The sequence below is a fragment of the Rutidosis leptorrhynchoides genome, chromosome 10 (assembly GCF_046630445.1).
Source record: "Rutidosis leptorrhynchoides isolate AG116_Rl617_1_P2 chromosome 10, CSIRO_AGI_Rlap_v1, whole genome shotgun sequence".
Lineage (NCBI taxonomy): Eukaryota > Viridiplantae > Streptophyta > Magnoliopsida > Asterales > Asteraceae > Rutidosis > Rutidosis leptorrhynchoides.
The window spans coordinates 223,300,969-223,445,147 of NC_092342.1; positions in this window are offsets into that span (position 1 = coordinate 223,300,969).

Below are 144,179 nucleotides of genomic sequence, written 5' to 3' on the forward strand. Positions count from 1 at the left end.
CACCATTCTCGATAGGAATTTGAATCGCTTTAAGATCACAAAGGATGTGAGATTTCATTTTGGCTAACCAATCCATACCAATTATTACATCAAAGCTCCCTAGTTCTATAGGTATCAAATCAATTTCAAACTCTTTACCCATTAAGTTTAACGTACACCCCCGATAAAATTTATCGGCACTCAATAGTTTCCCGTTGGACACTTCAATGGTATAAGTAGTATCTAGTAGGAGTGGTGGAGTGCTAAAAGAATGAGTCAAAGTCTTGGATACAAAACTCTTATTAGCACCCGAATCAAATAAGCAAGAGGCGTAAGAATTGTTGAGAAGAAACGTACCCGTGACTAGTTCATTGTCATCTCGGGCTTCCTCAGTGTTAATGTTGAAAGCTCGGTCACGTGCATTGGGTTTAGCTTTCTTCTTTGGGCATGCATTTCTAAAATGACCTGGTAGGCCACATTCAAAACAAACACTCGTCTTTGGTGCATTGAGCCCTTTTTAAGTGACGGGGGGCGGCACTTCTACAATCATTGGCCACATGACCACTTCTTTAACACCGGTGGAAAAATGGCTTGCCACATTCACCATAGTGATGCTTGTGGCATTTGGTGCAAAAAGGTTTAGTTGCGGCATAACTCTTCTTGCCGTCAGAGGTGAAAGGCTTTTTGGTGAAGGCGTTGTTGTTGTAGTTGCTTGATTGAGTGGCTTCCCATTTTCTTTTGTTGCCACCCGACTTATCCTTGGCCTTAGGTGCCAGCACTTCGATTTCATCCACCGTTTCTATCAATTGGTGGGCCATCTTTAAAGCTTCTTGTAGGTTAGCGGGTTTAGATGACATCACCCCGTGTTTAATGCTCTTAGGGACGCCATCCATGTAAAGTTTGACTCTTAGGGGCTCGGGAGTCACGAGGGACGGACACATTAGGGCTAGCTCGGCAAACCGTTGGTTATAAGCTTTGAGGTCATTTTCGACCACTTTTAAACTTCTTAGCTCGCTTTCGAGCTTTTGAGTCTCTTCGCGCGGGAAGTAATCGGTGATCATCTTTCCTCTTAAGTTGGCCCAATAGAGTGTGTGGGCTTCATCGGTACCCACCGATTGTACATACGTGTTCCACCAAGTGAGAGCAATACCGGTGAAGGTGTGAGTGGAAAACTTGACCTTATCTTGGTCCCGGTAATCGCTTATGCTAAAAACAGCTTCCGTTTGTTCGAACCATCGGGTGAGAGTAACCAGTCCTCCGGTCCCATCGAAAGTGTGAGGTTTGCACCCCATGAAAGCTTTGTAGGAGCATCCCTCGTTTGAATTACCGGCTCCATTGTTGTTGTTGTTGTTGTTGTTGTTGTTTTTGTTGTTGTGGTTGTTGTTATTGTTATTGTTGTTGGAAGAGTGACCGGCCATGGCCGCATCTACGGATGTGGCTATCATTCGTTGAAGAGCTTGTTCGGGAGTTTCATTGCGTGGAACTCAGCGAGGAGGCATTGTTCCTTCAAGACACAAGAATATCGTTGATTAGTATTCTCAAGAATACTAATCGTGATATGGAATAAAGATAGATAAAAATTTTCCTTGACTCACCCGAAATCCTTTATGATATAATGTCAAAACGTCCATATGAGTCACCGTAATATAATCCCAGAAATTATATTACCCTAATTCATATGTGCATTCGACATTATCTCATAAAGTCAAGATGGCGTGTCAATCAAATTAAACTACGTGAAATTAAGATGAAATAAGAGTTAGATATGAATAGAAGAGTTCAAGTATAAATGCACAAGTAGTCAAGCAAGTCCTACTTCAAGTCTATATGCCGGTTATAGTCTAGACTCACCAATGTACCCTATGACTCGGGGTTGACACCAATGAACTCTAAATCCCTACAACCAATGCTCTGATACCATCTGTAGCGACCCAACAAAATCGTCATTGACGGCGCCGTCTACTTAGGTCCCGTTACGTGGTCATAAGTCTTTAAAATAATGTTTGACCAAAAATATGTCGCATTCATTTCAAATGTAAGGATGTTTCAAAGTTTACAAAGTAGTTTACCGACTAAATAAGTCACAACGTTTTAAGTACAAATGAAACCTATGCGACACGATTTAAGTAAAGTTAAAAGACGCTCCAAGTATGCATGTATACTCGACATCCAAGCAAGTATCAAAATAGTGTGCGAAAGCATGTATCACTTAGCGTTCAAGGACCTGAGAAAACAAATAGAAAACTGTCAACGAAAAACGTTGGTGAAATCATAGGTGTATTAGTGTAACATCCCAACCCAAATTACAAACGACCACGCGGAAAATTGAAATAAAAAAAAAATTTCTTTGTGCAGCTGGTGGCGCGGCACGCAGAATGGGTCTGGCAGCCCGCTGTCCAAAAAGTCCCCAAATACGAAAATGTTCGGCCACTTCCCAACGTATTTAGACATAACGCTTTTCACAACACAATCATATAAGTAAAACTAACATGGTCCATTAATAAAATAAGTTTTACGAACTTGGGCCCACATATACCCAAATTGCCCCTTAAGTACAAAATACAAGTTCGACCACAAGAGTTTAAGTTCCAACAAGACCACGAGCATGATGTTGGGGATAAATTACCCAAATCCTAGGTCGAATCCAAAAATAATCCAAGTAAGCATCAAAAGGGGAAAATCATCTAAATCCCGAGCATACCCTTGCCAAATCCGCTTCCGTACCTAAAAATGTAAACAACGAGAGGGTAAGCTAATGCTTAGTGAATGCAATACTTATACATATACATATGTAATTTACCTACATGCATCTACTTACAATACCATGCAAACAAAATGCATAAACGAGCTAGCAACACCAAACATATGACTAGCAACAACGTTAGTATATAAACCATCACAAAAATATACTAAAATCACAACAATGCATAAATATAACAAACCGTTCCCCGCTATGGCACTACCGACTTGTAGACGACCAATAACATCGAGTCTCACTCGTAAGATGCCACCGACTTGTGACTCATCATAAGGTGTCACCGACTTGTGAATCACCAAAGGGTGTCTCCGACTTGTGAACTACCCACCAATATCTATGGGTCACCGACTTGTGAATGCCATGTGACATCACCAACTTGTGAAGCGCCACCAATAAATGTCACCGACTTGTGAAGCACTATAGGGTGTCACCGACTTTTGAATCACCCGCCAATACATACGAGGTCACCGACTTGTGAACCTCCAAGAGGTTCACCGACTTGTGAATCTCCTAACAAGACACTACCGACTCGTAGTTCTCTTCACCCATAGCCTCAATAAGTCACCAACTTGTGACATAACGCCCAATACTCACGATGTGGTGCCTAAGGCCCACATCGCATACGAGTAAATAAACCACATACATACATGTATAAATATTCCACTCACCTCGATTACTTGAAGAAGTGCAACTCGCAAACTTGAACTTCTTCCACCAACTTCAAGTATATCACCTACGCATATCATACATGCAAATAAGCTACAACTTAAGTCTATTCGACTTAACACATCACAAGTGTAATTTTGACTATTTACACTTGACTAACTTTGACTAAGTCAAATCTCACCCGAACCACTCATAATCACAATCGAATAGTGATTATGTCCCACTAATACATTTTGCACAAGGTTTGATCAACCAATCCCCCATTTGGACTCACGACCCGCCCAAATTGACATAAAGTGCAATCTACGCCTTTTGCACTTTTAACGATACTCGAAAGTCCAAGACTAACGAGACCACTTCCCGCGTTCCCGAAATACCTAAATACACCTCTTTTATGTTTTAGATGCATTTTAGATCAACATTTACACAAAAACCCATTTTGACCTAAAAACTAGTCAAAACACCAAATTGCAAGTTTACACCCCTAATCACTAACAATCTAAGTTAGCTAGTGATTTCATCAAAAAATTTAGTTTACAAACTAACAACATCATCATCCAACCCTAAACCCAACAATATTAGGGTTCTTACACCAAAACTTAACCCATTTACCCCAAACTTCCAAGAAATGGGGTTTACATCCACTTTAACACAAGCCCTAGCATCATAAACGAATTAACACAACTAAATCCGAATTAGGGTTTTACCTTTTGAAGAAAATGAAGCTAGCACAACCACAACACAAGAAATGAGCTTCAATTTGATGAACCCAAGCTTCCTCCTTCACAATCCAAGCTTTCTCTCACTTGTTTCTCACTCTAAAATTTGGGGATGAAGAAGAGAGGATATGGATAGGATTGTGGATGTGCATGAGTCCCCCAAACTGCATTTTGTAGCCTAAAACCATCCATATGCAAAAGGACTATAATACCCCTCATTTAAACACTTTGAAATGCTGAAAAAATGCATCAGACGCCTTCGGAGCACCGCTCCAAATGGTGGAGCGCCGCTCCAACCTACAGATCAGTTTTCAGAAACTTGTTTTGGCCATAAATTTTTGACCATAGCTCCGTTTTCGATGAATCAAATATCGTTGGAAATGTAATAAGATTTTCTTTCCAATGGTGAGGCTTTGAAACATCAAGTTAAACTTTATTTGGGGTTGAAAAGATACGTACACCCCTTGTCACTTCAGACAACGTCCAGTTTCCTTCGACGTTCAAGCAAGCTACATGTACATGCTTCGTACACTCCATACACGCATCGTACACCATAAATACATTATGTACAATAAATATTTGGGTCTTACAATTAGTAAACGTTGTTTTTGAACCACGAGATTTTGTATTTCCATAATGTTGATTATCTAAATCGTTTACATTCCAAAGTTGTTATTCGTTTGTGTAGCACCCAATTATCAAGACTTAACTGATTACGTACTCCGTCATCATCGTGTTAGAACCTACACTATATACTCGAAAATATATTTCATCCGCTAACGGTAGAGAACCGTCGAATGAGGGCTTGTCAAGCCTATGTGATCACATAACACAAGTTCACGTTTACACCCTGCAAGTGTAACTAATGATAATTGAATTGAGGTCTTTTTGTTCTAACTCACACGTGGAATGTTTGTTTTCGTACTTGTGTTCAAAGCATAAAAGTATAATACGTATATGTTTCTCATACCATAGTTTAAAGAGTAAAAGTTATTGAAAAGGTGGGACTATGATCTCACCTTGATTTCACGAAAGTAAAAGTACTTCACAAAGTAACGTATGTAAGAACGAATGCTAGTCTTGACCTAAACAAATAGGTTGTATCAATAACGGTAAACACGGTCGGTCAAAGTTGTTCAATTAGTCCTATGGCTCGTTACGACTCGATTAATATAGCATGTGAGTCAAATTGTCAAGTTTCATGCAAGATACAAGTATAAAAGCATGCTAGAACGATTGCATAAGTATTCGGTTACGTTTGAATAAAAGTCAACTTTGGTCAAGTCAAAGTCAACGAAAAAGTCAACACGTTCGGGTCGGGTCTCGGACAATTTTTCTGAGTTATATAATCATATATGAGTATGTTAGAACAAGTTACATGTTAATCGGAGGTGCATAGCATAGTTAGAATTAAACGGTGAATGACCAACTTGATCAGAATTCTGCAGTTCATTTGGACGGCGTCGAAATGGCCTGGACGATGTCCAGTATTGAAGGACTGGACGGCTTCCAATGATTTGGACGGCGTCTGAAAGGACCCGTTCATATACATTATAAACGATTAACAATAGTTGATTAAATCGCGAGGTATTTGACCTCTATATGATACATTTTACAAACATTGCATTCGTTTTTAAAAGACAAACTTTCTTTACAACGAAAGTTGACGGCATGCACACCATTTCATAATACATCCAACTATAATTTGGCTTAATAATAATCTTGATGAACTCAATGACTCGAATGCAACGTCTTTCAAAATATGCCATGAATGACTCCAAGTAATATCCTTAAAATGAGCTAATGCACAGCGGAAGATTTCTTTAATACCTGAGAATAAACATGCTTTAAAGTGTCAACCAAAAGGCTGGTGAGTTCATAGGTTTATCATAACAATCATTTCAATAAATTAATAGACCACAAGATTTCCGTTTATAAATATATGTACACTCGCAAGTGTATAAAAGTATTCTATAAGTTGTAGGCGCCCGATAACAAGCCTTAACGTTCATGTTTTACCCTCTGAAGTACACCAGATCAGGTGTGTTTAAAATAACCTCGAAGTACTAAAGCATCCCATAGTCAGGATGGGGTTTGTCAGGCCCAATAGATCTATCTTTAGGATTCACGCCTACCGTACATAGACAAGTAGTTTAATGTTACCAAGCTAAAGGTATATTTCTGGTTTAAACCCCACGTAGAATTAGTTTTAGTACTTGTGCCTATTTCGTAAAACATTTATAAAAATAGCGCATGTATTCTCAGTTCCAAAAATATATATAAAAGGGAGCAAATGAAACTCACAATACTGTATTTCTTAGTAAAAATACATATAACGTCATTTAACAAGTGCAAGGTTGGCCTCGGATTCACGAACGTATCAATATTGAGATTCAATATTGCAGGAAAGTACGTAGACGCAGCGGAGATGATAAACACTAGATTGACCTCACGAGCATACCCATGAACCATACCCATCACCTCCATAGCTATAACCCATAATTTCCTTAGCTTCGACTCATTCAAAAAAAACTATTTTGAAATCACTCGGACAGCACTCCATCGTAATATTTTATGTATACTAATAATATCTTGAAATAATACAGAGCACATATATATATATTTATATATATAAATCGATTGAGAGAGTTTAGAGAAATATATTTTCAAGTTTCTATGAAATAATGAAACCTACTGAATTCTATTTATAATAGATTTTTGAATTATTAAAGTGAATTATTAAAGTATAAATTATTAAAGTGAATTATTAAAATATGAATTATTAAAGTGAATTATTAAAGTATAAATTATTAAAGTGAATTATTAAAGTGAATAATTAAAGTATGAATTATTAAAGTATGAATTATTAAAGGAATTATTAAAGTATGAATTATTAAAGTATGAATTATTAAAGTGAATTATTAAAGTTAAAGTAAAGTAAAAGTAAAGTAAGGTAAAGTAAAAGTATAAAAACTATGTATGTATAATACGCGTATAAATATATATAATATTAAATTAAATCGTTATATATATTTATGAAATAAAATATAAATATCGTTATATTTATTATACTGGTTAAGTAATGAGTTGTCAAAAGTGATTCTAGATATTTATAAAAGTTATATACGTTTTAATAATAAAGTTCTTTTTAAACTGAAAACGTCTTTGTACGTTTGAAAATAGATTAATAGAATATTATGGAAACCAATTCTCCACTAACTTTTGTCTAACTTTCGTAAATGACACTTTTTGTTTTTATTTATAAATAGCTTTACAAATTATTCTGAATATCGTTAAGAGGAATAGATTTTCTCAAATCATAGTGGACCTCTCAACAGAGATTTGTAATCATAATTCAATGTTTCTGATAATTCAATCATTTAATATATTTTTTTTTTAATTTCGTCGAAAATCATATTGAAACAAATACGTTCGTGTAAAGTATTATACATTTAATACTTTATTAATATTCTCAAGTTATAATATATATATATATACATATACATATCTATTTATATATAACGGTTCGTGAATCGTCGGAATTTGGTCGAGGTTATAATGAATGTATGAACACAGTTTAAAATTCTTGAGATTTAACTTAACAAACTTTGCTTATCGTGTCGGAATAATATAAAGATTAAAGTTTAAATTTGGTCAAAAAATTTCGGGTCGTCACAGTACCTACCCGTTAAAGAAATTTCGTCCCCGAAATTTGATAGAGGTCGTCATGACTAACAATGAGAATGTTATTATAACGATTATAGAGTTTTATCATGTTCAAGAAGAATGGATAAAATAATTCGATTACTCGAAGCGTGTTAGTGAAGTTATCGTAAATGAATGAAATAAGATAATAGTGATTCGTCGTATCTTTTGACGTCATCACGATTGATCTCCGAAAAGAAAATCTTTGTAATCTATATTGGATTTGATTATTCGGCGATTAAGGAAATTATGATCCTCTTCGAATTAATGCGATAATCCATTTTGATTTCTCTATCGGATATTTCACTATAAATCCACCTCATTTGTTTTCTTACAACTCACACCTTCTCAACTCATATTTTAAAGTATTTGTCAATATGCTTCATCCAGTGCTGATTCTTGATATACTCCTCACTTTCATATCTATCGCTCTTCTTTTTCATCTGCCTCCAGAAGAATCTATTTACTTCTACTATACTCTTGGTTTTATAGTGTTTTTAGTTCTCCTGTGTCTTTATATTGCTATATGCATTGATATATACGGTTTTTGATTTCTGGGTTGTTGTTGGGTTTTATATCTTCCCTTATATTTCAAAGTCCTTGCTTCTTCTATAATCATTGTCATCCACAGTTAATGCTCTCTTCTATTTGCTATAATTTATACTCCCATTTCTAGTTCAGAGCTTTGTCCTTTCGTTTCTTCTTCTTGCGATTAAGCACCGATTGTAATGGTCCAGAATTTGCAGATATAAATTTCGGAATGAACATTGTTAATGTTCTAGGAAGGAAATTGTAATGGCACGATCTTGACTTGTCAAATTACCAGAATACCTCGGAAAAGGCCGAATCATCAAGAAATATTTTCTTGATATTTAGATATCAAAGAGAATACAAGAGTCATGTAACATAGCACATGATGACGTTATGATCTGTGAATCATCATGTTCCATTTAGAAACTCAGCATGAATTACTGTAATATAATCACGTTGATCAAGTGTCATTATATTATACTAACTCATGCTTCAGCTCCCAACACTTCTTCAAGAATATTCCTATTTTAAACTCGAATGTTTCAGAATTTAGAAACTAAAATAGTTTCTTTTATGATATAATACAGATAGCGCGAAGAGGTAAATGATTTCAGATAAGAATAATTATAAAAATATTTTCAGAAGTATGGATGATATTTATAATGAAAGATACGATGATATCTTAGAATGTCTAATATCAGAGGATGATGAAGGATATTGTCCGTATGGGTTTAGAGTCAGGAGCAAGGTATTCGTTAATGACTTCAGCAAGTACTGAATCATTTGGATTCTTTGAAGGCAGGTTCAGCCTTTGTGATTTGTCCACAGCCTCCTTCATACTTTGCTCAATCCGTTTTCCAATTCCAAAGCTTCTCTTTTTCTGAGCTTTGCCAATATACTATCCTTTATCATCCAACTTTTTACTGTTAAGGTCGTTTACAGTTTTTGCTGCATCATCAGCATTTTTCAAAATTTCGAGAACTGGTTCGCAGTTTAAGGTGTTTTTCAGAAATTTCTCATTCAAAGAATGTAAGTCTTGGAGGTAGACGTTGTGTGTATATGTAATTGTTGATATAGACATGCTGTGAGGTTTTAAAATACTGATTATTGATTCTCAATAATTGGTATGGCAATTCTTGTTATAAGGTACGAATGAGTATATGATAGGGTTTCGATAATTATAATGATTTTTTTTTTGGAAAGTTAAAGATCAGTGTAGTTGGTTGTAAGTTTATTGCTAATGTGGTGAATATAAACGATTCCCCGGTTATGTTGGCGAAAGGGCAATGTATCTATCGAGGTTATAATAAGACTGTTTTGATTGAGAAGTCGAAGTTAACTTGCTGGAGCTGTGACAAAACTGTCTATTTTGAAACGGAATTAAAAAGTTATTTTAGCTAGTAAATGCCAAAGGGTCTAACACGGATACGTGTCGAACTATGACTTGGGTTTTGAGAGTTTTTCAGGTGTATAACTGTGGGTAACATGTGGTTAGATCATCATCTCGATTGTTCCTTAGTTGAAGTGTCTTCAGGAATTTCGAAGGGTTTGAGCACATATTGTAATCGTTAATACATATGATGTTCTAACACAGTTTTGAAGTCAAAGTATAGCTTTGAAAGATATAGGAATCTAAGAGTGATGATACTGGTTATATTTCGAATTGAATTATGCGATTTCAAAATCAGAATATGTAATTGAATTTGAATGAGTATGATTGTTTTGATTTATATGAAAGAATGGATATTGTTGTGAAAGTATGGAGTATAGTTGATGATTGCTGAATAAGTTTCGAAAAATGTAATCTATTAATTGTGAATTTATATATCTCTTGGGTATTACCTACCCGTTAAAAAAAATTTCACAATTAATATTTTGTACAAAAGAAGTTTATTACAGTCTTTATGAAAATATATGTGTATATTTTCTTTAGATGTAATATAGATTTAATGAGTTAATATTAAATTAAACTCATTTGTTTTATGGTTGGAACTAGAATTGAGTAATCCCTAAAACTTTATAAATTGCATAAGTATTTCTTCAATAATATTGAAATTATGAATCATTACTTTGTTATTTGTTGGTTTTCGTGAAATTCTTGTGAACTTCGCAAGGTACGAATGATGTTATTTGAAAAGTTTCGAGTACATCGATGATGAAAGTGTAAAATCAAACATATATTCGAATAATACACTTGATTTATTATGAATTGGATTTTTATTGAATTGAGACAGAGATTGAAATTAACGATGGTTAAGTTGCAGACGAAGGACGTACATCATTGCATATTTGTAATATGAATTAACTAAGTAGTTAAGATTCACACATAATAGCTTAGTACGGGAAGATTTATTATGGTTTAAAAATTTATACATATAAAATATACATATAAATCTTTCGATTGGAAATGAGTTAATACTTCATAACTCGTTGATACAATATATTTGTTGTTGATTCGTAATGATGTCCACAATGATTCTTGAACTGACAGAGTTTGTGATGTTACAGGTGCTATTGATTCTGACGATACTGACGGCACTGACTGTGTTGATGATGCTACAGTCCTGTTGATGTTGTTGGTAAAACAATTCTAACTTGTAAATCGTACACCATTTTCGATCAAAGTATCTACTCTACCATCTCCGTTCACTCATTCGATTTACGGTCAGAATTAAATAATCTCTAAGATTTTGGAGATTACATAACTGCCGCAGAGATATCTCTTCAATGAAGTTTATGAATTAATACTTCATCGTTTGTTGTTGTTGATATTCCTGGATATTTACAGGGCGTATGACATTGATGTTTGAGATACAGATTGTGATGTTGCGGTGTGGGATGTGGATGTTGTTGTTGGTGGTGGTGATGGTACTGTTGGTGTTGCTGATGGTGGTACTGTTTTTGCTGCTGGTGCTGCTGCTGGTATTTGTAACCTTTGCACCATATTCTCCAAAGCCACTACCCGAGCGCGAAGCTCGTTGACTTCTTCTATTACACCGGGGTGATTGTCGGTTCGGACGAGCGGATAAATAAAATCTAGAATTTGGTGTAGTATGTAATCGTGACGAGATACTCTAGAAATAAGAGAGAAAATGGTATTTCGGATAGGTTCGCCGGTAAGTGCTTCAGGTTCTTCGCCAAGAGGGCAATGTGGTGGATGGAAGGGATCACCTTCTTCTTGTCTCCAATGATTAAGGAGGCTACGAACCCATCCCCAATTCATCCAGAATAGATGATGAATAATTGTTGATCCATTCCGGTCACACTGCTTTCAGAACGTGAGTGGGATTCCATTTCGGAATCCGAGGGACTTGAACTAATGACGAATTCCATTTCGTACAATTGAATAAAGAATTTTTTGATATGAAATGATTTTCCGGCTATCGGGTGGTATTCTAATTATATAGAGCAAAAAGTTTCGTAGATTACGGAGGAATTTAAGGAATATGTCAGGCAAAGTTTACAGTAACAGATACGCTAAGATATGAATTAGCAGATACGCTATGATATGAATTTTATTTATACACTATTCATGCAATCAATGCAATAAGATGTTTCTAGACTAAGAATGATAAGCTGGTAATTTCCGACAAAAATGATGAGCAAAACTTTTGACATGGAGACACGGTCGAAGTCCAGACTCACTAATGCATCCTAACGACTATCAGTTAGACACACTAATGCAGACCTGGTTCGCTAAGACCACCGCTCTGATACCAACTGAAAGGACCCGTTCATATACATTATAAACGATTCACAATAGTTGATTAAATCGCGAGGTATTTGACCTCTATATGATACATTTTACAAACATTGCATTCGTTTTTAAAAGACAAACTTTCTTTACAATGAAAGTTGACGGCATGCACACCATTTCATAATACATCCAATTATAATTTGGCTTACTAATAATCTTGATGAACTCAATGACTCGAATGCAATGTATTTCAAAATATGCCATGAATGACTCCAAGTAATATCCTTAAAATGAGCTAATGCACAGTGGAAGATTTCTTTAATACCTGAGAATAAACATGCTTTAAAGTGTCAACCAAAAGGTTGGTGAGTTCATAGGTTTATCATAACAATCATTTCAATAAATTAATAGACCACAAGATTTCCGTTTATAAATATATGTACACTCGCAAGTGTATAAAAGTATTCTATAAGTTGTAGACACCCGGTAACAAGCCTTAACGTTCATGTTTTACCCTTTGAAGTACACCAGATCAGGTGTGTTTAAAATAACCTCGAAGTACTAAAGCATCCCATAGTCAGGATGGGGTTTGTCAGGCCCAATAGATCTATCTTTAGGATTCGCGCCTACCGTACATAGACAAGTAGTTTAATGTTACCAAGCTAAAGGTATATTTCTGGTTTAAACCCGCGTAGAATTAGTTTTAGTACTTGTGCCTATTTCGTAAAACATTTATAAGAATAGCGCATGTATTCTCAGTCCCAAAAATATATATAAAAGGGAGCAAATGAAACTCATAATACTGTATTTCGTAGTAAAAATACATATAACGTCATTTAACAAGTGCAAGGTTGGCCTCGGATTCACGAACTTATCAATATTGAGATTCAATATTGCAGGAAAGTACGTAGACGCAACAGAGATGATAAACACTAGATTGACCTCACGAGCATACCCATGAACCATACCCATCACCTCTATAGCTATAACCCATAATTTCCTTAGCTTCGACTCATTCAAAAAAAACTATTTTGAAATCACTCGGACAGCACTCCATCGTAATATTTTATGTATACTAATAATATCTTGAAATAATACAGAGCACATATATATATATTTATATATATAAATCGATTGAGAGAGTTTAGAAAAATATATTTTCAAGTTTCTATGAAATAATGAAACCTACTGAATTCTATTTATAATAGATTTTTGAATTATTAAAGTGAATTATTAAAGTATGAATTATTAAAGTGAATTATTAAAGTATGAATTATTAAAGTAAATTATTAAAGTATGAATTATTAAAATGAATTATTAAAGTATAAATTATTAAAGTGAATAATTAAAGTATGAATTATTAAAGTATAAATTATTAGAGTGAATTATTAAAGTATGAATTATTAAAGTGAATTATTAAAGTATGAATTATTAAAGTGAATTATTAAAGTTAAAGTAAAGTAAAAGTAAAGTAAGGTAAAGTTAAAGTATAGTAAAAGTATAAAAACTATGTACGTATAATACGCGTATAAATATATATAATATTAAATTAAATCATTATATATATTTAATGAAATAAAATATAAATATCGTTATATTTATTATACTGGTTATGTAATGAGTTGACAAAACTGATTCTAGATATTTATAAAAGTTATATACGTTTTAATAATAAAGTTCTTTTTAAACTAAAAACATCTTTGTACATTTGAAAATAGATTAATAGAATATTATGGAAACCAATTCTCCACTAACTTTTGTCTAACTTTCGTAAATGACACTTTTTGTTTTTATTTATAAATAGCTTTACAAATTATTCTGAATATCGTTAAGAGGAATAGATTTTCTCAAATCATAGTGGACCTCTCAACAGAGATTTGTAATCATAATTCAATGTTTCTGATAATTCAATCATTTAATAATTTTTTTTTTAATTTCGTCGAAAATCATATTGAAACAAATATGTTCGTGTAAAGTATTATACGTTTAATACTTTATTAATATTCTCAAGTTATAATATATACATATACATATACATATCTATTTATATGTAACGGTTCGTGAATCGTCAGAATTTGGTCGAGGTTATAATGAATGTATGAACACAGTTTAAAATTCTTGAGATTTAACTTAACAAACTTTGCTTATCGTGTCGGAATAATATAAAGATTAAAGTTTAAATTTGGTCGAAAATTTCCGGGTCGTCACAGCGTCCAAAATGGCATCCAGATCCTGCTTGCTGAAAACTCACAAATGCACGAACCAAACTTCAAACAATCACAATTTATGACCCGCAAACAATCAAAACATGTATCTTATATCATCGGAAAGGTATTTTGACGAGGAAACAACTAAGAACATTTCATTAATCAATCCGACATTTACAACAACCAAAATTTGCAACAACAAAAACCGCATTAAATGTTCATCATTTATTACATTCAAGATCATAAATGCAAATTGATAATTCGGGAACTTACTACCTACATATAATACGCTGTTTCGTAGGTAATTATGAATACAATACAACTAAACACTTACCAACAACATTTCATAGCATTCAATGCATCAAAAGTTCATATTTAAGTCTATCAAACCCTAACCAAAATTACAAAATCAATAATCATGTTAGTGAAGTTTTCTTAATCAACCTACACATCAAATTGAAGCTAATGATGCTAGTAACACATTTAATACATGAACTTTAACATAACAATAACATTTAATCATCCAAAACTCAAGATTAAACACACACCTTTCAAGTTCAAGCTAGTTACACTAAAACAACAAGACCGAGCATGCAAATCATATATTCATATTAGACTTGAGCCATAGACACTAACTAACACTTTTATAAGTCAAAAACATCAAGAACATAAAATCTAGTGTTTTTAGAAAGTTATCCAAATGAGATGAAGTTGGTATGGATTCGAAGAGGAAGATGCAAGGATTCCAAGTATGTGATTTGTTTTGAAGAACGCTTGATAGATTCAAAATGGATGATGATTTTTTGATTTAGTGTTTGAGAGAATAAAGTGGAAGCAGTGGAAAAGTGGAAGATGAAATGAATGGAGGAGATGGGTGTTAACCCTTTGACCTAATCAAGACTTTGGTCACATGACAACATTGGTCCCTCAAGTTCAAAGGCGGGTGCGTGAATTACCTAAACGAGATATTTCAAAAATGCGTATTAACAGAAAATGTTATAATTATATAACAGACTTTAAGATAATTAAACGGAAAGTAAACAGAAAAAAACGGGATGTTACAAAACTGACTTAATCCGGTGGCTTCGGTTGCAAGCTGATTGCTTTACTGCAATTTCTCAATTTCTGGCATTTTCTACAAGATTCTGGAACTTTCTAATCTTTTGACAACAAGCTGGCAGCTTCCAGCCATCGTGTCGGCGGCTTCATCTCACATTCTGTAGTTTTTAACTGTTTTTGATCCTGTTTAATACATAACTGAAACCATAACGTTATAAATACCTTTTTTCTCATTTTACCCATTTTAGTGTGTTTTAGTATTAAAATGACTTTAAAATAATAAGATAACTCCTTAAAATGTTATCAAAATTCTGTATAATTTAGGAGTTATCACTAGACTTTGTATATGTAACGACCCATCCTAATCCATCCGGACGAAGTCCATATCGATTATAAATGATTCATAACAGTTGATTACATCGCGAGGTACTTGACCTCTATATGATACATTTTATAAACATTGCATTCGTTTTTGAAAAGACAATCTTTCATTACATCGAAAATTGACGGCATGCATACCATTTCATAATATATCTAACTATAATTGACTTAATAATAATCTTGATGAACTCAACGACTCGAATGCAACGTCTTTTGAAATATGTCATGAATGACTCCAAGTAATATCTTTAAAATGAGCAAATGCACAGCGGAAGCTTTCTTTCATACCTGAGAATAAACATGCTTTATAGTATCAACCAAAAGGTTAGTGAGTTCATTAGTTTAACATAAATAATCATTTCATAATTTTAATAGACCACAAGATTTCATATTTCCATTTCTCATAAACATACGTCCCATGCATAGAGACAAAAACATCATTCATATGGATTGAACACCTGGTAATCGACATTCACAATATACATATAAGAATATCCCCATCATTTCGGGATCCTCCTTCGAACATGATATAAATTTCGAAGTACTAAAGCATCCGGTACTTTGGATGGGGCTTGTTGGGCCCGATAGATCTATCTTTAGGATTCGCGTCAATTAGTAGATCGGTTTACTAATTCTTAGGTTACCAGACTTAATAAAAAGTTGCATATTCGATTTCAATAATTCAACCATAGAATGTAGTTTCACGTACTTGTGTCTATTTTGTAAAACATTTATAAATATTGCGCATGTATTCTCAGCCCAAAAATATAAAGGGTAAAAAGGCAAATGAAACTCACCTAATGTATATTGTAGTAAAAATACATATGACACAACTGAACAATGCAGGGTTGGCCTTGAATTCACGAACCTATATCATTTGTTTATATATTAAAACCTATAATCGTAATCGAACAATTATATATACTTTTTATTAGTGATTTTTATATCAATATCTTATATATTTTATTATATATTCATTTTGCATATTTTAGATAAATAACAGTATTAATAGTTTTAATCTATGTATATTAAATATATTATGTGTTTGCAAATTAATTGTTATAATAATATTAGAATAAGTATAATAATAGAAATAATACTTTTAATACTAATACTTAATAATTATAATAGCAACAATAATAGTTTTAATAAAAAGGGTAGAGGTAAAATAATGATACTTTTAGTAATTAGTAATCTATAATAGTAACAGTTTTACTAATAATAATAATAATAATAATAATAATAATAATAATAATAATAATAATAATAATAATAATAATAATAATAATAATAATAATAATAATAATAATAATAAGATTTATCGTAAACTTCGTTATAAATTTCTAAATTTATAACTGTTGTTCCTATTTTGTTAATTCATAAACATATTCATAATTGTACATATCTTCATATAATTATAAGTATTTTCCATAATTTTATCATATTAACTTATTGTTAACTTAGAAATATCAACGTTATTAACATGTTCATAATTATAATAATAATACTAATCTCCACAATAATACAATAATGATAATACTAATACTAATAATAATAATAATAATAATAATAATAATAATAATAATAATAATAATAATAATAATAATAATAATATCGGTAATGATAATACAAAAAAATATTCCTAATGATATTACTAGTGATAATAATATAAGTTTCTATAACAATAATAATATTTATGTTATTATTATTAGTAATAATAATAGCGAACAACATAATAAAAATAAATAATAATACAAGCAATAATAACAATAATGATAGTAATAATAATACAATTAATAAAAGTATTAGGAAGGCTACCTTGATGTAAACCCATAAAAAAAATAAACGCCCCAGACCAAGCTCGAACCTATGACCTCCCGCTCACACTAAAGCTCTCCTAACCATCCAGCCATTTTAATTTTTCTGATATGATATCCCTCAGTTTGTTTATAACCCGATTATTAACTAACTCCCTTTGTTCTTCTTCTTCCTTGTCTAACCAGTCGATTCAACCAAAGTTAAAAACCAAACACTAACGAATTACTAAATGGTTTTAGGCTTAAATATCCAACATAGTAGCATATGTTGAATTTAGGAAAAAATAAATAACAAAAAAAAAAAAAAAAAAAAAAACTTACCTGCTGTCGCGACAGTTTTTATAAAAAAAAAAAATTATTTTTTAAAATTTATCACATAAGGGGCTATGATTATAACATAAATTAGTTTGTAAATCGTTTATAGAAACTTTAGGAAACCTCAATTGAACCTGATACATCGAAACGAATTCAGATTGTGCTATGAACACATTAGTTGACTTTTTCGAAATCAAACTTTGACTCCAAAATTAAAGATCGTTAGGAAAGATTGGAGTTAGAAATTATGCAGATAGTTTAAATGAAAGGTTTACAACAGGACTGCATTTAAGGATTCGTAAATTAAACTTGGATTCGATGTTTTGAAAAAAAGAACGAAGAACAGGGGTGAACGAGTTCAATTTATTAATTTCTGTCTTGTCTTCACATATTGAATTGAATCATTGATTTTATAAAGTATAACTTGAGCTCAAATAATGTAATTAGATTCACTTAACCCTGTTTTGTAGATGAAATACATCGACAAGAAAATATTTAGTCAGGAAAAATATGTATAAAAAATAAAATCGACTTTTACTATTTTTGTTTGATAATGGATGATTTGGAATAAAATTGTACTAAGTTAGGGACATATAACAAATCCTAACTCAGCTTGATAACTGATTTGGAGTTGTGCGTGTGATTTTATATATGTATTATTAATCATTATAATTTTTTTATTAATAATCTAAATACAACTAATAATAATAATAATATTAATAATAATAATAATGATAATGATAATAAAAGTAATAATAATGATGATGACATAAATAACAATGATAACAATAATAATTATCAATAACAATCTTAATAATAATCGTAATAATAACAATAACATTAATGAAAATAATAATTTGTATAAAAATAACACTACTTATAATAATTTTGATAATTTCAATAATAATAATGATTTTAATACTTATAATAGTCATAATAACAAAAGTTATAATTTTTATTACTAGTTATAATAATATTGATATTAACATTGATAGTTACAATGTTAATAATAATAATAATAACATAATAAATCAAATGTGTCAATAATAACATAACAATTTTATTTAACTTGTAATTACATTTGATATTACAATCTATTAATTTTGTAATATCTAATAATTATATCATATATTATATGAATACAACTATTGAATATTTAACATTTATATGTAATATATATATAAATATATAAATATATATAAATATATATATATATATATATATATATATATATATATATATATATATATATATATATATATATATATATATATATATATATATATATATATATATATATATATATATATATATATATATATATATATATGTGTGTGTGTTTCAACATAATAATTGCTAATAGAATCATTTATATATATTTATCTTATATAGGTTCATAAGAATAGTATATATATATATATATATATATATATATTCATTTTAACAATAATCTAATTACTCTGTTCATTTTTTTTAACATTTTAATTTCAATTTGGTTAAGGTGTATTTTATTGATTCAAAATATTTCATATTTTCTTATATTTATAAATATATATATTTACATATTTATTTACACACAACTGTTCGTGAATCGTCGAGCATAGTCGAAGGTCAAATGAATATATGAAATAGTTCAAAATTTTGAGACTCAACATAACAGACTTTGCTTATCGTGTTGGAATCGTATAAAGATAAAGTTTAAATTTGTTCGGAAATCTCCGGGTCATCACAGTACCTACCTGTTAAAGAAATTTCGTCCCGAAATTTGAGTGGGGTGGTCATGGCTAACAATAAAATGTTTTCATGACGAATATAAGTTGATAAATAGAGTCTTATCATTATTGAGTAATATGGATAAAACAATTCGATTATTCGAAGAGCACGAATGAAGCTATTCTAAATAGTGAATTGAGAAACACAAGTTTCATCATAACTTTTGACTAGTCATGGTTGAATTTAGAACATAAGGTGCGTCTTAACCTTTGACGTGGTCATGTTTGAATTCCGGAATTCAAGAGATCTAAAGGAAATCTTCGAAATCTAAAAGATTTGATTCTTCGGCGAGTAAGGAAAATAAGATTTCTATAATTAAATGCGATGATCTGTATTGATTGCTTTGTCTGGTATCTGCACTATAAATGAACTTCTTCCGTTCCCTTATTTTTATCATTCTTATACTTTCATTCTTAATTCTTATTTCTAAAAATTGGGAAAATGCTTCATCCAGTTCTACTCCTTGATATTTTCTTAATTATCATTCCTATCACCCTTCTTTTTAATCTTCTACTGGAAGAATCTGGTTACTTCTACTATTACCTTGGAGTGATATTATTCTTAATTCTATCGTGTCTTTATATTGCTATTCGTATTAATATCCACGGTTTGTAATTTATGTGTTGTTATTGGGCTTTATGTTTTCTCTTATATTTTAAAGTTCCTGCTTCTCTCTCCTATAATCATTGTCATCCACAGTTAATGCTCCCTCCTTTTTGCTGCGATTTATACTCCAATTTCTATTTCAGAGCTTTGTCCCTTCGTTTCTTCTTCTGACGATTTGACATCTCTTGTAATGGTCTAGAATTCGCAGGTATAAGTTTCAGAATGAACATTGTTAATGTTCTAAATAAGAAGGAACGTAATAGCACGATTTGATTTGTCAAATTACTAGATTCACTGAGAATAGAACTATCAAGAATATACTTTCTTGATATGTTCAGATGTTAAGTAGAATGACAGAGTTATGTAACATGGCACATGATGACATTATGATCTGTGAATCATCACGTCCCATTAGAAATTCAGCATGACTTATTGTAATATAATCACGTTGATCAAGTGTCATTATATTATACTAACTCATGCATCAGTTCCCAACATTACTTCAATAACATTCATATTTTAAGCTCGAAAGTTTTACAGAATATAGAAACTAACCGTTTCTATACGATGTAAGACTGATAGCACGAAGAGATTAATGATTTCAGATAAGAATAGTTATAAAAATATCTTCAGAAATATATCTTCAGAAATATGGAGGATATTTATAATGAAAGATACGATGATATCTTGGAGTTTCTAATATCGATGGATAATGAAGAACATTTATCCGTAAGGGTTTAGATTCGGAAGCAAGGTATTCCCTAAAGATTTCATCAGAAACAGAATCATTTGGATTCTTTAAAGTCAAACTTATTCTTTGTGATTTATCCACGGCTTCCTTCATAGTTTCGCATAATCCGCTTTTCGGTACTAAATTTTCTATTGAGTGTTTCCAATACTCCATTCTTTATCATCAAACTTTTGACAGTTAAGGTCGTGTACAGTTTGTGCTGCTGTATTCAGCTTTTTCAGAATTTGTGGTATTGATTCGTAGACTGGGTGCTTTTCAGAATTTCAGAATGTAAGATCATAATTCTAAGAGATAAATGTTATATGTTTAAATATAACTGTTGATATAGACATGCTGCAAGATTTCAAAATACTGATTGCTGACTTCCGATAATTGGTATGGCAGTTCTCGTTACAAGATGCGGATGAGTATATGATAAGATTTCATTGAATAAGTATAATGATTTATCGGAGAGATTTAAACCAAGAAGCAATGAGGTTGCTGGTACATCTACTAGTAATATGGTAGAATATGAAAGTTTCCTTGGTAACAATAAAAGAGCACGCATATATATCGAGGTTATAATAAGGTTGTTTCGAACGAAAAGTCGAAGTTGTCTTGCTGGAGCTGTGACAAAATTCGCTACTTTGAAAAGGGATAATCAAGTTATTTTGGGTAATAATAACACTAAGGAATTAGCACAACTACGTGTTAAACGTTTACTCAAGTTTCGAATGTTTTCAGGTACATAATTATATGCATCGATATTTTCTTTCGTAGATGAAGTGCGGTTGGTTTATCCTCTCGATTTATGTGTTTTCAAGTATCATGAAAATTTTGAACGCGTATCGTAATTGTCAAGATATATTTTGAAGTTTAGGATGAAATTAAGTGGCAAACTTGAAGAATTATTTAGTTTCATATTTTATAATCAATATTTTAATTCATTTTAATTATCCAACATTATTAGTCCACAGTCGATAGTCCACAATTAACAATTCAATAATTCATATATATATATATATTCGAATTAATTAATACGTATCGTGACCCGTGTACATGTCTCAGACTCGATCACAACTCAAAATATATATATTATTGTAGAATTAACCTCAACCCTGTATAGAGAACTCGATCATTACTGCATATAGAGTGTCTATGGTTATTCCTAATAATATATATATATATATATATATATATATATATATATATATATATATATATATATATATATATATATATATATATATATATATATATATATATATATATATATATATATATATATATATATATATATATATATATATATATGTATATATATATATATATGCGTCGATATGATATGTCAAAACCTTGTATACGTGTCCTGATATTTAAAGTGCGTAAAATAAATACAGAAATTAAATGACAATAAAATAAAATTGCGAGAATGTAAATTGTGATAAATAAAATGTAACCAGTTAGCTAGGAACAGTTAGCGTGGATTCTTAACAAAATTCTTTTCATAGTTAAATTGTTTGTTTCTAACAAATTTTATTTTGTCAAATGTTTTCTTCATTATGCCACTTGTTGGATTCTGATAGGTCAAAATCTAAATATGAAATTGAATGAAAATGGTTATTCTGCGGTGAACAGATATGTATGTCGGTGGAAGTGAGTAAGATAGTAAAAGACTATTGAATCAGATTCGAAGAACGTGCAATGTAACTTATTAATGTGAAATCTAAATATTCCTCGGGTCTTACCTACCCGTTAAAATATTTTCACCATTAACAGTTTGTACAATAAAGCTTTTAATTACCATCTTTATGAAAACATATATTCATATATATTTTGTCATAACCCGTCCTTAACCATAAGAACGTGTTAGATAACGTATGATTTCATTGCGAGGTATTGACCTCTATATGCGACATTTTTAAAAAGGAAAACTGCATATATTATACATTACAAACCAAACCATTATTTTTGTTACAAGCTTTAGACAATAAAAAGATGATTATCGTTTAACGATAATCTTCGACTTACAAACTTTACAAATGATAATAACAACACGATTTCTAGCATATTTTACAACACACGTCCTCGGATATGCAGTTTTATTTTTGACACAAATATGAGTACGCATGATCCTGCTTAGATTCAACATAATGCAGCGGAAGCTTTAATTATCACCTGAGAATAAACATGTTTAAAAACGTCAACATAAAGTTGGTGAGATATAGGTTTAGTGCGCAGCAATATATATATATAGACCACAAGATTTCGTATATAAACATTTCAATAAAAATATTCTAAGTGGTTGAGCACTCGGTAACCATACTTAACATTTTCACGTCGCATATTCCCTTTAATATGAAATCTTACTACACCGTACCAAGTGTAGTCACAAAACGAAGTACTGTGCAACCGTTGAATACTGGTCGTCCAGTCCGGTTGGGGTTGTCAGGCCCGATAGATCTATCAACAGGATTCGCGTTTACAATACCGCTGTAAATATTAGTTACCAAGCTACAGGGAAATATGCCAGTGGTACAACTCAACGTAGAATATATTTTTCAGTTACTTGTGTCCATATTGTAAAACATAAAATACATGTATTCTCATCCCGAAATATTTAGAGTTTAAAAGTGGGACTATATACTCACGTTCGTCTTGAAGATATATATATTTTTGACTTGGTCTTCCGGTTGATATCACGAACCTATCCATATATAATATATCAATATGTTTTCATTTTTAAACAAACGTTATAAATATATACTTGTTATACTTTTAATACTTTGAATAACTCCTTAGTCCGTAGTTAGCAGTCCGATGTTAGTAATTCAATTTTAATGGTTCATTTTTAGATGTTTAATATACCCGCAATGAAATAAATAAAACCCCCAACGAAATCAATAAAACCCCATCGTATATGTGTTGGTCGAGATTAATCTTGACCCATGGTACCGGTGTTGTCAAATGACGTGTTGCGTACATAAAGTACCGGTGTTGTCAAATGACCTGTTGCGTACAATCATGGGATCTTATGATTAATCTTCTCGTGTTGTTTACGGGTGATCCTGAACCATATAAAATTGAATTATAAGTACATATATATAAAATATCATGTTATCTTAGAAATATGTGATTTATATCATTTTTTTCCAATTGATCCCGTAGTTGAAATGATCTAGGATAACCAATTTTGTTTCGGTCATAGTTTCTTCGTTACAAATCCGTTTTCGTTGATTCAAATTGCCATCTTCTTGGATCGAGTTCTTCTTTAAGACTATGAACTGTAAATACCTTGGTTTGTATTCAAAATCATACGGTATAAGTGAAACATTAGTGAAACATATGAAGTTAAACATTTTTGTTACAACAAAATCATTTAATGACCATTTTTCTAAAAATACTTATACTTTGAAAAACCAAGTTTTACCTTGTTAAATTAGCATATACATAAGTTATATTACAGGTCTTGAAGTATTTTAAAAGTTAAGTTAGAAGGATCTATTTAGTTTGCAAACAAGTTTGAAAACATTCAAACTATGTTCTTGTTGTTAAACTTTTGTACCACAAAATAAGATAGCTATATATATATGAATTGAATAAGGTTATGAACATAGATTCTACCTCAAGTTCCTTGGATAAGTTTGCTGTAAAAGAGGAGTAAGAAGCTAGAATCAAAAGGGTGATAGAAGTGGATGAAAGATTGGAAGTAAGTTGGTGTTCTTGGAAGGTTTTCTTGAAGTGTTTTTGTATGAGTTTTCTTATGGTGTTTTAGTATGGTTTTTATGGCTAGATCTTCTTGGTTATTTGCTGGATTGTTATGGAGTTTAGAGAGTAAGAAAGAGTGTGTGTTTTTGATAAGAAAATGGTAGTAAAAATGGATCAAAATGATGATACATATATACTCCTAAAAATGTGATCTTTAAGGATAACATGACAAAATTTTAGTTTGTATTTTTGTAATTAGTCTTGCAATGATTCAAAAGTAATTACCTTATACATAAGGCATGAATAAGGGCTGGTTAGGTGGTGATTTGATGTGTATATACCAATAGTAAATACGTATAGAAGCTTGGTATGATACGAGTACAAATACTCTAGGTATACGTATAGAAATTTTGTGAAAAATGGAATGAGGATTTAAATATAGCTATCTTTTGTGAATACACTTATATGATTTTATGTATTTAAGTTCTTAAAAGTGATTAAATACATTACTTATACGATATATGTATAAACATTATAAGTCTTAAGTATTTATGTCAAATAACGTTACGTATAGTTATCGTTTTGAAAACTTAAGTTAGTAGTTTCAAAATATACTTGTAACTTATTGTTATTAATATAAAATGAGGTATTAAAACATTCATTAATCATGTTAAATATGTATATATACATATATATATACACAAACGTATAATTATCATATATTGTATAGTTCGTGATATCATCGGTCAAACTAGACGGTCAAACGTTGTGTAAAACTCTTTTCGGAAATATAAGTCTCGACAATTTGGATTGCTTATCATGTTGGCAAGGTTTAATTTATGTAAATATTAATCTTATAAGTATAGTATGATCGAAAAAGTGCGGGTCGTTACATTACCTCCCCGTTAAATAAATTTCGTCCCGAAATTTTAAAATTGTACCTATTTTGCGTTATCGAGAAACAAGTGCGGATACTTTCGTTTCATCTGATCCTCGCGTTCCCAAGTAAACTCGGGACCTCTTCTAGCATTCCAACGAACCTTAACAATCGGTATATTACTCTGTTTGAGCTGTTTAACTTCACGGTCCATGATTTCGATTGGTTCTTCGACGAATTGTAGTTTCTCGTCGACATGGATTTCTTCAAGAGGAATGGTGAGGTCTTCCTTTGCAAGACACTTCTTAAGGTTTGAGACGTGAAAGGTATTATGTACTCCGGCGAGTTGTTGCGGTAACTCGAGTCGATAAGCTACCGGTCCAATGCGTTCGATGATCTTGAACGGGCCTACGTACCTTGGGTTCAGTTTACCCCTTTTGCCGAAACGTATTACACCTTTCCAAGGTGACACCTTTAGCATAACCATGTCCCCGACCTGAAACTCTAATGGTTTCCTTCGAACATCGGCGTAGCTCTTTTGGCGACTACGGGCTGTTTTCAATCTCTCCTTGATTTGCACTATCTTCTCAGTCGTTTCATGTATGATCTCGGGACCAGTTAAATGTCGATCTCCTACTTCATTCCAACAGATAGGAGATCTACACTTCCTTCCGTACAATGCTTCGAATGGCGCAGCTCCAATGCTCGCATGATAACTATTATTATACGAGAATTCTGCTAACGGTAGATATTTATCCCATCCGTTTCCAAAATCGATCACACATGCCCTGAGCATGTCTTCAAGAGTCTGAATTGTTCTTTCACTCTGCCCGTCGGTCTGCGGATGATATGCGGTACTCATATCCAAACGAGTTCCTAGTGCCTCCTGTAGTGATTGCCAAAACTTTGAGGTAAATCTACTATCACGATCGGATATAATGGAAATAGGTATTCCATGCCTTGAAACAACTTCCTTTATATACAATCGTAATAGTTTCTCCATTCTATCCGTTTCCTTTATAGGCAAGAAATGTGCAGACTTGGTGAGACGATCAACAATCACCCAAATGGTGTCGTATCCCCAGGCAGTCTTTGGTAACTTCGTGATGAAATCCATGGTAATACCGTCCCATTTCCATTCTGGAATTTCTGGTTGTTGAAGTAACCCTGACGGCTTCTGGTGTTCTGCTTTAACCTTGGAACAAGTTAAACACTCCCCAACATATGTTGCAACGTCTGTTTTTAAATTAGGCCACCAATAATGCGTCTTAAGATCTTGGTACATCTTTCCAACTCCAGGATGTATCGAATATCTTGTCTTATGTGCCTCGTTCAATATCAACTTCCTTAATCCACCCAACTTCGGTACCCAAATACGATTTGCAAAATATCGAATTCCATCTTCCCGCATAACGAGTTGCTTCGCATACTTCTTCATTATTTCATTTCCTATATTTTCTTTAGTAAGTGCTTCTCGTTGAACTTCTTTGATTTGTGAGTTGAGATTCATGCGAATTTTTATGTTCATCGCTCGTACTCGAATTGGTTCTCGTTCCTTTCTGCTTAGAGCGTCGGCCACCACGTTCGCTTTCCCGGGATGATAACGAATTTCACAATCATAGTCATTTATTAACTCAACCCACCTACGTTGCCTCATGTTCAGCTGTTTTTGATCGAAAATATGTTGAAGGCTTTTATGATCAGTAAACACAGTGAATTTAACCCCATACAAGTAATGTCTCCACATCTTCAATGCAAACACGACTGCTCCCAGTTCTAGATCATGCGTCGTATAATTCCGCTCGTGAATCTTCAATTGTCGGGATGCAAATGCAATTACTTTCTTTCGTTGCATAAGAACACAACCAAAACCTTGTCGCGAAGCGTCACAATATATTTCAAAATCATCGTTCCCTTCAGGTAACGATAAAATAGGCGCCGTAGTTAACTTCTTCTTCAATAATTGAAATGCGTTCTCCTGCTCCGAGGTCCATTCGTATTTCTTCCCTTTTTGCGTTAATGCTGTCAACGGCTTAGCTATTCGAGAAAAATCTTGAATAAACCTTCTATAATAACCGGCTAAACCCAAAAATTGGCGTATCTGCATTGGTGTCTTAGGAGTCTCCCATTTTTCAATGGCTTCAATTTTTGCTGGATCAACCTGAATTCCTTCGCTACTAACAACGTGGCCAAGAAATTGTACTTCTTTCAACCAGAAAGCACACTTAGAAAATTTAGCATATAGCTGTTCTTTTCTCAACAACTCTAATATCAACCTTAAATGCTGCTCATGCTCTTGCTCACTCTTGGAATAGATAAGAATATCATCAATGAAAACGATAACAAACTTATCTAAATACGGACTACAAACTCGATTCATGAGGTCCATGAATACAGCTGGCGCATTCGTCAATCCAAACGGCATAACCAAAAATTCGTAATGACCATAACGTGTCCGAAAAGCAGTTTTCGGAATATCCTCTTCTTTGACGCGTAATTGATGATAGCCCGATCTTAAGTCGATTTTCGAATAAACACATGATCCTTGCAATTGATCAAATAAGTCATCAATTCTCGGTAGTGGATACCGATTCTTGATAGTTAACTTATTTAATTCACGATAATCTATACACATTCGGAAAGATCCGTCTTTCTTCTTGACAAACAAAATTGGAGCTCCCCACGGTGAAGTACTCGGTCGTATGAATCCACGGTCCAGTAATTCTTTTAACTGACTTTGAAGTTCTTTTAACTCGGACGGTGCAAGTCTATATGGAGCACGAGCCACTGGTGCAGCTCCTGGTACTAAATCTATTTGAAATTCTACCGATCTAAATGGAGGTAATCCCGGCAATTCTTCCGGAAAAACTTCGGGAAAATCTCTTGCCACAGGCACGTCATTGATGCACTTCTCTTCCTTTTCGACTTTATTAACATGTGCTAAAATAGCGTAACATCCCTTTTCTAAACACTTTTTGGCTTTCAAACAGCTAATGAGTTTTAGCTTTGAATCACCCTTCTCTCCGTAAATCATCACCGGCATTTTATCCTTACCAGGAATACGAATTGCCTTCTTGGCACAAACAACTTCCGCTCCTACTTTGGACATCCAGTCCATGCCGACTATTACATCAAAACCTCCTAATTCTACGGGTATTAAGTCGATTTTAAACGTTTCTCCGGCTAGATTTATTTCACAATCACGACAAATTTTATCGGCTTTAATTAGCTTACCATTAGCTAACTCAATCAAGTACTTAGCATCTAGAGGTAATGATGAACAATTCAATTTAGTGTAAAAATTTATACACACGTAACTTCTATCGGCGCCAGTATCAAATAAAATAGATGCTGATAAGTTATTAATGGTAAACGTACCCGTAACAAGCTCCGGGTCTTCTCGTGCCTCTCTAGCATTAATAACAAACGCTCTTCCACGTGCAGGTCCGCCATTCTGATTCGGGCACTGACTCTTATAGTGACCTTGTTTTCCACAACCAAAACAAGTAATGGTAGCCAAAGCAGTTCTATTTGCGTTGGTGGCAGGAGTCTTGTTGCCATTTGTAACGAGAGCCTTACAATCTTCCGCAAGATGACCTTGTCGATTACACTTGGTGCATAACACACTACAGTAACCAAAGTGATGTTTGTGGCAACGGTTGCATAAAGGATTTTGTCCTTTATAACCAAAGCTTAAACCACTACCCGCACCTTGCGTGTTTTCTTGTTTCTTAAAAGATTGTTGTTGGTTACCTCGATCATAATTTCCATTCCACTTTCTTTTGTTACCTGATACCTTCACATCAGTATTGGATACTTTCTTATCCATGATGACCTGATCCATTAGCTCGTTTGCCATGGTTATAGCTTCATGAATTGTCTTAGGTTTCGATGCTGTAACATTTGCCTTGACCTTTTTGGGCAAACCAGCTTTGTACATTTCAATCTTCCGTTCTTCGGTTGGAACCAATTCAGGACATAGCAAAACTAATTCCATGAATCGCTGGTTGTAGTTGGTGATTTCAGTACCAACCACCTTCAAACTTCGTAACTCATCTTCTAACTTAATAACCTCATTCCTTGGACAATACTCGGTGATTATCATTGCTTTGAATTCTTCCCATGGAGTATCATAAGCTACATCTCCTCCTACCGCCTTCACATAATTCTTCCACCATGTGAGTGCACTATCTTGTAAAGTGCACGATGCAAACTTGGTCATGTCTTTTTCATCACAACCACTGATTTTGAACACCGTCTCCATCTTTTCTATCCATCGGGTTAAACCGATAGGTCCTTCCGTTCCACTGAATGATGATGGCTTGCAAGCTTGAAACGTCTTGTAGGAGCATCCTACACGAGGATTTGGATTAACTGCAGCAGCTCTTGCAGCCTCAACCCATAACATTCTGTCGTTCACTCGCTGGTTGATGAGTTCCTCGAGTTCTTGTTCCGTCATTCGATTCAATCGCGCCATTTCCTAATGAAAGAAAATAATTATTCACATGGATTATTATAGATGTAGTGTGTATTTATAGTACATTATAGCTTATTAATAATATGAACTAGGTATTATTATAAAAGCCTTTTCTTCTTATTAGCGTTTTATAATTATATCTTGGGTAGTACCTACCCGTTAATGTTCATACTTAATAGCTTAGTACAGAATCAATTACTACAATCTAAATAATACTTAACCATGGAAAATTATTGCATTTCATACTTCGCTATTTTACATATGCTTACATCAAACTTTGAACAAACCACACTAATAATATTATACAAAACATTATGTGATTCCATGGTTTAATACGGCAGCGCATCGTTTGATCTATTTTCTAGGACGTTTAGACACAAAGATTTGCTTAACGCTTATCCTAACTGTCTGCCTATATTTTGTCTGTGGGACTGAAGAACTGGATGCCGGGACAGAACGAATAGGAATAGCGGGGATAGGGGTGGTAGTGTTGAGTGGAATTGGTGCCACATCATTCTCATTAAACTCGGGATTTGGATTTTCTAATTCATTAGCCTTTCGTTTCTTTCCTAGTTCGAACTCGTCTTTTGTAATTTCCTGTATTTCTTCCTCGGGTTCACTTTCCTCCTCGGGTTCACTTTCCTCCTCGGGTTCACTTTCCTCCTCGGGTTCACTTTCCTCCTCGGGTTCACTTTCCTCCTCGGGTTCACTTTCCGATATTTCTATAGTTGGTTCATCCGGAATTTGTGAGTCTTCCCCAAGGATATCATTTTCGTCATCGGACAGGTTAATGACTGGAACGCCATCTGAAGATTCTGATTCGGAGTCGTTGATTGTGATAACAATTTTTGAGCTCGACATCTATCACACAACAACTAACCCATTAGTACTTATATAATATTTACATATAAATTTTAACCAACAGTGATAAGCAATGGTTTTTTTTTTTTTTTTTTTAAATCAGACCCGGTCAAAGTCCAGACTTTACTAATGTATCCTAACGACTTCTTGGTTAGACACACTAATGCAAACCTGGTTCGCTAAGACCAACGCTCTGATACCACATGTCATAACCCGTCCTTAACCATAAGAACGTGTTAGATAACGTATGATTTCATTGCGAGGTATTGACCTCTATATGCGACATTTTTAAAAAGGAAAACTGCATATATTATACATTACAAACCAAACCATTATTTTTGTTACAAGCTTTAGACAATAAAAAGATGATTATCGTTTAACGATAATCTTCGACTTACAAACTTTACAAATGATAATAACAACACGATTTCTAGCATATTTTACAACACACGTCCTCGGATATGCAGTTTTATTTTTGACACAAATATGAGTACGCATGATCCTGCTTAGATTCAACATAATGCAGCGGAAGCTTTAATTATCACCTGAGAATAAACATGTTTAAAAACGTCAACATAAAGTTGGTGAGATATAGGTTTAGTGCGCAGCAATATATATATATAGACCACAAGATTTCGTATATAAACATTTCAATAAAAATATTCTAAGTGGTTGAGCACTCGGTAACCATACTTAACATTTTCACGTCGCATATTCCCTTTAATATGAAATCTTACTACACCGTACCAAGTGTAGTCACAAAACGAAGTACTGTGCAACCGTTGAATACTGGTCGTCCAGTCCGGTTGGGGTTGTCAGGCCCGATAGATCTATCAACAGGATTCGCGTTTACAATACCGCTGTAAATATTAGTTACCAAGCTACAGGGAAATATGCCAGTGGTACAACTCAACGTAGAATATATTTTTCAGTTACTTGTGTCCATATTGTAAAACATAAAATACATGTATTCTCATCCCGAAATATTTAGAGTTTAAAAGTGGGACTATATACTCACGTTCGTCTTGAAGATATATATATTTTTGACTTGGTCTTCCGGTTGATATCACGAACCTATCCATATATAATATATCAATATGTTTTCATTTTTAAACAAACGTTATAAATATATACTTGTTATACTTTTAATACTTTGAATAACTCCTTAGTCCGTAGTTAGCAGTCCGATGTTAGTAATTCAATTTTAATGGTTCATTTTTAGATGTTTAATATACCCGCAATGAAATAAATAAAACCCCCAACGAAATCAATAAAACCCCATCGTATATGTGTTGGTCGAGATTAATCTTGACCCATGGTACCGGTGTTGTCAAATGACGTGTTGCGTACATAAAGTACCGGTGTTGTCAAATGACCTGTTGCGTACAATCATGGGATCTTATGATTAATCTTCTCGTGTTGTTTACGGGTGATCCTGAACCATATAAAATTGAATTATAAGTACATATATATAAAATATCATGTTATCTTAGAAATATGTGATTTATATCATTTTTTTCCAATTGATCCCGTAGTTGAAATGATCTAGGATAACCAATTTTGTTTCGGTCATAGTTTCTTCGTTACAAATCCGTTTTCGTTGATTCAAATTGCCATCTTCTTGGATCGAGTTCTTCTTTAAGACTATGAACTGTAAATACCTTGGTTTGTATTCAAAATCATACGGCATAAGTGAAACATTAGTGAAACATATGAAGTTAAACATTTTTGTTACAACAAAATCATTTAATGACCATTTTTCTAAAAATACTTATACTTTGAAAAACCAAGTTTTACCTTGTTAAATTAGCATATACATAAGTTATATTACAGGTCTTGAAGTATTTTAAAAGTTAAGTTAGAAGGATCTATTTAGTTTGCAAACAAGTTTGAAAACATTCAAACTATGTTCTTGTTGTTAAACTTTTGTACCACAAAATAAGATAGCTATATATATATGAATTGAATAAGGTTATGAACATAGATTCTACCTCAAGTTCCTTGGATAAGTTTGCTGTAAAAGAGGAGTAAGAAGCTAGAATCAAAAGGGTGATAGAAGTGGATGAAAGATTGGAAGTAAGTTGGTGTTCTTGGAAGGTTTTCTTGAAGTGTTTTTGTATGAGTTTTCTTATGGTGTTTTAGTATGGTTTTTATGGCTAGATCTTCTTGGTTATTTGCTGGATTGTTATGGAGTTTAGAGAGTAAGAAAGAGTGTGTGTTTTTGATAAGAAAATGGTAGTAAAAATGGATCAAAATGATGATACATATATACTCCTAAAAATGTGATCTTTAAGGATAACATGACAAAATTTTAGTTTGTATTTTTGTAATTAGTCTTGCAATGATTCAAAAGTAATTACCTTATACATAAGGCATGAATAAGGGCTGGTTAGGTGGTGATTTGATGTGTATATACCAATAGTAAATACGTATAGAAGCTTGGTATGATACGAGTACAAATACTCTAGGTATACGTATAGAAATTTTGTGAAAAATGGAATGAGGATTTAAATATAGCTATCTTTTGTGAATACACTTATATGATTTTATGTATTTAAGTTCTTAAAAGTGATTAAATACATTACTTATACGATATATGTATAAACGTTATAAGTCTTAAGTATTTATGTCAAATAACGTTACGTATAGTTATCGTTTTGAAAACTTAAGTTAGTAGTTTCAAAATATACTTGTAACTTATTGTTATTAATATAAAATGAGGTATTAAAACATTCATTAATCATGTTAAATATGTATATATACATATATATATACACAAACGTATAATTATCATATATTGTATAGTTCGTGATATCATCGGTCAAACTAGACGGTCAAACGTTGTGTAAAACTCTTTTCGGAAATATAAGTCTCGACAATTTGGATTGCTTATCATGTTGGCAAGGTTTAATTTATGTAAATATTAATCTTATAAGTATAGTATGATCGAAAAAGTGCGGGTCGTTACATATTTTCTTCAGATATAATCATGGATTTAATGAGTCAATGTGATATTAAACTCATCAGATCTACGGCTAGAACTAGAGTACATAATCTCTAAAACATTAGAGATTACATAATCATCACGAAGGACGAAAATAGTTTATGTAGAACGATTCTTAGAACGATGATTATGCTTGAGGTATAGATTGCGAGGTTGAGACGTGTGATGATGTTATTGTTGTTGATACTGGTTATGCTGTTGGTGCTGCTGCTGGTGGTACTGTTGATGTCGGTGCTACAAGTGTTGTTGGTGCTGAGGTTGGTGATGATGTTGGTGTAGTAAGCATAGCTTGTAGATAACGCACCATTCTTGTCAGGGTTTCTATCCTACCCTCTATCATTTCTATCCATCCACTCATCTGATTTGATAGATCTTGATTATCAATTATAAGTTCCCTAGCTTCTTCTACTATTCCTCTTCGATTGGTATTCGGAAGTAGAGGTTGAATATTTTATGAGATTGCAGTAATGCGACCTTCGAGGCGGAATATTTTAGCAAGAAGGGTGAATAAAGTGTTGTGCATAGGTTCACGGGTGAGTACATCGTTTTCTCCGATGTTAAGAGGTAAGTTTGGTTCGCGGTAGGGCTCGCCTTCTTCATTTCTCCATCGAGTGAGTAAGTCTCGGACCCACCCCCATCTCCTCCAGAAATAAAAATAACTAAATGGTTGAGGCTCTTCTGGTTCATTGACTTCGGAGTCTGCTTCAATATACATCTCGAAATCGCTTCCGAAACTAATGGAATCCAAGCTAGGTGTAAGATCCATCTCTCACGATCAGTTAAAGGGTTTTGATATGAAATGATTTTCGAATATCGAATCATATTCTAATTATATATAGAATATCTATACATACTTCCAAAGATCCCGTGAATTACGGAGAAAATTAAGGAAACGTGTCAGATCAGGTCTACAGTGATATATACACTAAGATATGTATTTTGTCTATACACTATTCATGTAATCATTGCAGTAAGATGTGTCTAGACTAAGAATGATAAGCAGGTAATTTCCTAAGGATGATAATCTGATGATTTCCGATAAAAATGATAAGTAAAATTCTCGACATGTAAACACGATCGAAGTCCAGACTCACTAATGCATCCTAACGACTTATCAGTTATACACACTAATGCAGACCTGGTTCGCTAAGACTACCGCTCTGATACCAACTGTAACGACCCATACTAATCCATCCGGACGAAGTCCATAATGATTATAAATGATTCACAACAGTTGATTACATCGCGAGGTACTTGACCTCTATATGATACATTTTACAAACATTGCATTCGTTTTTGAAAAGACAATCTTTCATTACATAAAAAATTGATGGCATGCATACCATTTCATAATATATCTAACAATAATTGACTTAATAATAATCTTGATGAACTCAACGACTCGAATGCAACGTCTTTTGAAATATGTCATGAATGACTCCAAGTAATATCTTTAAAATGAGCAAATACACAGCGGAAGCTTTCTTTCATACCTGAGAATAAACATGCTTTAAAGTGTCAACTAAAAGGTTGGTGAGTTCATTAGTTTAACATAAATAATCATTTCATAATTTTAATAGACCACAAGATTTCATATTTCCATTTCTCATAAACATACGTCCCATGCATAGAGACAAAAATATCATTCATATGGATTGAACACCTGGTAACCGACATTCACAATATACATATAAGAATATCCCCATCATTCCGAGATCCTCCTTCGGACATGATATAAATTTCGAAGTACTAAAGCATCTGGTACTTTGGATGGGGCTTGTTGGGCCCGATAGATCTATCTTTAGGATTCGCGTCAATTAGTAGATCGGTTTACTAATTCTTAGGTTACCAGACTTAATAAAAAGGGGCATATTCGATTTTGATAATTCAACCATAGAATGTAGTTTCACGTACTTGTGTCTATTTTGTAAAACATTTAAAATATTGCGCATGTATTCTCAACCCAAAAATATAAAGGGTAAAAAGGCAAATGAAACTCACCTAATGTATTTTGTAGTAAAAATACATATGACACAACTGAACAATGCAGGGTTGGCCTTGAATTCACGAACCTATATCATTTGTTTATATATTAAAACCTATAATCGCAATCGAACAATTATATATACTTTTTATTAGTGATTTTTATATCAATATCTTATATATTTTATTATATATTCATTTTGCATATTTTAGATAAATAACAGTATTAATAGTTTTAATCTATGTATATTAAATATATTATGTGTTTGCAAATTAATTGTTATAATAATATTAGAATAAGTATAATAATAGAAATAATACTTTTAATACTAATACTTAATAATTATAATAGCAACAATAATAGTTTTAATAAAAAAGGGTAGAGGTAAAATAATGATACTTTTAGTAATTAGTAATCTATAATAGTAACAGTTTTACTACTAATAATAATAATAATAATAATAAGATTTATCGTAAACTTAATTTTAAATTTATAACTGTTGTTCCTATTTTGTTAATTCATAAACATATTCATAATTGTACATATCTTCATATAATTATAAGTATCTTCCATAATTTTATCATATTAACTTATTGTTAACTTAGAAATATCAACGTTATTAACATGTTCATAATTATAATAATAATAATAATCACCACAATAATACAATAATGATAATACTAATAATAATAATAATATCGGTTATGATAATACAAAAAAATATTCCTAATGATATTACTAGTGATAATAATATAAGTTTCTATAGCAATAATAATATTTATGTTATTATTATTAGTAATAATAATAGCTAACAACATAATATCAATAAATAATAATACAAGCAATAATAACAATAATGATAGTAATAATAATACAATTAATAAAAGTATTAGGAAGGCTACCTTGATGTAAACCCTTAAAAAAAATAAACGCCCCAGACCAAGCTCGAAACCATGACCTCCCGCTCACACCAAAGCTCTCCTAACCATCCGACCATTTTAATTTTTCTGATATGATATCCCTCAGTTTGTTTATAACCCGATTATTAACTAACTCCCTTTGTTCTTCTTCTTCCTTGTCTAACCAGTCGATTCAACCAAAGTTTAAAACCAAACACTAACAAATTACTAAATGGTTTTAGGCTTAAATATCCAACATAGTAGCATATGTTGGATTGAGGAAAAAATAAATAACAGAAAAAAATAAAAAAAAAACCTTACCTGCTGTCGCGACAGTTTTTATAAAAAAATTGATTTTCGAAATTTATCACATAAGGGGCTATGATTATAACATAAATTAGTTTTTAAATCGTTTATAGAAACTTTAGGAAACCTCAATTGAACCTGATACATCGAAACGAATTCAGATTGTGCTATGAACACATTAGTTGACTTTTTTGAAATCAAACTTTGACTCCAAAATTAAAACTCGTTAGGAAAGATTGGAGTTAGAAATTGTGCAGATAGTTTAAATGAAAGGTTTACAACAGGACTGCATTTAAGGATTCGTAAATTAAACTTAGATTCGATGTTTTGAAAAAAAGAACGAAGAACAGGGGTGAACGGGTTTAATTTATTAATTTCTGTCTTGTCTTCACATATTGAATTGAATCATTGATTTTATAAAGTATAACTTGAGCTCAAATAATGTAATTAGATTTACTTAACCCTGTTTTGTAGCTGAAATACATCGACAAGAAAATATTCAGTCAGGAAAAATATGTATAAAAAATAAAATCGACTTTTACTGTTTTTGTTTGATAATGGATGATTTGGAATCAAATTGTACTAAGTTGGTGACATATAACAAATCCTAACTCAGCTTGATAACTGATTTGGAGTTGTGCGTGTGATTTTATATATGTATTATTAATCATTATAATTTTTTTATTAATAATCTAAATACAACTAATAATAATAATAATAATAATAATAATAATAATAATAATAATAATAATAATAATAATAATAATAATAATAATAATAATGATAATGATAATAAAAGTAATAATAATAATGATGACATAAATAACAATGATAACAATAATAATTATCAATAACAATCTTAATAATAATCGTAATAATAACAATAACATTAATGAAAATAATAATTTGTATAAAAATAACACTACTTATAATAATTTTGATAATTTCAATAATAATAATGATTTTAATACTTATAATAGTCATAATAACAAAAGTTATAATTTTTATTACTAGTTATAATAATATTGATATTAACATTGATAATTACAATGTTAATAATAATAATAACAACATAATAAATCAAATGTGTCAATAATAACATAACAATTTTATTTAACTTGTAATTACATTTGATATTACAATTTATTAATTTTGTAATATCTAATAATTATATCATATATTATATGAATACAACTATTGAATATTTAACATTTAAGTTATTCTTTTATTGATATAATCTCAAAGAATCATATATATATATATATATATATATATATATATATATATATATATATATATATATATATATATATATATATATATATATATATATATATATGTTTCAACATAATAATTGCTAATAGAATCATTTATATATATTTATCTTATATAGGTTCATAAAAATATTATACATATATATATATTTCTATATTCATTTTAACAATAATCTAATTACTCTGTTCATTTTTTTTAACATTTTAATTTCAATTTGGTTAAGGTGTATTTTATTGATTCAAAATATTTTATATTTTCTTATATTTATAAATATATATATTTACATATTTATTTACACACAACTGTTCGTGAATCGTCGAGCATAGTCGAAGGTCAAATGAATATATGAAATAGTTCAAAATTTTGAGACTCAACATAACAGACTTTGCTTATCGTGTCGGAATCGTATAAAGATAAAGTTTAAATTTGGTCGGAAATCTCTGGGTCATCACAGTATAAATAGACAACTGCACACTAACCACATGAATGCTAGAGAGAAATAGTCAACTAGTCAAAGTATATTCTACGGCTCTCTTGAATACATTACATGACGGTGGCTAATGTTAGTGAGTAAGGGAGGCTCGGTGTTCTATATATAGCTCTCATCTATTGAACACCTCCCTCACAATCCTTGATACATAAGAGGCTCTTTCTAGGGTTTTATCTTCTTCCTGCCATCTAGATAGAGGAAGGGTTACATCTCTAGCTTCAGTACTAGGATTATCTTATGTTGTAGCTACAGCAGGCAGTGTTTAAGTGGGAATGTAAGGGCCATTTTTTACAATACCAGGCATAAGAGGGTCAGTTGAATCAAAATAGAACATCATTCTATCTCTCCATGTCAAATACTAATCCTCATCAAACTTTGGAGGTCTATTTGTATAGTCATTCTCAATATTGGATGCATTTAGAAAATTGCCCATTGTTAGAGTTTGGATCCAAGCTATGAAATAATTAAGAATTCAACTCTGATACCAGTTGTTGGTCCCGAATTCACAATGGATGTATTGTATGGGGGTGAATATATTTTTTTTTACTTATTTAAATGTTTTCAGCAGTTAATTATATAATGAAGCAAGTAATATAAATCAGAGTCAAGATAATTTCTAACTTATTCTTTTATTGATATAATCTCAAAGAATCATAGTTATCTTATAGCGAAAGGGATAATCGGTTTATACAGATTAATACCTTGATAGCTAAAAAAAACTCTTAATCATATACAAGTTATAGACTCTATTGATTTATAATCCCACACCACTAAAAAATAAAACGTTAGTGCAGTTGTCTATTTATACTGTGATGACCCGGAGATTTCCGACCAAATTTAAACTTTATCTTTATACGATTCCGACACGATAAGCAAAGTCTGTTATGTTGAGTCTCAAAATTTTGAACTATTTCATATATTCATTTGACCTTCGACTATGCTCGACGATTCACGAACAGTTGTGTGTAAATAAATATGTAAATATATATATTTATAAATATAAGAAAATATAAAATATTTTGAATCAATAAAATACACCTTAACCAAATTGAAATTAAAATGTTAAAAAAAAATGAACAGAGTAATTAGATTATTGTTAAAATGAATATAGAAATATATATATATATATGTATAATATTTTTATGAACCTATATAAGATAAATATATATAAATGATTCTATTAGCAATTATTATGTTGAAACATATATATATATATATATATATATATATATATATATATATATATATATATATATATATATATATATATATATATATATATATATATATATATATATATATATATATATATATATATATATATATATATATATATATATATATGATTCTTTGAAATTATATCAATAAAAGAATAAGTTAAAAATTATCTTGACTCTGATTTATATTACTTGCTTCATTATATAATTAACTGCTGAAAACATTTAAATAAGTAAAAAAAAATATATTCACCCCCATACAATACATCCATTGTGAATTCGGGACCAACAACTGGTATCAGAGTTGAATTCTTAATTATTTCATTGCTTGGATCCAAACTCTAACAATGGGCAATTTTCTAAATGCATCCAATATTGAGAATGACTATACAAATAGACCTCCAAAGTTTGATGAGGATTAGTATTTGACATGGAGAGATAGAATGATGTTCTATTTTGATTCAACTGACCCTCTTATGCCTGGTATTGTAAAAAATGGCCCTTACATCCCCACTTAAACACTGCCTGCTGTAGCTACAACATAAGATAATCCTAGTACTGAAGCTAGAGATGTAACCCTTCCTCTATCTAGATGGCAGGAAGAAGATAAAACCCTAGAAAGAGCCTCTTATGTATCAAGGATTGTGAGGGAGGTGTTCAATAGATGAGAGCTATATATAGAACACCGAGCCTCCCTTACTCACTAACATTAGCCACCGTCATGTAATGTATTCAAGAGAGCCGTAGAATATACTTTGACTAGTTGACTATTTCTCTCTAGCATTCATGTGGTTAGTGTTCAAAATTCATCATAATTATACATCATACTTCCTAACAATTGCTATCAAGAGACATGGCCTTCAACATACCGAAGGAGATCCTATGAATATCGATGATTGTTTACCTTACACTTTCAAACAAAAATACATACATTTTCAAACCTTCAATACCAAACCTTCACATCGTTATCAAAAATTTTCGTCCGAACACCTCCGTCTGAATAACAAATGTCCGAATAACAGGTCCATCATTCGGACATCACCTATATCAATCAAATTCAAACAAAAATCACAAGCAAATCCGATTCCTATTTCATTATATCATTCAGATTACACAATCACAATTCACATATTCATATTAAAAGTTTTTACAGCACTCTTACGTTCAAATTCATCATGTTCAAAATCAAACTTCATCATTTGATGTTCTACAACACGAATTGATATCATAACATTGTTCTTCAACAGAAACTTAAACTTCCTTATCAATTAACTGTAACAGACAGAAACCTGGCTAGAAGTAAGAAGAGTATTTTGCTCTTATGTTTATGTGTGCATTATTATATGCTTTTATTTTAATAATATGTTTATTTTTAATTGTATATGTGATTAAGACCAGTTTGTGACAAGGGTCATGAAACAGGTTCGTTTGTTGAATTTGGACTCCGTTAGGGTCACCTAACGAAGTATGAAAATTTGATTTGTTGGTGTAAATGGCTTTTGTCCTTTAACTAGCTTGAATCTTGTTGTTTTTGTGATATTTGTGTTTTTTAATGCTTGCTAAGTGATCTAATATGTCTAAACTAGACAGTTTAATTATGCGATGTCGTTAGGTCGCAAGGTGGTAGTATGAACTTATCAACATTGTTTCCTTTGTTATTATTATTTATATTTTTGCGGGGCCTAAATCTAATTTTTAACTTTGTAGGGTAGAAAGTGTAAGTTAACCTAGGGTCGTGTTTTTGAATGGTTTAACGAATTTAAGATCAAGTGGACAACTGTCTTTGGGTAAATTATCCAGGTAAAGATAGTAGTTGAGTTTAAGCTAAAAGTCCTAATTACGTAAAGGTAAGAGTGATGGAGGGATAACCGAAGTGTACAGATCAAGGAAATGTTGACCATGATATAAGTTTGGGCTAGGGAAAGATAATTATGTTTTTGTTAAATCTATGATTAGAGCAGTGCAAATCTGGTTGGATGAGCCAATTACACAGGCCTACTTATCGCTAGACTCTCAGAGTTCTCGTTGAGCAGTGAAAAGTATGTCACTGTGGTTCTGTAAATGAAGGGTATCTAAACCTCGGAGGTTATCCTTAGTGAAGCACTAGATTTTTTAGTGAGTTGAGCTCTAATCATAACCCTCGTTATCAGTTACAAAACTGAATAACAATGTGTCGTGTTGGGTGAACACTGATCGCAAATGGAAGGGGTCCGTCGGGTTAAGTTGACAAAACATTAATGTGAACTAACAACCATTCCATCATACTAATGAGATTATACTATTCTAAACATTATATAGTATTACAGCTGATAAACTTAAAGTAAAGCAGATAGAAATTTAATAGATACCTAGAACAGTTGATATGACTTAACCCTAAGGAAACAATCAAACAAGAACAAGCAATATGAGTGGGTCACACAATTAAGGCACTAACTAGATCTTAGTGGCTCCTATGAGATCTCCTTGGAATAACTAATAGGCATACTAGGTCATTCATGTCTCAATTCCTAAGTTCTGTGTCCTAAAAGTGCATTATATGCTTCTCGGGAACACCGGCCATGCAGAGTTCATAGAATCTTCAGACATAGTATAATCAGGGGTCTTAGTCCTACGAAGTAGCTAAGTTCATATAGATGGATAAGTCCTGATCACAACCTAGGTTGGTCAGTCCTCAAGATACTAGCATACAAACCTATCGGGGTTACACATTCAGTATAACAATAGTAACCATTCTAATTTAACTTAACTACGCTAACCCACACTTCTATCATGGAAACATACAGATTAACTAAGCCAACATGGTAATATCAAAACACATATTTAAATATAAATGATAACGGTACATGTTTAAATAAAAAGACAAGCGTTTCGGATAAAAACCTGAAAAGGCCGAAGAAATCTGCCCGAGATCGTAGTGATTCGCCGGAATATCCTCCGAAAAATAAAAGTTAAGCTAACTACTACTGAAAACTAACTAATAATATTGAAAACTAAATTCTGTTCAAAAAAAAATTGAAAACTAAATTGAAAATGAAAATTAAGTTTGTGTTGAAAATGAGCCCAAATGACCCAATTTATAGAAAATCCTTGGCTGGAAACAGATGGCAAAGCGGCGTGGCAAGCCGGCGCCCATGCTCGGCGTGGGTGCCCGGTTTCTGGCAATGCCGGTGCTTGGGCCCGTTTCTAGTGCCCGGTACTGGTTGATCTTACAAGCCGGCGCCCAAATGGAAAGCCGGTGTGGCAAGCCGTTTTGGTGCCGGTCTACTGTTTTGCTTGGATCATCTTGTTTGTTCCTGGGAACGTAACTTGGTTTCCGGGGTCGTAACTTGTCTTTCACCGTTTTCACTCTAGAATCTTCATTTTAGCTCCGTTTTATTTGATTTTTTTTGCATCGCCTTTGTAATTACTTAATCTAAAAAATTAACCGACAAATCGATTATTTTGGTGATAAAGTTTGGAACTTTGTTGATTTGGGGCTTAATATCAGGGGTAAAAGCATTACTTTTTGGCTTCTAATAGATTCTCCCTCGCCCACCCTTTAATTCTTTTATTATGCCTTGACCAGAAGTCATCACATTTTTCAAAAGTAGTAGAAAAAGTTTCAAACTTCGATGGTTCTGTCGCCAGATTTTAATCGCGTCCATAGTGAAAAATGCGTACTTTCCAACTCTCAGAGGTAGAGTATACATGACCAGACTCCTCACTAGCGGGTCACTCATATCACTTAAGTGTTTAGGGTGTCCTAATCTAATTTTATTGCTGCTCGGAAGTCAGTCGTGTAACAGTTGTCATCATAAGCTTGGTAAAGCATCAATATCTGTGACGACCCGGAAATTTTCGACCAAATTTAAACTTAATCATTATATGATTGCGACACGATAAGTAAAGTCTGTAATGTTGAGTCTCGAAAATTTTAGAACTATGTTCATATATTCAATTACCTTTGATTATTCCCGACGATTCACGAACCACTATATGTAAACAAATACATATATATTTAAATATATATATTTGAAATAGAAACTTATATGATTTAATTCATTTGGGTAAATAAAATAAAATATGATATTACTATAAATCTATATATATATATATATATATATATATATATATATATATATATATATATATATATATATATATATATATGAAAAGTGTATTGAATATATATGATTTAGAATTTATTTAATAAACGCTCGTAGCATCCGTTTGCCATCTTGATAGTTATTAATCAAGTTAAAAACGAACTTATGTGATTTTAAAATAAACGGCGATCCGAAAATGAGTTATATGAATTTTAGGCTTATTAAAAATATATTTAGAAGCTAAATAATATATTTCAACACTTTTTATATTTTACCCAGGATCGGGCGTGGACAGTGAGTTAATTTTTGTTTAATAATTAATGATCGAATTTTATACCACAACGACTAAAATAAATAATGATACTTAATATAAATTTTTGGAATTTTTCTAAAGAACTTTTATCCGTCACTAATTATTAATAGAGCACGATATACTACCCGAATTAAAAATGTCGGCACAATAATCCATTTAGAAGGCGGCTACATTGTTTTCACACATTTAATTGATAAAAGTTATTATAATACTTTGCACCACTTGTCCATGTGCATATACATAACTTATGCATACTAATTATAAAGCAAACAACACCCGTGATTAAGATAATTAGTGGAATTGCACTGTCTTTGTTTATCAACTAGCTTATCAACCTTTCTGTATATATATATATATATATATATATATATATATATATATATATATATATATATATATATATATATATATATATATATATATATATATATATACATCATATATAGATTGAGAAAAGCATACACCACTTGCTTTTAGTTATTTGTTCTTTGACTTGCATTACCACTTCAACACCATGCCAACCCAACCCATCTGAAATGTCCCGTTCTTATTGATTAAAAACGTTCCATATTAATTGATTTCGTTGCGAGGTTTTGACCTCTATATGAGACGTTTTTCAAAGACTGCATTCATTTTTAAAACAAACCATAACCTTTATTTCATAAATAAAGGTTTAAAAAGCTTTACGTAGATTATCAAATAATGATAATCTTAAATATCCTGTTTACACACGACCATTACACAATGGTTTACAATACAAATATGTTACATCGAAATCAGTTTCTTGAATGCAGTTTTTACACAATATCATACAAACATGGACTCCAAATCTTGTCCTTATTTTAGTATGCAACAGCGGAAGCTCTTAGTATTCACCTGAGAATAAACATGCTTTAAACGTCAACAAAAATGTTGGTGAGTTATAGGTTTAACCTATATGTATCAAATCGTAACAATAGACCACAAGATTTCATATTTCAATACACATCCCATACATAGAGATAAAAATTATTCATATGGTGAACACCTAGTAACCGACATTAACAAAATGCATATATAAGAATATCCCCATCATTCCGGGACACCCTTCGGATATGATATAAATTTCGAAGTACTAAAGCATCCGGTACTTTGGATGGGGTTTGTTAGGCCCAATAGATCTATCTTTATGATTCGCATCAATTAGGGTGTCTGTTCCCTAATTCTTAGATTACCAGACTTAATAAAAAGGGGCATATTCGATTTCGATAATTCAACCATAGAATGTAGTTTTACGTACTTGTGTCTATTTTTTAAATCATTTATAAAACCTGCATGTATTCTCATCCCAAAAATATTAGATTTTAAAAGTGGGACTATAACTCACTTTCACAGATTTTTACTTCGTCGGGAAGTAAGACTTGGCCACTGGTTGATTCACGAACCTATAACAATATATACATATATATCAAAGTATGTTTAAAATATATTTACAACACTTTTAATATATTTTGATGTTTTAAGTTTATTAAGTCAGCTGTCCTCGTTAGTAAACTACAACTAGTTGTCCACAGTTAGATGTACAGAAATAAATCGATAAATATTATCTTGAATCAATCCACTACCCAGTGTATACGTATCTCAGTATTGATCACAACTCAAACTATATATATTTTGGAATCAACCTCAACCCTGTATAGCTAACTCCAACATTCACATATAGAGTGTCTATGGTTGTTCCGAAATATATATAGATGTGTCGACATGATAGGTCGAAACATTGTATACGTGTCTATGGTATCTCAAGATTACATAATATACAATACAAGTTGATTAAGTTATGGTTGGAATAGATTTGTTACCAATTTTCACGTAGCTAAAATGAGAAAAATTATCCAATCTTGTTTTACCCATAACTTCTTCATTTTAAATCCGTTTTGAGTGAATCAAATTGCTATGGTTTCATATTGAACTCTATTTTATGAATATAAACAGAAAAAGTATAGGTTTATAGTCGGAAAAATAAGTTACAAGTCATTTTTTTAAAGGTAGTCATTTCAGTCGAAAGAAGGACGTCTAGATGACCATTTTAGAAAACATACTTCCACTTTGAGTTTAACCATAATTTTTGGATATAGTTTCATGTTCATAATAAAAATCATTTTCTCAGAATAACATCTTTTAAATCAAAGTTTATCATAGTTTTTAATTAACTAACCCAAAACAGCCCGCGGTGTTACTACGACGGCGTAAATCCGATTTTATGGTGTTTTTCGTGTTTCCAGGTTTTAAATCATTAAGTTAGCATATCATATAGATATAGAACATGTGTTTAGTTGATTTTAAAAGTCAAGTTAGAAGGATTAACTTTTATTTGCGAACAAGTTTAGAATTTACTAAACTATGTTCTTGTGATTACAAGTTTAAACCTTCGAATAAGATAGCTTTATATGTATGAATCGAATGATGTTATGAACATCATTACTGCCTTAAGTTCCTTGGATAAACCTACTGGAAAAGAGAAAAATGGATCTAGCTTCAACGGATCCTTGGATGGCTCGAAGTTCTTAAAGCAGAATCATGACACGAAAACAAGTTCAAGTAAGATCATCACTTGAAATAAGATTGTTATAGTTATAGAAATTGAACCAAAGTTTTAATATGATTATTACCTTGTATTAGGATGATAGCCTACTGTAAGAAACAAAGATTTCTTGAGGTTGGATGATCACCTTACAAGATTGGAAGTGAGCTAGCAAACTTGAAAGTATTCTTGCTTTTATGTAACTAGAACTTGTAGAATATATGAAGAACACTTAGAACTTGAAGATAGAACTTGAGAGAGATCAATTAGATGAATAAAATTGAAGAATGAAAGTGTTTGTAGGTGTTTTTGGTCGTTGGTGTATGGATTAGATATAAAGGATATGTAATTTTGTTTTCATGTAAATAAGTCATGAATGATTACTCATATTTTTGTAATTTTATGAGATATTTCATGCTAGTTGCCAAATGATGGTTCCCACATGTGTTAGGTGACTCACATGGGCTGCTAAGAGCTGATCATTGGAGTGTATATACCAATAGTACATACATCTAAAAGCTGTGTATTGTACGAGTACTAATACGGGTGCATACGAGTAGAATTGTTAATGAAACTGAACGAGGATGTAATTGTAAGCATTTTTGTTAAGTAGAAGTATTTTGATAAGTGTATTGAAGTCTTTCAAAAGTGTATAAATACATATTAAAACACTACATGTATATACATTTTAACTGAGTCGTTAAGTCATCGTTAGTCGTTACATGTAAGTGTTGTTTTGAAACCTTTAGGTTAACGATCTTGTTAAATGTTATTAAACCAATGTTTATAATATCAAATGAGATTTTAAATTATTATATTATCATGATATTATCATGTATGAATATCTCTTAATATGATATATATACATTAAATGTCTTTACAACGATAATCGTTACATATATGTCTCGTTTAAAAATCATTAAGTTAGTAGTCTTGTTTTTACATATGTAGTTCATTGTTAATATACTTAATGATATGTTTACTTATCATAGTATCATGTTAACTATATATATATCCATATATATGTCATCATATAGTTTTTACAAGTTTTAACGTTCGTGAATCACCGGTCAACTTGGGTGGTCAATTGTCTATATGAAACATATTTCAATTAATCAAGTCTTAACAAGTTTGATTGCTTAACATGTTGGAAACATTTAATCATGTAAATATCAATCTCAATTAATATATATAAACATGGGAAAGTTCGGGTCACTACAGTACCTACCCGTTAAATAAATTTCGTCCCGAAATTTTAAGCTGTTGAAGGTGTTGACGAATCTTCAGGAAATAGATGCGGGTATTTCTTCTTCATCTGATCTTCACGCTCCCAGGTGAACTCGGGTCCTCTACGAGCATTCCATCGAACCTTAACAATTGGTATCTTGTTTTGCTTAAGTCTTTTAACCTCACGATCCATTATCTCGACGGGTTCTTCGATGAATTGAAGTTTTTCGTTGATTTGGATTTCATCTAACGGAATAGTGAGATCTTCTTTAGCAAAACATTTCTTCAAATTCGAGACGTGGAAAGTGTTATGTACAGCCGCGAGTTGTTGAGGTAACTCAAGTCGGTAAGCTACTGGTCCGACACGATCAATAATCTTGAATGGTCCAATATACCTTGGATTTAATTTCCCTCGTTTACCAAATCGAACAACGCCTTTCCAAGGTGCAACTTTAAGCATGACCATCTCTCCAATTTCAAATTCTATATCTTTTCTTTTAATGTCAGCGTAGCTCTTTTGTCGACTTTGGGCAGTTTTCAACCGTTGTTGAATTTGGATGATCTTCTCGGTAGTTTCTTGTATAATCTCCGGACCCGTAATCTGTCTATCCCCCACTTCACTCCAACAAATCGGAGACCTGCACTTTCTACCATAAAGTGCTTCAAACGGCGCCATCTCAATGCTTGAATGGTAGCTGTTGTTGTAGGAAAATTCTGCTAACGGTAGATGTCGATCCCAACTGTTTCCGAAATCAATAACACATGTTCGTAGCATGTCTTCAAGTGTTTGTATCGTCCTTTCGCTCTGCCCATCAGTTTGTGGATGATAGGCAGTACTCATGTCTAGACGAGTTCCTAATGCTTGCTGTAATGTCTGCCAGAATCTTGAAATAAATCTGCCATCCCTATCAGAGATAATAGAGATTGGTATTCCATGTCTGGAGACGACTTCCTTCAAATACAGTCGTGCTAACTTCTCCATCTTGTCATCTTCTCTTATTGGCAGGAAGTGTGCTGATTTGGTGAGACGATCAACTATTACCCAAATAGTATCAAAACCACTTGCAGTCCTTGGCAATTTAGTGATGAAATCCATGGTAATGTTTTCCCATTTCCATTCCAGGATTTCGGGTTGTTGAAGTAGACCTGATGGTTTCTGATGCTCAGCTTTGACCTTAGAACACGTCAAACATTCTCCTACGTATTTAGCAACATCGGCTTTCATACTCGGCCACCAAAAATGTTTCTTGAGATCCTTGTACATCTTCCCTGTTCCAGGATGTATTGAGTATCTGGTTTTATGAGCTTCTCTAAGTACCATTTCTCTCATATCTCCAAATTTTGGTACCCAAATCCTTTCAGCCCTATACCGGGTTCCGTCTTCCCGAATATTAAGATGCTTCTCCGATCCTTTGGGTATTTCATCCTTTAAATTTCCCTTTTTTAAAACTCCTTGTTGCGCCTCCTTTATTTGAGTAGTAAGGTTATTATAAATCATTATATTCATAGATTTTACTCGAATGGGTTCTCTGTCCTTCCTGCTCAAGGCATCGGCTACCACATTTGCCTTCCCCGGGTGGTAACGAATCTCAAAGTCGTAATCATTCAATAATTCAATCCACCTACGCTGCCTCATATTCAGTTGTTTTGGATTAAATATGTGTTGAAGACTTTTGTGGTCGGTATATATAATACTTTTGACCCCATATAAGTAGTGCCTCCAAGTCTTTAATGCAAAAACAACCGCGCCTAATTCCAAATCATGCGTCGTATAATTTTGTTCGTGAATCTTCAATTGTCTAGACGCATAAGCAATCACCTTCGTTCGTTGCATTAATACACAACCGAGACCTTGCTTTGATGCGTCACAATAAATCACAAAATTATCATTCCCTTCAGGCAATGACAATATAGGTGCCGTAGTTAGCTTTTTCTTCAATAACTGAAACGCTTTCTCTTGTTCATCATTCCATTCAAATTTCTTCCCTTTATGCGTTAATGCAGTCAAGGGTTTTGCTATTCTGGAAAAGTCTTGGATGAACCTTCTGTAGTAACCAGCTAGTCCTAAAAACTGGCGTATGTGTTTCGGAGTTTTCGGGGTTTCCCACTTTTCAACAGTTTCTATCTTTGCCGGATCCACCTTAATACCTTCTTTGTTCACTATGTGGCCGAGGAATTGAACTTCTTCCAACCAAAATGCACACTTTGAAAACTTAGCGTACAATTCTTCCTTCCTCAGTACTTCTAACACCTTTCTCAAATGTTCACCGTGTTCTTGGTTATTCTTTGAGTAAATAAGTATGTCATCAATGAAAACAATGACAAACTTGTCAAGGTATGGTCCACACACTCGGTTCATAAGGTCCATGAACACAGCTGGTGCATTAGTTAAACCAAACGGCATGACCATAAACTCGTAATGACCGTAACGTGTTCTGAAAGCAGTCTTTGGAATATCATCTTCTTTCACCCGCATTTGATGATACCCGGAACGTAAGTCAATCTTTGAATAAACAGACGAGCCTTGTAGTTGATCAAATAAGTCGTCGATTCTCGGTAGTGGGTAGCGGTTCTTGATGGTAAGTTTATTCAACTCTCGGTAGTCGATACACAACCTAAATGTACCATCTTTCTTCTTGACAAACAAAACAGGAGCTCCCCACGGTGATGTGCTTGGTCGAATGAAACCACGCTCTAAAAGTTCTTGTAATTGGCTTTGCAGTTCTTTCATCTCACTGGGTGCGAGTCTGTAAGGAGCACGAGCTATTGGTGCAGCTCCTGGTACAAGATCTATTTGAAATTCAACGGATCGATGTGGGGGTAATCCCGGTAATTCTTTCGGAAATACATCGGGAAATTCTTTTACAATGGGAACATCATTGATGCTCTTTTCTTCAGTTTGTACTTTCTCGACGTGTGCTAGAACAGCATAGCAACCTTTTCTTATTAGTTTTTGTGCCTTCAAATTACTAATAAGATGTAGCTTCGTGTTGCCCTTTTCTCCGTACACCATTAAGGGTTTTCCTTTTTCTCGTATAATGCGAATTGCATTTTTGTAACAAACGATCTCTGCTTTCACTTCTTTCAACCAGTCCATACCGATTATCAAATCAAAACTCCCTAACTCTACTGGTATCAAATCAATCTTAAATGTTTCGCTAACCAGTTTAATTTCTCGATTCCGACATATATTATCTGCTGAAATTAATTTACCATTTGCTAATTCGAGTAAAAATTTACTATCCAAAGGCGTCAATGGACAACTTAATTTAGCACAAAAATCTCTACTCATATAGCTTCTATCCGCACCCGAATCAAATAAAACGTAAGCAGATTTATTGTCAATAAGAAACGTACCCGTAACAAGCTCCGGGTCTTCCTGTGCCTCTGCCGCATTAATATTGAAAACTCTTCCGCGGCCTTGTCCATTCGTGTTCTCCTGGTTCGGGCAATTTTTAATAATGTGGCCCGGTTTTCCACATTTATAACAAACTACATTGGCATAACTTGCTCCGACACTACTTGCTCCGCCATTACTCGTTCCGACACCATTTGTTCCTTTCGTTCTATTAACCCCTGGTCCGTAGACCTCACACTTCGCCGCGCTATGACCATTTCTTTTACACTTGTTGCAAAATTTGGTGCAGAACCCCGAGTGATACTTTTTACACCTTTGGCATAGCTGCTTCTGATTGTTGTTGTTGTTGCGGTTATTATTGTTGTTGGGATGATTGTTGTAGTTGCTGCTGCTGTTGTTGTTGTTATTGGGCCGTTTGTTGTAGTTGCGATTGATGTTGCGATTGTTGGGATAATTGTTGCGATTATTGTTGTAATTGCTGTTGTTGTTGTATTGGTGATTCTTATCACCATTTTCCTCCCACTTTCTTTTGACTTGCTTCACATTGGCCTCTTCAGCAGTATGTTCTTTAATTCTTTCTTCAATCTGGTTCACTAGTTTGTGAGCCATTCTACATGCCTGTTGTATGGAGGCGGGCTCGTGTGAACTTATATCTTCTTGGATTCTTTCCGGTAATCCTTTCACAAATGCGTCGATCTTCTCTTCCTCATCTTCGAATGCTCCCGGACACAATAGGCACAATTCTGTGAATCGTCTTTCGTACGTGGTAATATCAAATCCTTGGGTTCGTAACCCTCTAAGTTCTGTCTTGAGCTTATTGACCTCGGTTCTGGGACGGTACTTCTCGTTCATCAAGTGCTTGAATGCTGACCACGGTAGTGCGTACGCATCGTCTTATCCCACTTGCTCTAGATAGGTATTCCACCATGTTAACGCAGAACCTGTGAAGGTATGCGTAGCGTACTTCACTTTGTCCTCTTCAGTACACTTACTTATGGCAAACACCGATTTGACCTTCTCGGTCCACCGTTTCAATCCGATCGGTCCTTCGCTTCCATCAAATTCCAAAGGTTTGCAGGCAGTGAATTCTTTGTAGGTGCATCCTACACGATTTCCTGTACTGCTAGATCCAAGGTTATTGTTGGTATGTAGCTCAGCCTGTACTGCGGCTATGTTTGAAGCTAGAAAAGTACGGAATTCCTCTTCATTCATATTCACGGTGTGTCGAGTAGTCGGTGCCATTTCCTTCAAAATAATCAAATGGAACAAGTTAATCATACAAAATATTAAGAGTAGTTAATAGTATTTCGTAGCATAATATGAACTCATTTATAAAAGCTTTTTCTTCATATTAGCGTTTTATAAGTTTAAATTCGGGTAGTACCTACCCGTTAAGTTCATACTTAGTAGCTAATATACAATTCAACTACTACAATTCTATATGAAAAACTGATTATAATAATATTTCGCGTTCAAACTTTTACACAATATTTTATAAACTTACAATACCGCTTATTTTACATATTGCATGAAATATAGCACACAATAAATTTGATACAAGATGGTTGTGAAGATAATTCTAGCTAGTACACAAGTCGTTCAGCAAAGGCAATAAAGACACGTAATTCATACGTCCAGAAACAAGTCATGCATTCTGGTTTTACTAGGATTACTTCCCATCCTTGGTCTTGTGGAACATAACCGTTATGGCCGTTGATAAGACAGCGTGTTGTAACGTTGTCAAAGGGACGAGGGTTACGTAATGTCCAACAGTCCCGTAACAATCTAAAAACCTCATTTCTTACCCCAATTACCGACTCCGTCACTTGTGGGAACGTTTTGTTTAATAGTTGTAGCCCGATGTTCTTGTTCTCACTTTGGTGAGAAGCGAACATTACTAATCCATAAGCATAACATGCTTCTTTATGTTGCATGTTAGCCGCTTTTTCTAAATCACGAAGTCCAATATTCGGATATATTGAGTCAAAATAATTTCTTAACCCGTTGCGTAAAATAGCATTTGGGTTCCCTGCAATATATGCGTCAAAGTAAACACATCGTAACTTATGGGTTTCCCAATGTGATATCCCCCATCTTTCGAACGAAAGCCTTTTATAAACCAAGGCATTCTTGGAACGTTCTTCGAATGTCTTACAAACTGATCTCGCTTTAAATAGTTGTGCCGAAGAATTCTGACCGACTCTAGACAAGATTTCATCAATCATGTATCCGGGTAGGTCTCTTAAAATATTGGGTTGTCTATCCATTTTGTGTTTTTATACTGTAAAATAGACAAGAGTTAGATTCATAAAAAAAATACTTATTAATACAAGCAATTTTTACATATATCATAAAGCATAAGCACACTATATTACTTATATTACACCACACGAATACAACTATCTTATTCCGACTCGCTTGTTTCTTCTTCTTCGGTTTTGGTTCGTTTTGCCAAGTTTCTATGGATATATGATGTTCCCCTAATACGAGCCGTCGTTATCCACATTGGTTTAGAAAAACCTGGTGGTTTAGAGGTTCCCGGGTCATTGTTACAACTTAAGGACTTCGGGGGTTGACGATACATATAAAGTTCATCGGGGTTGGAATTAGATTTCTCTATTTTTATGCTCTTTCCCTTATTATTTTCTTTTGCCTTTTTAAATTCAGTTGGGGTAATTTCTATAACATCATCGGAATTCTCGTCGGAATCCGATTCATCGGAGAATTGGTAATCCTCCCAATATTTTGCTTCCTTGGCGGAAACACCATTGACCATAATTAACCTTGGTCGGTTGGTTGAGGATTTTCTTTTACTTAACCGTTTTATTATTTCCCCCACCGGTTCTATTTCTTCATCCGGTTCTGATTCTTCTTCCGGTTCCGATTCTTCTTCCGGTTCCGACTCTTCTTCCGGTTCCTCTTCGGGAACTTGTGAATCAGTCCACGAATCATTCCAATTTACATTTGACTCTTCATTATTATTAGGTGAGTCAATGGGACTTGTTCTAGAGGTAGACATCTATCACATAATATCAAACGCGTTAAGAGATTAATATATCACATAATATTCACATGTTAAAAATATATAGTTTCCAACAAAATTTGTTAAGCAATCATTTTTCAAGTAAACACGGTCGAAGTCCAGACTCACTAATGCATCCTAACAAACTAGATAAGACACACTAATGCAAAATTCTGGTTCTCTAAGACCAACGCTCGGATACCAACTGAAATGTCCCGTTCTTATTGATTAAAAACGTTCCATATTAATTGATTTCGTTGCGAGGTTTTGACCTCTATATGAGACGTTTTTCAAAGACTGCATTCATTTTTAAAACAAACCCTAACCTTTATTTCATAAATAAAGGTTTAAAAAGCTTTACATAGATTATCAAATAATGATAATCTAAAATATCCTGTTTACACACGACCATTACATAATGGTTTACAATACAAATATGTTACATCGAAATCAGTTTCTTGAATGCAGTTTTTACACAATATCATACAAACATGGACTCCAAATCTTGTCCTTATTTTAGTATGCAACAGCGGAAGCTCTTAGTATTCACCTGAGAATAAACATGCTTTAAACGTCAACAAAAATGTTGGTGAGTTATAGGTTTAACCTATATGTATCAAATCGTAACAATAGACCACAAGATTTCATATTTCAATACACATCCCATACATAGAGATAAAAATTATTCATATGGTGAACACCTGGTAACCGACATTAACAAAATGCATATATAAGAATATCCCCATCATTCCGGGACACCCTTCGGATATGATATAAATTTCGAAGTACTAAAGCATCCGGTACTTTGGATGGGGTTTGTTAGGCCCAATAGATCTATCTTTAGGATTCGCGTCAATTAGGGTGTCTGTTCCCTAATTCTTAGATTACCAGACTTAATAAAAAGGGGCATATTCGATTTCGATAATTCAACCATAGAATGTAGTTTTACGTACTTGTGTCTATTTTGTAAATCATTTATAAAACCTGCATGTATTCTCATCCCAAAAATATTAGATTTTAAAAGTGGGACTATAACTCACTTTCACAGATTTTTACTTCGTCGGGAAGTAAGACTTGGTCACTGGTTGATTCACGAACCTATAACAATATATACATATATATCAAAGTATGTTTAAAATATATTTACAACACTTTTAATATATTTTGATGTTTTAAGTTTATTAAGTCAGCTGTCCTCGTTAGTAACCTACAACTAGTTGTCCACAGTTAGATGTACAGAAATAAATCGATAAATATTATCTTGAATCAATCCACGACCCAGTGTATACGTATCTCAGTATTGATCACAACTCAAACTATATATATTTTGGAATCAACCTCAACCCTGTATAGCTAACTCCAACATTCACATATAGAGTGTCTATGGTTGTTCCGAAATATATATAGATGTGTCGACATGATAGGTCGAAACATTGTATACGTGTCTATGGTATCTCAAGATTACATAATATACAATACAAGTTGATTAAGTTATGGTTGGAATAGATTTGTTACCAATTTTCACGTAGCTAAAATGAGAAAAATTATCCAATCTTGTTTTACCCATAACTTCTTCATTTTAAATCCGTTTTGAGTGAATCAAATTGCTATGGTTTCATATTGAACTCTATTTTATGAATCCAAACAGAAAAAGTATAGGTTTATAGTCGGAAAAATAAGTTACAAGTCATTTTTGTAAAGGTAGTCATTTCAGTCGAAAGAACGACGTCTAGATGACCATTTTAGAAAACATACTTCCACTTTGAGTTTAACCATAATTTTTGGATATAGTTTCATGTTCATAATAAAAATCATTTTCTCAGAATAACATCTTTTAAATCAAAGTTTATCATAGTTTTTAATTAACTAACCCAAAACAGCACGCGGTGTTACTACGACGGCGTAAATCCGATTTTATGGTGTTTTTCGTGTTTCCAGGTTTTAAATCATTAAGTTAGTATATCATATAGATATAGAACATGTGTTTAGTTGATTTTAAAAGTCAAGTTAGAAGGATTAACTTTTATTTGCGAACAAGTTTAGAATTTACTAAACTATGTTCTAGTGATTACAAGTTTAAACCTTCGAATAAGATAGCTTTATATGTATGAATCGAATGATGTTATGAACATCATTACTACCTTAAGTTCCTTGGATAAACCTACTGGAAAAGAGAAAAATGGATCTAGCTTCAACGGATCCTTGGATGGCTCGAAGTTCTTGAAGCAGAATCATGACACGAAAACAAGTTCAAGTAAGATCATCACTTGAAATAAGATTGTTATAGTTATAGAAATTGAACCAAAGTTTTAATATGATTATTACCTTGTATTAGGATGATAACCTACTGTAAGAAACAAAGATTTATTGAGGTTGGATGATCACCTTACAAGATTGGAAGTGAGCTAGCAAACTTGAAAGTATTCTTGCTTTTATGTAACTAGAACTTGTAGAATATATGAAGAACACTTAGAACTTGAAGATAGAACTTGAGAGAGATCAATTAGATGAAGAAAATTGAAGAATTAAAGTGTTTGTAGGTGTTTTTGGTCGTTGGTGTATGGATTAGATATAAAGGATATGTAATTTTGTTTTCATGTAAATAAGTCATGAATGATTACTCATATTTTTGTAATTTTATGAGATATTTCATGCTAGTTGCCAAATGATGGTTCCCACATGTGTTAGGTGACTCACGTGGGCTGCTAAGAGCTGATAATTAGAGTGTATATACCAATAGTACATACATCTAAAAGCTGTGTATTGTACGAGTACGAATACGGGTGCATACGAGTAGAATTGTTGATGAAACTGAACGAGGATGTAATTGTAAGCATTTTTGTTAAGTAGAAGTATTTTGATAAGTGTATTAAAGTCTTTCAAAAGTGTATAAATACATATTAAAATCCTACATGTATATACATTTTAACTGAGTCGTTAAGTCATCGTTAGTCGTTACATGTAAGTGTTGTTTTGAAACCTTTAGGTTAACGATCTTGTTAAATGTTATTAAACCAATGTTTATAATATCAAATGAGATTTTAAATTATTATATTATCATGATATTATCATGTATGAATATCTCTTAATATGATATATATACATTAAATGTCTTTACAACGATAATCGTTACATATATGTCTCGTTTAAAAATCATTAAGTTAGTAGTCTTGTTTTTACATATGTAGTTCATTGTTAATATACTTAATGATATGTTTACTTATCATAGTATCATGTTAACTATATATATATCCATATATATGTCATCATATAGTTTTTACAAGTTTTAACGTTCGTGAATCACCGGTCAACTTGGGTGGTCAATTGTCTATATGAAACATATTTCAATTAATCAAGTCTTAACAAGTTTGATTGCTTAACATGTTGGAAACATTTAATCATGTAAATATCAATCTCAATTAATATATATAAACATGGAAAAGTTCGGGTCACTACACCATCGAACCACTCTTGCTCGCCTTCTGTTTTTACGCTCACCAAACATCATCATCCCCATATACGAACCACTAATTATTGTTGCTGCTCGATTGCACAAACACAAACAAAACCCGTTTGATCACCACTTTGGTGTTACTTCTTGCAACCTTCGAGTACACCACAACACAAACCCACCTTGGTTTTGCTACTACCATTCGAAGAACCACCAACCTCCATCACAACCAAACCATCACCACTGCCGCCACTACCTATAATCACCATCATCGTAAGTCTGTCATCTATATAAGTACGAACAAAACACCATGATCCAGTGCTACTGCAGCTATAGCAGAAAGTGTTCTTGTTTTAGTTCATGTTCTATCACCAACAACACCTCATCATGGACCTGCAACTAATCAGTTTCTATTTCATGTTTATGGTCATCATTCGTTTACCATTACTGCATAACCGAATTTTAATTATTCCTTCCTGTTTACGCTATTATTGCTATCACTGCTTACTGTTACAAATGGGTTCGATGTTCCTATTTGGTTAACCAATTAAACCGACACCACTACAACCATCCTTGAACACACCATCGAAACCCATTCCATATTTGAACCCACCTCACCATGAACAACCCACCTTCTTCTCCATCAATACCCTAACCGTCACCACCACGAAGAACAACCACCATCCAATTAACAACCACCAAAAACCACCTTGAAACACCATCAAAGAACAACTTAAAACCACCGACCTCACCCTCAAATTTTACTGTTCAGTATAACAAAGATGAGGATATTGTTGTTGTACAATTACTGTATCAATCTACTGTTTTAAACCAACACAAACAAACATTTTTTTTTCATTCCTCATCATCATTGCTGCTTCAGCAGCCTTGTTAAACTGTTCAGTACAGCAAATTTGATGATACATGATGATCTAGATGAAGAGATAATTAATGATGAGACATAGAAAGATGATATAGGGTTACATAAAATAACGAATGGTGTAGGATTATAATTATGAACGAACGATAGTGACCTATAGTTTTCTGTGATATACGAAACCTTCACCTGCAACTCGCTTGGTGTAGTTGCTACACCATTCTTTTATCAATTATAGATATGATATCGATGAGGATGTGTTGGTGATGAAACCCTGATGAAAATAATAACGGAGGTAAGAGATGATGATAGCGACTGTGATATTAAACGATGATACTCCAATTTTATCGATGATGATAAATTAATTTTGACGATAATGATGTAAAAAGTCGATGATTGATATTCGATGGAATCCAGCTGGATAATCTGTTCGATATTTTTTTTGTTCTGTGTTTAACTAGGCTGAAATTGGGTTCCACACTTAATAAGTTGTTGGGCCGTGTAAGAGTGTGCAGTTGGGACGAATATTATGTTGGGCCAATGACGGACTAAACACAGAAACGGGTTAAATAAATGAAAGTTTGGTGTTAACCAGTAAAACTGAAACGGAGTAACGGTTTAGGGGTGTGGTTTCTAAGCGAGAGGTCTTGGGTTCGAGTCCGGGTGAGGGCAGTTATTTTTCGCTTATTCTTGTGAGGTAGCATTCATTTTATTATTTACTTATTTATTATTATTATTATTATTATTATTATTATTATTATTATTATTATTATTATTATTATTATTATTATTATTATTATTATTATTATTATTATTATTATTAAAGTTATGAATAAGTGAAAATAATTATTAGTTAAGGTTATGATTATAAATACAAATATGAATATAAAGATGATTAAAATTATAATTAAGTGATAACTTAAAATAAAATATTATTATTATTAACATCATTATATTAATATTATTATTATTAATTATTGTTATTATTGTTAAAGTTAATTATTAGTATTACTATCATTAAATATCATATATATTTTTATTAGTATTATTATTGAAATTAACATTTTTTTTAAAATTATTATTTTTGTTATTAAAATTATCATTAGTATTATCATTAGAAATATCATTAAAAGTATCATTTTAATAGTATTATTATTATTAGTTTTACCATTATTAATATTATTATCATTATCATTATTATCATTATTATTATTATTATTATTATTATTATTATTATTATTATTATTATTATTATTATTATTATTATTTTCAAATTTAATTATTATTATTATTATTATTATCACCATTTTATTATTATGATAATTATTATTTTTACAAACAAAAGACATCTATATAAAAATATGTATTTATTACATATATCATAAGTGTGACGATCCTTCCAAATCCCTTTGGACGAATACATCATTCATTGATTTCATAGTGAGATTTTGACCTCTATATGATACGTTTTGTAAACATTGCATTCTTTTGAAAAGGCACACCATAAATGAATATATAAATCCAAGGTTTTCGACGTCTGATATTTCTACGTATAGACAATCACCGTATATAATAGTTTACAATACTACATTCGTTGACAATGCAGTCAAAATAAGATACATGGTGATGATTTTGTGAATGCAAAGTTGTCTTGAAAAAGCATGTATGACTCCATGCACATAGCTTGTATCACATATAAGCAAACAGCGGAAGACTTCTAGGAACCTGAGAATAAACATGCTTAAAAGTGTCAACACAAAGGTTGGTGAGTTCATAGTTTTAATGTTGCACATAATCCGTACATAAAGATGGATCACAAGATTTCAGTTGTTTCATCCAGAAACGTTTATCAAAAGATTCTACGTAACAGAGCACCCTGGTAACTGAACTTTAACGTCTATATAATAAGTACCCTTTGTATAATAATCTTAATAATACACGCAAACCAACGTATACGCTTCTCAAATAGCATACGTCCTTTAAAAGGCTAGTGCTCTAGCTCGAACGGGGATGTCAAGCCCTATGGATCCATATACCACTATTCGCGCCCACCAATTTTTATAATTGGCAGTTACTAGTTACCAAAGTTAAGGGATTTTCGGTTCAAACTCAGTGTAGAATTAAGTATGTACTTGTATCCATTGCGTTTAAAATATATTGCATGTATTCTCAGCCCAAAAATATATATTGTAAAAGCAATTAAAAAGGGAGCAAATGAAACTCATCTTAGCAGCACATAAGGTCATTCACCAAAAAGTGACCGAAACTCAGAATGCAAAATTAACCGTAGATCTCAACCTATAGAACATATGTTGGTCAATACATATCTAATAAGCTAGGTTAGGTCATAGTGTATCACAATCCTAATGCTCGAGATTGCCATATAAAAGTTATCAAAAGTCATTTCAAAAAGTCAACCTGACCCAATATGATCTTTTAAAATCTATACTATAGTTTGAATGATCACGGTAATCGAAAATAGTTTAACATTTCACATGGTTTCCCAATACTTGAATAATTAGACTATAGTTTTATAAAGCTTTAAAATATGATAAAACAGTCAATTTTGACAATTGTTCAACAAATCGAGACGTGCCTTATATAGAAATTCATTTACTCGATTAGTAATATTTGAAAATCCAAATTATCAATCTTATAAACAAGTTGTTTAAATATCAATTGTAGATTCAAAAGCAATTTCAATTAATGTTAATCATAATTCAGTTGTCCATATCTTTTAATTCGTTCATCGAAATTACGCGATCTCTAAATGAAAAGTTATTGATTTTTCGCCAGCTTTCCAAAAACATGCATATCATATACCTTATATCAGTAATATATGTATTAAATTCGTGATCTATCATAAAATATTTAACGACAAAATTAATCGTACTAGCATGCATAATCCTATATACTTGAGCACTAGTCAGGGATACACTATTAATATATAATAGATAAGATATAAATGCTTACGCATCAATATTGTGATTCAATATTGTAGGAAAGTACGTAATATTGTAGGAAAGTACGTAGACGCAACGGAGATGATAAATACTAGTTTGACTCACGAGCAAAACCCTTGAACAATACCCAAAACCTCCTTAGTAATAACCCATAGTTTCCTTAGCTCTATCCTGCTTGAAAACCCATTTTGAAAGTGACATGCTCATGACCTCGTCGTAGTATTTTATGTATAATACTAATAATAATACAAATACTACTAATAATAATAAGATTAATAATAATATTAATCTTAATAATAATATTAATCTTAATCTTAATAATAATAATAATAATAATAATAATAATAATAATAATAATAATAATAATAATAATAATAATAAATAATAATAATAATAATAATATTACAGAGGGAGTAGTATATGTGTAAAAAAAACTCGAGCAGAAACTGGCCTTTTATAGGAAACTTTTTGGAATCTGATGCCCATGCGATCGCATGGGTTTTTAGTGTATTTGCCATGCGATCGCATGGCCGCCTGATCCAGCTCAAAATGTTTTTGTTTGCTAGTTCATCGACATATTTAAATATAATATATATAATTTAAATAATTAATTATATATTATATTAAATTCATGTGCATAGTTAACTTGTAATTTTCGTTCCGATGACTCGTACGATGTCACTCGACTTATGTCCCGGTTCCGATTTCTCGAACGCATTTTCATACTCTTAGAAAACTTGCAATTTACGTTTTGTGACTCGTACCTTTGTCAAAATATAGTCTTAAATTATCAATAAACTATATCATTCAAAGTGTATCTTAAACTTTCGAGTGTTTTGGTCATTTACTTTTATAAATCATTGTCTCGCTATTTGTTAATATATATATATATATATATATATATATATATATATATATATATATATATATATATATATAAAATAACAAATTGTTTTATGACCAAGTTAATATATATTCATACAATTAATATTCCAACTTATCATATATATTTAAATAAATATTTAAACCAATAAGTTTAATGTACGGTATCAAACAATTAATACATTGTTACGTTTTCAAGTTATAGTATATATATATGTGTCTATATACATATAATTGTTCGCGAATCGTCGAGAATAACCGAAAGGTATTTGAATATATGAAAGTAGTTCAAAAATTTTGAGATTCAGTTTTACAGACTTTGCTTATCGCGTCAGAAATATTAATCATACAAAGATTAAGTTTAAATTTGGTCAAAAATTTCCGGGTCATCACAGTACCTACCTGTTAAAGAAATTTCGTCCCGAAATTTGAGTGAGGTCGTCCTGACTAACAATAAAAATGTTTTCATGCCGTATATGTGTTGATAAATAGAGTTTTATCACCGTTGAATAATATGGATAAAACAATCCGATTATTCGAAGCATATGAGAGAAGTTATCGTAAAAGAGTGAAATGAAGAATAGAGATTCGTCTTAACTCTTGATGTATTAACGATTGATTTCCGTAATTTAAGGAATAGAAAATCTTCATAATCTAAATAAGATTTGATTCTTCGGAATTTAAGGAAATTAAGATTTCTTTTGATTAAATGCGTAATTTGCCTTGATTGCTATGTTTGATATTTCGCTATAAATTGACCTCTTTCGTTTCATTATTTTCATCACTCTTACATCTTCTTCCTCATTTCCTATTTTCAAAAGATTGTGAAAAATGCTTCATCCAGTTCTGATTCTTGATATACTCCTAACTTTCATATCTGTCATTCTTCTTTTTCAACTTCCACCGGAGGAATATGCTTACTTCTACTTTGCTCTTGGGGTTATAATGCTTTTAATTCTCCCGTGTCTTTATGTTGCGATAAACATTGATATACACGGTTTGTAATTTATGTGTTGTTATCGGGCTTTATATTCTCCCTTATATTTCAAAGTTCCTGCTTTTGTCTTCTATAATTATTGTCATCCCCAGTTAATGCTTTCTTTTATTTGTGTAACATCCCGCCTTTTTCTGTTTACTTTTCATTTAATTATTTAAAGTCCGTTATATGATTATAACATCCTTCGTTAATACGCGTTTTAAAACATCTTGTTTTGGTAACTCACGCACCCGCAACCGAACTTGAGGGACTAATTTTGCCAAGGTGCCAAAGAGGTGACTAGCTTTGACTTGTCAACCCCACCTCCCCATTTCCTTTTTCATTTCATTTCCATTTTCATTTAATACTTTCCAAATTTCTCTCAATCTTCATTTCAAAGAATCATCATCTAATTCCAACCGAGCAAGCTTCAATCAAAACAAATTACATATTTGAACTCCTTGCAACTTCCTCTTCGATTCCATACCGATTACATCTCATTTGGGTAACTTTCTAAAATCACTAGATTTTGTGTTCTTGATGTTTTTAACTTATAAAGTTGTTAATTAGTGTCTATGGCTCAAGTCTAACATGAATATATGATTTATATGTTCGATCTTGTTATTTTTGATAACTAGCATGAACTTGAAAGTTTGGTGTGTTTGATTGATGATTTGGTTGCTTAAATGTTGTTAAATATTATAAATGCATGTATTAAATGTGTTCCTAACATCACTAGCTTCAAATTGATGTGTAGGTTGTTTTAGAAAACTTCATAAACTTGATTAGTGATTTTGGAGAATTTGGGTTAGGGTTTGATGAACTTGAAATGAACTTTTGATGTATTGAATGCCATGAATTGTTGTTAGTAAGTAGTTAGTTGTATTGTATGCTTGATTACCTACGAAACAGCGCGTTATATGGATGCATTTAATTCCCGAATCCTATCTTGCGCATTTATGAACTTGAGCATTTATGGTGAACATTAATTGATCATTTTATTTTGAAAAGCCGATTGTTACAAATGATGTTTTTGGTTGTTGAAATGTGCTTAGTTGTTTTCCATGTCAAAAGAGCTTTCCAACGATATAAGATACGAGTTCTAAGTGTTAGCGGCTTGTGATTTATGCTTGAAAGAGTTTTGGATTTGAGACTTAGAAAACTGAAACTGGCCAGGTACCAGCTCGCGTGTAATGCCGTGGCGCAGCCAGCCTTTGTCGCGGCGTGACATAAGTCGTGTCCAACTTCTGACCACCTTGTCCAATATACGAAAAATGTGTGGCATGCTATGGACCTCCGATTCACATGTAACTTGTTCTAACATGCTTATATATGAATAAAAACCTCAGAAAAATAGTTCGGGACCAGACCCGAACGTGTTGACTTTTTTGTTGACTTTGACCGACCAAAGTTTGACTTTTTGTCAAACTTAACCAAATGATTATGCAATCTTTCTAACTTGTTTCTATACTTGTATCTTGCATGAAACTTAGACAATTTGATTCACATGCTACATAATCGAGTCGTAACAAGCCATAGGACTAATTGAACATCTTTGACCCATCGCGTTTACCGTTATTGATACGACCTATTTGTTTAGGTCAAGACTAGCATTGTCCTTTGCACATGTTACTTTGTGAAGTACTTTTCATACGTGCACTCAAGGTGAGATCATAGTCCCATCTTTCAAACAACTTTTATGCTTTAAACTATGGGATGAGAAACATATACGTATCATGCTTTTACACTTTGAACACAAGTACGAAAACGAACATTCCACGTACGGGTTTGAACAAAAAAACTCAATTCGATTATCATTAGTTACACTTGCAGGGTGTAAACGAGAACTTATATTATGTGATCACATGGGCTTGACGAGCCTCATTCGGACGGTTTGCTACCGTTAGCGGATGAAATATATTTTCGGGTCTAGTGTATGTTCTAACACTACGCAAAGGGTGCAAAACAGTTAAGTTTGATAATTGGGTGCCCGCGAAAAAAATAACAACTTTGGAATGCAAATGATTTTGATAATCATATTATATTAAATCTTGTGGTTCAAATGCAACGTTTACTAAAACACCTATGATTTCACCAACGTTTTCGTTGACAGTTTTCTATATGTTTTCTCAGGTCCTTGAGCGCTACTTGATACATGCTTCCGCACTCTTTTTGATACTTGCTTGGATGTCAAGTATACATGCATAGTTGGAGCATCTTTTGACTACTTTAAATTGTGTCGCATAGGTTTCATTCGTACGTTAAACATTGTAATGTAACTAGTCTTTTGAACTACATTTGTAAACTTGAAACACCCTTTTACTTATGAAATGAATGCAACATATTTTGGTCAAACGTCATGTTAAAGACTTATGACCACGTAACGGGACCTAAGTAGTCGGCGCCGTCAAACATGATTTGGTCGGGTCGCTACAGATGGTATCAGAGCGTTGGTTGTAGGGATTTAGAGTTCATTGGTGTCATCCCCGAGTCATAGGGTACATTAGTGAATCTAGACTACTACCGGCATATAGACTTGAAGTAGGAATTACTTGACTACTTGTGCATTTATACTCAAATGTTTCTACTCATATCTACTCTTATTTTATCTTAATCTCACGTCGTTTAATTTAATTGACACGCCACCCTGACTTAGTGAAATAATGTCGAATGCACATATGAATTAGGGTAATATAATTTTCGGGATTATATTACGGTGACTCATATGAACGTTCCGACATTATAGCATAAAGAATTTAAGGCGAGTCAAGGAAAATTTTTCTCTATCCTTATTCCATATCATGATTAGTATTATTGAAAATACTAATCAACGGTATTCTTGTGTTTTGAAGGAACAATGCCTCCTCGTCATATGCCACGCCATGAGACTCCTGAACAAGCTCTACAACGAATGATAGCCACCGCCGTGGATGCGACCATGGCCGGTCACTCCTCCAACAACAACAATAACAACAACCACAATAACAACAATCAAGGGGCCGGTAACTCAAGCGAAGGGTGCTCCTATAAAGCTTTCATGGGGTGCAAACCTCATACTTTTGATGGGACCGGGGGACCGGTTGTACTCACTCGATGGTTCGAACAAACGAAAGCCGTCTTTAGCATAAGCGGTCATCGGGACCAAGACAAGGTAAATATTCCACCCACACCTTTGCCGGTATCGCCCTAACATGGTGGAACACGTATGTACAATCGGTGGGTACCGATGAAGCTCACGCCCTCTCTTGAGCCGATTTAAGGGAAATGTTGATCGTCGAATTTTTCCCTCGTGAAGAAACCCGAAAGCTCGAACAAGAGCTAAGAACTTTAAAGGCGGTCAGAAACGATCTCAAGGCCTACAATCAACGATTCGCCGAGTTATCCTTGATGTGTCCCAACCTCGTGAACCCCGAATCTCAAAGGGTTGAACTCTATATGGATGGTTTTCCAAAGAGCATCAAACAAGGAGTGATGTCATCCAAACCCGCTAACCTACAACAAGCCTTAAACATGGCCCGCCAATTGATCGAAATGGTTGACGAAATCGTAGTTCCGGCACCTAAGGCCGAGGATAAATCGGGCGGCAACAAAAGAAAATGGGAAGCCCCCAATCAAGCAACAACTACAACAACAACTTCATCAAAAAGCCTTACACCTCCGACGCCAAGAAAAGTTATGGCAGAAATAAACCCTTTTGCAACAAATGCCACAAACACCACTATGGTGAATGTAGCAATCTATTTTGCCACCGGTGCCAAAGGGGTGGTCATGTGGCTAACGATTGTAGAAGTGCCGCCCCCGTCACTCAAAAGGTGCCCAATGCACCAAAACTGGGTACTTGTTATGAATGTGGCCAAACGGGTCATTTTAGAAATGCATGTCCAAAGAAGAAAGCCAACCCCAACACACGCGGCCGAGCTTTCAACATCAACACCGAGGAAGCCCGATATGACAATGAATTGGTCACGGGTACGTTTCTCCTCAACAACACTTATGTTACTTGTTTATTCGATTCGGGCGACGTTAAGAGTTTTGTATCCAAGACTTTGACTCATTCTTTTAACACTCCACCACTTCTACTAGATACCACTTATACCATTGAAGTGGCCAACGAGAAACTATTGAGTGCCGACACATATTACCGAGGGTGTACGTTAAACATTTTGGGTAATGAGTTTGAAATTGACTTGATACCCATGGAACTAGGAAGCTTCGATGTAATAATCGGTATGAATTGGCTAGCCAAAATGAAATCTCACATCCTTTGTGATCTTAACGCAATCCAAATTCCTATCGAGAATGGTGAACCTTTGATCGTCTATGGCGATAAGAGTTGCACCGGACTCAACCTTGTTTCATGCATTAAAGTTAGAAAACTACTCCGTAAGGGTTGTTTTGCGATCCTTGCTCACGTTAAGAAAGTCGAGTCCGATGAGAAGCACATCGATGATGTGCCAATTGTTAGTGACTAGTCCGATGTATTTCCCGACGAATTGCCGGGTCTTCCACCTCATTGACCGGTTGAATTCCAAATCGATCTTATTCTGGGAGCCACACCCGTAGCACGTGCACCATATAGACTCGCTCCATCCGAAATGCAAGAATTGCAAAGTCAAATCCAAGAACTACTTGATCGTGGTTTTATCCAACCTAGCCATTCACCTTGGGGCGCTCCAATTTTGTTTGTTAAAAAGAAAGACGGATCCCTACGAATGTGCATTGATTATCGTGAACTAAACAAATTGACGGTTAAAAACCGATATCCTCTTCCTCGCATCGATGACCTCTTTGATCAACTACAAGGGTCTTGTGTATATTCTAAAATCGATCTCCGCTCGGGTTATCATCAATTAAGGGTTAAGGGGGAAGATGTCTCCAAAACCGCTCTCCAAACTCGTTATGGTAGTTATGAATTCCTTGTCATGCCATTTGGTCTCACTAACGCACCGGCGGTGTTCATGGATCTTATGAACCGCGTGTGCAAACCGTATCTCTACAAATTCGTTATCGTGTTCATCGATGATATTTTGGTCTATTCTAAAAACGAAGAAGAACACGAGGAACATCACTGACTTGTGCTTGAACTTTTAAGACAAGAACGACTCTATGCCAAATTCTCCAAGTGTGAATTTTGGTTGAAGGAAGTTCAATTTCTTGGTCATGTTGTAAGTAATCAAGGTATTAAAGTCGATCCATCAAAAATCGAAGCCATTAATAAATGGGAAACTCCTACTACTCCTACTCACATTCGTCAATTCTTGGGTCTCGCCGGATACTATCGTAGATTCATCAAGGATTTCTCTTTGGTTGCTCGTCCTCTAACCGCGTTAACTCACAAGGGAAAGAAATTCGTTTGGGCGACTGAACGAGAATCCGCATTTCAAATCTTGAAAACAAAGCTAACCACCGCTCCTATCTTGTCACTTCCCGAAGGCAATGACGATTTTGTTGTATACTGCGATGCCTCGAAACATGGTTTTGGGTGTGTATTGATGCAACGAAAGAAAGTCATTGCTTATGCCTCTCGACAACTCAAAATTCATGAACGAAACTACGCGACACATGATCTCGAACTCGGAGCCATTGTCTTCACACTTAAAATGTGGAGACACTATCTTTATGGAACCAAGAGTACTATCTTCACCGATCACAAAAGCCTCCAACACATCTTTGATCAAAAGCAACTAAACATGAGACAACAACGGTGGATTGAAACTTTAAACGATTATGATTGTGAGCTTCGTTACCATCCCGGAAAGGCAAACGTAGTAGCCGATGCCTTAAGTCGAAAGGAAAGAGTGGTGCCTCTTCGTGTCCGAGCTTTAAACATCACCATCCATACCAACCTTAATAGCCAAATTCGGGTAGCCCAAGATGAGGCTCTCAAGGATGAAAACGTTTCACACGAGCTCTTGAACATTCTCGTCTCTAAATTCGAAATTAGGGAGACCGGACTCCGATATTACGCCGGAAGGATTTGGGTGCCTAGATATGGGGACCTACGAAACCTTATTTTAGATGAAGCCCATAAGTCACGATACTTGATTCACCCCGATGCCAATAAAATGTACCACGACCTTAAAGAACAATATTGGTGGCCGAACATCAAAAGCGACGTAGCTACTTATGTTGCCAAGTGTTTGACATGTTCCAAATTCAAATCCGAACACCAAAGACTGTCCGGGTTACTTCAACGACCCGAAATCCCGCAATGGAAGTGGGAAAGAATAACAATAGATTTTATCACCAAACTACTAAAAACGACGGGCGGTTATGATACCATTTGGGTTATTGTTGACCGTCTCACCAAATTCGCACACTTTCTCGCCATGAAGGAGACTGACAAAATGGAGAAACTTGCACAACTTTACATTAAGGAGATCGTAGCCCGACACGGTGTACCTTTATCGATTATCTCCGACCGAGATGGTCGTTTTGTTTCTAGATTTTGGCGTACCTTGCAAGAAGCGTTGGGAACGCGTTTAGACATGAGCACCGCATATCATCCCCAAACCGATGGGCAAAGTGAACGAACAATTCAAATCTTGGAGGACATGTTACGAGCTTGTGTTGTTGATTTTGGAAAAGCTTGGGACAAGCACTTGCCTCTCGCCGAGTTCTCTTACAACAATAGTTATCACGCGAGTATAAAAGCCGCACCTTTTGAAGCGTTATATGGCCGAAAATGTCGTTCACCTTTTTGTTGGGCCGAAGTAGGTGACGTGCAAATCACCGGACCCGAACTCATTCACGAAACCACCGGGAAGATCGTACAAATCCGAGATAGGCTTCGGACGACCCGGAGCCGTCAAAAGTGCTACTCCGACAAAAGACGCAACGACCTCGAATTTCAAGTCGGTGACCGAGTAATGTTAAAAGTCGCGCCTTGGAAAGGTGTAATCCGTTTTGGGAAACGCGGGAAGCTAAATCCAAGGTATATTGGTCCTTTCGAAATCTTGGAGCGTATTGGAACCGTTGCTTATCGTTTAGATCTTCCGCCTCAATTGAGCTCCGTTCATCCTACCTTTCATGTATCTAACTTGAAAAAGTGTCTTACCGAACCCGATATCGTCATCCCTCTCGAGGAACTTACTATTGATGACAAACTTCATTTTGTGGAGGAACCGGTTGAAATTTTGGACACCTCCGTCAAGACATTGAAACAAAGCCGAATTCCGATTGTTAAAGTCCATTGGAACGCCAAAAGAGGACCCGAGTTTACTTGGGAAAGACAAGATCAAATGAAAAAGAAATACCCTCATCCTTTCCAGGTTCCGGAAATGCAAGATTCCGAGGAAGAAACAACGACTACTACGCCTACTTAAATTTCGAGACGAAATTTCTTTTAAGGAGTAGATAATGTAACATCCCGCCTTTTTCCGTTTACTTTCCGTTTAATTATTTAAAGTCCGTTATATGATTATAACATCCTTCGTTAATACGCGTTTTAAAACATCTTGTTTAGGTAACTCACGCACCCGCAACCGAACTTGAGGGACTAATTTTGCCAAGGTGCCAAAGAGGTGACTAGCTCTGACTTGTCAACCCCACCTCCCCATTTCCTTTTTCATTTCATTTCCATTTTCATTTAATACTTTCCAAATTTCTCTCAATCTTCATTTCAAAGAATCATCATCTAATTCCAACCGAGCAAGCTTCAATAAAAACAAATTACATATTTGAACTCCTTGCAACTTCCTCTTCGATTCCATACCAATTACATCTCATTTGGGTAACTTTCTAAAATCACTAGATTTTGTGTTCTTGATGTTTTTAACTTATAAAGTTGTTAATTAGTGTCTATGGCTCAAGTCTAACATAAATATATGATTTATATGTTCGATCTTGTTATTTTTGATAACTAGCATGAACTTGAAAGTTTGGTGTGTTTGATTGATAATTTGGTTGCTTAAATGTTGTTAAATGTTATAAATGCATGTATTAAATGTGTTCCTAACATCACTAGCTTCAAATTGATGTGTAGGTTGGTTTAGAAAACTTCATAAACTTGATTAGTGATTTTGGTGAATTTGGGTTAGGGTTTGATGATCTTGAAATGAACTTTTGATGTATTGAATGCCATGAATTGTTGTTAGTAAGTAGTTAGTTGTATTGTATGCTTGATTACCTACGAAACATCGCGTTATATGGATGCATAAAATTCCCGAATCCTATCTTGCGCATTTATGAACTTGAGCATTTATGGTGAACATTAATTGATCATTTTATTTTGAAAATCCGATTGTTACAAATGATGTTTTTGGTTGTTGAAATGTGCTTAGTTGTTTTCCTTGTCAAAAGAGCTTTCCAAAGATATAAGATACGAATTCTAAGTGTTAGCGGTTTGTGATTTATGCTTGAAAGAGTTTTGGATTTGAGACTTAGAAAACTGAAACTGGCCAAGTACCAGCTCGCGTGTAATGCCGCGGCGCGGCCAGCCTTTGTCGCGGCGTGACATAAGGCGTGTCCACCTTCTGACCACCTTGTCCAATATACGAAAAATGTGTGGCATGCTATGGACCTCCGATTCACATGTAACTTGTTCTAACATGCTTATATATGAATAAAAACCTCAGAAAAATAGTTCGGGACCCGACCTGAACGTGTTGACTTTTTCGTTGACTTTGATCGACCAAAGTTTGACTTTTTTTCAAACTTAACCAAATGATTATGCAATCTTTCTAACTTGTTTCTATACTAGTATCTTGCATGAAACTTGGACAATTTGATTCACATGCTACATAATCGAGTCGTAACGAGCCATAGGACTAATTGAACATCTTTGACCCATCGCGTTTACCGTTATTGATACGACCTATTTGTTTAGGTCAAGACTAGCATTGTCCTTTGCACACGTTACTTTGTGAAGTACTTTTCATACGTGCACTCAAGGTGAGATCATAGTCCCATCTTTCAAACAACTTTTATGCTTTATACTATGGGATGAGAAACATATACGTATCATGCTTTTAAACTTTGAACACAAGTATGAAAATGAACATTCCACGTACGGGTTTGAACAAAAATCCTCAATTCAATTATCATTAGTTACATTTGCATTGTGTAAACGAGAACTTATATTATGTGATCATAAGGTCTTGACGAGCCTCATTCGGACGGTTCACTACCGTTAGCGGATGAAATATATTTTCGGGTCTAGTGTATGTTCTAACACTACGCAAAGGGTGCAAAATAGTTAAGTTTGATAATTGGGTGCCTGCAAAACAAATAACAACTTTGGAATGCAAATGATTTTGATAATCATATTATATTAAATCTTGTGGTTCAAATGCAACGTTTACTAAAACACCTATGATTTCACCAACATTTTCGTTGACAGTTTTCTATATGTTTTCTCAGGTCCTTGAGCGCTACTTGATACATGCTTCCGCACTCTTTTTGATACTTTCTTGGATGTCGAGTATACATGCATAGTTGGAGCGTCTTTTGACTACTTTAAATTGTGTCGCATAGGTTTCATTCGTACGTTAAACATTGTAATGTAACTAGTCTTTTGAACTACATTTGTAAACTTGAAACTCCCTTTTACTTATGAAATGAATGCGACATATTTTGGTCAAACATCATGTTAAAGACTTATGACCACGTAACGGGACCTAAGTAGTCGGCGCCGTCAAACATGACTTGGTCGGGTCGCTACAATTTGCTGCAATTTATACCCCAATTTCTATTTCGGAGTTTTGTCCCTTCGTTTCTTCTTCTTGTGACTAAGCATTGCTTGTAATGGTCCAGAATTCGCAGATATAAATTTCGGAATGAACATTGTTAATGTTCTAAGAAGAAAATGGTAATGGCATGATCTTAATTTGTTAAATTACCAGAATACCCTGGAAAAGACAGAATCATCAAGAAATATTTTCTTGATATTTTAGAGATTAACTAGAATACAAGAGTCGTATGACATAGCACATGATGACGTTATGATCTGTGAATCATCACGTTCCATTTAGAAACTCAGCATTATTTACTTTAATATAATCACGTTGATCAAGTGTCATTATATTATACTAACTCATGCTTCAGCTCCCAACACCACTTCAAAAATATTCATATTTTAAACTCGAAGGTTTCAGAATTTAGAAACTAAAATAGTTTCTTTTATGATGTAACACAGATATCATAAGGAGAAAATTGATTTCTGATAAGAATGATTATGGAATTATCTCCAGAAATATGGAGGATATTTATAATGAAAGATACGATGATATCTTAGAATTTCTAATATCAGAGGATGATGAAGAATATTGTCCGCAAGGGTTTAGATTCGGAAGCAAGGTATTCGTTAATGGCTTCAGCAAATACTGAATCATTTGGATTCTTGGAAGGCAGGTTTCGTCCTTGTGATTTATCCACAGCCTCCTTCATACTTTGCTCAATTCGTTTTCCAGTTCCAAACCTTTTCTTTTTCTGAGCTTTACCAACACACTATTCTTTATCATCAAACTTTTTATTGTTAAGGTCGTTTATAGTTTTTGCTGCTTCATCAGTACTTTTCAAAATTTCGAGAACTAGTTCGCGGTTTAAGGTGTTTTTCAGAAACTTCACATTCAAAGTCTGTAAGTCTTAGAGGTAGACGTTATATGTATATATATATATAACTGTTGGCATAAAATTGCTACGAGATTCAAAATACTGATTGCTAATTCCCGATGAGTCGTATGACAATTCTCGTTACAAGATGCGGATGAGTAAATGATAGGGTTCTGATAAATATAACAATTTTTCAGAAAATCCTAGATCATTATGGTTGCTGATAAGTTTACTGCTAATGTGGTAGAATATGAAAGGTTCTCCAGTAACAATGGTGAATGCGTAATCGTTATAATAAGGCTTATTCGAATGAACAATTGAAGTTGGTTTGTTGGAGCTGTGACAAAGCTGTCTATTTTTAGAAGGAATTGAAACGTTATTTTAGCTAATAAATGCCAAAGGGTCTGATACGGATACCTGTTAAACTATGACTTTGGTTTCGAGGGTTTTTCAGGTACAAGACTGCGGTTAACATGTGGTTGGATCATCATCTCGATGATTCATTATTTGAAGTGTCTTCAGGAATTTCGAAGAGTTTGAACATAGATTGTAATCGTTAATATTCATATTATGTTCTAGGATTTTGAATGATGCAAATACTTTTCTGTGTTCTATGAATAGAAATGATGTTCTAGCATAGTTTTGAAATCAAAGTATACTTCAAAAGATATAGGAATCTAAGAATGATGTCTTTTGTTAAATCTTGACTTGGATTTTGATTTGTAAAAATCAAAATATGTAATCAAATTTGGATGAGGATGGCTGTTTTGATTTTTATAAAAGAATATATTTTGTTGTGAAAGTAGTGAGTATAGTTGATGATTTGTTGAATCAGAATCGAAGAATGTAACATATTAATTGTGAATTTATATATCTATCGGGTATTACCTACCTGTTAAAATATTCTCACCATTAACATGTTGTACAAAAGAATTTTCTTAATTACAATCTTTATGAAAATATACCTACATAGATATTTTCTTTAGATGTAATCATGGATTTAATGAGTTAACATAATATTAATCTCATCTGGTTTTCGACTAGGACTAGAATATATAATCTCTAAAACTTTTACAAACTACATATTCTCTGCATAATATTTCTTCGATGAAGTTATGAATCAATACTTCATCGTTTGTTGTTGTTGGTATTCCTTGGTATCTATGGTGCGTATGACGTTGATGTTCGAGGTACAGATTGTGATGTTGAGGTATGGAATGCAGATGTTGTTGTTGGTGGTGGTAATGATACTGTTGGCGTTGATGATGGTGATACTATTGATGCTGGTGATGCTGCTGGTGCTTGTAACCTTTGTACCATATTCTCTAAAGTCACCACTTGAGCACGAAGCTCGTTGACTTCTTCTACTACACCGGGATGATTGTCGGTTCGGACGAGCTGACGAATAAGATTTAGAATGTGAGATAGTATATAATCATGACTAGATACTCTGAAAATGAGAGAGAAAATGGTATTACGAACAGGTTCGCCGGTAAGTGCTTCAGGTTCTTCGCCAAGAGAGCAATGTGGTGGATGGAAGGGATCGCCTTCTTCTTGTCTCCAATGACTAAGTAAGCTACGAACCCATCCCCAATTCATCCAGAATAGATGATGGCTAATTGGTTGATCCATTCCGGTTACACTGTCTTCGGAGTTCAGGTGAATATCCATATCGGAATAGCTGTCGGAATTTAAGGAATTTGAACTAGATACGTGATCCATCTTGTATAATCAGGGAATTGATTTTTGATATAAGATAGATTATAGAATTTAGATTGGTACTCTTCAATACATAATTTACATATGTATATATAATACCAAAATCCCGTAAATTACGGAGAAATTTTCGAAAGATGTCAGGAAAAGTTTACAGTAACAGATATGCTAAGATATGAATTTGTCAGTACACTATCTATGCAGTAAATGTAGTAAGACGTGTCTAGACTTTGGAATGATAAGCAAGTAATTTTCGACGATAAATGGTAAGCAAAACTCGGTAAAAACAGATACGGTCATAGTCCAGACTCACTAATGCATCCTAACTATTACCAGTTAAACACACTAATGCAAATTCTGGTTCCCTATGACCTCAAGCTCTGATACCAACTGTGACGATCCTTCCAAATCCCTTTGGACGAATACATCATTCATTGATTTCATAGTGAGGTTTTGACCTCTATATGATATGTTTTGTAAACATTGCATTCTTTTGAAAAGGCACACCATAAATGAATATATAAATCCAAGGTTTTCGATGTCTGATGATTTCTATGTATAGACAATCACCGTATATAATAGTTTACAATACTACATCCGTTTACAATGCAGTCAAAATAAGATACATGGTGATGATTTTGTGAATGCAAAGTTGTCTTGAATAAAGCATGTATGACTCCATGCACATAGCTTGTATCATATATAAGCAAACAGCAGAAGACTTCTAGGAACCTGAGAATAAACATGCTTAAAAGTGTCAACACAAAGGTTGGTGAGTTCATAGTTTTAATGTTGCACATAATCTGTATATAAAGATGGATCATAAGATTTCAGTTGTTTCATCCAGAAACGTTTATCAAAAGATTCTACGTAACAGAGCACCCTGGTAACTGAACTTTAACGTCTATATAATAAGTACCCTTTGTATAATAATCTTAATAATATACGCAAACCAATGTATACGCTTCTCAAATAGCATACGTCCGTTAAAAGGCTAGTGCTCTAGCTCGGACGGGGATGTCAAGCCCTATGGATCCATATACCACTATTCGCGCCGACCAGTTCTTATAACGGGCAGTTACAAGTTACCAAAGCTAAGGGATTTTCGGTTCAAACTCAGTGTAGAATTATGTATGTACTTGTATCTATTTCATTTAAAATATATTGCATGTATTCTCAGCCCAAAAATATATATTGGAAAAGCAATTAAAAAGGAAGCAAATGAAACTCACCTTAGCAGCACATAAGGTCATTCACCAAAAAGTGACCGAAACTCAGAATGCAAAATTAACCGTAGATCTCAACCTATAGAACATATGTTGGTCAATACATGTCTAATAAGCTAGGTTGGGTCATAGTGTATCACAATCCTAATGCTCGAGATTGACATATAAAAGTTATCAAAAGTCATTTCAAAAAGTCAACCTGACCCAATATGATCTTTTAAAATTTATACTATAGTTTGAATGATCATGGTAATCGAAAATAGTTTAACATTTCACATGGTTTCCCAATACTTGAATAATTAGACTATAGTTTTATAAAGCTTTAAAATATGATAAAACAATCAATTTTGACAATTGTTCAACAAATCGAGACGTGCCTTATATAGAAATTCATTTACTCGATTAGTAATATTTGAAAATCCAAATTATCAATCTTATAAACAAGTTGTTTAAATATCAACTGTAGATTCAAAAGCAATTTCAATTAATGTTAATCATAATTCAGTTATCCATATCTTTTAATTCATTCATCGAAATTACGCGATCTCTACATGAAAAGTTATTGATTTTTTGCCAGCTTTCTAAAAACATGCATATCATATACCTTATATCAGTAATATATGTATTAAATTCGTGATCTATCATAAACTATTTAACGACAAAATTAATCGTACTAGCATGCATAATCCTATATACTTGAGCACTAGTCAGGGATACACTATTAATATATAATAGATAAGATATAAATGCTTACGTATCAATATTTGATTCAATATTGTAGGAAAGTACGTAGACGCAACGGAGATGATAAATACTAGTTTGACTCACGAGCAAAACCCTTGAACAATACCCAAAACCTCCTTAGTAACAACTCATAGTTTCCTTAGCTCTATCCTGCTTGAAAACCAATTTTGAAAGTGACATGCTCATGACCTCGTCGTAGTATTTTATGTATAATACTAATAATAATACAAATACTACTAATAATAATAAGATTAATAATAATATTAATCTTAATAATAATATTAATCTTAATAATAATAATAATAATAATAATAATAATAATAATAATAATAATAATAATAATAATAATAATAAAAAATAATAATAATAATAATATTACAGAGGGAGTAGTATATGTGTAAAAAAAACTCGAGCAGAAACTGGCCTTTTATAGGCAACTTTTTGGAATCTGATGCCCATGCGATCGCATGAGTTTTTAGTGTATTTGCCATGCGATCGCATGGCCGCCTGATCCAGCTCAAAATGTTTTTGTTTGCTAGTTTGTCGACATATTTAAATATAATATATATAATATATATAATTTAAATAATTAATTATATTTTATATTAAATTCATGTGCATAGTTAACTTGTAATTTTCGTTCCGATGACTCGTACGATGTCACTCGACTTATGTCCCAGTTCCGGTTTCTCGATCGCATTTTCATACGCTTAGAAAACTTGCAATTTACGTTTTGTGACTCATACCTTTGTCAAAATATAGTCGTAAATTATCAATAAACTATATCATTCAAAGTGTATCTTAAACTTTCGAGTGTTTTGGTCATTTACTTCTATAAATCATTGTCTCACTATTTGTTAATATATATATAATAACAAATTGTTTTATGACCAAGTTAATATATATTTTCAACATTCATAAACACGTTTTAAATATGCATCGCAAGTTATTCATACAATTAATATTCCAACTTATCATATATATTCAAATAAATATTTAAACCAATAAGTTTAATGTACGGTATCAAACAATTAATACATTGTTACGTTTTCAAGTTATAGTATATATATATGTGTCTATATACATATAATTTTTCGCGAATCGTCGAGAACAACCGAAAGGTATTTGAATATATGAAAGTAGTTCAAAAATTTTGAGATTCAGTTTTACAGACTTTGCTTATCGCGTCGGAAATATTAGTCATACAAAGATTAAGTTTAAATTTGGTCAGAAATTTCCGGGTCATCACAGTAAGTATAATAATATTAGATTTTTAAACTGATATAATATTATTTATATGAATATAACATCTATTAAAGTGTATATATCATATAAGTATTATATCAAATTATAAGGATTAATATAATTATATATAAGGATATGCATCTATATCTATATATATTATAAAATATATATAAACTTAGTTGATTAATATTACAATGTGTTAATATATATATATTTGATATAGGTTCGTGAATCCGAGGCCAACCCTGCATTGTTCAGTTCTGTCGTATGCAAATTTTTACTACAAAATATCACATAGTGAGCTTCATTTGCTCCCTTTTTAAATTGCATTTGCAATATATATTTTTGGGACTGAGAATACATGCACTGCTTTTATAAATGTTTGATGTAATAGACACAAATACTTAAAACTACATTCTATGGCTGGATTATTAAACCGAATACCTTTTTAGTCTGGTAATCTAAGAATTAGGGAACAGACACCCTAATTGACGCGAATCCTAAAGATAGATCTATTGGGCCCAACAAGCCCCATCCAAAGTACCAGATGCTTTAGTACTTCGAATTTATCATGTCCGAAGGGAGTCCCGGAATGATGGGGATATTCTATATGCATCTTGTTAAGGTCAGTTACCAGGTGTTCACCATATGAATGATTTTTATCTCTATGCAGTTTGCGAAATGCCTGATATGAGATGACTATATATGGAAAAATTGAAATCTTGTGGTCTATTAAAATTATGGAAATGATTGATTATGATAAACTAATGAACTCACCAACCTTTTAGTTGACACTTTAAAGCATGTTTATTCTCAGGTATTAAAGAAATCTTCCGCTGTGCATTTGCTCATTTTAGAGATATTACTTGTAGTCATTCATGGCATATTTCAAAAGACATTGCATTCGAGTCGTTGAGTTCATCAAACATTTATAGTTGAATATATTATGGAATGGTATGCATGCCTGTCAACTTTCGTTTAAATGAAAGTTTGTCTTTTAAAAACGAATGCAATGTTTGTAAAATGTATCATATAGAGGTCAAATACCTCGCGATGTAACCAAATGTTATTGTATTCGTCCTTATGGATTAGGACGGGTCATCTCAATATGTCCACTGGTTAAGTAAGGACGACACTGATCTTCTTCCTAGACATTCTTTCAAGAGGAAGATGGGTTGTAATGTTGGTTGGCGGAGAAGGGGAAGGTTTATGAAAAGGGTAAATAGATAGAGAGATCTTTTGACTTTTTAATAGAATTGATAGACTTTCGTTCCTCGGAGTATCCCTTTTTGGATATAGAATGGCTTTGAATCTCTCGATGAGTTCCTCGGAAGATGCGAATTTGGTGAAGACTTTTGTCTAGAATTTTTCTTAGCTCTTCTGGCAGTCCTTCTAGGTTACTTCTTCGAGTTTTTTCGCGCCTTTATTAGAGACTTTGCTCTTTCATAATCATATATTTTTTTCGGCATACCTTTTCTTCATAACTTTTGTCATTTGCTCCTGGTGCCCAGAGAGGAAGTAATAACTCACCGAAAATAGGTCTTTGACCTATCAAAAACAATTGGGGGTTCCGAATCTTTCAAAAGTATTTTTGAAGTGAACTTGATTGATCTATCACTTTGTTGATCTCTGGATCTTTTTGGAAAGTAAATGAATGAAGGTGAATGGGTAGTGTATTTTGGTGTTCTGGATTTGGTGAATGGTTTAATTAACTCTTTTGAGATGAGTTGGGTGTATTTAAAGTTTTTGGGAGTGGAAATGGTTGGTTTGGTCTTCTCTATTTGGAATGCTTTCGGAAGGAGTATCGCACCTACACCAGTTATGGCGCTTAATAACCATTGGTCTTGAAATGTATGTCAGAACAAAGTTCTAACTCAAACCGTACACCGACACGCTCATCAAATGAAGTGACAAAGTACTGTAGATTGGATTGTTCATACAGCTACTTTGGGCCCAAAAATTCCTCACTTTTGGTGGTAGGGGTCGTGCTTGGTCATGCATAACCTTTTACATATTTATTCGAAAAGATATTTTGACAAAAATCATGAGGTTTAGCTTAGTCATTCCGTTCTAGTGAATGTTCGAAAAACTGATTTTTGGTAATTTTATAGAATCTTTTGGTAAAACGAGGTAAGAATTTTTCGAATTTCCCTACTATTCTTTGCTAATTACTGTTAGACAAAAGTATTTTTCAAAATTTGGCATTTTTACTGTAACTTCGTTCTTAAACCTTTACCCAATACCACACACTTAGAAGACCATAGTCCCTAATGATCCTTAAAATAGAATATTTTAATACTTTGATGAATTAACGACAATATTATTCTAGAATCTCTAAGTTTTTTACGGGTATGACCCCACATTTAGAGATTTTAGTGCGTTATAATTGAAAGAGGTTTGAGGACAAATTACTTCCCTGCGATCAAGTTATTCTCTTGGACTTTCCTATGGTCAAGCTATGCTTCTAGTGCTGGAAAGGACCAGTCTCTTTGATATGATTCTACATAAAGAACGAAAGAGAGTAGCATTTTTACTAGATATATAATTTTTTAGTACAATTCTTTTTATAGTAAAGAAAAAACGAAAAAGGAAAAGGAGCCTACGAAATACTGCCCTGGACTTTGTATGGAATAAAGTTTGTGAAATATCCAGCTAAGAAATCTTCCTCGTCCTCAAGTCATGGCAAATCCTTGAGTGGCTATCCCGCATCCAAATAAGGGTTTAGTAGTGTGTCTAAACACAAATCTGACGGCATCTCGAGGTACGAGAGACTAGGGAATGGCTCATCATCAGGGATGTTCCTAGTTATCTCAAAAACTTGGGCCATAGGAGCTTCCACTGAAATAGGAGATGTGACAAGATGGCAGCCCTCAAGTATCTCACGGATAGGAACTATCACTATCTCTTGCTGAGCATAACTGCTGGTGTAGAGACCCATCCTAATCCATCCGGACGAAGTCCATATAGATTATAAACGATTCACAACAGTTGATTACATCGCGAGGTACTTGACCTCTATATGAAACATTTTACAAACATTGCATTCGTTTTTGAAAAGACAATCTTTCATTACATCGAAAGCTAACGGCATGCATACCATTTTATAATATATCTAACTATAATTGACTTAATAATAATCTTGATGAACTCAACGACTCGAATGCAACGTCTTTTGAAATATGTCATGAATGACTCCAAGTAATATCTTTAAAATGAGCAATTGCACAGCGAAAGACTTCTTTCATACCTGAGAATAAACATACTTTAAAGTGTCAACCAAAAGGTTGGTGAGTTCATTAGTTTATCATAAACAATCATTTTCATCATTTTAATAGACCCGAAGATTTCATTTTTCCATAAACATACATCTCATATCAGGCATTTCGCAAACTGTATAGAGATAAAAATCATTCATATGGATTGAACACCTGGTTACCGACGTTAGCTTAATGCATAGAATATCCCCAAAACAGAACCTCTCGTCTGTATAATAATCTCGAAGTACTAAAGCATTCGTACCCCGAATGGGACTTATCAAGGTCCATAGATCTATCTTTAGGATTCGCGTCAATCAGGGGCCATTTCCCTAAATTCTTAGGTTACCAGACTTGAAGGGCGATATTCGGTTAATAATCCAACCATAGAATGTAATTTTAAGTACTTGTGTCTATTTCGTAAAACATTTATAAAAGCAGCGCATGTATTCTCAGTCCCAAAAATATATATTGCAAAAGCATTTAAAAAAAGGAGCAAATGAAACTCACAATACTGTATTTTGTAGTAATAATACATATGATGACATTGAACAAAGCAGGGTTGGCTTTGAATTCACGAACCTATATCAGTTTATACATTAAATAATATTATAAGCATGTAATGGTAATAAATCAAATATTAATTATATATATATATATATATATATATATATATATATATATATATATATATATATATATATATATATATATATATATTAGTAGTTATAAAGATAATTATATAAGTCTTATTTTTTGTTATGTATTTTTTTTATTTCAATTATTAAATTTTTAAAAGGCAAGTTTTTAACGTTAATAGTTATTAGTGTATTTTAACTATTATATTTCATAATATATCATTTATTTTAATGTCCTAATATTATAACTATATTATAATTATTATTAATGTTCTATATATAATATAATGTATTAAATTTATATATATCTATATATATAATTATTTTGATATTCATGATAATTCTAATAATGATAATGATAATAATAATATTAATGATAACATCAATAATATCAATAATAGCAATAATAATATCTTTATCATAATCAACTTACATTTATAATAATTATACTTATATCTTAATCATAATTATATTCATAACTATTATTATATACATCAAGTTTTAGTTCATAAACTTTTTCACATAATTAAAACATATATGTTCATTAAAACTGTACAAGAATTTCTTTTTCATGTTCTAACCATAACTCTAATACTTTTAACATCGCTTCTGTACACACACTTCATTATTTAATCAATTCAATATCTTTACTATAATTCAGATAGTTTAATTTTGTCATCTTAAAATACAAAGTATAACTAATGTATCTTAATCACAATAATCTTTTCAGTTTCCATTCATTAATATTTTATAAATCTTTTACTCAAAATCGCATTATCTAGTAATAATATTAACGATTAACGATAACACTAATAATAATAATTATAATTCCAATAATAACAATAATAAAAAAATATTAACAACAACAATAATAATAATAATGAAAATGATAATAGTAATAATAATAATAATAATAATAATAATAATAATAATAATAATAATAATAATAATAATAATAATAATAATAATAATAATAATAATAATAATAATAATAATGAAATTGAAAATTTAAAAGTGTATACCCTCTTTTAAAGCTTTTCCAAAAATATTTGCCCATGACGGGACTCGAACCCGCGACCACTCGCTACCCCAACACCCACACAAACCACTGCACCGCTAATTACTTTTCTGTTTTAAACCCAGACTTAATTTTATTAATCCTGTAATTCGTGTTCATCATCTTCTTTAAAACAAGTCGACCAAGAACTCACCAAAATCAACCCTCACAATTAATAACAACACAGGTTCCTCAATTGGAACATAACGATTTGTAACTTTTGATATTAAATTAGTAAACGCGAAAAGAAAAAAAAATAATATATATAAAATAAAAATAAAACCGTGACTGTTCGTCGATAAAAAAAAATATATTTGATTTTTGATTTTGAAAACGTTTTAGCTAAAACTCTCTACATGAAATACATTGTAAATCCTCTTTATAAACTTTCTAAACCATTAATTGAACTTGAATCTTCAATTAGTAATCGAATTTTATGAAAATCAATCGGTTTGACTTTAGAACTCGAAAGTTTGACTCAAAAATTCGAAGTCGATATAGCGAATTGAGATTTGGTATTTTTCAGAAAGTTTAAGTGTATGATTCCTTACCTAACTGCAATTCTAATTTTTGAAATTGATTTGAATTTAGACGTATGGTAAAAAAAGAGGTAATACAGAGGTATCGCCTAAAAAGAAAAGAAAAAAAACTGTTCTGCTTATCTTTTGGATTATGTTTTAAACTTTGATTTGTAATTGATAGGATGATGTTTATGATTGCTTAATACAGTTTGCAGTTGAATAATAGAGGGCAAAGGATCACGAGCTAAATAGAAAGGCAGAGAAAAAAAAAGATACTGATAATTTACTCAGCGTAACTTATGTCTTTATATTTTATTTATTTTATATTTAATTAATATAAATAATCAATAATTATATTATTAATATTAATAGTAATATTGTTAATAATGAAAAATATCAAAATAAGACTAGTAGAAATAATAATAATATTAATAATAAAAAAATATCAAAATAATACTAATAATAATATTAGTGATAATGATAATAACTTGTATCCTAATAATAATAAGAATAATAAATTTTAATAATAATGATTCCTTAATGATAATTGGTAGTAAAAATATATCTAATAATAATACTACTAATAAAACAAATATAACAACTTACATGTTTTAAATTTTTATATCTATGTGCAATATATTATAATAATATTAATAATACATATATTAATATTTAATGATGATAGTGAAAGTAATAATAATAGTATTAGTATAGCATTTATATTTTGATATATTAATATTATGTATTATGTAGTATTTAATAATAACATATATTTTATATTTATACATTTTATCGATATACATATAATGATATTTATGTTTATACATCATATACATATTCAAATTACTATATATAATTATGTTTTTCATATCAAGTTTTATTACTTAGATGAATGTATTAAATATATACATTAAAACAGTTAACTCTAACTATAACCTTATTCATTTAATACTTTGTTAATCGTTGACAAATTTTGTATATTCAAAATCATTTACATTCAGCATACACTTTATAATAACTTTAACAATTTTAATTAAATAAAAAATTAAGTTATTTTAAGTTATCTTTTATATAATCAAATTACATCATAGTTTAAGTTATAATATATAATTATTATTTATATATACATTTTATATATAATACAATGTTATAATAATTATACATATAACTCATATATATATTTATAGCTTCATTTTAAATTACCCTTTATTATTTTGTATCTTATTTTACATCACAAATTTTAATGTTTAAATTATATTTTATATTTTCAATTTATTATATATACTTACATTTATATATATACATCTATATATACACAATTGTCCGTGAATCGTTCGGGAGTAGTCAAAGGTCAAATGATATTATGACTATAGTTTACAAACTTTATTACTCAGCATTACAGACTTTGCTCATTGTCTCAAAATCCAATAAGAATTAAGTTTAAATTTGGTCAAAAATTTCCGGGTCGTCACAGTATCTACCCGTTAAAGAAATTTCCTCCCGAAATTTGAGTGAGGTGGTCATGGCTAACAATAAAAATGTTTTCATGACAAATATGAGTTGATAAATAGAGTTTTATTGTCATTGAGTAATATGGATAAAACAATTCGATTATTCGAAGAGCACGAGTGAAGTTATTACAAAAGAGTGAAATAGAAAAGTAAAGATTCATCTTAACTTTTGACAGAGTCAGGGTTGAATTCCCGAATTCAAAAGATTTAAAAGAAAATCTAGGAAATCTATAAGATATGATTCTTCGGGATTTATGGAAATTAAGATCTCTTTAATTAAATGCGATCATCTGTCTCGATTGCTCTGTCGGATGTTTCCATTATAAATTTACCTCTTCCATTTTATTATTCTCACCATTCCTATACTTTCTTTCTTAGTTCATACATCCAAAAGATTGTGAAAATGCTTAATCCAGTTCTAATCCTTGATATTTTTCTAATTATCATTTCTGTCATCCTTCTTTTCAATCTTCCATCAGAAGAATCTGTTTACTTCTACTATTACCTTGGGGTGATACTATTCTTAATTATACCGTGTCTTTATATTGCTATTCTTATTAATATCCATGGTTTGTAACCTCCGTGTTGTTATTGGGCTTTATATTTTCTCTTATATTTTAGAGTCCCTGCTTCCGTCTTCTATAATCATCGTCATTCACAGTTAATGCTCTCTTTTATTTGCTGCGATTTATCCCCCCTTTCTCTTTTGGAGCTTCATGCTTTTGTTTTCTCATCCCGATTCTACATCAAGCGAATAATAGTCCAGAATTTGTAGATATAGAGTTTCGAATGATTATAATGTTCTAGGCAGGAAGGAACGTGATAGCACGATTTGATTTTCAAATTTATCAACATCACGGAAGATAGAACCATCAAGAATACATTTTCTTGATATGTTCAGGAGTTAAGTAGAATGGAAAAAGTATGTAACATGACACATGATGATGGTATGATCTACTGTGAATCATCATCACGTTTCATTAGAAACTCAGAATGACTTACTGTAATATAATCACGTTGATCAAGTGTCATTATATTATACTAACTCATGCATCAATTTCCAACACTACTCTAGAAGTCATTCATAATTTAAACTCAAATTTTTAAAGAAATTTAGAAACTAAAATGGTTTCCTTTATTATGTAATACGGATAGCACGAAGAGATAACTAATTTCGGACAAGAAGAGTTATGAAAATATCCTTAGAAATATCGAAGATATTTATGATGATATTTTAGAATTTCTAAGTTCGATGGTTGATGGAGAAAGATTTTCCGCAAAATTTTAACATGAGTACGGAGCAAAATATTCGTTGAAGGTTTCATCGGATCTAGAATTGCTTGGATTCTTTGAACATATGGTATGTTACTTATATTTGGCCTTGGTCTCCTTCTTGGTTTGCTCAAACTGTTTTTCAGTACCAAATTTTCTATCGAGCGTTCCTAACACTCCCTTCTTTATCATCAAACTTTTGGCCGTTTAGACCATCTACAATTTTTCTGTTTCCTCTGCATTTAATGCTACGATATCTGAATCATCGGTTATCAATCCGAGGTGGTTTCAGGAGAATTGTGTGTTTAGATGATTAAATGCTGATGGTAATATGGTGGAATATAAAAGGTTCTCTGGTAACAATAAAAGAGCATGCATATAAATCAAGGTGATAATAAGGTTGTTTCGAACGAAAAGTCGAAGTTGACTTGCTGGAGTTGTGACAAAATTGGCTAATTTGGAAAAGGGATTGAAAAGTTATTTTCGGTAATAACAACGCCAATGGAGTTAGCACAGATACGTGTCAAACGTTTTTTCAGGTTCCGAGAGTTTTTCAGGTGCATAACTATATGCATTAATCTTTTCTTCCGTAGATGAAGTGCGGTTGGTTCATCCTCTCGATTGAGGTGTTTTCAAGAATTATGAAAGGTTTGAACGCAGATTGTAATCGTCAAGATACAAATGAGGTTTAAGATGAAATCAAGTGGCAAACTTGAAGAATTGTTTAGTTTCAAATGTTATAATCAATATTTTAATTCATTTTAATTGTCCAATGTTGGTAGTCCTCAGTTGATAGTTCACAATTAGAAATTCAATAATTTATGTATAGTTTAATATATAATATTCGAATTAATTAATACGGATCGTGACCCGTATTCGTCTCAGACTCGATCACAACTCAAACTATATATATTATTGTAGAATCAACCTCAACCCTGTATAGAGAACTCGATCATTACTGCATATAGAGTGTCTATGGTTATTCCAAATAATATATATAGATGTGTCGATATGATATGTCAAAACCATGTATACGTGTCCCGATATTTAAAGTGCGTAAAAATAAATAACAGAAATTAAATGATGATAAATAAAGTGCGTAAAGTAAATAACAAAAATTAAATGACAATAAATAAAATTGCGAGAATGTAAATTGCGATAAATAAAATGTAATCAGTTAGCTAGGAACAATTAGCTAGGAACAGTTAGCGTGGATTCTTAAAAAAATTTCTCATAGTTAATTTGTTTGTTTCTAACAAATTTTATTTTGTCCAATGTTTTCTTCATTATGTCACTTGTTGGATTCTGATAGGTCAAAATCCAAACATGAAATTTGAATAAAAATGGTTATTCTACGGTGAACGGATACGTATAACTGTGGATGTAAGTAGGATAGTAAATGACCGTTGAATTAGATTTCAAGGAATGTACAGTGTAACTTATTAATGTGAAATCTAAATATTCCTCGGGTATTACCTATCCGTTAAAATATTTTCATCATTAACAGTTTGTACGAAAGAATTTTTAATTACAATCTTTATGAAAACATATATACACATATGTTTTCTTCAGATGTAATACAGATTTAATGAGTTAATATAATATTAATCTCATTTGATTTTCGGTTTGAGCTAAAATAAATAATCTCTAAAACTTTTAGAAACCACATATTCTTCGCAGAATATTTCTTCAATGAAGTTATGAATTAATACTTCATTGTTCATTGTTGTTGATACTCCTTGGTATCCATGGTTCGTATAACGTTGATGTTCGCGTGACAGATTGTAAAGTTAAGGTTTGCGATGCGGTTATTTTTGGTGGTAGTAATGGTACTGTTGGCGTTGGTGGTGGTGGTACCAGTTATGCTGCGGGTGCTGCTGCTGGTGTTCATAACCTTCGCACCATATTCTCCAAAGCCACTACCCGAGCGCGAAGCTCGTTGACTTCTTTTATTACACCGGGGTGATTGTCGGTTCGAACGAGCGGATAAATATGATCTAGAATTTGGTATAGTATATAATCGTGACGAGATACTCTGGAAATGAGAGAGAAAACGGTGTTTCGGACAGGTTCCCCGGTAAGTGCTTTAGGTTCTTCGCCAAGAGGGCAATGTGGTGGATGAAAAGGATCACCTTCTTCTTGTCTCCAATGATTGAGGAGACTACGAACCCAGTCCCAATTTATCCAGAATAGATGATGAAATGTCCCGTTCTTATTGATTAAAAACGTTCCATATTAATTGATTTCGTTGCGAGGTTTTGACCTCCATATGAGACGTTTTTCAAAGACTGCATTCATTTTAAAACAAACCATAACCTTTATTTCATCAATAAAGGTTTAAAAAGCTTTACGTAGATTATCAAATAATGATAATCTAAAATATCCTGTTTACACACGACTATTACATAATGGTTTACAATACAAATATGTTACAACGAAATAAGTTTCTTGAATGCAGTTTTTACACAATATCATACAAGCATGGACTCCAAATCTTGTCCTTATTTAAGTATGCGACAGCGGAAGCTCTTAATAATCACCTGAGAATAAACATGCTTAAAATGTCAACAAAAAATGTTGGTGAGTTATAGGTTTAACCTATATAAATCAAATCGTAACAATAGACCACAAGATTTCATATTTCAATATACATCCCATACATAGAGATAAAAATCATTCATATGGTGAACACCTGGTAACCGAAATTAACAAGATGCATATATAAGAATATCCCCATCATTTCGGGACACCCGTCGGATATGATATAAATTTCGAAGTACTAAAGTATCCGGTACTTTGGATGGGGTTTGTTAGCCCAATAGGTCTATCTTTAGGATTCGCGTCAATTAGGATGTCTGTTCCCTAATTCTTAGATTACCAGACTTAATAAAAAGGGGCATATTCGATTTCGATAATTCAACCATAGAATGTAGTTTCACGTACTTATGTCTATTTTGTAAATCATTTATAAAACCTGCATGTATTCTCATCCCAAAAATATTAGATTTTAAAAGTGGGACTATAACTCACTTTCACAGATTTTTACTTCGTCGGGAAGTAAGACTTGGCCAATGGTCGATTCGCGAACCTATAACAAATATGTACATATATATCAAAGTATGTTCAAAATATATTTACAACACTTTTAATACATTTTGATGTTTTAAGTTTATTAAGTCAGCTGTCCTCGTTTGTAACCTACAACTAGTTGTCCAACGTTAGATGTACAGAAAAAAATTGATATATATTTTCTTGAATCAATCCACGACCCAGTGTATACACGTCTCAGGCTAGATCACAACTCAAAGTATATATATTTTTGGAATCAACCTCAACCCTGTATAGCTAACTCCCACATTACTGCATATAGAGTGTCTATGGTTGTTCCAAATAATATATACACATGGGTCGATATGATATGTCAAAACATTTGCATACGTGTCTATGGTATTCCAAGATTACATAATATATTAGAATACATGTATAATACAATATAAGTTAGCTAGGATATGATTAATATAGATTTGTTACCAATTTTCACGTTGCTACAACAAGAAAAATTATCCAATCTTGTTTTACCCATAACTTCTTCATTTTAAATCCGTTTTGAGTGAATCAAATTGCTATAGTTTCATATTGAACTCTATTTTATGAATCTAAATAGAAAAAGTATAGGTTTATAGTCGTAAATATAAGTTACAAGTTATTTTTTGTAAAGGTAGTCATTTCAGTCGAAAGAACGACGTCTAGATGACCATTTTAGAAAACATACTTCCACTTTGAGTTTAACCATGATTTTTGGATATAGTTTCATGTTCATAAGAAAAATCATTTTCCCAGAAGAACAACTTTTAAATCAATGTTTATCATAGTTTTTAATTAACTAACCCAAAACAGCCCGCAGTGTTACTACGACGGCGTATGTCCGGTTTTACAGTGTTCTTCGTGTTTCCAGGTTTTAAATCATTAAGTTAGCATATCATATAGATATAGAACATGTGTTTAGTTGATTTTAAAAGTCAAGTTAGAAGGATTAACTTTTGTTTGCGAACAAGTTTAGAATTAACTAAACTATATTCTAGTGATTACAAGTTTAAACCTTCGAATAAGATAGCTTTATATGTATGAATCAAATGATGTTATGAACATCATTACTACCTCAAGTTTTTTTGTTAAAGCTAATGGAAATGAGAAAAATGGATCTAGCTTCAAAGGATCTTGGATGGCTTGAAAGTTCATGAAGTAGAATCATCACACTAAAACAAGTTCAAGTAAGATTTCCACTCGAAATAAGATTGTTATAGTTATAGAAATTGAATCAAAGTTTGAATATGAGTATTATCTTGTATTATAAAGATATTTTACTGTAAATAAGAAAGATTTCTTGAGGTTGGATGATCACTGTACAAGATTGGAAGTAAGCTAGCAAACTTGGAAGTATTCTTGATTTTATGAAACTAGAACTTGTAGAATTTATGAAGAACACTTAGAACTTGAAGATAGAACTTGAGAGAGATCAATTAGATGAAGAAAATTGAATAATGAAAGTGTTTGTAGGTGTTTTTGGTCGTTGGTGTATGGATTAGATATAAAGGATATGTAATTTTGTTTTCATGTAAATAAGTCATGAATGATTACTCATATTTTTGTAATTTTATGAGATATTTCATGCTAGTTGCCAAATGATGGTTCCCACATGTGTTAGGTGACTCACATGGGCTGCTAAGAGCTGATAATTGGAGTGTATATACCAATAGTACATACATCTAAAAGCTGTGTATTGTACGAGTACGAATACGGGTGCATACGAGTAGAATTGTTGATGAAACTGAACGAGGATGTAATTGTAAGCATTTTTGTTAAGTAGAAGTATTTTGATAAGTGTCTTGAAGTCTTTCAAAAGTGTATGAATACATATTAAAACACTACATGTATATACATTTTAACTGAGTCGTTAAGTCATCGTTAGTCGTTACATGTAAGTGTTGTTTTGAAACCTTTAGGTTAACGATCTTGTTAAATGTTGTTAACCCAATGTTTATAATATCAAATGAGATTTTAAATTATTATATTATCATGATATTATGATGTACGAATATCTCTTAATATGATATATATACATTAAATGTCGTTACAACGATAATCGTTACATATATGTCTCGTTTCAAAATCATTAAGTTAGTAGTCTTGTTTTTACATATGTAGTTCATTATTAATATACTTAATGATATGTTTACTTATCATAATATCATGTTAACTATATATATAACCATATATATGTCATCATATAGTTTTTACAAGTTTTAACGTTCGTGAATTACCGGTCAACTTGGGTGGTCAATTGTCTATATGAAACCTATTTCAATTAATCAAGTCTTAACAAGTTTGATTGCTTAACATGTTGGAAACACTTAATCATGTAAATAACAATTTCATTTAATATATATATAAACATGGAAAAGTTTGGGTCACTACAGTACCTACCCGTTAAATAAATTTTGTCCCGAAATTTTAAGCAGTTGGAGGTGTTGACGTATCTTCTGGAAATAAATGCGGGTATTTCTTCTTCATATGATCTTCTCATTCCCAGGTGAACTCGGGTCCTCTACGAGCATTCCATCGAACCTTAACAATTGGTATCTTGTTTTGCTTAAGTCTTTTAACCTCACGATCCATTATTTCGACGGGTTCTTCAATGAATTGAAGTTTTTCATTGATTTGGATTTCGTCCAACGGAATAGTGAGATCTTCTTTAGCAAAACATTTCTTCAAATTCGAGACGTGGAAAGTGTTATGTACATTCGCAAGTTGTTGAGGTAACTCAAGTCGGTAAGCTACTGGTCCGACACGATCAATAATCTTGAATGGTCCAATATACCTTGGATTTAATTTCCCTCGTTTACCAAATCGAACAACACCTTTCCAAGGTGCAACCTTAAGCATGACCATCTCTCCAATTTCAAATTCTATGTCTTTTCTATTAATGTCGGCGTAGCTCTTTTGTCGACTTTGGGCGGTTTTCAACCGTTGTTGAATTTGGATGATCTTCTCGGTAGTTTCTTGTATTATCTCCAGACCCGTAATCTGTCTATCCCCCACTTCACTCCAACAAATCAGAGACCTGCACTTTCTACCATAAAGTGCTTCAAACGGCGCCATCTCAATGCTTGAATGATAGCTGTTGTTGTAGGAAAATTCTGCTAACGGTAGATGTCGAACCCAACTGTTTCCAAAATCAATAACACATGCTCGTAGCATGTCTTCAAGCGTTTGTATCGTCCTTTCGCTCTGCCCATCAGTTTGTGGATGATAGGCAGTACTCAAGTCTAGACGAGTTCCTAATGCTTGCTGTAATGTCTGCCAGAATCTTGAAATAAATCTGCCATCCCTATCAGAGATAATAGAGATTGGTATTCCATGTCTGGAGACGACTTCCTTCAAATATAGTCGTGCTAACTTCTCAATCTTGTCATCTTCTCTTATTGGCAGGAAGTGTGCTGATTTGGTGAGACGATCAACTATTACCCAAATAGTATCAAAACCACTTGCAGTCCTTGGCAATTTAGTGATGAAATCCATGGTAATATTTTCCCATTTCCATTCCGGGATTTCAAGTTGTTGTAGTAGACCTGATGGTTTCTGATGTTTAGCTTTGACCTTAGAACACGTCAAACATTCTCCTACGTATTTAGCAACATCGACTTTCATACCCGACCACCAAAAATGTTTCTTGAGATCCTTGTACATCTTCCCCGTTCCAGGATGTATTGAGTATCTGGTTTTATGAGCTTCTCTAAGTACCATTTCTCTCATATCTCTAAATTTTGGTACCTAAATCCTTTCAGCCCTATACCGGGTTCCGTCTTCTCGAATATTAAGATGCTTCTCCGATCCTTTGGATATTTCATCCTTTAAATTTCCCTCTTTTAAAACTTCTTGTTGCGCCTCCTTTATTTGAGTAGTAAGGTTATTGTAAATCATTATATTCATAGATTTTACTCGAATGGGTTCTCTGTCCTTCCTGATCAAGTCGTCGGCTACCACATTTGCCTTTCCTGGGTGGTAACGAATCTCAAAGTCGTAATCATTCAACAATTCAATCCACCTACGCTGCCTCATATTCAGTTGTTTCTAATTAAATATGTGTTGAAGACTTTTGTGGTCGGTATATATAATACTTTTGACCCCATATAAGTAGTGCCTCCAAGTCTTTAATGCAAAAACAACCGTGCCTAATTCCAAATCATGCGTCGTATAATTTTGTTCATGAATCTTCAATTGTCTAGACGCATAAGCAATCTCCTTCGTTCGTTGCATTAATACACAACCGGGACCTTGCTTTGATGCATCGCAATAAATCATAAAATCATCATTCCCTTCAGGCAATGACAATATAGGTGCCGTAGTTAGCTTTTTCTTCAATAACTGAAACGCTTTCTCTTGGTCATCCTTCCATTCAAATTTCTTCCCTTTATGCATTAATGCAATCAAGGGTTTTGCTATTCTGGAAAAGTCTTGGATGAACCTTCTGTAGTAACCAGCTAGTCCTAAAAACTGGCGTATGTGTTTCGGAATTTTCGGGGTTTCCCACTTTTCAACAGTTTCTATCTTTGCCGGATCCACCTTAATACCTTCTTTGTTCACTATGTGACCGAGGAATTGAACTTCTTCCAACCAAAATGCACACTTTGAAAACTTAGCGTACAATTCTTCCTTCCTCAATACTTCTAACACCTTTCTCAAATGTTCACCGTGTTCTTGGTCATTCTTTGAGTAAATAAGTATGTCATCAATGAAAACAATGACAAACTTGTCAAGGTATGGTCCACACACTCGGTTCATAAGGTCCATGAACACAGCTGGTGCATTAGTTAAACCAAAAGGCATGACCATAAACTCGTAATGACCGTAACGTGTTCTGAAAGCAGTCTTTGGATATCATCTTCTTTCACCCGCATTTGACGATACCCGAAACGTAAGTCAATCTTTGAATAAATAGACGAGCCTTGTAGTTGATCAAATAAGTCGTCGATTCTCGGCAGTGGGTAGCGGTTCTTGATGGTAAGTTTGTTCAACTCTCGGTAGTCGATACACAACCTGAATGTACCATCTTTCTTCTTGACAAACAAAACAGGAGCTCCCCACGGTGATGAGCTTGGTTGAATGAAACTAAACTCTAAAAGTTCTTGTAATTGGCTTTGCAGTTCTTTCATCTCGCTGGGTGCGAGTCTGTAAGGAGCACGAGCTATTGGTGCAGCTCCAGGTACAAGATCTATTTGAAATTTAACGGATTGATGTGGGGTTAATCCCAGTAATTCTTTCAGAAATACATCGGGAAATTCTTTTGCGATGGGAACATAATTGATGCTCTTTTCTTCAGTTTGTACTTTCTCGACGTGTGCTAGAACAGCATAGCAACCTTTTCTTATTAGTTTTTGTGCCTTCAAATTACTAATAAGATGTAGCTTCGTGTTGCCCTTTTCTCCGTACACCATTAAGGGTTTTCCTTTTTCTCGTATAATGCGAATTGCATTTTTGTAACAAACGATCTCTGCTTTCACTTCTTTCAACCAGTCCATACCGATTATCACATCAAAACTCCCTAACTCTACTGGTATCAAGTCAATCTTGAATGTTTCCCTAACCAGTTTAATTTCTCGATTCCGACATATATTATCTGCTGAAATTAATTTACCATTTGCTAATTCGAGTAAAAATTTACAATCCAAAGGCGTAAATGGACAACTTAATTTAGGACAAAAATCTCTACTCATATAGCTTCTATCCGCACCCGAATCAAATAAAACGTAAGCAGATTTATTGTTAATAAGAAACGTACCCGTAACAAGCTCCGGGTCTTCCTGTGCCTCTGCTGCATTAATATTGAAAACTCTTCCGCGGCCTTGTCCATTCATGTTCTCCTGGTTCGGGCAATTTCTAATAATGTGGCCCGGTTTTCCACATTTATAACAAACTACATTGGCATAACTTGCTCCGACACTACTTGCTCCGCCATTACTCGTTCTGACACCATTTGTTCCTTTCATTCTGTTAACCCCTGATCCGTAGACCTCACACTTCGCCGCGCTATGACCATTTCTTTTACACTTGTTGCAAAATTTGGTGCAGAATCCCGAGTGATACTTTTCACACCTTTGGCATAGCTGCTTCTAATTGTTGTTGTTGTTGCGGTTATTATGGTTGTTGAGATGATTGTTGCAGTTGTTGTTGTTGTTGTTGTTGTTATTGTTGTTGTTGTTGGGCCGTTTGTTGTAGTTGCGATTGATGTTGCGATTGTTGGGATAGTTGTTGCGATTATTGTTGTAATTGCTGTTGTTGTTGTATTGGTGATTCTTATCACCATTTTCCTCCCACTTTCTTTTGACTTGCTTCACATTGGCCTCTTCAGCAGTCTGTTCTTTAATTCTTTCTTCAATCTGGTTCACTAGTTTGTGAGCCATTCTACATGCCTATTGTATGGAGGTGGGCTCGTGTGAACTTATATCTTCTTGGATTCTTTCTGGTAATCCTTTCACAAACGCGTCGATCTTCTCTTCCTCATCTTCGAACGCTCCCGGACACAATAGGCATAATTCTGTGAATCGTCTTTCGTACGTGGTAATATCAAATCCTTGGGTTCGTAACCCTCTAAGTTCTGTCTTGAGCTTATTGACCTCGGTTCTGGGACGGTACTTCTCGTTCATCAAGTGCTTGAATGCTGACCACGGTAGTGCGTAAGCATCATCTTGTCCCACTTGCTCTAGATAGGTATTCCACCATGTTAACGCAGAACATGTGAAGGTATGCATAGCGTACTTCACTTTGTCCTCTTCAGTACACTTACTTATGGCAAACACCGATTCGACCTTCTCGGTCCACCGTTTCAATCCGATCCGTCCTTCGGTTCCATCAAATTTCAAAGGTTTGCAGGCAGTGAATTCTTTGTAGGTGCATTCTACACGATTTCCTGTACTGCTAGATCCAAGGTTATTGTTGGTATGTAGCGCAGCCTGTACTGCGGCTATGTTTGAAGCAAGAAAGGCACGAGATTCCTCTTCGCTCATATTCAAGGTGTGTCGAGTAGTCGGTGCCATTTCCTTCAAAATAGTCAAATGAAACGAGTTAATCATATAGAATATCAAGAGTAGTCAATAGTATTTCGTAGCGTAATATGAACTTATTTATAAAAGCTCTTTCTTCATATTAGCGTTTTATACTCTTTAATTTGGGTAGTACCTACCCGTTAAGTTCATACTTAGTAGCTAACATACCATTTCAACTACTACAATTCTATATGAAAAATTAATCACAAAAACAAAACAAAAAACAAAAAAAAAACAAAAATATATCATATTCAAATCTTTATACAATAACTTGCAAACTTACAATACCGCCATTTTACATATAGCATGAAATTTAGCACATAAAACTTTGATACAAAGTAGTTGCGAAGATAATTCTAGTTAATAAATAAGGCGTTCAGTAAAGGCAATAAAGACACGTGATTCATACGTCCAGAAACAAGTCATGCATTCTGGTTTTACTAATACCACTTTCCATCCTTGGTTTTGTGGAACATAACCGTTGTGACTGATAGTAAGACAATGTGTTGTAACGTCGTCAAAAGGATGAAGGTTACGTAATGACCAACTGAAATGTGCCGTTCTTATTGATTAAAAACGTTCCATATTAATTGATTTCGTTGCGAGGTTTTGACCTCTATATGAGACGTTTTTCAAAGACTGCATTCATTTTAAAACAAACCATAACCTTTATTTCATCAATAAAGGTTTTAAAAAACTTTACGTAGATTATCAAATAATGATAATCTAAAATATCCTGTTTACACACGACCATTACATAATGGTTTACAATACAAATATGTTACAACAAAATAAGTTTCTTGAATGCAGTTTTTACATAATATCATACAAGCATGGACTCCAAATCTCGTCCTTATTTAAGTATGCGACAGCGGAAGCTCTTAATAATCACTTGAGAATAAACATGCTTAAATCGTCAACAAAAATGTTGGTGAGTTATAGGTTTAACCTATATATATCAAATCATAATAATAGACCACAAGATTTCATATTTCAATACACATCCCATACATAGAGATAAAAATCATTCATATGGTGAACACCTGGTAACCGACATTAACAAGATGCATATATAAGAATATCCCCATCATTCCTGGACACCCTTCGGATATGATATAAATTTCGAAGTACTAAAGCATCCGGTACTTTAGATGGGGTTTGTTTGGCCCAATAGATCTATCTTTAGGATTCGCGTCAATTAGGGTGTCTGTTCCCTAATTCTTAGATTACCAGTGATAAGGCTAAAAAGGAACATATATTTCATAGCATTATCCCTCAAGAAAGACAAGATTTTAGTTGCAATTGTTCTATTTTCAAGTAATATTCGTTTATATTAAATAAGTGCGAAGACAAAAGGCAGATTCGACGAATTGAAGACACAAAGGTCCGAAAAGCTAAAAAGTACAAGATACAATTAAAGTGGTTCAATTTATTGATGAGAAACGTCTAAAAATGACAAGAGTACAAGACGCAAAACACAAAGTACACGATATAAAATAGTACGAAAGAGCGTTCGAAAATCCAGAACCGAGGCATGAACCAACTTTCAACGCTCGACGCAACGGAGCTGAAAGTACAAGTCAACTATGCACAAGAATATAATATAATATTTAAATAATTCATAATAAGAATAATATTAAATAATAAAAAGTTGTTAATTGAGCATAGTTCAGGGGTCATAAGTAAAAATTTCAATTTATCATTTGCCTATAAAAGGCCATCTAAATCGATGATTTAGATACACCTTTTTCCAATCTTCTTTCTTTCTTATGTAATTTATATTTATATTTATAATATTAAGTTTAATTTAAGATTAATAATAATTGGGTTATTGTAAGAAATGTTTTACGGGTTTTAAAGTAGGAACTCTGTCCGTGTAACGCTACGCGATTAATCACCACTGTAAGCTATGTTCTTCCTTTTTAAATTAATGTCTAGTAGCTAAGTCATTATTATGCTTATTTAAATTGAAGTAATCGTGATGTTAGGCTAAATATTAAGATGGGGTAATTGGATTTTTTTACCATAATTAGGGTATGGACAAAAGACCGACACCTGTGGACTTTGGACCATGGACAATTAATAGATGGGGGGTATTGTCTAAAATTGGGCGACAACTCATGGGAGCCTGTCGAACCTATCTTCAAATTAATTAATCTAAATAATAATAAAATGGTTATGGATGTCCTATTTAGTGACGTTTATACGACATCCTTTACAATCATTTAATTAATTATTTGGGTTGGGTAATTTATTATTCACTACGGCCAAGTGGATAAATTAATATTCATGGACCAATAAAACAGGGGTGGATTACATTTAAGGACACTTGGTGTAATTGTTAACAAAGAATTAAAACCTTGGATTACACGCAGTCGTTAACCTGGTGTAATCATTAAACAAAGTATTAAGACCTTGTTGCAGTTCGGATCCCTAATTAGTTGGATTATTTGACTTCGGGAATAAGGATAATTTGCCGAGCATTTTATAATTATGACCGGTGAACTATTTTGGACAAAAACCACATAGGTTTCAAATAATCCAGGACAAAGGACAATTAACCCATTGGACAATTAATTAAAATCAAAAAGTCAAACATCATGGTTACGGAAGTTTAAATAAGCATAATTGTTTTATTGTATTTTTCATCGCACTTTTATTTTCTGTCATTTTATTTTCTGTCATTTTATTTATCGCAATTTATTTTACGCACTTTAATTTTTGTCATTTATTTTTACGCTTAAAATCGATAAACCGGTCATTAAACGGTAAAACCCCCATTTTATAATAATACTACTACTTATTTATATATATATTTTTACAAATAAACTTAATAATATAGCGTTAACTTCACCAGCTCCCTGTGGAACGAACCGGACTTACTAAAAACTACACTACTCTACGATTAGGTACACTGCCTATAAGTGTTGTAGCAAGGTTTAGGTATATCCACTCGATAAATAAATAAATAAAACTTGTGTAATATTTCGTCGCATTTTGTAGTAAAAATTAATACTATTTCGTACACCCCGCTGCACACATCAACCAGACTTAATAAAAAGGGGCATATTCGATTTTGATAATTCAACCATAGAATGTAGTTTCACGTACTTGTGTCTATTTTGTAAATCATTTATAAAACCTGCATGTATTCTCATCCCAAAAATATTATATTTTAAAAGTGGGACTATAACTCACTTTCACAGATTTTTACTTCGTCGGGAAGTAAGACTTGGCCACTGGTTGATTCACGAACCTATAACAATATATACATATATATCAAAGTATGTTCAAAATATATTTACAACACTTTTAATATATTTTGATGTTTTAAGTTTATTAAGTCAGCTGTCCTCGTTAGTAACCTACAACTAGTTGTCCACAGTTAGATGTACAGAAATAAATTGATAAATATTATCTTGAATCAATCCACGACCCAGTGTATACGTATCTCAGTATTGATCACAACTCAAACTATATATATTTTGGAATCAACCTCAACCCTGTATAGCTAACTCCAACATTCACATATAGAGTGTCTATGGTTGTTCCGAAATATATATAGATGTGTCGACATGATAGGTCGAAACATTGTATACGTGTCTATGATATCTCAAGATTACATAATATACAATACAAGTTGATTAAGTTATGGTTGGAATAGATTTGTTACCAATTTTCACGTAGCTAAAATGAGAAAAATTATCCAATCTTGTTTTACCCATAACTTCTTCATTTTAAATCCGTTTTGAGTGAATCAAATTGCTATGGTTTCATATTGAACTCTATTTTATGAATACAAACAGAAAAATTATAGGCTTATAGTCGGGAAAATAAGTTACAAGTCATTTTTGTAAAGGTAGTCATTTCAGTCGAAAGAACGACGTCTAGATGACCATTTTAGAAAACATACTTCCACTTTGAGTTTAACCATAATTTTTGGATATAGTTTCATGTTCATAATAAAAATCATTTTCTCAGAATAAAAACTTTTAAATCAAAGTTTATCATAGTTTTTAATTAACTAACCCAAAACAGCCCGCGGTGTTACTACGACGGCGTAAATCCGGTTTTACGGTGTTTTTCGTGTTTCCAGGTTTTAAATCATTAAGTTAGCATATCATATAGATATAGAACATGTGTTTAGTTGATTTTAAAAGTCAAGTTAGAAGGATTAACTTTTGTTTGTGAACATGTTTAGAATTAACTAAACTATTTTCTAGTGATTACAAGTTTAAACCTTCGAATAAGATAGCTTTATATATATGAATCGAATGATGTTATGAACATCATTACTACCTTAAGTTCCTTGGATAAACCTACTGGAAAATAGAAAAATGGATCTAGCTTCAACGGATCCTTGGATGGTTCGAAGTTCTTGAAGCAGAATCATGACACGAAAACAAGTTCAAGTAAGATCATCACTTGAAATAAGATTGTTATAGTTATAGAAATTGAACCAAAGTTTGAATATGATTATTACCTTGTATTAGAATGATAACCTACTGTAAGAAACAAAGATTTCTTGAGGTTGGATGATCACCTTACAAGATTGGAAGTGAGCTAGCAAACTTGAAAGTATTCTTGATTTTATGTAACTAGAACTTGTAGAATATATGAAGAACACTTAGAACTTGAAGATAGAACTTAAGAGAGATCAATTAGATGAATAAAATTGAAGAATGAAAGTGTTTATAGGTGTTTTTGGTCGTTGGTGTATGGATTAGATATAAAGGATATGTAATTTTGTTTTCATGTAAATAAGTCATGAATGATTACTCATATTTTTGTAATTTTATGAGATATTTTATGCTAGTTGCCAAATGATGGTTCCCACATGTGTTAGGTGACTCACATGGGCTGCTAAGAGCTGATCATTGGAGTGTATATACCAATAGTACATACATCTAAAAGCTGTGTATTGTACGAGTACGAATACGGGTGCATACGAGTAGAATTGTTGATGAAACTGAACGAGGATGTAATTGTAAGCATTTTTGTTAAGTAGAAGTATTTTGATAAGTGTATTGAAGTCTTTCAAAAGTGTATAAATACATATTAAAACACTACATGTATATACATTTTAACTGAGTCGTTAAGTCATCGTTAGTCGTTACATGTAAGTGTTGTTTTGAAACCTTTAGGTTAACGATCTTGTTAAATATTGTTAACCCAATGTTTATAATATCAAATGAGATTTTAAATTATTATATTATCATGATATTATCATGTATGAATATCTCTTAATATGATATATATACATTAAATGTCTTTACAACGATAATCGTTACATATATGTCTCGTTTAAAAATCATTAAGTTAGTAGTCTTGTTTTTACATATGTAGTTCATTGTTAATATACTTAATGATATGTTTACTTGTCATAGTATCATGTTAACTATATATATATATATCCATATATATGTCATCATATAGTTTTTACAAGTTTTAACGTTCGTGAATCACCGGTCAACTTGGGTGGTCAATTGTCTATATGAAACATATTTCAATTAATCAAGTCTTAACAAGTTTGATTGCTTAACATGTTGGAAACATTTAATCATGTAAATATCAATCTCAATTAATATATATAAACATGGAAAAGTTCGGGTCACTACAGTACCTACCCGTTAAATAAATTTCGTCCCGAAATTTTAAGCTGTTGAAGGTGTTGACGAATCTTCTGGAAATAGATGCGGGTATTTCTTCTTCATCTGATCTTCACGCTCCCAGGTGAACTCGGGTCCTCTACGAGCATTCCATCGAACCTTAACAATTGGTATCTTGTTTTGCTTAAGTCTTTTAACCTCACGATCCATTATTTCGACGGGTTCTTCGATGAATTGAAGTTTTTCGTTGATTTGGATTTCATCTAACGGAATAGTGAGATATTCTTTAGCAAAACATTTCTTCAAATTCGAGACATGGAAAGTGTTATGTACAGCCGCGAGTTGTTGAGGCAACTCAAGTCGGTAAGCTACTGGTCCGACACGATCAATAATCTTGAATGGTCCAATATACCTTGGATTTAATTTCCCTCGTTTACCAAATCGAACAACGCCTTTCCAAGGTGCAACTTTAAGCATGACCATCTCTCCAATTTCAAATTCTATATCTTTTCTTTTAATGTCAGCGTAGCTCTTTTGTCGACTTTGGGCGGTTTTCAACTGTTGTTGAATTTAGATGATCTTCTCGGTAGTTTCTTGTATAATCTCCGGACCCGTAATCTGTCTATCCCCCACTTCACTCCAACAAATCGGAGACCTGCACTTTCTACCATAAAGTGCTTCAAACGGCGCCATCTCAATGCTTGAATGGTAGCTGTTGTTGTAGGAAAATTCTGCTAACGGTAGATATCGATCCCAACTGTTTCCGAAATCAATAACACATGCTCGTAGCATGTCTTCAAGCGTTTGTATCGTCCTTTCGCTCTGCCCATCAGTTTGTGGATGATAGGCAGTACTCATGTCTAGACGAGTTCCTAATGCTTGCTGTAATGTCTGCCAGAATCTTGAAATAAATCTGCCATCCCTATCAGAGATAATAGAGATTGGTATTCCATGTCTGGAGACGACTTCCTTCAAATACAGTCGTGCTAACTTCTCCATCTTGTCATCTTCTCTTATTGGCAGGAAGTGTGCTGATTTGGTGAGACGATCAACTATTACCCAAATAGTATCAAAACCACTTGCAGTCCTTGGCAATTTAGTGATGAAATCCATGGTAATGTTTTCCCATTTCCATTCTGGGATTTCGGGTTGTTGAAGTAGACCTGATGGTTTCTGATGCTCAGCTTTGACCTTAGAACACGTCAAACATTCTCCTACGTATTTAGCAACATCGGCTTTCATACCCGGCCACCAAAAATGTTTCTTGAGATCCTTGTACATCTTCCCCGTTCCAGGATGTATTGAGTATCTGGTTTTATGAGCTTCTCTAAGTACCATTTCTCTCATATCTCCAAATTTTGGTACCCAAATCCTTTCAGCCCTATACCGGGTTCCGTCTTCCCGAATATTAAGATGCTTCTCCGATCCTTTGGGTATTTCATCCTTTAAATTTCCCTCTTTTAAAACTCCTTGTTGCGCCTCCTTTATTTGAGTAGTAAGGTTATTATGAATCATTATATTCATAGATTTTACTCGAATGGGTTCTCTGTCCTTCCTGCTCAAGGCATCGGCTACCACATTTGCCTTCCCCGGGTGGTAACGAATCTCAAAGTCGTAATCATTCAACAATTCAATCCACCTACGCTGCCTCATATTCAGTTGTTTCTGATTAAATATGTGTTGAAGACTTTTGTGGTCGGTATATATAATACTTTTGACCCCATATAAGTAGTGCCTCCAAGTCTTTAATGCAAAAACAACCGCGCCTAATTCCAAATCATGCGTCGTATAATTTTGTTCGTGAATCTTCAATTGTCTAGACGCATAAGCAATCACCTTCGTTCGTTGCATTAATACACAACCGAGACCTTGCTTTGATGCGTCACAATAAATCACAAAATCATCATTCCCTTCAGGCAATAACAATATAGGTGCCGTAGTTAGCTTTTTCTTCAATAACTGAAACGCTTTCTCTTGTTCATCATTCCATTCAAATTTCTTCCCTTTATGCGTTAATGCAGTCAAGGGTTTTGCTATTCTGGAAAAGTCTTGGATGAACCTTCTGTAGTAAACAGCTAGTCCTAAAAACTGGCGTATGTGTTTCGGAGTTTTTGGGGTTTCCCACTTTTCAACAGTTTCTATCTTTGCCGGATCCACCTTAATACCTTCTTTGTTCACTATGTGACCGAGGAATTGAACTTCTTCCAACCAAAATGCACACTTTGAAAACTTAGCGTACAATTCTTCCTTCCTCAATACTTCTAACACCTTTCTCAAATGTTCACCGTGTTCTTGGTCATTCTTTGAGTAAATAAGTATGTCATCAATGAAAACAATGACAAACTTGTCAAGGTATGGTCCACACACTCGGTTCATAAGGTCCATGAACACAGCTGGTGCATTAGTTAAACCAAACGGCATGACCATAAACTCGTAATGACTGTAACGTGTTCTGAAAGTAGTCTTTGGAATATCATCTTCTTTCACCCGCATTTGATGATACCCGGAACGTAAGTCAATCTTTGAATAAACAGACGAGCCTTGTAGTTGATCAAATAAGTCGTCAATTCTCAGTAGTGGGTAGCGGTTCTTGATGGTAAGTTTGTTCAACTCTCGGTAGTCGATACACAACCTGAATGTACCATCTTTCTTCTTGACAAACAAAACAGTAGCTCCCCACGGTGATGTGCTTGGTCGAATGAAACCACGATCTAAAAGTTCTTGTAATTGGCTTTGCAGTTCTTTCATCTCGCAGGGTGTGAGTCTGTAAGGAGCACGAGCTATTGGTGCAGCTCCTGGTATAAGATCTATTTGAAATTCAACGGATCGATGTGGGGGTAATCCCGGTAATTCTTTCGGAAATACATCGGGAAATTCTTTTGCAATGGGAACATCATTGATGCTCTTTTCTTCAGTTTGTACTTTCTCGACGTGTGCTAGAACAGCATAGCAACCTTTTCTTATTAGTTTTTGTGCCTTCAAATTACTAATAAGATGTAGCTTCGTGTTGCCCTTTTCTCCGTACACCATTAAGGGTTTTCCTTTTTCTCGTATAATGCGAATTGCATTTTTGTAACAAACGATCTCTGCTTTCACTTCTTTCAACCAGTCCATACCGATTATCACATCAAAACTCCCTAACTCTACTGGTATCAAATCAATCTTAAATGTTTCACTAACCAGTTTAATTTCTCGATTCCGACATATATTATCTGCTGAAATTAATTTACCATTTGCTAATTCGACTAAAAATTTACTATCCAAAGGCGTCAATGGACAACTTAATTTAGCACAAAAATCTCTACTCATATAGCTTCTATCCGCACCCGAATCAAACAAAACGTAAGCAGATTTATTGTCAATAAGAAACATACCCGTAACAAGCTCTGGGTCTTCCTGTGCCTCTGCCGCATTAATATTGAAAACTCTTCCACAGCCTTGTCCATTCGTGTTCTCCTGGTTCGGGCAATTTCTAATAATGTGGCCCGGTTTTCCACATTTATAACAAACTACATTGGCATAACTTGCTCCGACACTACTTGCTCCGCCATTACTCGTTCCGACACCATTTGTTTCTTTCGTTCTATTAACCCCTGGTCCGTAGACCTCACACTTCGCCGCGCTATGACCATTTCTTTTACACTTGTTGCAAAATTTGGTGCAGAACCCCGAGTGATACTTTTCACACCTTTGGCATAGCTGCTTCTGATTGTTGTTGTTGTTGTTGCGGTTATTATTGTTATTGGGATGATTGTTGTACTTGCTGTTGTTGTTGTTGTTGGGCCATTTGTTGTAGTTGCGATTGATGTTGTGATTGTTGGGATAATTGTTGCGATTATTGTTGTAATTGCTGTTGTTGTTGTATTGGTGATTCTTATCACCGTTTTCCTCCCACTTTCTTTTGACTTGCTTCACATTGGCCTCTTCAGCAGTCTGTTCTTTAATTCTTTCTTCAATCTGGTTCACTAGTTTGTGAGCCATTCTACATGCCTGTTGTATGGAGGCGGGCTCGTGTGAACTTATATCTTCTTGGATTCTTTCCGGTAATCCTTTCACAAACGCGTCGATCTTCTCTTCCTCATCTTCGAACGCTCCCGGACACAATAGGCACAATTCTGTGAATCGTCTTTCGTACGTGGTAATATCAAATCCTTGGGTTCGTTACCCTCTAAGTTCTGTCTTGAGCTTATTGACCTCGGTTCTGGGACGGTACTTCTCGTTCATCAAGTGCTTGAATGCTGACCACGGTAGTGCGTACGCATCGTCTTGTCCCACTTGCTCTAGATAGGTATTCCACCATGTTAACGCAGAACCTGTGAAGGTATGCGTAGCGTACTTCACTTTGTCCTCTTCGGTACACTTACTTATGGCAAACACCGATTCGACCTTCTCGGTCCACCGTTTCAATCCGATCGGTCCTTCGGTTCCATCAAATTCCAAAAGTTTGCAGGCAGTGAATTCTTTGTAGGTGCATCCTACACGATTTCCTGTATTGCTAGATCCAAGGTTATTGTTGGTATGTAGCGCAGCCTGTACTGCGGCTATGTTTGAAGCTAGAAAAGTACGGAATTCCTCTTCATTCATATTCATGGTGTGTCGAGTAGTCGGTGCCATTTCCTTCAAAATAGTCAAATGGAACAAGTTAATCATACAGAATATTAAGAGTAGTTAATAGTATTTCGTAGTATAATATGAACTCATTTATAAAAGCTTTTTCTTCATATTAGCGTTTTATAAGTTTAAATTCGGGTAGTACCTACCCGTTAAGTTCATACTTAGTAGCTAATATACAATTCAACTACTACAATTCTATATGAAAAACTGATTATTATAATATTTCGCGTTCAAACTTTTACACAATATTTTACAAACTTACAATACCGCTTATTTTACATATAGCATGAAATATAGCACACAATAAATTTGATACAAGATGGTTGTGAAGATAATTCTAGCTAGTACACAAGTCGTTCAGCAAAGGCAATAAAGACACGTAATTCATACGTCCAGAAACAAGTCATGCATTCTGGTTTTACTAGGATTACTTCCCATCCTTGGTCTTGTGGAACATAACTGTTATGGCCGTTGATAAGACAGCGTGTTGTAACGTCGTCAAAGGGACGAGGGTTACGTAATGTCCAACAGTCCCGTAACAATCTAAAAACCTCATTTCTTACCCCAATTACCGACTCCGTCACTTGTGGGAATGTTTTGTTTAATAGTTGTAGCCCGATGTTCTTGTTCTCACTTTGGTGAGAAGCGAACATTACTAATCCGTAAGCATAACATGCTTCTTTATGTTGCATGTTAGCCGCTTTTTCTAAATCACGAAGTCCAATATTCGGATATATTGAGTCAAAATAATTTCTTAACCCATTGCGTAAAATAGCATTTGGGTTCCCCGCAATATATGCGTCAAAGTAAGCACATCGTAACTTATGGATTTCCCAATGTGATATCCCCCATCTTTCGAACGAAAGCCTTTTAAAAACCAAGGCATTCTTGGAACGTTCTTCCAATGTCTTACAAACTGATCTCGCCTTAAATAGTTGTGCCGAAGAATTCTGACCGACTCTAGACAAGATTTCATCAATCATGTCTCCGGGTAGGTCTCTTAAAATATTGGGTTGTCTATCCATTTTGTGTTTTTATACTGTAAAATAGACAAGAGTTAGATTCATAAAAAAAATACTTATTAATACAAGCAATTTTTACATATATCATAAAGCATAAGCACATTATATTACATATATTACACCACACGAATACAACTATCTTATTCCGACTCGCTTGTTTCTTCTTCTTCGATTTTGGTTCGTTTTGCCAAGTTTCTAGGGATATATGATGTTCCCCTAATACGAGCCTTCATTTTCCACATTGGTTTAGAAAAACCTGGTGGTTTAGAGGTTCCCGGGTCATTGTTACAACTTAAGGACTTCGGGGGTTGACGATACATATAAAGTTCATCGGGGTTGGAATTAGATTTCTCTATTTTTATGCCCTTTCCCTTATTATTTTCTTTTGCCTTTTTAAATTCAGTTGGGGTAATTTCTATAACATCATCGGAATTCTCGTCGGAATCCGATTCATCGGAGAATTGGTAATCCTCCCAATATTTTGCTTCCTTGGCGGAAACACCATTGACCATAATTAACCTTGGTCGGTTGGTTGAGGATTTTCTTTTACTTAACTGTTTTATTATTTCCCCCGCCGGTTCTATTTCTTCATCCGGTTCCGATTCTTCTTCCGGTTCCGATTCTTCTTCCGGTTCCGACTCTTCTTCCAGTTCCTCTTCGGGAACTTGTGAATCAGTCCACGAATCATTCCAATTTATATTTGACTCTTCATTATTATTAGGTGAGTCAATGGGACTTGTTTTAGAGGTAGACATCTATCACATAATATCAAACGCGTTAAGAGATTAATATATCACATAATATTCACATGTTAAAAATATATAGTTTCCAACAAAATTTGTTAAGCAATCATTTTTCAAGTAAACACGGTCGAAGTCCAGACTCACTAATGCATCCTAACAAACTCGATAAGACACATAATGCAAAATTCTGGTTCTCTAAGACCAACGCTCGGATACCAACTGAAATGTCCCGTTCTTATTGATTAAAAACGTTCCATATTAATTGATTTCGTTGCGAGGTTTTGACCTCTATATGAGACGTTTTTCAAAGACTGCATTCATTTTAAAACAAACCATAACCTTTATTTCATCAATAAAGGTTTTAAAAAACTTTACGTAGATTATCAAATAATGATAATCTAAAATATCCTGTTTACACACGACCATTACATAATGGTTTACAATACAAATATGTTACAACAAAATAAGTTTCTTGAATGCAGTTTTTACACAATATCATACAAGCATGGACTCCATATCTCGTCCTTATTTAAGTATGCGACAGCGGAAGCTCTTAATAATCACCTGAGAATAAACATGCTTAAAACGTCAACAAAAATGTTGGTGAGTTATAGATTTAACCTATATATATATCAAATCATAATAATAGACCACAAGATTTCATATTTCAAAACACATCCCATACATAGAGATAAAAATCATTCATATGGTGAACACCTGGTAACCGACATTAACAAGATGCATATATAAGAATATCCCCATCATTCCGGGACACCCTTCGGATATGATATAAATTTCGAAGTACTAAAGCATCCGGTACTTTGGATGGGGTTTGTTAGGCCCAATAGATCTATCTTTAGGATTCGCGTCAATTAGGGTGTCTGTTCCCTAATTCTTAGATTAACAGACTTAATAAAAAGGGGCATATTCGATTTCGATAATTCAACCATAGAATGTAGTTTCACGTACTTGTGTCTATTTTGTAAATCATTTATAAAACCTGCATGTATTCTCATCCCAAAAATATTATATTTTAAAAGTGGGACTATAACTCACTTTCACAGATTTTTACTTCGTCGGGAAGTAAGACTTGGCCACTGGTTGATTCACGAACCTATAACAATATATACATATATATCAAAGTATGTTCAAAATATATTTACAACACTTTTAATATATTTTGATGTTTTAAGTTTATTAAGTCAGCTGTCCTCGTTAGTAACCTACAACTAGTTGTCCACAGTTAGATGTACAGAAATAAATAGATAAATATTATCTTAAATCAATCCACGACCCAGTGTATACGTATCTCAGTATTGATCATAACTCAAACTATATATATTTTGGAATCAACCTCAACCATGTATAGCTAACTCCAACATTCACATATAGAGTGTCTATGGTTGTTTCGAAATATATATAGATGTGTCGACATGATAGGTCGAAACATTGTATACGTGTCTATGGTATCTCAAGATTACATAATATACAATACAAGTTGATTAAGTTATGGTTGGAATAGCTTTGTTACCAATTTTCACGTAGCTAAAATGAGAAAAATTATCCAATCTTGTTTTACCCATAACTTCTTCATTTTAAATCCGTTTTGAGTGAATAAAATTGCTATGGTTTCATATTGAACTCTATTTTTTGAATCTAAACAGAAAAATTATAGGTTTATAGTCGGAAAAATAAGTTACAAGTCGTTTTTGTAAAGGTAGTCATTTTAGTCGAAAGAACGACGTCTAGATGACCATTTTAGAAAACTTACTTCCACTTTGAGTTTAACCATAATTTTTGGATATAGTTTCATGTTCATAATAAAAATCATTTACTCAGAATAACAACTTTTAAATCAAAGTTTATCATAGTTTTTAATTAACTAACCCAAAACAGCCCGCGGTGTTACTACGACGGCGTAAATCCGGTTTTACGGTGTTTTTCGTGTTTCCAGGTTTTAAATCATTAAGTTAGCATATCATATAGATATAGAACATGTGTTTAATTGATTTTAAAAGTCAAGTTAGAAGGATTAACTTTTGTTTGCGAACAAGTTTAGAATTAACTAAACTATGTTCTAGTGATTACAAGTTTAAACCTTCGAATAAGATAGCATTATATATATGAATCGAATGATGTTATGAACATCATTAATACCTTAAGTTCCTTGGATAAACCTAATGGAAAAGAGAAAAATGGATCTAGCTTCAACGGATCCTTGGATGGTTCGAAGTTCTTGAAGCAGAATCATGACACGAAAACAAGTTCAAGTAAGATCATCACTTGAAATAAGATTGTTATAGTTATAGAAATTGAACCAAAGTTTGAATATGATTATTACCTTGTATTAGAATGATAACCTACTGTAAGAAACAAAGATTTCTTGAGGTTGGATGATCACCTTACAAGATTGGAAGTGAGCTAGCAAACTTGAAAGTATTCTTGATTTTATGTAACTAGAACTTGTAGAATATATGAAGAACACTTAGAACTTGAAGATAGAACTTGAGAGAGATCAATTAGATGAAGAAAATTGAAGAATGAAAGTGTTTGTAGGTGTTTTTGGTCATTGGTGTATGGATTAGATATAAAGGATATGTAATTTTGTTTTCATGTAAATAAGTCATGAATGATTACTCATATTTTTGTAATTTTATGAGATATTTCATGCTAGTTGCCAAATGATGGTTCCCACATGTGTTAGGTGACTCACATGGGCTGCTAAGAGCTGATCATTGGAGTGTATATACCAATAGTAAATACATCTAAAAGCTGTGTATTGTACGAGTACGAATACGGGTGCATACGAGTAGAATTGTTGATGAAACTGAACGAGGATGTAATTGTAAGCATTTTTGTTAAGTAGAAGTATTTTGATAAGTGTATTGAAGTCTTTAAAAAGTGTATAAATACATATTAAAACACTACATGTATATACATTTTAACTGAGTCGTTAAGTCATCGTTAGTCGTTACATGTAAGTGTTGTTTTGAAACCTTTAGGTTAACGATCTTGTTAAATGTTGTTAACCCAATGTTTATAATATCAAATGAGATTTTAAATTATTATATTATCATGATATTATCATGTATGAATATCTCTTAATATGATATATATACATTAAATGTCTTTACAACGATAATCGTTACATATATGTCTCGTTTAAAAATCATTAAGTTAGTAGTCTTGTTTTTACATATGTAGTTCATTGTTAATATACTTAATGATATGTTTACTTATCATAGTATCATGTTAACTATATATATATCCATATATATGTCATCATATAGTTTTTACAAGTTTTAACGTTCGTGAATCACCGGTCAACTTGGGTGGTCAATTGTCTATATGAAACATATTTCAATTAATCAAGTCTTAACAAGTTTGATTGCTTAACATGTTGGAAACATTTAATTATGTAAATATCAATCTCAATTAATATATATAAACATGGAAAAGTTCGGGTCACTACACCAACAGTCTCATAATAACTTAAAAACCTCATTTCTTACCCCAATTACTGATTCCGTCACTTGTGGGAACGTTTTGTTTAATAGTTGTAGCCCGATGTTCTTGTTCTCACTTTGGTGAGAAGCGAACATTACTAACCCGTAAGCATAACATGCTTCTTTATTTTGCATGTTAGCTGCTTTTTCTAAATCACGAAGTCCTATATTCGGATATATTGAGTCAAAATAATTTCTTAACCCGTTGCGTAAAATAGCATTTGGGTTCCCTGCAATATATGCGTCAAAGTAAACACATCGTAACTTATGAATTTCCCAATGTGATATCCCCCATCTTTCGAACGAAATCCTTTTATAAACCAAGGCATTCTTGGAACGTTCTTCGAATGTCTTACAAACTGATCTCGCCTTAAATAGTTGTGCCGAGGAACTCTGACCGACTCTAGACAAGATTTCATCAATCATGTCTCCGGGTAGGTCTCTTAAAATATTGGGTTGTCTATCCATTTTGTGTTTTTATACTGTAAAATAGACAAGAGTTAGATTCATAAAAAAAATACTTATTAATACAAGCAATTTTTACATATATCATAAAGCATAAGCACACTATATTACATATATTACACCACACGAATACAACTATCTTATTCCGACTCGCTCGTTTCTTCTTCTTCGGTTTTGGTTCGTTTTGCCAAGTTTCTAGGGATATATGATGTTCTCCTAATACGAGCCGTCATTTTCCACATTGGTTTAGAAAAACCTGGTGGTTTAGAGGTTCCCGGGTTATTGTCACAACTTAAGAAATACGGGTGTTGACGATACATATAAAGTTCATCGGGTTTGGAATCAAATTTCTCTATTTTTATGCCCTTTCCCTTATTGTTCTCTTTTGCCTTATTAAATTGTGTTGGGGTAATTTCTATAACATCATCGGAATCCTTGTCGGGATCCGATTCATCGGAGAATTGGTAATCCTCCCAATACTTTGCTTCCTTGGCGGAAACACCATTGACCATAATTAACTTTGGTCGGTTGGTTGAGGATTTTCTTCTACTTAACCGTTTTATTATTTCCCCCACTGGTTCTATTTCTTCTTCCGGTTCCGATTCTTCTTCCGGTTCCGAATCTTCTTCCGGTTCCTCTTCGGGAACTTGTGAATCAGTCCACGAATCATTCCAATTTACATTTGACTCTTCATTATTATTAGGTGAGTCAATGGGACTTGTTCTAGAGGTAGACATCTATCACATAATATCAAACACGTTAAGAGATTAATATATCACATAATATTCACATGTTAAAAATATATAGTTTCCAACAAAATTTGTTAAGCAATCATTTTTCAAGTAAACACGGTCGAAGTCCAGACTCACTAATACATCCTAACAAACTCGATAAGACACACTAATGCAAAATTCTGGTTCTCTAAGACCAACGCTCGGATACCAACTGAAATGTCCCGTTCTCATTGATTTAAAACGTTCCATATTAATTGATTTCGTTGCGAGGTTTTGACCTCTATATGAGACGTTTTTCAAAAACTGCATTCATTTTAAAACAACCCTAACCTTTATTTCATCAATAAAGGTTTAAAAAGCTTTACGTAGATTATCAAATAATGATAATCTAAAATATCCTGTTTACACACGACTATTACATAATGGTTTACAATACAAATATGTTACAACGAAATAAGTTTCTTGAATGCAGTTGTTACACAATATCATACAAGCATGGACTCCAAATCTTGTCCTTATTTAAGTATGTGACAGCGGAAGCTCTTAATAATCACCTGAGAATAAACATGCTTAAAACGTCAACAAAAAATGTTGGTGAGTTATAGGTTTAACCTATATATATCAAATCATAACAATAGACCACAAGATTTCATATTTCAATATACATCCCATATATAGAGATAAAAATCATTCATATGGTGAACACCTGGTAACCGACATTAACAAGATGCATATATAAGAATATCCCCATCATTCCGGGACACCCGTCGGATATGATATAAATTTCGAAGTACTAAAGCATCCGGTACTTTGGATGGGGTTTGTTAGGCTCAATAGATCTATCTTTGGGATTCGCGTCAATTAGGGTGTCTGTTCCCTAATTCTTAGATTACCAGACTTAATAAAAAAGAGCATATTCGATTTTGATAATTCAACCATAGAATGTAGTTTTACGTACTTGTGTCTATTTTGTAAATCATTTATAAAACCTGCATGTATTCTCATCCCAAAAATATTAGATTTTAAAAGTGAGACTATAACTCACTTTCACAGATTTTTACTTCGTCGGGAAGTAAGACTTGGCCACTGGTCGATTCACGAACCTATAACAAATATGTACATATATATCAAAGTATGTTCAAAATATATTTACAACATTTTTAATACATTTTGATGTTTTAAGTTTATTAAGTCAGCTGTCCTCGTTTGTAACCTACAACTAGTTGTCCAACGTTAGATGTACAGGAAAAAAATTGATATATATTATCTTGAATCAATCCACGACCCAGTGTATACATGTCTCAGGCTAGATCACAACTCAAAGTATATATATTTTTGGAATCAACCTCAACCCTGTATAGCTAACTCCCACATTACTGCATATAGAGTGTCTATGGTTGTTCCAAATAATATATACACATGGGTCGATATGATATGTCAAAACATTTGCATACGTGTCTATGGTATCCCAAGATTATATAATATATTAGAATGCATGTATAATACAATATAAGTTAGCTAGGATATGATTAATATAGATTTGTTACCAATTTTCACGTTGCTACAACAAGAAAAATTATCCAATCTTGTTTTACCCATAACTTCTTCATTTTAAATCCGTTTTGAGTGAATCAAATTGCTATGGTTTCATATTAAACTCTATTTTATGAATCTAAACAGAAAAAGTATAGGTTTATAGTCGAAAATATAAGTTACAAGTCATTTTTGTAAAGGTAGTCATTTCAGTCGAAAGAACGACGTCTAGATGACCATTTTAGAAAACATACTTCCATTTTGAGTTTAACCATGATTTTTTGGATATACTTTTATGTTCATAAGAAAAATCATTTTCCCAGAAGAACAACTTTTAAATCAAAGTTTATCATAGTTTTTAATTAACTAACCCAAAACAGCCCGCGGTGTTACTACGACGGCGTATGTCCGGTTTTACAGTGTTCTTCGTGTTTCCAGGTTTTAAATCATTAAGTTAGCATATCATATAGATATAGAACATGTGTTTAGTTGATTTTAAAAGTCAAGTTAGAAGGATTAAATTTTGTTTGCGAACAAGTTTAGAATTAACTAAACTATGTTCTAGTGATTACAAGTTTAAACCTTCGAATAAGATAGCTTTATATGTATGAATCAAATGATGTTATGAACATCATTACTACCACAAGTTTTCTGGATAAAGCTATTGGAAATGAGAAAAATGGATCTAGCTTCAAAGGATCTTGGATGGCTTGAAAGTTCTTGAAGTAGAATCATGACACGAAAACAAGTTCAAGTAAGATTTTCACTCGAAATAAGATTGTTATAGTTATAGAAATTGAATCAAAGTTTGAATATGAGTATTATCTTGTATTAGAAAGATATCTTACTGTAAATAAGAAAGATTTCTTGAGGTTGGATGATCACTCTACAAGATTGGAAGTAAGCTAGCAAACTTGGAAGTATTCTTGTTTTTATGAAATTAGAACTTGTAGAATTTATGAAGAACACTTAGAACTTGAAGATAGAACTTGAGAGAGATTAATTAGATGAAGAAAATTGAAGAATGAAAGTATTTGTAGGTGTTTTTGGTCGTTGGTGTATGGATTAGATATAAAGGATATGTAATTTTGTTTTCATGTAAATAAGTCATGAATGATTACTCATATTTTTGTAATTTTATGAGATATTTCATGCTAGTTGCCAAATGATGGTTCCCACATGTGTTAGGTGACTCACATGGGCTGCTAAGAGCTGATAATTGGAGTATATATATCAATAGTACATACGTCTAAAAGTTGTGTATTGTACGAGTACGAATACGGGTGCATACGAGTAGAATTGTTGATGAAACTGAACGAGGATGTAATTGTAAGCATTTTTGTTAAGTAGAAGTATTTTGATAAGTGTCTTGAAGTCTTTCAAAAGTGTATGAATACATATTAAAACACTACATGTATATACATTTTAACTGAGTCATTAAGTCATCGTTAGTCGTTACATGTAAGTGTTGTTTTGAAACCTTTAGGTTAACGATCTTGTTAAATGTTGTTAACCCAATGTTTATAATATCAAATGAGATTTTAAATTATTATATTATCATGAAATTATGATGTATGAATATCTCTTAATATGATATATATACATTAAATGTCGTTACAACGATAATCGTTACATATATGTCTCGTTTCAAAATCATTAAGTTAGTAGTCTTGTTTTTACATATGTAGTTCATTATTAATATACTTAATGATATGTTTACTTATCATAATATCATGTTAACTATATATATAACCATATATATGTCATCATATAGTTTTTACAAGTTTTAACGTTCGTGAATCACCGGTCAACTTGGGTGGTCAATTGTCTATATGAAACCTATTTCAATTAATCAAGTCTTAACAAGTTTGATTGCTTAACATGTTGGAAACACTTAATCATGTAAATAATAATTTCATTTAATATATATATAAACATGGAAAAGTTCGGGTCACTACAGTACCTACCCGTTAAATAAATTTTGTCCCGAAATTTTAAGCAGTTGGAGGTGTTAACGTATCTTCTGGAAATAAATGTGGGTATTTCTTCTTCATCTGATCTTCTCATTCCCAGGTGAACTCGGGTCCTCTACGAGCATTCCATCGAACCTTAATAATTGGTATCTTGTTTTGCTTAAGTCTTTTAACCTCACGATCTATTATTTAGACGGGTTCTTCAATGAATTGAAGTTTTTCATTGATTTGGATTTCATCCAACGGAATAGTGAGATCTTCTTTAGCAAAACATTTCTTCAAATTCGAGACGTGGAAAGTGTTATGTACATTCGCAAGTTGTTGAGGTAACTCAAGTCGGTAAGCTACTGGTCCGACACGATCAATAATCTTGAATGGTCCAATATACCTTGGATTTAATTTCCCTCGTTTACCAAATCGAACAACACCTTTCCAAGGTGCAACCTTAAGCATGACCATCTCTCCAATTTCAAATTCTATGTCTTTTCTTTTAATGTCGGCGTAGCTCTTTTGTCAACTTTGGGCGGTTTTCAACCGTTGTTGAATTTGGATGATCTTCTCGGTAGTTTCTTGTATTATCTCCGGACCCGTAATCTGTCTATCCCCCACTTCACTCCAATAAATCGGAGACCTGTACTTTCTACCATAAAGTGCTTCAAACGGCGCCATCTCAATGCTTAAATGATAGCTGTTGTTGTAGGAAAATTCTGCTAACGGTAGATGTCGATCCCAACTGTTTCCGAAATCAATAACACATGCTCGTAGCATGTCTTCAAGCGTTTGTATCGTCCTTTCGCTCTGCGTTTGAGTGGGACTCTATGTCGGAATCCGAGGGATTCGAACTGGTTGAGGGATCCATCACGTACAATCAGATGAAAGATTTTTGATATGAAATAGATTATAGGATGTAGATTAGTACCCTGCTATACATGATTTACATATGCATATATAATACTAAAATTCCATAAGTTACGGAGGAATCTATGGAAGCTGTCAGGAAAAGTCTACAGTAATATATACGCTAAGATATGAATTTTGTCTATACACTATCGAGGCATTAAATGCAGTAAGACGTGTCTAGACTTTAAGGACGATAAGCAGTTGATTTTCGACTAGAAATGATAAGCAAAACCTTTGACATGCTGACACGGTCGAAGTCCAGACTCACAAATGCATCCTAACAACTATCAGTTAGACACACTAATGCAAGACCTGGTTCGCTAAGACCACCGCTCTGATACCAACTGTAGAGACATGTCCTAATCCATCCGGACGAAGTCCATATCGATTATAAACGATTCACAACAGTTGATTACATCGCGAGGTACTTGACCTCTATATGATACATTTTACAAACATTGCATTCATTTTTGAAAAGACAATCTTTCATTACATCGAAAGCTAACGGCATGCATACCATTTTATAATATATCTAACTATAATTGACTTAATAATAATCTTGATGAAGTCAACGACGCGAATGCAACGTCTTTTGAAATATGTCATGAATGACTCCAAGTAATATCTTTAAAATGAGCAATTGCATAATGGAAGACTTCTTTCATACGTTAGAATAAACATACTTTAAAGTGTCAACCAAAAGGTTGGTGAGTTCATTAGTTTATCATAAACAATCATTTTATCATTTTAATAGACCACAAGATTTCATTTTTCCATAAACATACATCTCATATCAGGCATTTCGCAAACTGTATAGAGATAAAAATCATTCATATGGATTGAACACCTGGTAATCGACGTTAACTTAATGCATAGAATATCCCCAAAACAGAACCTCTCGTCTGTATAATAATCTCGAAGTACTAAAGCATTCGTACCCCGAATGGGACTTATCAAGGTCCATATATCTATCTTTAGGATTCGCGTCAATCAGGGGCCATTTCCCTAAATTCTTAGGTTACCAGACTTGAAGGGTGATATTCGGTTAATAATCCAACCATATAATGTAATTTTAAGTACTTGTGTCTATTTCGTAAAACATTTATAAAAGCAGCGCATGTATTCTCAGTCCCAAAAATATATATTGCAAAAGCATTTAAAAAAAGGAGCAAATGAAACTCACAATACTGTATTTTGTAGTAAAAATACATATGATGACATTGAACAAAGCAGGGTTGGCTTCAGATTCACGAACCTATATCAGTTTATATATCAAATAATATTATAAGCATGTAATGGTAATAAATCAAATATTAATTATATAATATATATATATATATATATATATATATATATATATATATATATATATATATATATATATATATATATATATATATATATATATATATATATATATTAGTAGTTATAAAGATAATTATATAAGTCTTATTTTTTGTTATGTATTTTTTTTATATCAATTATTAAATTTTTAAAAGGAAAGTTTTTAACGTTAATAGTTATTAGTGTATTTTAACTATTATATTTCATAATATATCATTTATTATAATGTCCTAATATTATAACTATATTATAATTATTATTAATGTTCTATATATAATATAATGTATTAAATTTATATATATCTATATATATAATTATTTTGATATTCATGATAATTCTAATAATGATAATGATAATAATAATATTAATGATAACATCAATAATATCAATAATAGCAATAATAATATCTTTATCATAATCAACTTACTTTTATAATAATTATACTTATATCTTAATCATAATTATATTCATAACTATTATTATATACATCAAGTTTTAGTTCATAAACTTTTTCACATAATTAAAACATATATGTTCATTAAAACTGTACAAGAATTTCTTTTTCATGTTCTAACCATAATTCTAATACTTTTAACATCGCTTCTGTACACACACTTCATTATTTAATCAATTCAATATCTTTGCTATAATTCGGATAGTTTAATTTTGTCATCTTAAAATACAAAGTATAACTAATGTATCTTAATCACAATAATATTTTCAGTTTCCATTCATTAATATTTTATAAATCTTTTACTCAAAATCGCATTATCTAGTAATAATATTAGCGATTAACAATAACACTAATAATAATAATTATAATTCCAATAATAACAATAATAAAAAAAAAATATTAACAACAACAATAATAATAATAATGAAAATGATAATAGTAATAATAATAATAATAATAATAATAATAATAATAATAATAATAATAATAATAATAATAATAATAATAATAATAATAATAATAATAATAATAATGAAATTGAAAATTTAAAATTGTATACCCTATTTTAAAGCTTTTCCAAAAATATTTGCCCATGACGGGACTCAAACCCGCGACCATTCGCTACCCCAACACCCACACAAACCACTGCACCGCTGATTACTTTTCTGTTTTAAACCCAGACTTAATTTTATTAATCCTGTAATTCGTGTTCATCATCTTCTTCAAAACAAGTCGACCAAGAACTCACCAAAATCAAACCTCACAATTAATAACAACACAGGTTCCTCAATTGGAACATAACGATTTGTAACTTTTGATATTAAATTAGTAAACGCGAAAAGAAAAAAAATAATATATATAAAATAAAAATAAAACCGTGACTGTTCGTCGATTAAAAAAAAATATATTTGATTTTTGATTTTGAAAACGTTTTAGCTAAAACTCTCTACATGAAATACATTGTAAATCCTCTTTATAAACTTTCTAAACCATTAATTGAACTTGAATCTTCAATTAGTAATCGAATTTTATGAAAATCAATCGGTTTGACTTTTGAACTCGAAAGTTTGACTCGAAAATTCGAAGTCGATATAGCGAATTGAGATTTGGTATTTTTCAGAAAGTTTAAGTGTATGATTCCTTACCTAACTGCAATTCTAATTTTTGAAATTGATTTGAATTTAGACGTATGGTAAAAAAAAGAGGTAATACAGAGGTATCGCCTAAAAAGAAAAGAAAAAAAAACTGTTCTGCTTATCTTTTGGATTATGTTTTAAACTTTGATTTGTAATTGATAGGATGATGTTTATGATTGCTTAATACAGTTTGCAGTTGAATAATAGAGGGCAAAGGATCACGAGCCAAATAGAAAGGCAGAGAAAAAAAAGATACTGATAATTGACTCAGCGTAACTTATGTCTTTATATTTTATTTATTTTATATTTAATTAATATAAATAATCAATAATTATATTATTAATATTAATATTGTTAATAATAAAAAATATCAAAATAAGACTAGTAGAAATAATAATAATATTAATAATAAAAAAATATCAAAATAATACTAATAATAATATTAGTGATAATGATAATAACTTGTATCCTAATAATAATAAGAATAATAAATTTTAATAATAATGATTCCTTAATGATAATTGGTAGTAAAAATATATCTAATAATAATACTACTAATAAAACAAATATAACAACTTACATGTTTTAAATTTTTATATCTATGTATAATATATTATAATAATATTAATAATACATATATTAATATTTAATGATGATAGTGAAAGTAATAATAATAGTATTAGTATAGCATTTATATTTTGATACATTAATATTATGTATTATGTATTATTTAATAATAACATATATTTTATATTTATACATTTTATCGATATACATATAATAATATTTATGTTTATACATCATATACATATTCAAATTATATATATAATTATGTTTTTCATATCAAGTTTTATTACTTAGATGAATGTATTAATTATATACATTAAAACAGTTAACTCTAAGTATAACCTTATTCATTTAATACTTTGTTAATCGTTGACAAATTTTGTATATTCAAAATCATTTATATTCAGCATACACTTTATAATAACTTTAACAATTTTAATTAAATAAAAAATTAAGTTATTTTAAGTTATCTTTTATATAATCAAATTACATCATAGTTTAAGTTATAATATATAATTATTATTTATATATACATTTTATATATAATACAATGTTATAATAATTATACATATAACTCATATATATATTTATAGCTTCATTTTAAATTACCCTTTATTATTTTGTATCTTATTTTACATCACAAATTTTAATGTTTAAATTATATTTTATATTTTCAATTTATTATATATACTTACATTTATATATATACATCTATATATACACAATTGTTCGTGAATCGTTCGGGAGTAGTCAAAGGTCAAATGATATTATGAATATAGTTTACAAACTTTATTACTCAGCATTACAGACTTTGCTCATTGTGTCGAAATCCAATAAGAATTAAGTTTAAATTTGGTCGGAAATTTCCAGGTCGTCACAGCTGGACCAAATAAATGGAGCAGGTGGAGCAGCTGAAGCAGGCAGTGCAATAGGAGTAACATGAACGGGAGTGGCTGCTGAAGCTACAAACTGAATCAAAACTGGAGCAGAGCGTCTAGGAGTAGCTCGACGTGCAGGTGTAGCATGACGTGCTAATCTGAATGAGGAAGGCCATAGTGTATTTCGGGGCATTTCTTGGTGCCAGATATACTCTGAAAGCTCTGTAGAGTCTCTAGTGATCTCTAAGTAATGCCCAGGTGACAATCGGGTGACTCATGGTGGCTCCATGGTGAATCACAATCCGTGGCTCACGTGGCTCTGAATGCTTAGTGGGTCTAGAGGCTAAACACCTTGAGCGTCTTAATGGAGGAACTGGTGGTGCCACACTGATATGCTCATCAGCACTCTCTAAAATCAAACGTCTCAGGCCTAGCTAACCCTTCGTAGGTCTATGCGTGTCTGTACAACTCTCTAAAATGTATAAATATCCGTAGGAAGAACCTGAATTCATCATTTGTCTGAACGCATTTCAATAAATGAGTAAGTGCGGCGCAAGTATGGCGCTTAGGATTAGTGCATAGTATAATAAATCATAGACGAAAATAAAACATAATAAAGAAAATAAAGAAAAAGGATAAGCAAGGGGTTCCTCCCAAGAGCGCTTTGTTTATCAAGTCTTTACAGCTCGACTTCTTCTGGCAGTCTTCAGAATGGATCAAGGGAGAAAAGGTAATCCTCCCTGTTGTGGTCTGTTAAATAATCTTTCAATCGGTGGCCATTGACCTTGAAGTTCTCGGATGGTCCTTCTAATTCTACAGATCCATGTGGAAAGATACTTTGAACAGTCCACTCCATCATGATCTGAACTTACCAGCAAATTTCTTGAATCAAGAATTGAAGAGTAAAACTTTATCTCTAGAGGCGAACCTTGTTGGTATAAACTTTGCATCGTGTAACAGCTTTGTTCGTTCCTTGTAGATATATGACGTCACATATGCTTGGTCTCTTAATTCAACGAATTCATTCATCTGCATCTTCTGATGCCTAGCGGTTACTGAAGATCGAGGTTACAGGTCTCCAGTGCCTAGAGAGCTTGGTATTCGAGTTCCAAAGGAAGGTGACATGCTTTTCCATAAATCATGTGGTAGGGTGTAGTTCTTAGAGGATTCTTTTCAGCAGACCGGAATTCCCACAGAGCTTCATCTGGTTTCTCGGCCCATTTATTCCCATGATTACCGACGGTACATTCTAGAATTCTTTTAAGTACACTGTTAGTGACTTCTTCCTGCCCATTGGTCTACGGATTATAGGCAGTGGACATCTTGTGAGTGACTCCGTATTGTTGCATCACCTTCATGAATTGGGTATTACAGAAGTGTGTGCCTCTATCACTTATTATAGTGTGGGGAGCTCCGAAATGGCTGAAGAGTCTTTTCAGGAAGTTGGTTGTCATACCCCGTCCTAATCCATCTGGACGAAGTCACCAATATCTGGTCCCATTGCGATGATCGACTCCAAGTAATGTCTTAAAAATGAGCAAATGCACAGCGGAAGATTTCTTTAATACCTGAGAATAAACATGCTTTAAAGTGTCAACCAAAAGGTTGATGAGTTCATAGGTTTATCTTAAAATAATAAAATTCATCATTTTGATAGACCACAAGATTTAAATGCTGCATGGTACAAATGGGCCCAAATCCTATACCCACCTGTAATGTACATGCGATATCTTTTAAATACAGTACACCTTTCTCGTGTACGAAACCATTTTTCACAAATCTTAGTAACCGTACACATATCTTGTGCACAAAAACTAATACACATAACCTGTGTATAAAAATCATTCTCTCGATACATAACATTCACATCAACTGGTGGCAATTATCATGTCCACATAATTCAATGGTGGCAATTATCATGTCCACATAATTCAATGGTGGCAATTATCATGTCTACATAATTCAATGGTGGCAATTATCATGTCCACATAATTCAATGGTGGCAATTATCATGTCCACATAATTCAATAATAATCCAAAGAACCTCCGTCTGTATAATAATTCATTCGAGGAATGTTTTGCTTGTGTCTATCTCGTCAAACATTTATAAAAGCATTTCATGTATTCGCAGTTCAAAATATATTTCAAAAGCATTTAATAAAGCAGTTGTAAAAACAGCGCATGTATTCTTAGTCCCAAAAATATAAAGAGTAAAAGGGAATCAAATGAACTCACTATACTGTATTTTGTAGTAAAAATACATATGACATCATTGAACAAGTGTAGGGTTGGCCTCGGATTCACGAACCTATATCAAGTATGTATATTAACACATTTAATAATATTCAATTAAATATATGTTTTGATATTAGTAATATACTTGTGATATTAAATTTAATATTAATAATTACTTAAATATATTTATTTTATATATATTCTATTAAATTATCATAATAATTTATTATGTACTTTATTAAAATATTTTGAATAAGTACATAGTATTAATATTTTTAAATACTCATAATTTTTAATATGATAACATCTTTAATAAATTCAAGTTATATTAAAACGTAAATGAACAAAAAGTATTTTATTAGTAAAAGTAGTATACTTATTATATATACTTCTATATATTTAAAGTTTGTATCTAATTTATAATATATATCTTTTTTTTTAGTTTAAGATCATAAAAATATAATTATATTTTATATACGAAATGTATTTAAAACTAAAGTTATAGTTAGTAATTTTAATTATAATAATAAAAATGATAAAAATAATACTAATAATGATAATCATATTAATAATAAGTATAATACTAATAATGATTTTGTTAGTAATAATAATACTAATAAGGTTTAATTATAATACACATAATAATAATAATAATAATAATAATAATAATAATAATAATAATAATAATAATAATAATAATAATAATAATAATAATAATAATAATAATAAAAATAATAATAATATGAATAATAAGTATACTACCTTAAAGTATAGCTTCCTAAAAAGATGTCGCAGTCCGGGCTCGAACCCGAGACCCTTTGCTCAAACACCAGCACTCTAGACCATTGATCCATCTATTTCTTTCATAAATATATCATACCCGAAATTTACTTAACCTCCTTTTCTCATTTCGGCCCAACAAATAATCAAGTTCACAAACCCAAATATTAATGGATCTCGGCCCAAAGTAACAAAATAACCAAACCCAATTTCATTAATCATGTTTTCGTCCAGTTAGTCCATATTGTAATCCATTGCTTTTGAATTCCATTTAATTAAATTTCTATATGTGCATGATAAAGTCAGGGTTTGGTAAGAAAGAATGAATCAACTTTTGGTCCACCATAATTTTGTCCATTCGGTGAGGAGTACCGACGAGAAAAAAAATATTTCATGGTGATAAATGAATTTGACCGATCCATAATGGATAAACAAAGGCTGCTTTATACAGCAAATAATTTCTTAACTATTAGCCATCTTAATCGACTAACAGAAAGAAGAAACAGCGAATCAGTGAGAGCAGGATCAATCATGGCATCAAAAGTTGAGTTTTAAACGGAAATCAAGAACAAAAGTGGACGTTTAAAGTGTATGTGTCAACCCGAATAGAAAACAGAAGACGGATTTTGAAGCATCCTTATCATTATTATTACTACCATCTTAACCCTACACCACACTCGCTTTACACCATCATCATCCAATATTTTAACAAAAGAAAAATGGAACGTTAGTTGGATTCATGGCCCATTACCAAGAAAAATTGTAGGCTATCCCAATCATATAATTTAAACCTTCTAGTCTTCGGTTCACCAGCAATATCAATCAACATACTTTTTAAAAAAATCGAACATCATTTTCTTGTGAGCCCTCCTTGTCGACCATGACATGCCTTTTAGCTCCACTAGTAGGTTTGGTAATGTGTTATATATATATTAAATCTAAGTGGACGAATCAATTGAACTGTGAACCTATATTATCTTTCCAATTCATTTAGTTTCTCAATAAAAGAAAATATGGTTAGCAAAGGTAGAGACCGTTTTGAGTTTGTGAACAACGAAAAGAAAAAATTACAGCCGGTTAGTAGTAGGAATTTGAGCAGTTTTGGTGGTTGTTTCTTGGTCAGAAAAACAGAAGTAAAAGAATGACAGTAACATCGAATAACAGTTGTAGTGATTTAGTTAATATGGGTTCAATGGGTATTTTCTATTGTAACAGAAATTAGAAATAGTAGTATGTAGGTTTATTGATCACGATCAGGAAGACCGAAGGTTGTGAAGGTGTGGTTGAGTGGTTCGAAATAGTATACAGAACTAGTAGCAAGTAGCAATAGAAGGGTACGAGTTGGGTTTATAATTGAAACAGAGATATAATATAGCAGTAGTAGCTAACAACTGAAAGTTGCAGTCGCTTTTGTTAATGGTTTGGTGGTGAAATTGGAACACGATAAAAAAAGAAAGGAAATGCAGTAGCAGTTATAAAGAATCAAGGGTGATGATATAAGTCGTGTTAGTGGTAATTTAAACTGAAGAGAAGCAATACAGCAGCAAGAGTTACTGTTTTGAATGGTAAGTGTAAAGACCCGTCCTAATCCATCCGGACGAAGTCCATATCGATTATAAACGATTCACAACAGTTGATTACATCGTGAGGTACTTGACCTCTATATGATACATTTTACAAACATTGCATTCGTTTTGAAAAGACAATCTTTCATTATATCTAAAGTTGACGACATGCATACCATTTCATAACATATCTTACTATAATTGACTTAATAATAATCTTGATTAACTCAACGACTCGAATGCAACATTTTTGGAAATATGTCATGAATGACTCCAATTAATATCTCTAAAATGAGCAAAAGCATAGCGAAAGATTTCTTTCGTACCTGAGAATAAACATGCTTTAAAGTGTCAACCAAAAGGTTGGTGAGTTCACTAGTTTAACATAAATAATCATTTCATAATTTTAATAGACCACAAGAATTTCATTTCCAGTTCTCATAAATATACGTCACATGCATAGAGACAAAAATATCATTCATATGGATTGAACAACTGGTAACCGACATTAACAAGATGCATATATAAGAATATCCCCATCATTTCGGGATACCCTTCGGATATGATATAAATTTCGAAGTACTACAGCATCCGGTACTTTGGATGGGGTTTGTTAGGCCCAATAGATCTATCTTTAGGATTCGCGTCAATTAGGGTGTCTGTTCCCTAATTCTTAGATTACCAGACTAAATAAAAAGGGGCATATTCGATTTCGATAATTCAACCATAGAATATAGTTTCACGTACTTGTGTCTATTTTGTAAATCATTTATAAAAACAGTGCATGTATTCTCAGTCCCAAAAATATATATTGCAAAAGCATTTAAAAAGGGAGCAAATGAAACTCACAGTACTGTATTTTGTAGTAAAAATACATATGACGACATTGAACAATGCAGAGTGGGCCTTGGATTCATGAACCTATATCATTTGTATATATATATTAAAACATATAATCATAATTGAACAAATTTACTTATTATACCTTTAATTTATATATTATGTATGTTCAATTTGTGTATATATTCATAATAGTTAATATTTATATAGTTATATTAATATATCTATATTTATATACATACTTGTTTAATGTTATATTTAAAAATCGATAATTTGTTATTTGTATATATTTATATAAATAATATTAATAGGTTTGATATATATAGTTATACGAAATTTTAATATAATTATAGTATATGTAACAAATATACTTTATGTACAAAATATTTATTTGTTTAAAAACGATAGTTTTAATATTAATGATTTACTAATAATAATAATACAACTTTATTAATATTAATAATACTAATAATAATAATAAGAATATTGTTAACAATGATACTTATGTTAATGATAATAATATTAGTAATTATAAAAATGATACTAATACCAATATTAGTGAAAATAATAATTATTTGCATCATTTTCTTAATAATACTAATACTAATCATCGTTTCTAAGTTTACATAATAATAATGATAATACATATATTAGTTGTCCATAATATCATAATAATAATTATAATAACAATACTCTTAATTTTAACTATGATCATAATAATAATGATAACTAATGATATTAATGATAATTATAATACTAATAATACTTATAATACTAGTAATGATAATAATAATAATATTATAACTTATAAAATGATACAAGTATTAGTTTTTAATGAACAAATAATAAATTTTATGATTTTTATAGAAATTATAATAATATTCATAATATTCATAATCATAATAATAACAATGATATTAATACTAATAATAATACTAATACATAATAATAATTTCAATCAATAATAATAATAATAATAATAATAATAATAATAATAATAAAAATAATAATAATAATAATAATAATAATAATAATAATAATAACAATAACAATAACAATAACAATAACAATAACAATAACAATAACAATAACAATAACAATAACAATAACAATAACAAAAACAAAAACAATAACAATGATAATAATAATGATAATAATAACATAATAATAATAATAATAATAATAATAATAATAATAATAATAATAATAATAATAATAATAATAATAATAATAATAATAATAATAATAATAATAATAATAATAATAATAATAATAATAATAATAATAATAATAATAAAGCTAAAAGTATTTGTGTATACCCTTGAGAAATTTTGTCTAAAAAGAATTGTCTCGTTTGAGACTCGAACCCGTGACCACAAGTTAATCCGCAAACACTCAAGACCACCGTTCTGTGACTCACTTTTCTGATATAATACCCGTACAATATTAATTAAACCGAACCTATCTATTCTCCTATTTCTTCTTCTCCCGTTGCATCATATAATTCGACGTTTGATTCATGATTTGAAATAAGCTAATTTGTTTTAGCAACTTATAAACGAAGTAGAATCATCATTCAATTGGTATTTTAGATTGACAGAAAAAAAATAAAAGAAATTTAACAAAGTCTGGCCTGATGAACACGATATGAACTCAACATCCACAATCGAATTCTAAGCCGTTTTAGACCACACTCATAATATGAAAAAGGTTTCATTTATCTCCTTGAAAGTTTCTGGACAATCAATTTGACCTGTAATATTAAAAAGAACTCGAATTTTGATGATGAACAAACCTGTTGACTTTTGCAATCAAACTTTGAATCGACAAATTCGGATTCAATTCAAAGAATTGGAACCTGAAACTCTCCAGAAAGTTTAAATATGAAATTCCTAACAACACTGCATTTGAAATTTTTGAAATTCATTAAGAAATCGTGATGTTTGAATAAATGAAACAAAACAGAGCCGTCGACTGTTTTTCTTAAATTATTCAGTTTAATTTGATCGATCAGAGCGTATAATTGTACTGTATAGGTTATAGTTGATGTTATAAGGTGGTATGAATCATCTAACACTGAATTAAACCAATCATATACTAAATGGCAGTCGACAAGAAATTGTTCAGAATAATAAATAAATAAATTAAATAAATACTTAAAAAATAAAAAGGAATTCGATTGATAGCTGAGTTTGGATAATATGCTTGTATTTGATTCTTATTACAGACTTAGAGACAAAAAAAGAGGATGAGATCGTGAATCTAACTGATTTGCACAAGATTTGTTTGATTTTTATAATTTATATAAAATACAAATAATTAATAAATCTATTATTAATTATATAAAAATAAATACTAATGATACCATATTCCTTAAAAGTTATAGTAATTTTTATCATAACAGATAATAATAGATTATATAAATTTTTAATAATAATAACTATAATAATAATAACGATATTAATAATAACAATGTTGATAAAGATAATAATAATAAATAATTATTAATAATAGTAAAAATTGTAATCTTACTACTAATTATAATATGAATAATGACAATAATAATATTAATAATAATTATAACAATATAACAAACAATTGTATCAAATTTCATAATTGTGTTTTTATACACAATAATAATAACATTGTTTTTAATATTAAATACTTATTCTAACGATATTAAAGAAAGTAATAATAGTAATATCAATAATGATGACTAATTATATACATTAAATTTCATATCTATATCTTATCTATAATAATATAACTAATACTGAGATTACTTATTAATATTATTCATTTTTAATCACCATGAAAGTAATAATCATAATAACTATATTTTAACTTGTAATTCCTTTTAATATATTACTCTTACAATTTTTTTTTAAAATTTCAAGTTATTATATATATACATACATTTATATTTATATATTTATTTACAAACAATTGTTCGTGAATCGTCGGGATTAGTCAAAGGTTTAAATGTAACCATGTAAGTAGTTCAAAGATTTTGAGATTTAATTAAATAAACTTTGCTTATCGTGTCGAGATCTTATAAGATTAAGTATAAATTTGGTCGGAAATTCCTGGGTCATCACAGTAAGTTGGAACCGAAAACAGATTGCAGTCGTGGTTTATAATGAAGAGAGAGACAGAAGGTAATTGTACCGTTGTAGGTGATTGGTTATTTGATGATGTTATTCGAGAAACAGAAGGCAAAACAGTTGTAGTAGCAACCATATTGCAGCAGCATGTGACGGCCGTTGTTGGGTTGAAACAGAAAATAAATAAAGTATACGATGAATAGGTGATAGTTCTTAGTGGTGATGTTCAATTGTGCAGGTCATTGATGGTTGTAATTTAGCAGGAGGTTTGTAATGGTGTTGGTTCTTAGTCTCTATTTTACCACGACAAATGGGTTTTCGAAGGTAGTAACAATTGGCTAAGTCGTATAACAAGGATGCTTAATAAACAATAAGTGAGTTTCGAAGGATGGTGATCGAATGGGTTAGAAGTGAACAACGATTTGTGAATATGCAGGTGAAGGTTTGAGTTTAGGAAGAACAAGAAGTTAGTCTTCATTCTTTTAATTTTCTAATTGAAGTAGTGACTTTATAGCTGTAAGTGAGTTAATTATACAGTTTCAATAATTTGATCTTGATTGTATGGTAGCGAATAAATTGATCGACAAATTTCAATCAGGAGCAGAGGAGGAAGAAAAAAATAGAATTAGATAGAGACAAGTAAAAGATTCGTACCATTATGATATTGATATATAATAATTTTTGTAATTAACTGCTGTCATAATAATTATTATCAATTAATAATAATATTACCTATCAATAATAATTATATTAATAATAATGAATAATAATAATAAATAATAATAATAATAATAATAATAATAATAATAATAATAATATTACTGATAATAACAATGAATTGTATTTATTTTCGTAATAATAATAATGATAACTATGATAATAGTAATAAATATTTTAAATTTTCAACACATAATATTTATACCTTTTATATATTTTACAATATACATATATTAATAATTATGTATAGATATATATATTCAAACTACTATATATATTATTATGTTTTTTAAAAATTTAAGTAGAAAAATATATTAATTATTTATATCAAAACAAATCAACTCAAAGTATATTATTTAATACTTTGTTGATGTTTTAGTGTGTATATATATATATATATATATATATATATATATATATATATATATATATATATATATATATATATATACCATATTTAATCAGAAACTATTATTCGTGAATCGTCGAGAATTGACAAAGGTTAAATGTTTTCATGGAACAGTTTACAAAATTTTGAGACTCAACATTACAGACTTTGCTTATCGTGTCGAAATTATATAAAGATTAAGTTTAAATTTTGTCGGAAATTTTCGGGTCGTCACATTGGTGACGACCTTGTCATCATTGGTTGGAAATGCTTGAGCTTCGACCCATCTGGAGATGTAATCTACTACAATGAGGACGTATTCTTTCCCGTTAGACTTGGGAAATGGCCCCATGAAGGCTAATCCCCATATATCAAAGATTTTGCAATCTTGAATATTAGTCTGAGGCATCTCATTCTTTATAGAGATAATCCCTTATCTTTGGCAAGCATCGCATCGCTTTACAAGCACTTGCATATCTCGAAATTTAGTAGGCCAATAAAATACTGAATCATAAACTTTTATTGCTGTTAAGTTTGCTCCATGATGACCTCCAGTTGGTGCGTGGTGACATTGGTGAAGAATCCTTGTTGCTTATTTCTCATCTACGCATCTCCTGATTATCTGATTAGGGCAAATTCTGAACATGTATGGATCTTCCCAGTAGTAAAACTTAGCATCTCTTAAGAACTTCCTTCTTCGAGATATGCTCATTCCTTTTTGTACTACTCCGACAACTAGGTAGTTGGCTATGTCAGCGTACCAAAGGGTATCAGTGAATTGTGATCCTATGTTGGCTTGTCTCAAGCTCATAAGCTGTTCTTCCAGAAATTTGTCTCTAATATCTTGTTCAACAAGTTGTTCCATCGCTGGATTTTCCAAGCGATTAAGATAATCTGCTATGACATTCTCTGTTCCTTTCTTGTCTTTAATCTCAATGTCGAATTCTTGAAGGAATAAGATCTATCGTAGGAGTCTTGGTTTAGCATCTTGTTTAGTAAATAGATATTTTAGGGCTGAATGATCTGTGTAAACCGTAGTTTTGGACAGAATGAGGTAGGAATGGAATTTATCGAAGGCGAAAACTAGTGCTAGCCGCTCCTTTTCCTTAGTGGTGTAATTCTCTTGAGCTCCGGTTAAGGTTTTGCTGGCGTAATAGATTGGATGAAAATGCTTATCTCTCTGTTGTCCTAGTACAGCTCCAACTGCGAAATCACTAGCGTCACACTTGATTTCGAAAGGTAAACTCCGATCAGGAGCTATCATGATGGGTGCATGTGTGAGCTATTCTTACAGATAGTTTAATGCTTGAATATATTCTTCATTGAAGACAAGTGGAACTTCCTTTCAGAGGAGATGAGTAATAGGTCTTGTGACCTTTGAAAAATATTTGATAAAACGTCGGTAGAATCCGGCGTGTTCAAGGAAACTCCTCACAACTTTCACTATGGTAGGATCTAGAAGCTTGATTATGGTTTCGATTTTAGCCTTGTCGACTTCTATTTCTGACTTTGATATCTTATGTCCTAAAACTATTCCTTCTTTTACCATGAAGTGACATTTTTCCCAGTTCAGGATTAAGTTCGAATCTTTGTACCGGGTGAGCATCTTGTCACAGTTAGAAAGGCACGTCTCAAAGGTACTACCAAAGACAGAGAAGTCATCCATGAAGACTTTCATACAATGTTTGATCATGTCATAGAATATAGCCACCATACACCTCTGAAATGTAGCAGGTGCATTGCCTAACCCGAAGGGCATGCGTCAGTAGCCAAATGTTCCGTACAGACAAGTGAAGGTTGTCTTTTCTCCGTCCTTTGGATCGAGGAATTTGAAAGTAGCTGGAAAAACCATCAAGGAAATAATAGAACTCATTTCCTGATAATCGTTCCAACATTTGATCAATGAACGGAAGTAGAAAATGATCTTTCTGGGTTGCATCGTTTAATTTACTAAAAACTATGCAAACCCTCCAACCGGAGACCTCCCGTGTTGGAATAAGTTGATTATTCTCATTTTTATTACTATCATTCATCCTTTCTTGGGTACCACTTGCACAGAACTAACGCATGGCGAATCGAAAATAGGATAGATCAGACAGGCGTCCAGATGGTAAATTACTTCTTTCTTGACGACTTTTTGAATCATTGGGTTGACCCTTCTTTACCTCTGAACTGAAGGTTTGAAATCGTCTTCCATGAAAATCATGTGGGTGCAATATTATGGACTGATCCCTTTGATGTCAGAAATCTTCCAAGCAATCCCTTTCTTACGTGACTTCAAAACCTTAATCAATTCCGCCTTTTCATGTGGCGTGAGTTACTTAGAAATGATTACATGGAGTTGCAATTCTCCTTCCAAGAATGCATACTCCAGATGTTCGAGTAACTTCTTTAGCTCCAATTCCAGAGGTTCCTCGATAGACGGCTTCATTCTTCCTATTTCCTTCTTATCTAACAAGTCATACCTCTCCTGGAACTCTGACTCTTCTTCCTTTATACTGGTAACTACCGCTATCTGTTCCTTGATTCTGGAAATTTTCCTTCTTAATGCTTCATCTTCAGAAACTTCTTCTTTAGTTTTGAAGGTTGGTTCAGGAATTCGGTCACAATCCTCATTTAACTGTGGTTCCTGGTATACCAGAATGAAATCCGTTTCTTCATTCAGTCTTCTGCTTAACAGAGGTAACGGAATACCTTGACCTAGCGGTGCTATATGTTGATCTAGATCTATGGCTGAATGGATATCAGGATTTTCTTTAGATCTTTAGAAATTTGATCTTGACTGCATATAGCCATATTATCTTCTAGATATTCGTTGATGAGTTCTTGAAAAGAATCAGTGAGATTGAGATCTTCCTCACGAGGGTGGTCCATGAGTCGGTCAACATTGAATATGACGTCAATTACGGCATTGGCAGTATTCAAGAATGGTCTGTCCAGTATGAGTGGAACCTTCATGTCCTCCTCAATATCCATAGTGACGAAATCAACATGGAATGCGAACTTATCCACTCTGACTAGGACATCCTCAGCTGTTCCATGGGGAATCTTAACTAATCTAACCGTGAGTTGGATAGTCATTCTGGTAGGTCTTAAATCATTAGGTCCTATCTTTTAATTAATGAATAGGGAATTAGGTTTACACTGGCTCCCAGATCTGCTAACGCATTGCTGATTTGGACATCTTGCAGGTAGCAAGGTACAGTGAATCTTTGTGTATCTTTTAACTTACGGGGAATACCATGTTGTAAAACTAACGAACATTCTTCACTTGATGGTAAGCTAATTATCTCTCTCAATCTATCTTTGTTTGAAAGTAATTCTTTGAAAAATTTAGCGCAGTTTGGCAGTTCTACTAAAGCATCTACTAGTCGTACATTCAAATGCAGATTTTTGATAATATCCCAGTACTTAGCGAATTGTGCTTCTTGCTTTTCCTTCCTAAACCTTTCCGGAGCTTTAGGAGATATAGGTTCCGGTAGCTTGACAACTAGGTCATTTGGCACAGGTTCCTCATCGGAAAAGTTTTGTGTGGGAATATTCACGGTTGTTTCCCTCCCACCTCTAGTTACTACTAGGGCATCAAACTCACTACACTCCATTTCAACTTTAGTTGTTAACCATTTAAGAGTAAGCAGAAAACCTGTTATTAGTTCTTCAAAAGTTTTTATTAAAACGTCGAATTCATTATGGCATTCTATGACTTGAAGATTTATCATATATTGTTTTGTCATAAAGTTAGCTAAATTTTTCTGAGAGTGGAGAGCAGGTTGGTGTAATGAGAGGATTATATTGGAATCTGAGCTATTTTGCTGTTTATATGCCCATCTAGGGTAAGGATACCTTAGACTGGTTCTAGTAGCATCGAGACTTTTAGGAATTGATCAACTTTGAAGAGTGAGGGTGAGATCTTGTAACCTGGATTCTAGCACTTTTACAGTTTGCATAAAGATGTCATCCTTCTCAGCAGCTTCATTGCTCCAATCTTCCTACTGTGTAGCTATCATTTTCAAGAGATTCCATGCTTCCTCTGCTTTCGTGACATGAAATTTCCTTGCGAGGCCATGTCGAGGAGAGACTTTTCATCCTTGGTCAAACCATTGTAAAGTTTGCAGATTATGTGCGCCCTCTTAACGCGTGATTCAGACATATTTTAAGTATCATCTTTAATCTATTCCAGGCTAGACACAATGACTCATTTTCTTTTTGGAAAAAGTTTGTGATGTCATTCCTTAAACAGGTTTGCAGGAAAGGTGGGTAAAATTTGTTAAAAACTTTGTGGCTAATTCTTCTTGTGATTGAGAGAGATGAGCTTGTTAGAATCCGGTAAGTTTCTAATTTATCAGAAAAAGAGAAAGAAAAGTTGAGGGAATTGACTAGGGAGTCAAGAGCAGCTGATGATTGGTTATTGAGTATGATCAGTAATCATAATTTAAGTGGTGGTTCCTATGCTTTGAAGGATGAGGGGACCCACCATCCGGGCATCAGTTGAGACGGAAGAGGAGTCAAGTGCAAGACTCGTTAATAAACTTGCACAATGTATACCCTTGTAACCTTGTATATTGCGTGAGTTTTAAGTTGTAACCTTGTATATTGCGTGAGTTTTAAAACTTAAAAACCTTAAAAATTTGAAAAATCCTAAAAAAACAAAAATCCAAAAATATTTTCTTTTTGCGGTTTGTTCTTTTGTAATCTTTGCAGGTACTATAATGTGATGACAATCGAGGAATGACCGTCAGTGTAGAGTCGTATGTCACTCTGTTTCACGATTGTATTGCTCTACATCCGGTTATGTTTTTCACATTCACTCTTTTGTCCTGTCGAATTTATACTTTATTTATCTGATTTCATGTAAATGAGGGCATTACATGATCTTAAGTGTCGGGGGAGAGATATAAATTCTCGTGGATGTAATACACTTGGCTTGAGTCTTATTTTTGACTAAATTGTTGAAAAATTGGGGAATTTTAAAATTTTTGACTCATTAAAAAGCCAAGTGTAGTTTTGTTATTAAGCAAATGTTATCATTTTTGTAAGTTAAGTTGTGCAACTACCTAAATGATTTTGTCATTTTTTTCTTTTGGGTGAGTGTGTGTGTAATAAGGAAGTAAAGTCTTCCAGGGTTTTTTTTTTTTAAAAAAAACCCAAAAAAACCATATTGTAAGATGATTCAAGTCCATCCATAAAGGAAGTAAAGTCTTTAGAATGCCATCTCACTTGGTGTGGGAGACTTCCTAATCCACATCATTTCATACTGACATTGGTAGATGCATCATTTCATGGTGTATTACAATGATGTATCGTACAATAGGAAGAGGAGCCTTGAGCTTCAACCTATGTTGTCTTCTTTAGGAAGAGCAATGGCTTCGTGCTAGTGTTGCTAGACAACACACGCCATGGTCAAGGACCTTGAATAAAATTAACAAGTGTTTAAACACTTCTGGGAGAATCGAGTCCTCCCACATGTTAATTGGAAGTAAAATCTTCCAAGGATTGGAATTAAAGTATTCCAAGTTAAGTTGAGATTCAAAAAGACCTAGGCTTGAAAGTAAAGTCTTTCAACTGTAATGCACTAGACCCCCCGAAAAATTTACACCCAAAGTAGTTGCTTTCCCATCGCTATTGATACCGAATAGTATGTTTACGGGGGAAGTAGCTACCCGTGCGACCGTCCCACAGCCGGGATGGTTTGTATGCACATAGATTTTTGAGCCCAAGATGATTGTTATTTCATCGCCTTTGAACCGGGGGGTAGTTCATCCTAGATGTTATACTTGGGAAATAATCGTCCGTGCAGTTGTCCCAAAATCGGGATGGCTTTGAAAGCACATAGCCTTTACAACCTTAAATTTCCGAAAAACTTGTTTTGTGTAAAAACTTAACTTGTTTTCCCGTTCTTAAAATGCAAAAATGGTTTTCTAATGGTCTTGTTTTCTCTAAGGCCAAAATTTTCTTGTTTCCGCACGTGGTTTTCTTGATTCGGGGTATTGAAGCTTTTAGGTAATCACGAGTTTGTTTGTGGAAGATTGATTTTGGTTGAAGGCTTGAACCTTACATATACATTTGAAGACTACACGATATGGATTTCTTGAATATGAAGATGATATCAATATGTTTTGTTTCTTTGATTATTGAAGACTTGTTCGGGTATGTTTATGTCTACATTAGTTGATATTATTTGAAGATAGACTTGCTTGAGGACAATAAAGGTTCAAGTGTGGGGGAATTTGATATCGGCTCATTTATACATATATTCATTCGCGATATCGGTTTCTTTTTGGTTATAATGTGGCGAAAATTGAAGATTTAGTCCGTGATTATATAGAAAATGATATTTCATGCTTTTAAAGTCTTATTATTGGTTTTCGGTTCGTTTCTACAAGTTTCAACATCAAACGATCTTGGGACAAAGCAAAAGATGAAAAAAAAGATCAAATTTCAGCTCAGGGCCCCATTGCGGTCGCGATGGGTGGATCCCGGCCTTGATACATTAACGGAAATCAACATTTTTCCAAACAGCATCAATCGCGACCGCAATAGCCGGATCGCCGTGGCAATAGCCAGATCGCGGTCGCAATTGGCGGATCGAGATTGCAATTCATCTGCCATGTCATCAATCACGGTCGCGATTGATGAATCGCGGTCGAAATGCGGGGTGTGTCAGCATTCCGAAATTCAACCTTATAAATACCCCATTTAACCCCAAATTTAGGGTATCGTTTGTTTGACGAATCCAGAGGCTAGAAGGGTTGATTTTGAAGGTTTTTGAGCCATTCTTCACCAATTTTGAAGATCATAACATCAAGGTTGAAGATTAGATCATCTAATAAACATTTGTACTCTAGTTTTTTCACTGTTTTAGTAATTTTATGATGAATACTAATTGTTCCAATTGTTATTTTGTTCTTTCTTTTGCTATGTTAGGCTAAACCTTAATTGTGTGCACTTGATGTAAGACTTATGATTACGGATTGTTCTAGCTCTTGATATATTAAGGTTTTTATGTTTAATTAATTGTGCTTCCTTGAAAGAGCCATTGTTGTGCTTGTCTATATATCGTCTATTTAATTATACAAGTTATTGAATTTGATTTATGTGAGTTTATCAATATTCATATGCTTGTACTTCATCTTTTAGGTCTAGACATTTGTATGTGAGTGCAATTGGTGATTTAATTGATATTGTGACAACACAATCGTGTAGGCTTTTTCGAATGATCCCATTAGCCTAGGTTTTACGTGAGTTTAACCAAGAGAAAGTCTATATTAATTTTACATGGTAATTTGGACCTCTGAATGATAATTTATGTGAGTAAATTGAATTCATTATGCCTTCGGTTCATTGATTTCATGAGACCGATATGAACTAATTACTGTGAAGACCTTGCCTAATCCATCCGGACGAGGTCCATATCGATTATAAGCGATTCACAACAGTTGATTACATCGCGAGGTACTTGACCTCTATATGATATATTTTACAAACATTGCATTCGTTTTTGAAAAGACAATCTTTTATTTCAACGAAAGTTGACAGCAGGCATACCATTTCATATTATATCTAACTATAATTGACTTAATAATAATCTTGATGAATTCAATGACTCGAATGCAACATCTTTTGAAATATGCCATGACTGACTCCAAGTAATATCTTTAAAATGAGCAAATGCACAGCGGAAGATTTCTTTCATACCTGAGAATAAACATGCTTTAAAGTGTCAACCAAAAGGTTGGTGAGTTCATTAGTTTAACATAAATAAACATTATCATCATTTTAATAGACCACAAGATTTCCATATTCAGTTCTCATAAATATACGTCCCATGCATAGAGACAAAATATCATTCATATGGATTGAACACCTGGTAATCGACATTCACAATATGTATATAAGAATATCCCCATCATTCTGGGATCCTCCTTCGGACATGATATAAATTTCGAAGTACTAAAGCATCCGGTACTTTGGATGGGGCTCGTTGGGCCCGATAGATCTATCTTTAGAGTTCGCGTCAATTAGGGTGTCTGTTCCCTAATTATTAGATTACCAGACTTAATAAAAAGGGGCATATTCGATTTCGATAATTCAACCATATAATGTAGTTTCAATTACTTGTGTCCATTTCGTAAAACAGTTATAAAAGCAGCGCATGTATTCTCAGTCCCAAAAATATATATTACAAAAGCATTTAAAAAGGGAGCAAATGAAACTGCAAATGAAACTCACGCATATAAATATTGTAAAACAGTTAATAAAGCATTTGCATGTATTCTCAGCTCAAAAATGTAAAGAGTAAAAGGGGCAAATGAAACTCACCTAATGTATTTTGTAGTAAAAATACATATGACGACATTAAACAACTGAACAATGCAGGGTTGGCCTCGGATTCACGAACCTATATCAATTGTATATCTATTAACACATATAATTGTAATCGAACGAATTTATATATTATTAGTGATATACTTGTTATTTTAATAAATTATTTTTCATTAATAACTTAATTAAATGTATTTATTTTGTATACTTTAAATAAAATGTTAACATAGTTTAGTCAAATATATTCCTATATGACTAATTTTTATTGTAGTATTGATAATAATATTAATAGTAATATTGGTATTAAGAATAATAATAATATAGTTGTTATAAAAATAATAATGATACTAGTAACACAAAAAAATGATAATAATACTAATAATGTAAAAATAATAATATTAATGTTAAAAATAATAATGATAATAATATTAATAAAAGTATTAATAGTAAAAAGGATACTTTTAATAAAAATGATTTTTTTATACAAATGATACTAATAATAATATTAATAATAATTATAATAACAATAATGAAAATGATAATAATAAAAATATTAATAAAAGAAGACTACCTTACAAGTTTTCCCAAAAAGAATGCCCCAGACAGGGCTCGAACCCATGTCCTCTTTGTTACACATAAGCACGCCTAACCAACTAAACCATTCCGTTTTCTGAGATTATTCATATCATAAACTCATTTAACCCAATTCTGATATATTTGTCTGTTTAATAATTATGGCCCAACACAAACTCTCGGCCCAATCTAATCCCTAAGCCCAAGTTAAATTTATTATTAGTAATCGGCCCAAACTGTGGTGTTTGTGTTTTAAACTGGAACCAGGAAGGAACATAGCAGTCTAATCAATAAAAAAATAAAATATGCCCTCGCTTAGATTCGAACTCAGGATCTCTCGTTCCCTTAACCCGCTACTAAACCAATCCTTCTACCTTGCATTTCTGTTATAACACCTAAACTATTTATATTTATTCCGTTAATTATGTTCTTTATCTTCTCAAAAGAATACATATGGCTCGAGCAAAAAAGGTAACAACACAGCCACTAATTTCAATATTAAAACTTGTATAGACAAACACTACTTGGTTATGAGTAAATTGGATTAAAGAAAAAAAATAAAAATAAAAAAAAATATAAATGAACACCACTGCTGTTCGTAGGTGAAAAAAAAATTAATTGATTTTGTAATTAAGAATGTTTTAGATAATGATTCCTTCATGACATATGTAGTAATTCATCCATAGAAACTTTATGAATCCTCAATTATTCCAGAAGCTATAAAACGAACTCGAATTTGGCTCAAGAACATTTGTTGACTTTTTGATAAACAAACTTTGACTCTTGAATTTGAACTCGATAGCTAAAATTGGACCTTGAGAATTTGCAGGTAGTTTAGACGAAGGCTTTCTAACAAGATGGCATTAACAAATTTTGAAAAAAAATTCTAATTTAAGACTTGACCCAAAAGTAGAAGAATAGATGGAAAAGAAAAGAAGAAAAAAATAAAAAATAAAAAACTGTAATTTGTGATAATATTTGATATTCATGAACGAGTGCCTCTCCTCATGATATAAAGTAATTTGATCGATTTTTAGTAGGCAATGGGTCAACCATAGGAATCAAATCAAGCAGAAGAATACAGAAACAATAAAGGGACAACGACTTCTAACAACTCAATTACACTATCGATGTATATGTGCAATGAATCATCCTTTTGATAACAACATCTAATAATTTTTAGCTCAAAACAAATATCACAATAGTATGAGTGTAGATGTATGAAACTTTAAAAATAGTAATAGATATATAATAATGATGATTATAATATAATTTAATTATATAAACATGTGAAGGAATAATTGATTAAATACTGCCGACAGTTCATTACGGGAATTATATCGTACTCCGTTGTTAATCGTGGCGGATAAAAAGGTCTCAGAAAAATCCCAAACTTTAAATTTAAATGTCTTTATTTATTTAGGTCATTATGGTATAAAATTTAGTCATTAATTTAATAAATAGAAAGTACATCAACTGTCCCTCTCATTTATGAGTAAAATATAAAAAGTGTTAAAATTAAATAATTAGATTCTAAATATACTTTTAATAAGACTATAACTTATATAACTCATTTTCGGATTATCTTTTATTTTAAAATCATATAAGTTTTAATTTAACTTGCTTAATATCAATCGAAACATCAACGAGTATTACAGTCATTTAATATATATATATATATATATATATAGAGAGAGATTTATTTTAAATAATTATTATTATAATATCCCATTTTTATTTTATAACAACAACATATAATACTTCAAATTATATTTTGAATTATTATTTATATATACATACACATATATCTATTTACAATTAATTGTTCGTGAATCGTCGAGAGCAGTCGAAGGTCAATTGAATATATGAACATCGTTTCAAAATTTTCTAGACTCAACAATACATACTTTGCTTATCGTATCGAAATCATATAAAGATTAAGTTTAAATTTAGTCGGAAATTCTCGAGTCGTCACAGTACCTACCCGTTAAAGAAATTTCGTCCCGAAATTTGAGTGAGGTGGTCATGGCTAACAATAAAAATGTTTTCATGACAAATATGAGTTGATAAATTGATTTTTATCATCATTGAGTAATATGGATAAAAATAATTCGATTATTCGAAGAGTACGAATGAAGCTATCACCAAAGAGTGAAATAGGAAAGTAAAGATTCATCTTAACTTTTGACAGAGTCAGGGTTGAATTCCAGAATTCAAGGGATTTAAAGAAAATCTCCGAAATCTATTAGATCTGATCCTTCGGCGAATAAGGAAATTAAAATCTCTATAATTAAATATAGTGATCTGCTTCGATTACTCTGTCTGATATTTTCATTATAAATTAAACTCCTCCGTTCCATTATTCTCACCATTCCTATACTTTCTTTCTTAGTTCTTACATCCCAAAAGATTGTGAAAATGCTTAGTCCAGTTCTAATTCTGAATATTATTCTGGTCATTGCAACAATAATTCTTCTTTTTCATTTGCCACCAGAAGAATCTGTTTACTTCTATTACGCTCTAGGGATTATTATATTCCTGATACTCTCGTGTATTAATCTTGCTATTCGCATAGACATAC